The sequence below is a fragment of the Myodes glareolus genome, chromosome 21, assembly GCF_982192425.1.
Source record: "Myodes glareolus chromosome 21, mMyoGla1.1, whole genome shotgun sequence".
NCBI lineage: Eukaryota > Metazoa > Chordata > Mammalia > Rodentia > Cricetidae > Myodes > Myodes glareolus.
The window spans coordinates 60,898,987-61,043,165 of record NC_142046.1 but is presented as its reverse complement, the minus strand read 5'-3'; the positions used below and the strand labels follow the sequence as shown (position 1 = coordinate 61,043,165).

Below are 144,179 nucleotides of genomic sequence, written 5' to 3'. Positions count from 1 at the left end.
TCACATACATGGCTGTTGGTCTTTCATTGGCGGCTTCTCTCAGACACTAACAATTGGTGCGTTGTTCCCCAGGGAACCCCACCATGTTGAGCCCACCTGGCTGGTTGGTAAGTGAAGTGAGCCCTCTTTGTCTGGGTCTGTTCTGTTCCTTGTTCTGTGGTCTGTGCACCCCCCCCCCAAACCGTGGCTCAAAATAACTGAATCTGTAGGCTGGGATTTTGACTGATGGATGCATTAGAGGCCACGTGGACTGGGAGATGTCCTGGGCCCACCTGGATGGGACAGAGGGTTCCTTTGGTTGAACAGGGAACTTCCCAGGGAGACGTGCCATCAGCCTGTTTTGGTTCCGGGTTTCTTTTTTAAGTGCTGAGCTGATGTATTTCTGTCAGTGTTATTTTTGTGTTTTCCTGTTGTTTGTAATGTTACTTCATTTACTTCTCTTAGGAGTGGGGCAGTCAAACTCAATTTCTTCCCTTGAGTCTTATTTTGGACCACTCCAAGGACTTTCAAACCCAAGTCAGTGACTCGGGGCTCATTATCTGGAGTGGGGGAAGGCATTCTTGATAAGGACACGGCAGGACTTTGGGTGCCTAACAGAGAACCTGTGGTTGATCATTGTGGTGGCAGGGGAAGCTGATTATCATTGGTTAGGGTGAAAAGAAAACCCTACTGCTAGTCTTAGATGCTTCTCGTGGTACAAGTTTTTCTGTAATGATGCAAATTTAGAGTTATCTCTGCTTTGGTATATGTATGTTTCTGTTCTTGTTTAAATATTAAAGGCATACAGTATTCTAGACTACTAAAGGAAACCACAAGAAGGACTTTGATAAAAAGTTTTCATGTCTGGAAAGTAAGAGAAAAGGCAGGAGACTAAAATAATAGGGAGAAGAAAAATAAAAGAGAAGGCTGTCTGAGCAGAGACAGGAACCTGAGGGTGTATAGTGAGCTGTAAAAGGCCAGAGGAGGTATGGGATTTGACCATGTTATGTTAATTCTCATTCATTTTATTTAAAAACAACAAAAAACAAAGCTGATGATTCACTACAAAATGTTTGTGTTAGGAATGGGGTCATTCTCTTCAAAGGAGAGAGGGGGACAGACCACTGCCTACTGCACCCCTGTACCCTTTCTTTCTTTCTCCAGGCAACATGGAGAAAGGGTTCTTTTCTATCCCACCACTTTACCCCCAGGTACCCCAGGATGAGAGCTATGGGAAGGTATGTGATGGAGGAGCTCCCCACACACACACCCATTCTCAAAGGGAGGAGTCACTAGCTGGGGATAATTCCATGGCCCTTCCATCGCATGCTGTGGACCAACCTGATGCTGAGGGCAGGCAACATCTAGTCCATTGGCCCTTTGTCATCAGCAACCTTTATAACTGGAAATTATAAAATCCTAAGTTTTCTGAGACGCCAGCAAGGCTCACTGAACCTGTTGGATTCAGTTCTTTTCACTCACCAACCAACTTGGGATGATTGTTTTCAACTGCTCCAAGTCCTCTTTCCTACTGAGGAGAGGGACAGGATTAGAACAGAAGTTTAGAAATTGGTTCCAGGCCCAGATGGAAGACTGGCCACCAAATCAGATCTCATAAATGTTGGATTTTCTGTGATGTGACTCAGTTGGGATTCTACACAGAAAAATGTAGGGAGAGGCTGAAAGTCTACCTCCAGACTCTAATGGGGGGTTTCTGTCCAAAGTTAGTCAGGTATGCCAGGGGCCTGAAGAAACACCAGGAATATTCCTAGAGAGGCAGACAGAAGTTTATAAGACCTACACACCCTTGGATCTGGAAGCACCAGAGAATTGGTCTGTAGTCAGCCTGGCTTTTGTCAACCAGTCAGCACCAGATATCCACTATAAGCTGCAGAGACTAGAAGGTTTTACAGGTAAGAGGTTGGCTGAACTCATTGTGGCTGCTGAGAAATAATAGCAAAACTCCAGAGGAAAGGCAGACAAAGGGGCTTATGAAAGCTTTATAAAGACAGATTTGGAGTCTCATTCTGAGACTTTTCTATTTTTGGAGGTCAAGACTACATTGGAGACCCCTGCCAGAGCCAGCAGGCAAGGAAGGCCCCGCTGCCCATGACTAACCACCACCCGAGCCAGCCAGCAAGGAAGGCCCGCCCATGCCTGACCTCTGCTGGAGCCAGCAAGCAAAGACAGCCCAGCTGCCTGCCCATGCCCGACCAGTGCCCCTAACCTCTGCTCTGCCATTGAGTGACATCTGTTGTGACTGGAACCATGGCTCTGACTCCACCACAAGGAGAGACCATCTGAGCCTAGGGTTCACTGGCACATGAAGGACTGACCACCAGAGACACAACCCTAACTACACCAATTGGAGGAAAAGATGGGTAGACAACAAGGTAAGAACACACTGAACAACACAAAGGGGAACACAGCACCGTGAAAAAAAATCAGTGGCTCTACAGCAGCAAGACTTGAACACCTCAACACAGATGAAGCAGAAGATGACCGAAAAATAACTTTAGGAAAATGTTTCAGGCCCTTAAAGAGGAAATGAAAAATTCCCTCAAAGAAGTGGGGGAAAAGACAAACAAAAAATTGGAAGAAATCAAAAAATTCCTTAGAGAAAATCAAGAAAAAGCAATCAAACAGATGAAAAAAAAATGATTCAAGACTTGAAAACCAAAAATAGAAACAAAGAAAACACAAACCGAGGGAATTCTGGAAATGGAAATTATGGGTAAATGATCAGGAACCACAAATGCAAGCATAAACAGCAGAATACAAGAGATGGAAGAAAGAATCTAAGGTACTGAAGACACAACAGAGGAAAAGGATTCATAGGTCAATGAAAATCTAGGACACCAAACTTAAGAATAACAGGGATAAAAGGAGAAAAAGTCCAACTTAAAGGCCCCAAAAATATACTCAACAAAATCATAGAAGAAAACTCTCCCAACCTAAAGAAGGATATGCCTATGAAGGTGAAAGATGCTTACAGAACACCAAACAGACTGGACCAAAAAAAATGTCCCCTTGTTACACAATAGTCAAAACACTAAACATACATACTAAAGAATATTAAGAACTGAAAAGGAGGGGCTGGAGAGATGGCTCAGTGGTTAAGAGTACTGACTGCTCTTCCAGAGGACTCGGGTTCAATTCCCAGCACCCACATGGCAGCTCACAACTGTCTGAAGATCCAGTTGCAGGGGGTCTGACACCTTCACACCAATGCACATAAAATAAAGTTAAATAAACCATAAAAAATATTTTAAAAAATTTAAAAAAAGAACTGAAAAGGAAAAAGTTCTGCACGAACATAAGGTCATGCAGAACACTATTATAAAAAGACCCAGACATTAAATTATATCTAGAAAACTTACATTATTTCAAATGATCAGTACTGAGTAATTCTTCAAGATGTAAGTATGTTACACAAAAGTTCTCAGTGCCTTTTGATGTTTGCAATGTCTCTTTAGATTTTACCAACTAAACTTGTATCATGCATGAGGCTTTTAAACATTTTGACAGGATTTCAGATGTTTTGGTCAGGTATGCTCAACGTACCCATTGTGTATAATTAGAAGATGAGAACACATTTCCAGAACAGGTGGGATTAAAAAAAATCATATACCTAGAAATTTCAAAATCCTTAGAAGCAATACTTACTCTCTAAAACATGCAGTTTTCCTATCTCTGAAAAAAATTCCAATTTTAAGTAATAAAATAAGTAATTTACTGAATTTCACAAATTCAGGAACTAATAAATATTCAACTGAGACATTGCTCAACATACAAAAACTGGCATCTACCATGTAGTCCAAATATACTTCTTCATACCAATTCCTGGAAGGTAAGAATGAATATTCCAAGACTGAAGTTCTGTGAATAAATTCATGGAGTCCCTACAAAGACACCACAGCCTTTTTCCTATGCTATTTGTTACCATTCACAAGTTTCTTGTTTAAGTTTTGTAAAATTATAAGGATTCCCTAAGACTTTCTTTTCATTTGTTTTTGAATACAATGAAAATAAAATCAGATCCAGAAACTGCGAATCATTCCTCGAATTCCTTAACTCAGGAGGCAGTGGGGTAATCACATAGTAAGGCCCTGTCTCAAAGAAAGACAAAGAAAAAGCATATATTACATACACATGCATAATGAACTTCAAAGATATACTGAATTCTAGAATAAAAAAATGAACTCATGAGAATCAGGTGTGTCAGCCTGGTCTACAACTTCAAGAGCCACTCTAGCCAGTTCTATACTAAGAACCAAATTCTGAATAATGATATGTTTTATTCTTGTTGTAGAGGAGTATGAAAAAATGGAGCTTTGGTATCTGTTACACTCCAGGAGAAGACAGATACACGGTGGAAGTGGATTAAAAAGTGAGGTATAATTTAGCAAATGACGTTGCTTGCAAATGGAAGTAATCAACAAGGATACACATGAAATAGAAACAAAAGCCAACAAGTACTTATGAAGGAAAATAAAAATTAGAAAAATACAAAAATGTAAGCAACTAAACCACCACTAAACCCAAGCATCCAGTCAAAAATTCTAAGTTACAGCTCCTTTCTCAGGACAGGGAAACATACTCAAGATTTCCAGCCTAACCCTCGAACAGAGACAAGTTTTTGACTCAGGTACTTATATAATGATGAACCCAAAGATGACTCGCTAGGAAGGCTAGGAGGCTATTAATGACACTCCCAATGATCTTTCCCTTAACATGTCACAATCACAGACAAGGGATTATGAGATTATTGCCTATACCCATAAAGTTAGCAAGCTTAAAATGCTCTTTATTTGATGTGACTGGTAGGATATTTAGATTGACTATATTTGCTTCCCCACATAGATATTATCCCACTGGATAAAGGAGAGCTTTTGACTTTTTGTATACATCATATTGGCCCTTTTGGCAGATAAATTCCTTGTTTAACAAATTTCATTTTAAAAGGAACTATGACAACAAGTTCCAGAGACTACTATCACACCGGAAAGAATCAGTTACGCATGATTCTGGCAGACACACCTGTGAAAACTGTGACTAAAGAAACTGCCACTGACCACCCCAGCCGGGTATGGGACTTTCTGGGAGGAGGTTCCTCAAAGACTAGGTGGATGGGGATTCTGCAGTGACAAACAGAAACAGAGAGGCAGTTTGAATCTGAGTGTATTTTGCAGCTTTCAAGCAGGGGTCTTTATACAAGAAAAACAGGCATTATAATTCTAAAAGATGTGTCCAATGAAGCAATCATAAAGAATAATTATCATAATCATCTAGCACAAAAAAAACCCATAAAATCAATCAGGTATTACATTTCCTAAACAGTGAGTTCAAAGAATCAATTATGAATGGAACAGATAACATCATAATCACTAAACAGAACAAAATACAAAAAAAAAATCACTTACAGTTATTGGCAAACTTTCAGGAATGAATTCAAAAAGTCTTCAAGGGCACTTGGTTATGATCCCTAGGTCTTGATCAAGTTAATAAATTTTCATGAGTAATCCTTAACTAACATCTAGCTTCTGTCTTATTAAAAATCCTCAAAGTTCAATTTAAAACTATATTTAAACAATGCTTTCTATGCCCCAATGTCAGAGCCAACCTCATCGACACACACAGCCATACAAGTTCATATATTGTTGAGGATATTCTATCAAAGTATTATTTTGTAACTATGTAAATGATTATAAAGCAAAGCGTTGAATCTCTCAGAGAAGAGGTCATGGCCAGTGACGCCATTTCAAAGGGTGGCTTCTTATCCAATTTTCTCACTTAAAAAATCTCAGCCCAGGCTATCAGGAACATCTCATAAATATAGAAAAGGAATAGAAGAAGATAAAACAGACAATCGGCCATGAGAACTACAGCTCAGTATTTTTCTCCGGCTAGAGAGTTCCACAACCGGTTTTAGGAGACCTCCTCCCTTTGGAGTCTAAGGCCTCAGTCTGTGGAACTTGTCACACAGAATCTACTGGGGTTGGTGTGGCAAGAAACCTCTTCAGGAAATGTTTCATATCCATGATAATACCTCAGACCAGGAATATTATGTTCTGGATTCTTGGCTCTCACAGCACCATTGACATTTTTCTGGAAGAGATTCTAGATACATTGCTCATAGACCAGAGATGGATGCCTCTGGAGACTCATCAGACTTCCTGATGCTTTTTAATTATCATTTGCTTTTTCATAGTATTAACACACAAAAAACTGAGAAACAACATTGGAAGCTAATCGTGAAGGTTAATGGACTATTTGTTGCTCTTTCCACTAATAAAAGAAACAGTAAAACAGCAGCACTGATGAGCCTTACAGACCAGGCAGTGGTGACACACACCTTTAACCCCTGCAGACACACTAGTTTGCCATAGAAACTGGGCAGTAGTGAGGCACACCTTTAATCTCAGTCCTAGAGAGGAATATAAGATAGAAGGAAACAGCTCTCTCACACAGTCAGTCTCATTCCGAGGCTTCCTGGAGGCAGAATCGCCATTTCGGAACGGAGGTAGCGGTAAGAACCAGTGGCTGGCTGTCTTACTTTTCTGACCTTCAGGCTAAACCCCAATTTCTGTCTCTGGATTTTTATTAGTCATGGTACACATTATTTTACATTTCTTTTCATTTTTATAAAAGATTTTATTTATTTATTTATTTATTTATTTATTATGTATACAGTGTTCTGTCTGCATGTATGCCTGCGAGCCAGAAGAGGGCACCAGATCTCACCACAGATGGTTGTGAGCCACCACATGGCTGCAGGAAATTGAACTCAGGGCCTTTGGAAGAGCACAGTGCTCTTAGCCACTGAGCCATTTCCAGCCCTATTTTACACTTCTTAGTATAACTAATAGTAGAGACGACTATTTTATAGTCCGGAAAACACAAAAAGGCAAAAGTGCAGGAAGTGCCCACTTTCTACGGTGGTTCAGGAAAAGCAGCTTCCTGCAAAATTAGGCACAGGATAAAAATTAAGCACCCTGCATTAACAAGGAGGAAGCAAACAGCGCTATCTGTGTCAGCAGTTTCACCAAAAACTGGCTGCATAAAAAAGGAAACATTTCAGACCTAAGACTACATTTTCTGCCCTACTGTAGTTTCAGAACCTAGGGAGTGGACCTGGTAAGTTTTTGTTCAAGGCTGAGAGGCTGAGAATTGTCTCATAACGCTGGCGGTCGCAGAGCCTTTTTCATCGGTGGAGTTGAGTGTAAACTAAATCCCTTCCTGATTGGATCAGATAATTAGCTAGTTAACTGTCTGTTATTCACATAAAATCTAGGACTGAAAGTAAGCAGTTAGTTAGATCTTCCACCAAAAGCCGGAGTGTAAGTTGTAAACAAAGCGTTAATTACTATTTTGAGTCAGAACAGGGAAACGCTGGTTCCAATAAGGGTCAGCGGGGAAAGCTTAACCTCTTGAAGGACTATGATATAATAAGGCCAGACACCTGCAATTCTGCGCTGTGAAAGTTCCTCCTGCGATCTCTCCACAAGGATATTGCGTCTGGCCAATATGTCCTGTCAGTTGTGCTATTGATAGAGAACAGGCTTCAAACTTTTTCACTGTAAAATACAACAAAGACTGAACAATGAGAGCATGGTTTATATACCAGAACAATACATCTTCCTGACCATTCACAAATGTACGTGCCCATAAGATGGAATATATACATGAGATAAACACACAAGCAATGGGAAAACACCCATAGCTGTTATGAAGGAAGAAATGCAGTTCTTAGGGAAGAAATAAAGTGGCACATGAGAAAAATACAGACAAGGAGCAACTGGTTATTTAGTCAGTAACCTCACAGTCTTCCTAGGTGGGGTTCCCCATCAGAGAGTCATTCATCTGGTGGGCTTATAATCTAAACACTAGTTACCACCTGCTGTATACTTTCACAGCCTGCCTCATGAACACTGATTCAAAAATACTCAATAAAATACTGGCAAACTGAATCCAAGAACACATGAAAAATATCATCCATCATAACCAGGTAGGCTTCATCCCAGAAATGCAGGGATGGTTCAACATATTAAAATCTGTCAAGGTAATCCACCATATGAACAAATTGAAAGAAAAAACAAAACAAAACAAAACATGATCATCTCATTTGCAACCAAATGCAAGATAGCAGATTTTTAAAGAAACAATGTATGATTTGTATTAAAAACCTAAAGCAGGATTCGGGCCCGCGGCAGGGGCCCGGCGAGGGGGAGCTAGGACTTTCCCCGACCCCATAGACTCCCAGGTCAGCCTGCTCTGCTGGCTCCACCCTGCTAGCTTCCCCGCCAGCCATCCCAGCTTCCATCCAGAGGGCCTTCGGAGTGGTGAGTTGATTCGGGCCCGCAGCAGGGGCCCGGCGAGGGGGAGCTAGGACTTTCCCCGACCCCATAGACTCTCAGGTCAGCCTGCTCTGCTGGCTCCACCCTGCTAGCTTCCCCGCCAGCCATCCCAGCTTCCATCCAGAGGGCCTTCGGAGTGGTGAGTTGATTCGGGCCCGCGGCAGGGGCCCGGCGAGGAGGAGCTAGGACTTTCCCCGACCCCATAGACTCCCAGGTCAGCCTGCAGTGCTGTTTCCACCCTGCTAGGCTCTCCCGCCTGCCATCCCAGCTTCCATCCAGGTACAAATTTCTATATTTCTCCCCTCCCACTGAGGCCATAAAATTTCCCCAGTTCAGCTGCCTTGCACACTGGGCCTGCTCTGTAGGGGCATCCCAGAAAGAGGGAGTGCCTGTGCTTCAATACCCTGCCTGGGGAAAGGTAGGCATTCTATCAGTGAACTCCCTGCCCAACAAGGGAACCTGACCCGATACCAGAAGTTTCAATAGAGAGCATTTGATCGAAGAGATGGGCAGACGCCAAGGCAAGACCTCCTCCAACAATCTGAAAAACAACATGAAAATACCAGATCCCAACGACCCTACAACAGAAGGATTTGAACACTCTAACCCAGATGAAGTGGAAAAAAGTGCCATTATGAAAGCAATAGAGTCCCTTAAACAGGATATGAATAACTCCCTTAAGGAACTGGTCGAGAAGTATAACAAAAAGTTTGAAGAAATGAGTATAGAAATGGATGAGAAATATAACAAAAAGTTTGAAGAAATAAGTAAATCCGTGAGTGATACCCTGAGAAACCAAGAAAAAACAATCAAACAAGTAAAGGAAACAGTCCAAGAATTGAAAACTGAAATGGAGGCAATGAAGAAAACACAAACCGAGAACCGGCTGGATATGGAAAACCTAGGTAAACGAGCGGAGACTACAGAATCAAGCATAACCAATAGAATACAAGAGATAGAAGAACGAATCTCAGATTCTGAAGATACCATAGAGAAAATAAATGCTCTGGTCAGAGAAAACGGCAAATCCAACAAATTCTCTTCACAAAACATTCAGGAAATCTGGGACACAATAAAAAAACCAAATCTAAGAATAATAGGGATTGAAGAAGGAGAAGAACTGCAGATCAAAGGCCCAGAAAATATATTCAACAAAATTATAGAAGAAAACTTTCCCAACCTAAAGAACGATATTCCTATGAAGGTTCAAGAAGCATACAGAACACCGAATAGATTGGATCAGAAAAAAACATCCCCGCGCCATATAATAATCAAAACACAAAATATAAATATTAAAGAAAAAATTTTAAGAGCTGCAAAGGAAAAAGGTCAAGTAACTTATAAAGGTAAACCTATCAGGCTTACACCGGATTTCTCTATGGAAACCTTGAAAGCCAGAAGATCCTGGATAGAGGTACTGCAGAAACTAAGAGACCATGGATGCAAACCCAGACTAATATACCCAGCCAAGCTATTGTTCACTATCAACGGAGAAAACAAAATATTCCAGGATAAAAACAAATTTAAACAATACGTAGCTACTAATCCAGCCTTACAGAGAATATTAGAAGGAAAATCACTACCGAAGGAATCCAACATTCCCAACACGACCTACAATAACTCGAACATCTAGCAACCATTCACAAGCACAAATCAAAGAAGAAAAACACATATACTCTACTACCTAAAAAAAAAAAAAATGACCGGAGTCAACAACCACTGGTCATTAATATCATTTAATATCAATGAACTCAATTCACCTATAAAGAGGCACAGACTTAGAGATTGGATACGAAAACAGGATCCAACATTCTGCTGTTTACAAGAAACACACCTCAACCACAAAGACAGACACTTACTCAGAGTAAAGGGTTGGGAAAAGGTTTTCCAAGCAAATGGACCTAAGAAACAAGCGGGCGTGGCCATTCTAATATCTAACAAAATCGACTTCAAACTAAAATCAATCAGAAGAAATGGAGATGGACATTTCATACTCATAACTGGAACAATTCATCAGGAGGAAGTCTCAATCCTGAATATCTATGCTCCTAATATAAAGGCACCCACATATGTAAAAGAAACTCTTCTAGAACTCAAGGCGGTCATCAAACCACACACACTAATAGTAGGAGACTTCAACACTCCTCTCTCACCAATGGACAGGTCAATCAGACAGAAACCAAACAGAGAATTGAGAGACCTATTGGAGGTATTGAATCAAATGGACTTAACAGACATCTATGGAACACTCCACCCAAATAGGAAAGAATATACCTTTTTCTCTGCAGCTCATGGAACCTTCTCGAAAATTGACCACATACTCGGTAACAAAGCAAACTTCCACAGATACAAAAAAATATTAGTAACTACCTGTGTCTTGTCAGATCACCATGGACTAAAATTAGAATTCAACAACAATGCTCCCCCCAGGAAGCCAACAAACTCATGGAAACTGAACAGTCAACTACTAAATCACCCCTGGGTCAAGGAAGAAATAAAGAAAGAAATTAAACTCTTCCTTGAATTTAATGAAAACAAAGACACAACATACTCAAACCTATGGGACACTATGAAAGCAGTGCTAAGAGGAAAGTTCATAGCACTAAGTGCCCAATTAAAGAAAGCGGAGAAAGCACACATTGGAGACTTAACAGCACACTTGAAAGATCTAGAAAAAAAAGAAGCTGATTCACCCAGGAGGTCTAGAAGACTGGAAATAATCAAACTGAGGGCTGAAATCAACAAAATAGAAACAGAGAAAACAATCCAAAGAATCAATGAATCAAAAAGCTGGTTCTTAGAGAAAATCAACAAGATTGACAAACCCCTATCCAAATTAATCAAACGGCAGAGAGAGAACATGCAAATTAATAAGATCAGAAATGAAAAGGGGGACATAACCACAGACACAGAGGAAATTCAGAGAATCATTAGATCTTACTATGAAAGTTTATATGCCACAAAGTTGGAAAATGTAAAAGAAATGGACATTTTTTTAGATAAGTACCATATACCAAAGTTTAACCAAGAACAGGTGAACAATCTAAATAGACCTGTTAGTCGCGAAGAATTAGAAGCTGTTATCAAAAATCTCCCTACCAAAAAAAAGCCCAGGACCAGATGGTTTCAATGCAGAATTCTACCAGAACTTCCAGGAAGAGCTAATACCTATACTCCTTAACGTATTCCACAATATAGAAACAGAAGAGTCACTGCCTAACTCCTTTTATGAAGCTACAGTTACCCTAATACCAAAACCACACAAAGACACAACCAAGAAAGAGAATTACAGGCCAATCTCACTCATGAACATCAACGCAAAAATTCTCAATAAAATACTGGCAAACCGAATCCAAGAGCACATTAGAAAAATTATCCATTATGATCAAGTCGGCTTCATTCCAGAGATGCAGGGCTGGTTCAACATACGCAAATCTATCAATGTAATCCATCATATAAATAAACTGAAAGAAAAAAAACCATATGATCATCTCACTAGATGCTGAAAAAGCATTTGACAAAATTCAACACCCATTTATGATAAAGGTGTTGGAGAGACTGGGGATACAAGGATCATACCTAAATACAATAAAAGCAATATACAGCAAGCCGACAGCAAACATCAAACTGAATGGAGAGAAACTCAAAGCCTTTCCACTAAAATCAGGAACGCGACAAGGCTGTCCACTCTCTCCATACGTCTTCAATACAGTGCTTGAAGTTCTAGCAATAGCAATAAGACAACATAAGGAGATCAAGGGGATTCGTATTGGAAAGGATGAAGTTAAACTTTCGTTATTTGCTGACGATATGATAGTTTACATAAGTGACCCCAAAAACCTACCAAAGAACTCCTACAGCTGATAAACACCTTTAGTAACGTGGCAGGATACAAGATCAACTCCAAAAAATCAGTGGCCCTCCTATACACAAAGGATAAAGAAGCAGAAAGGGAAATCAGAGAAGCATCACCTTTCATGATAGCCACAAATAGCATAAAATATCTTGGGGTTACTCTAACCAAGGAAGTGAAAGACCTATTTGACAAAAACTTTAAGTCTTTGAAGAAAGAAATTGAGGAGGATACCAGAAAATGGAAAGACCTCCCCTGCTCCTGGATTGGGAGAATCAACATAGTAAAAATGGCAATTCTACCAAAAGCAATCTATAGATTCAATGCAATCCCCATCAAAATCCCATCAAACTTCTTCACAGACCTTGAGAGAACAATAATCAAGTTTATATGGAAAAACAAAAAACCCAGGATAGCCAAAACAATCTTATACAATAAAAGAACTTCTGGAGGCATTACCATCCCTGACTTCAAACTCTATTATAGAGCTACAGTATTGAAAACAGCTTGGTATTGGCATAAGAACAGAGAAGTCGACCTATGGAATCGAATAGAAGACCCAGATATTAACCCACAAACTTATGAACACTTAATTTTCGACAAGGGAGCTAAAGGTATACAATGGAAGAAGGAAAGCATCTTTAACAAATGGTGCTGGCATAACTGGATGTCAACCTGTAAAAAAATGAAAGTAGATCCATATCTATCACCATGCACAAAAATCAAGTCCAAATGGATTAAAGACATCAACATTAATCCATCCACTTTGAACCTGATAGAAGAGAAAGTGGGAAGTAGTCTACAAGATTTAGGCACAGGAGGCCTCTTCCTAAGTAGGACCCCAGTAGCACAGACAATAAGAGAAACAATGAATAAATGGGATCTACTGAAACTGGGAAGCTTGTGTAAAGCAAAGGACACTGTCAGTAGGACAAAAAGGCTGCCTTCTGACTGGGAGAAGATCTTCACCAACCCCTCATCAGACAAAGGTCTGATCTCCAAAATATACAAAGAACTCAAGAAACTAGGCACTAAAACTCTAATTAACCCAATTAAAAAATGGGGTACTGAACTTAACAGAGAATTCACAACAGATGAACTTCGAATGGCCAGAAGACACTTAAGGTCATGCTCAACCTCCTTAGCGATCAGGGAAATGCAAATCAAAACCACTTTGAGATACCATCTTACACCTGTCAGAATAGCTAAAGTCAGAAACACCAACGATAGCCTATGCTGGAGAGGATGTGGGGTGAGGGGAACACTCATCCATTGTTGGTGGGAATGCAAACTCGTGCAGCCACTGTGGAAATCAGTGTGGCGGTTTCTCAGGAAACTGGGAGTCAACCTCCCTCAGGACCCAGCAATTCCACTCTTGGGAATATACCCTAAAGATTCCCTAACATACTACAAAAGCATTTGTTCTATTATGTTCATAGCAGCACTATTTGTAATAGCCAGAACCTGGAAACAGCCTAGGTGCCCCTCAATAGAAGAATGGTTAAAAAAGGTGTGGAACATATACACATTAGAGTTTTACTCAGCGGTAAAAAACAATGACATCTTGAATTTTGCATGCAAATGGATGGAAATAGAAAACGCTTTACTGAGTGAGGTAAGCCAGACCCAAAAAGAGGAACACGGTATGTATTCACTCATAAGTGGATTCTAACCATAATTAAAGGTCTTTGAGCCTATTATTCGTGATCTTAGAGAAGCTAAATAAGAAGATGAACCTGATGAAGATTATTTAGCTATCCACCAGGAGGTAGGAAATAGACAAGAGTCCCAGATCCTTCATCTGGCGAAGGACGGCGATACAGTCGGAGACCCACATTGGAGCACCGGACTGAGCCCCCCGAGGTCCAAATGAGGAGCAGAAGGAGGAAGAACATGAAAAACGAAATCAGTACTGCGAGGGATGCTATCACCCACTGATACAAGGGAACGGATCTGATGAGAGTTTACCAAGGCCAGTTGGACTGGGACTGAATGAGGACGTGATCTAACCAGATTCTCGGAATTTGGCCGGATTCTCTGACTGTGGCTGGCCCGAAGTCTTTCTGAAAAGCCATTGACTATGACACTGGGACCTGTTTCCTCTACATATACTGGATTTTGGGGATCCAGTCTGTTTGGACACTCACCTTCCTGGACCTGGAGGGAGGGGGAAGGAACTGGAACTTTCCACAGGGCAGGAAACCCTGACTGCCCTGGGGGACGAAGAGGGAGGAGGAGGGGGAGTGGGGGGAGTGGGAGGGTGTTAGGAGGGGGGGCGGAAATGGAAACTTTTATAATTTAATAAAATTTACTTAAAAAAAAACAAAACCTAAAGCAATTTGTTTTACTCTAATTGCTTTATAAGTCATAAGAACTTTTGAAAGCAAATTTATCCCCATTTTTATGTAAATGTTTGTATGTTTGAGAGAATGTCTTCCATGTGTGTACAGGTGACACACAAGAAAAGAGGCTATCATATCCCATGAACCTGGAGTATCAGGTAGTTATGAGCCTCCTGATTTGGGTGCTTGGATCTGAATGCAGGTCATCCCCAGGAAGAATAAGGGATAAGACACCTGCCAAGCCCAATAATACTTTTTAGCCAATAATCTAAAAGTCTCTCACAGACTAACAATAACAAAGCCTAAAAAAAGTATATAAATGATCTTAGGGAACATGATGCATCAATATTAAAATGTTGCTTATGGTCAATTTGCACCATAAATCAAATATATTCCAAAGACAATGCCCAACAGTTTATCACAGGAAAACTAATTCCAAAGCTGCATGCGAAGTGGAAACACCCAGAAAGCTAGATGGGATTATGAAAACCAGTACGCACACCGGCACAATATGACTTAAATATTTACTACAAAAGATAAAACAATGAAGAATGTGTACAATATTTATGAAAGAAAAAAAAGGATGAACAGAAAAGGCCAACAACAAAAGCAGGAAAATATACCTAACTTTTAATCAAATGAACAAAGGAAATGAGCCAGGAAAACTGTTGACCAATTTACCAGCTACCTTTGATTCTATGTGTATAGAAATTAAATAAACACAGATTTCACAACTCCAACAAAATTAACTCAAAGTGATCCTTAAACTTTTAACTTTCTGATATTTCTTCCAGAGAGGCCCATTCATGCTCTAGAGCCCTCCCTGGAAATGGAGGTGATTTCCTCCAGAGCCTACTGTGCCTCTACAACCCCTCATGCCCCTTCATGGCTTCAGGCAAATCCAGGCCCAATGACGCCTGATGTAGGTGGGCCTTCTATGTGTTATTTTCATTGGTTAATAAAGAGACTGCCTTGGCCCTTTGATAGGACAGAAAATTAGGTAGGTGGAGTAAACAGAACAGAATGCTGGGAAGAGGGCAATGAGGCAGACGCCATGGAGCCAGCCACCAGGTCAGATATACTGAATCTTTCCCGGTAAGTGGTGCTACACAGATTATTAGAAATGGGTTAATCAAGATGTGAGAGTTAGCCAGTAACTAACTCTCTAGAGATAATGGGCCAAGCAGTGTTTTAAATGAATACAATTTGTGTGTTGTTATTTCCGGGGCTAAGCTAGCCGTGCGGGAGCCGGGTGGGACGAAAAGCAGGCCTGCCCGCAGCTCTTCACTACAGAGGGCGCCCACGTGGATAACTGAATCCACAGAAAGCCTGAGAAAGTTTGGGAAAGTATAGAGTAAAGCATGTTTTCTTGGTGGCAGCCATTTCTCAGGTCTGCTCTGCTTGCTAGAGGCAAGCAAGCACTCTCATCTAAGAGAGGCTTCATGACTCAGCTTTAGCTGCAAAACCCTGCAGCTCCTTAAGAGGTCCTGCCACAAAACATTTTAACGGTATTGATGAAAAGCTGAACGCACACTTTTCGGTTTTCAGTCATAGCAGGAAAAAAGCTGCACTGTTTTAAAATGCCCACTTTCTGGGCTGTCCTGCCAGGGCAAACTCTGACTCTTTCAGGCAGGCAGCCGGAAGCACTTGAGTATGGTCTGTGAGCAGAATGCGGCAGCTTGCTTGCTGGCAGGGACGTTGAAACGCCATAAAGTTCTGGCAATAAATGTGGCTACAGTTGGTACCTCTGCCACGAGGCTGGAAAACTAAGGAATGGGCTGTATCCAGCGGTCAAAGCCACGGCTCTCCATATTGCTTAGCAAATTAAAGACTCATGTAGTCAAAAAAAGAGAAATATACAGTAAAGAGAGATTCAAAGACAAAGGAAACCCCTAAATGTTTTACAATGTGTTAAAAATATATGCAGGATAAAAGTTAAAGTTCTTAAAGTTAAAAAGAAAGAGAGTAGTTGGGCATGGTAGTACACACCTTTAATCCCAATGCCTGGGAGGCAGAGGTAAATTGACCTCTGTGACTTTAAGGTGTGGTGGCAGACATCTTTAATCCCAGCACTGGGGAGGCAAGAGACAGATGGATCTCTGTGAGTTCAAGGACAGCCTGGTCTACAAAGTTATTCCAGGACAAAGAGATACAGAGAACCTGTCTCAAAAAGTAAAAGTAAAAATAAATGAAATAAAGGTTAAAACAAAGCTGCATAAAGATGGAAAATACACAGAGAATCTTGATACTGTATGCTATTATGCTCTCTTTGAATTGTTTGAATGCTGAGGAAGGAGCAACAGTTGTTAAAAGACTTTTGTTTATAAATGCTGCTAAACTAACCCAAGATAAGTATTTTGAAAATACCTTGGCTTCAAAACTGAAGTCAAAAGGTATGTTACTTTGGAAAAGAGATTTTGCTTTTGTTTCCACAGAAAATGAGAGGCTGTGGATTCATTCTGAGATAAGAAAAATCCAGTTTGATCGAGGAAGACCACCAAAGAAATCTCCGGTAGGAACAGATGGCCTGGATGTCTGAGTTCTACATCCAGAACAGATTCAAGACTGCTGCCTGAGATGATCAAGACTCCCAGGATACTCCAGTCAGGACTTGATGATAATTCTAAATTTTCTTTAGGTCCCCATAAGATTATCAGCGCCCCCAACCAGCAGGAAGTAGCCTGGAATACTACGCCCACATTCCCAACAAATGGATTATGGGTATTTTCCTTTGCTTAAAAAAAAAGAGGGAAATGGTGCGGGAGAATTGTCTGTATTCTGTCAATAATATTTTAAATAAATACTGATTGGCCAGGCAGGAAGTATAGGAGGGAAAACCAGACAGGAAGTAGAGGAGGAACAAGGAGAATGAGAGAATTCTGGGAAGCAGGAAGCTCCCTCCACCATTCCTGCCCAGACCACCGAAGAAGCAACATGTGAGCTGACAGCTGGAAAAGGTACTGAGCCACATGGCTAACACAGAGAAGAATTATGGGTTACCGTAAAAATGTAAGAATTAGTTAATAAGAAGCCTGAGCTAATGGGCCAATCAGTTTATAATCTTATGGAGTCCTGTGTGTGATTTTCTTTGGAGTTTGCTGGTTGTGGGGTACGGGGCAGGACAGATACCCCAACAAGCCGGCCCTTCATGTTACAATCACAAAACAATGGTAAAGAGAAATTTAATGTCTGTTCCCTACCACACGGACTATTATGTTACAAGACATGGCATCTGCCCTATCCACCTGTCTAACATCATACAAACCTGAGATACCTCTACAGCTCAGAAACCTCTCTTGTGCCCTGAAACTGAACTTCACTGAATTACACCGTGAAGGCTGACAGCAGCAGAAAGTTAAAACATCGTGTGTTGTAGAATATTATTTTAAGGTGTGTTACTGTTGTTTATGTTGCATTTGTTTAACTCTATGAAGCTCTATTACTTTGCCTGTCTGAAACACCTGATTGTCTAATAAAGAACTGAATGGCCAATAGCTAGGCAGGAGAAAGAAATGGGTGGGAATGGAAAGCAGAGAGAATAAATAGAAGAGAGGAGTGTGTTGTCAGTCACCCAGCTACACAGCAAGCCAAGGAGTAAGAAGTAATGAAAGGTATACAGAAATAGAGAAAGGTCGAATCCCAGAGGCAGAAGATAGACGGGATAATTTAAAGTTAAGAAAAGCTGACTAGAAACAAGCCAAGACCAGACATTTATAATTAAGAGTAAGTCTCCATGTGTGATGTATTAGGAAGTTGGGTGGCCACCCCCTAAAAAGAGCAAAAACAACCAAAAACAATCATAATCATGTATTGCTGAAGGATAATGACCATCATCTCCTTTCTACCAGTTTCTAAACTATCTTTAACATTTGTAACCTGAAAGTAGAATGTAACATTCAGAAATTCTAAAAAGCAGACCTTCAGTTTTCCAATCTGTCTTCCCACTGCACATCAAAAGCAATGCCTATGTGTGCACAATGGACAGTTATATTACAATTCCCCCCATGGAGAGGGTGGCAGGGCCTCTCCCTCCCCAGGGAATCCACACTCAACAAGGCTCAGAGGTCAAGGGCCACTGCCCAGGTCACCATAATAACCAACACACCCTCAATCTGGTTCATGATCCATCCAGGCAGCTCAGACTCTAGATAGCTCAGTCAACCTCTCTTCCTGTCTGGGGACAATAGCCCCCACACTCACTATGACATGGCTTGTTGTCTTCCTTACAGCTTCTTACAGCAGAACAAGAGGTGAATCCTGGAAAGAACCTGTAAACTACCTTCCACTGGTGCTCCTGATTGCTAAGTCTTCCCAAAGTTCATCATTACTTAGGACCACTCAGCTGAGCTTCAGGACATTAGCAGTTACCCTACTGGTTGAGCAGAAATCAAATGACTCAGACTGCCCAAGCCTTCCCAGCTCTGCCCTTCCACAGGAAGACAGGGCCCTAATCTGAGAAATTTGTAGTTTAGTAAAATTCTTCCATTCTCCTAGAGCATTTCCTGATCCTCTTCTAAGGCACTGAGTCCGATGCATGCACATTTCATTGCACACTCAATGTTCATAGCTAGGAGGTCCTGCAACCAAACGCAGGTCACGTTCAAAGAGTAACTGTTGGTAAACAAAATGCGGCCAATGAAGAATCTATGGGAGGGCTTACAGGCAGGAAAGAGAGCGTGGAAATGATGTAATTTTAATCCCCAAAAAATATGTTAAAAAGTTGAAACTGGTCATGTGCTCTAGAGACTATGGATTTGTACAAGAGCACACAAAGTATTACTTATGCCATTTTTCTTGGGGATATACATCTTAAACCTGGAAAACACAGTCATTTTACGCAGGGCCACATTTTATCTAGTTCTTTGATTTTGCTTGAACTTCTGTAACTACAGTAATTTGGTTCCATGAAAATTCAGTTCTTTATCCAGATTCTTGATTTCCTGGTTTATGAAACCATGAAGTGGTCAGTCTGGACATTTATGGAACATCTGAAATTGATTCCCTCACTACGCACTGCTAATGCCAACTACTGTCGCAGCAGGAGAGTTTTCACCCTCCTTGCCCATTCTTTTGTGTGCTGTGACTATACTTGCTTCACAGTTGGCCAGTGAACTCAATTCTCACACAGGTCCCACTTCATTTGTAAATTCACAATAAAATCTAGAGAAGTTGGAGGATACTCAATCACTGGTCTATTTTTTTTCTTTCCACAAACCAGTCAACATTTAGCCTGGAGGAATTGCAGAGCTGGCTTCCCAGCACTGGGCAGCAGAGGTAGGATTAGGTGTTCAAAGCAATTCTCAATTATATAGTGTGAGGCATGCCTGAGCTACAGGAGACATTGATTGAAACCAGTAGTTCTCAACCTTCCTAATGCTTTAATTCTCTAATACAGTTCCTCATGATATGGTGACCCTTCCCAGTCCCAGCTATAAAATTACTATCACTTTTGCTACAGTTATGAATTATAAAATAAGTATCTGTGTTTTCCAATGGCTATAAGGCCAGTCCTGTGATAGGGTCATTTGATCCCCCAAAGGGAGCTGTGACAGGTTGAGAACCACCCCTCTAAACTGATATAAATAAATAAATAAATATAGCACTTCAGAAAAAAATGGAATGAAATTCTTAAATCAGGACACATTGGAAAATAGAAACAAATAGAGATTAGAGCAATGATGCATTTAAAGAAAATGAAAGTTTAAAAAAATGATACCAATAATTGACTTTTTCAAATGACAAAAGTAATTGGAAGAACACTGCTGAGTGCCTTGCTCTTAAAGGGTCCGATGACCTGGGACAGATGTGTGAAGTCTTTGAAAGGAAGAATAGTCTGATCACCTGTTTCAAACAAGTGGCCCCAGATAGCCTGAGTCATTTTTATTTATACTGTTTCAATAGTTTGCATGAACAGTTTTACAGTCATATTTGTTTCCTTAAGTTTCTAATAATAATTACAATAATGCCAATTTGTCCTCTTATCTCCTTCCCTTTCCATCCCTCAACTTCCCCACCAGTAATCATTACCCACTTGACTTGTAGCCTTACTATCAGAGGCATAGGCAGCATAGCAAGCAACAAAGGAAGCTTTCTAGCTAGGCACAGCTACAGGTGGAACAGTGTGCCCAGTTGGCAACGTTTGCAGTCACATCCTGATGCAAAGTAAAAGAGAATTTCAGCTCTAATCAAATCTAAAATCGACTCAGTCAAGGCTGAGTAACTTCAGTCTATATTTTATGCTACTCTATCTCCTATTGGGGACATACCAGGCTTCTTCCTATCACCCTGTAAGCCACATAACTCAAAAGTTTGCTCTTAACAGTTGGCACTGCTGGTATCCCTCATTCTCATACCCCTTCCTCTCAGCTTCCTGCAACACTGGCTCCTGCAGTATTGACACAGTTAGAGAAATGAGGGCATTGTGGGTTTCTAGGATTCTACTTCATTCCCTGTTCTTAAATTCTTCCCATTAACTCTTGATATCATCTACTCGTTTGCATTACTCTTGAGACGCCTGTGGTTAGAATCATTCTCTCCAGGACAATCGAGCAGACATGGAATGTCTTGAACTACTGTGACTCTTTCAGACCACTCACAAGGTGCTTTGGAAAGGCAGCATCCTGTTCTCGAGAATCCTGAATTCAAGGTAACACTTGAAACAACAAAGGCTTTAAGAGCTGAATCAGATCCACTGTATATTTTTAACAACATTCCCCTCTGGCTCACCCAGAGGAGGATCATCAGGGGAAGGTTTTCCTAATAAAATACTCATTTCGTCTATCGCTCTAAGAAAGTGAAACTAAAGGCAATCAACAATAATTTTTGTAAGGAAAGCAAGGGGAGCAGGCAGCAATATGCTCCTGGAGTCGTGCCCAGAATTACACAGCAAACTATCTATTGGCCTTACCAAAAATGTTTTAAATTCTCCTAGGCCTTGCCAAAAGGAAAACTTATTCATGTTATTCTCAGGCCTTGCTGCCCAGTGAAGTCATATGGTTCTCGGCACTAATGAGTGCCATTAATAAGAGACTGTATGACTCTGTCCCATGTAAAATGTTAGTTGCTGAGTGCTGTAAGCTGACACAGATTTCCAGCCAATGGCCTGTGTCTCAAACCTCTGAGCGAACTTACTATGTCCACCAGGATTGCACACATCTGCAAAGGAGAGCTCCACAATTGGAAACTGAATACTCAATAGTTCAAGCTACCCTCCCTAAATTGTACACCCATCAATTCTGTCTGTCTTCATTCACATGGAAGGAATTAATGCATGCTGGGAAATTACACAGAATGTCATTCACCCCGCCCTATCAGGCCATTCTTTATGATGAAGACCCTGCAGCTTCAGTCTGTGATCTAGCTATTGTCTACTACGTTTCCCCCTGCAGTGTATACAGGACACTGATCTTCTTCCATTCTACAGGGAGAAGCCATGCTCCACAGGGAAATCCTTTTCCTGTCACTGCAATGGATAGCCCACTATGTGACTCAAACTGGTAACTTTAGAACTGTGGTGCTGCAGACCTGTAAACTAAGGATTGAGGGTAGTCAGTCGGGAGGAGAGCCAAGGGCAATGCCCTGTGGGGCTACAGACAGGGTTCATGTCCACCTCAATCAATATGGAAGACCTCGACTCGAAATGATTTTCAAAAAAGACTAGAGATGCAGCTGTTCTAGAATTAATATACCTTCATGGCACACCAGGACTTAATGTTGACTGTACCTGGAATGGCCCCTTGACAGCATTTAGAGGTCTGTCTTTTAATGAAGGGATGGGCCTTTCTGCTGGCTGTAAATCAGAGTTGTCTCCCTTGTTATGGGAATTCAGCTCTAAAGGTGGTTAATACTGTTTAACAAACTTTTCATCTTCCCATACCATTCTCTAGCAGGCATGGTTAGTGTACTACTTATCTTTGGGGTATTTTGGATGGAGCCCGCCCTTACCTAAATTCTACTTTGTGACTTAAGTTCTCCTAAGAACGGGTAAATCCTTATACCATCAGTTCTATTACAATTACTTCTACTCTTCCACATCACAGTTTGTCCGTGGAGTGCTACTCTATGTGATGTTAAGTTGGGAGCGTCACCCCCTCCCTTGGCAGCCATCCCAGCCCCCTGACCTAGGAGTTGCGTTGGTCTGGACTACAAATCCCAGCATTCCCGGGAGAGTTCAGGACCACTCCCACGATGTGTTTACATGGGCGCCCAGAGGAAGAACACGTGGTTCCGGGTTTTGCACGTGCTCCTCGGTTTTCTTTCTCTCCTGCCGTGCTCTGGGCCCCCCGAAAGTGTGCATTTAATAAAACATGGGCATTTTAATTTGGTTTGATTTGACCTGATTGGATTTCTTTGCGCCGGCGGAGCTGCTCGTCTTGGGACTTTTCCTAACACTGTACACAGGAGATAATCGTTTACAAGCCCCACAAAATTAACTCTAGGCGGATCCGAAACCTAAATGTTAAATGTTAAAACTGCAGAACTTTTGGAAGCTGCTAGAGATCAGGGTTCTCCGAGCTTGGCAAATTTGCCTTCCACACTGGCAATACCAGGACTAGAGGCGCCCGCCTTTCATAGTGACGTCAATAACAAGGATATTTCTAAGTACCGTCCTGCTCCCAATGCTGTGTGCAGACGTAGCCGGAGGAGTGAGGTTATTCAGGGGCTGCCTCCCTGGGCCAGGGAGTTGCAAGGATCACGCAAGACCACACAGAACCAGCAGGAACACGCCGAACTCTGTGTCTAGCCCCCAGACTCCCACCAAACCGGGGGAGGACTCACCAAACCACCTCTCGCACCTCAGTCAGCCGCGCCACACAGTCTAGAGACAGCAGCCTCCTTCTCACCAAGGCCAACCACTTCTCCCTATCCGTGGAGAACAGGCTCTTTTACTCACCATGGTGCAGTAGCCAAGCTAACCCGTTTTCTCCCCACGGTGGAGCCCAAAGCACAACACACAGGACAACTTCCGACTTCACAGGAAACAAGCTGAGCCAGAAGCCTGGCTCCCAGAAGTACCCTCCCATCTGACTGGTGGGTCCGCAAGAGGCTCTGATTGGAGAGTGAGGCCTGAATGACAGGACCGGTGAGCTGAAGGCACGATGCACAGTAGTTCCTAGCCCTGGCTTCCAATCTAAGGACATACCTATCCAGGTTGGCTGGAGATTTGTGCCAAATTCAACACCAATGGGTTCAGTTTTACAAATTCAGAAGGAGGCTACTCAGACAAGTTTGCACAAGAGGAACACTGGGTAACTCAAGGGCATTATAAACAAAGTCCACAGTGGCCTTGGGATGAATAACCACAGCCCTAACTGTAGAAAAACGTGGGTTCTCAGGATCTGATGCCACCCCTCTGCCAAAGACCCTGGCCCCAGACCATTACCAACTCTACCAAGCAATTTCCCTGTTTTAGAGAAGGCGTTCTCTTACTTTCTCAATACATCGGGACCTTAGATAAAAATTTCAAGGACTACATAGGTTGTCAAACGCAAAGGGGCCTAGTTTCAAGTGTCTTCTAGAAGTTCTCCACTTCAAATTTGGCGTTTAGATGTAAAATTCATTTGGAGTTAATTTGTGGAGGATGTAAATGCATCTCAAATACTGGGTAGCACTCCACTACTAAGCTGTGATGTAGAAGAGCAGAATTGGTGATATAAAGGATTTACCAAGATTAGGAAGGAAGGAGATAGTCACACAAAGTAGAATTTAGCTAAGTTAGGGCTGCCTCTAAAATAACACAAAGATAAGTAGTATGTTAACAAGTGCTGCTAGAGATTAGGACGCTAGGATGTAAATGTTCATTTACCTTTTATGCATACTGTCATTGGTCACATTTCTGTAATAAAAACAGGTAATGGGATGCCCATCCATGAAGAGGATAGAGAGACTGCCTGTGTAAAAATCTCTCTATAGTAAGCTAGAGCATCATAGTTTTAGAAGGGACTTTTAGTTGTGTTGTGCTCGAGGCTATACACAGCAATTCGATGATGCTTTAGTATGTATTTGCTGTTTCTTTGTATTGCCAACATATACCCATTAAAAACCAAAAGCATGGTTATAATAGTGATGCCATGTATTATATAAAGACTGTCTCGTGTTTTCTCCTAGGTTTAATTTAACAGATTGTACCTGGGAAATAGTAATTTATTTCATTACCTTATACACAGTTTCTATTCAGCTGCCCTTCATTTAATTCTTGTTGCTCAGTACTACCTTAAGACAAGCACTTGGCAGCTTCCTATGACTAGCTGTGCCTGTTTACAAAGCACGGCCACCACTGGGCTTGCTTCTATTCCATCATAGAAGGAGGTATTCCCGTCTGTACTACAGTCTCTTTCACTACCAACTGTATGCAATTCAGCCCTAATGACATATGATCTTGTGATTCGGGGGACTCTGGGGCCCATTTTTATTCAAACCACCACGATATCCAAACTCCTGTATCTCCTCAACAATGTTCAGTAAGTTCACTGAACTCACTGAATCCCCAAGGTGGACTTTGGTGAAATTGTGTTTGCGTTTGTGTTTGTGTCACCCAAAAAACGCAAAAAAAAAACAAAAACAAAAACAAAACAAACAAACAAACAAACAAAAACCCTGCACCTGTTCCACTCTGGGAGCAAGAGCTTGCTTGTTTCTGCTCATGGTCAGGGTTGGTCCTTATGTGGAGGTGGAGTGGCTGGGCCTCTCAGCCAGGGTTCCCTGCACCTAAGCAGAGTACCTGGGATTGGGGGGTGGGGGGAGAATAGTTCCTTCCCTCGGGTGAGCATTTCCCTCCACTCCACTCTGGGCCTGTTCTCAGCAGCCCCAGGAAAGGGGAGCTTTGTCCTCGATATGCCTGAAGGACAAGGGAAAGTTCCATTCTTTTCTCCTTCCTGACTTTTCTCTCCTGTAAGCCAATGGTCTGTAAAACCCACCATTCTCTGAAAAAAGAAAAGTAAAACAAACAAACAAAATCAAACAACCCTACCCCCTTTCCCCAAAATCCCTGCCCTGGGCAAGGAGATTGCTGCCAGACAACTCAGCCCGGAATGAATGGATTTTCTCTTCTGCCCAACACTGACCAACAAGATTGCAAACAACTTTGACTAGGCCTTTGTAAAGATCAGACACAGCTGCTAGAAAGATTACCTCTGTACTCAGTTGGCCCCAGATATTACAAAAAAGTTATAAAAGGTAGGAAAATTCAAAGGTATGAAGTAGGTCCCAGTTGCTAGAGGTAGCTTATCAACAGGGGACTGACTGGGACGGGACCTTCTGCGTAAGCTGAAAGCCACGAGCGTCTTCTCTCATGATGAGCACAGTTAAGACTTACAGACCTGCAGTGAGGTCCCCTCTGTCAAAAGAACATCTAGCTGAGGTCCTGCCTCCCATCGACAGATACAGAGATTCCAGGGGGTATGGGCAGAAGCCAGCTCTCCCAGACTGACCCCACACCAAGCTCCTGTAGTTGTTCAGCTCACCAGTTCAGCTAACTCTGTTCAGATTAAACAGTACTCAGTAACCCTGGAAACTAAAGGGTGAGCTGCTTTCATATGCTCCAGTAGTTACTTTAACCAAAACAATTTGGGCTCAAGACAGGAAGTGCCTCAGCCCAGAGAACAGCATTGATTGCTCTGACACAGGCTCTTAGACTAAGAAACAGAAAGCCACCATACACAGGGCCATCAGTCGGTGCTCTCACTACTGGACATATCCGCATGGTCTGTATAGAAATTCAACAGGCTTCTCACTGTTGGGGAAAAGGGCGTTAAAGACTGGTCCTCCTAGAGGTCATTTGGTTTCCTCTACAAACTGCTGCCCTGCACTGCCGGGCTCCTGACCAGGCTGCCTGACAAATGTCCCTAAGACCAGTGGGCCTATTGATGTTCTGATGACTACCATGACCCCGTGCTCTCCACGACTCCATGGTAGGAAAGAAATAGACACCTCACACCCACAGATTGGTGGAGGAAAAGATCATTCTCCCAAAGCAACGAACTGGCAGGACTCTGATTCACCAGGTTAGTCGTCTGGGGTCCGACTCTGGTGACTGACCTTCACCTGGCTAGTCGTCTGGGGTCCACGAAACTTCCTGAATTGCTCAGATTAAGGTCTATTACACCTAGACTGGACAGCCTAGCATACCATATCTCATCCAGATGCCAGGTTTGTGCCCAAGTGAATCCAAAATAGAGAGCTCTTACCCAGGAAGGGATCCAAGTGAGGGATCAACACCCCAGCAAACTCTGGGAAAACTAACTCCACCAAGATTTGACCTGTTGGGAGAGGATAAAAGTGCTCACTAGTTTGTATTGATACTTTTTCTGGGTGGGTAGAAGCATTCCCAACCCAGACTAAAACTGTTCAAAGAGAAGCTAAAACAGTTGCTCCCTCCCCTAGTGACAGGGTCTGAAAATGGCCTGGACTTCATCGCCAAAACCTCTCAATCAACAACCAAAGCTTTAGACAGAGATTGGAAACCTCATTATACATATAGACCTCAGAGTTCTGGTCAGGTTTAAAAAACATAATAAGCAGGATAGTAACAGAAACTTTTAACAAAACTCTCATTAGAGTCCAGCAAAGGAGGATTATGCCTCCTTCCTTTGCTTTACTCTGGCCCACTGCAACCTAGATAGGGAAGGATTTACCGCACTATGAGGTTATGTTTGGATGCCCTCCCCTTGCTTCCAAGGCTCAGAGATCAGCACTCGGTAGAACTCTGTAACCGTTCCTTCCTCAAGTCCCTACAGGTCCTCCAGTTCTCCACCCAGGCTGTTCACTGAACTGCCTGAGAGACCTAACCGGCCTGAGTTCACCTCTAGTGTCCCTGTGTTTGAGTTCAGTGATTTCATCTGGGCCAAGCAAATAGTCAAAGGGATGCTGAAACTAACCCAGAAAGGACTACCCAAGGTGGTTTTCTCCACTCCTACAGTGGCAAAGGTGGCTGGCATTACCCCAAGGATCTACCACACCCAGGTCAAGAAAGTGAAAGCCACAGATACTGCTACCAAATGAATTGTCTATGACCTATGGACCCATTGAAATCAAGGTTTCATTGGGCCCTGGGTGTTTCCACTCCCCGCCCCTCTACTTCCTCTTGAGTCTTGTGTTTTACAGTATGGATATGAATACAGGGCTATGGTCCAGTCTCCACTACCCTCAGGCTTGGACGGGAAACTGAGGAGCTCAGATACAGGGAAGGCATTAGCTAATGTGACTACAGACCAGCACCCCATATTCCATCTTGACCATTACTTGCTGTTGTCTACTTTAAGTGTCTGGTTGTATGAAGAAAAAGAAAGCTATGGGAATTTATCTTTTGAAATAGGATTACAGAGTTTATGATTCTATGCAAGTCGTGTGGTTGGCGCCCTAGTTGCCAGCAACAAGGGAAATTTCCATTGCAAAACAACTGGGGTTGTAAAACTGAGGCTTCCTGAAAATTTTCTTTTAAATAATTCTGACCTTGGGGAAACAGGAAAACCTGGAGAACCAGACTCTATGCCACAAGGAGGGATCCTGGGGATAGAGTTAACCACTCCCAGCCACAAATCAGCCAGGACTGTTGGTTACACTTAGACCTGCAGCCCCTGAACTTCATAGGAATCAGAACTAACCTGCCTGTCAGTCTGTTTACTGACAAATCTCACTGGGACTGTGGGCAGTCCAAATCAAACTTAGAGGACTAATAAGGGCCTAAAACTTGTCTGATATGCAAAACTCTTAACCTAGGCACTTCCCCTTATTCTAAGGCTCGCTCTTCTGCCTTATGGGTTTGTTCATCTGGGTAACAGCAATATTGCTGAGTCCCTGAGAGTTCGTGATAGCATGTACCAATGGTTTGACTAAAAACATGTCTTCTGATGCTTTCCAAACCAAAGACAGGTTGATCAGGACCTAGAAATAATAAAACAACACTTAGATTCCCTTACGGATATGATTCTACACACACATGTGGTGCGGGAGAATTGTCTGTATTCTGTCAATCATGTATTTTAATAAAATGCTGATTGGCCAGGCAGGAAGTATAGGCGGGTCAACCAGACAGGAAGTAGAGGCGGGGCGATGAGACCAGGAGAAGGCTAGGAAAGAGGAAGCGCATTCCTCCATTCCTGCCCAAATCACTAAAGAAGCAACATATGAGCTGACAGCTGAAAAAGGTACCAAGCCATATGACTAATATAGATGAGAATAATGGGTTAATATAAGCTATAAGAGTTAACAAGAAGCCTGAGCTAATGGGCCAATCAGTTTATAATCTTATGGAGTCCTGTGTGTGATTTTCTTTGGGACTTGCCGGTTGTGGGGTACTGGGCAGGACAGAAACCTCAACAAGCCGCCCCCTCATGGTACATATGGCACCCAGACGTGGATAACTGAATCCACAGAAAGCTTGAGAAAGCTTGGGAAAGAATAGAGTAAATCATGTTTTCTTGGTAGCAGCAATTTCTCAGGTCTGTTCTGCTTACTAGAGGTAAGCAAGGCTCTCATCTAAGAGAGGCTTTCTGACTCAGCTTTAGCTGCAAAACCCTGCAGCTCATTAAGAGGTCCTGCCATGAAATACTTAAATGGTGTTGATGAAAAGCTGAACACATGCTTTTCAGTTTTCAGCAGGAAAAAAGTCACGATGTTTTAAAATGCTGGCTTTCTGGGATGTCCTGCCAGGGCAAACTCTGACTCTTTTAGGCAGGCAGTCCGACTGAGTGTGGTCTGTGAGCAGAATGCTACAGCTTGCTTGCTGGCAGGGACCTTGAAGCGCCACAGAGTTGTGGCAAGAAAAATGGCTCCAGCAGTACTTTGCCATGAGGCTGGAAAGCTAAGGAATGGGCTGGATTCAGCTATCAAAGTCGTGGCTCTAATATTCTCTTTAACAACTCATGTAGTCAGAAAAAGAGAGATATACAGTAAAGAGAGATTCAAAGAGGAAGAAAACCTCTAAATGGTTTACAGTGTGTTAAAAATATATGCAGGATAAAAGTTAAAGTTCTTAAAGTAAAAAAAGAAAGAGAGTAGTTGGGTGTGGTGGTAAACACCTTTAATCCCAACACTTGGGAGGCAGAGACAGACAGATCTCTGTGAGTTCAAGGACAGTCTGGTCTACAGAGTTATTCCAGAACAAAGATATACAGAGAACCTGTCTCAAAAAGTAAAAGTAAAAATAAAAAAATAGAAGTTAAAATAAAGCCGAATAAAGATGGAAAATACACAGAGAATCTTAATACTGTATGCTATTATGCTCTCTTTCAATTGTTTGAATGCTGAGGATGGAGCAACAGCTACTAAAAGACTTTTGTTTATAAATGCTGCTGAACTAACCCAAGATAGGTATTTTGAAAATACCTTGGCTTCAAAACTGAAGTCAAAAGGTGTGCTAGTTTGGAAAAGAGATTCTGCTTTTGTTTCCATAGAAAATGAGAGACTGTGGATTCATTCTGAGATAAGAAAAATCAGGTTCTATAAAGGAAGACCACCTGAGAAATCTCCAGTAGGAACAGATGGCCTGGATACAGAGTTCTACATCCAAAACAGATTCAAGACTGCTGCCTGAGATGATCAGGACTCACAGTATACTCCAGTCAGGACTTGATGATAATTCTAAATTTTCTTTAGGTCCCCATAAGATCATCAGCACCCCCAACCAGCAGGAAGTAGCCTGGAATACTATGTCCACATTCCCAACAAATGGACTATGAGTATTTTCCTTTGTTTAAAAAAAAAAGAGGAAAATGGTGCGGGAGAATTGTCTGTATTCTGTCAATCATATATTTTAATAAAACGCTGATTGGCCAGGCAGGAAGTATAGGCGGGTCAACCAGACAGGAAGTAGAGGTGGAGTGATGAGACCAGGAGAAGACTAGGAAGGAGGACGCGCATTCCTCCATTCCTGCCCAGACCACCAAAGAAGCAACATATGAGCTGACAGCTGAAAAAGGTACTGAGCCATGTGGCTAACGTAGATAAGGATAATGGGGTAGCATAAATTATAAGAGCTAATAAGTAGCCTGACCTAATGGACCAATCAGTTTATAACCTAATGTAGACTCCATGTGATTTTCTTTGGAACTTGCTGGCTGTGGGGTACTGGGCGGGACAGAAACCCCAACAAGCCGGCCCCTCATACTACACACATGCACACACACACACACACACACACATACACACACACAAAGAAATGATCCTACAAAACTGGAGAGGCTTAGACTTACTTCTCATGAGATAGAGGGAACTATGTCTGGCTTTGAAAAGAAAACTGTTGTTTCTATGCTAACTGATCAGGAGTAATTTTTTAAAAAAAAAATTGCCATGACTGGGGAGAAAAGCTCAAAGAGAGAAAGAGAAAAAGACATAAATCAGACAGTTGATACCAGTCTCCGTTTCCTTGGTCCCCCTGGCTAACTACTCTGCTAGCAGCACCAACTCGGCCTTTAAGTCTCATTAATTGTGGATCCCTGTCTGCATCTTAGACTATATGGCCAATTATATATCTGTTCAGTAAAATTGATGATCCTTAGATCCAACTACACATCTTTAGAGCAAGATGAGTCCATGGTTGGACTCATTCATTAAGACCAGTGGGGAATGTAACAGGGCCCTGGACTTAGTAGGCTCTGAGACCTTAGCAAGACTGACTCCATGGTGGAAGTACCACTCAGCCTGTAAAACTCAGCATGTAGATAGCACCGCTGCCAACACTAAAACAAAGGCCTAATCTATCAAAGTCTGTAGCTCCACAAAAGACTAAATGTACTAGCCTTGCTTTTTGGCCTTTGTAGCTCTGCCTCTGGCTAACTGTATGTTAATCCCGAACATGGTTTTTGTGTTTAAAAGCTCACCCCAAGAAAAGTTTGGGGCTACACTGGGATCCTAAACACCCAGTGTTGTCGCCAGCTGGCTAACAAACACTGGCTTAAAGCCACGTCCAAGTAGTCTTCTCTGGTGAATGACCCACAACACAGAGAAACGGCTTAGTAGGTAAAGGCATGTGTAATCCAAACTCAAGCCCCAGGACATACAGGGTGGAAGGAGGGGACCAAGCCCTCTTGTCCTATGATATCCATCCAAGTACCATGGGACACATACATATTCCACACACAAATAAATAAACACGACCAAAATGAATAACGGGTAAGGGATGGTTGAGAGGATGAGAACTCACATTGCTTTCTTAGAGGACCCAAACCGGCTGGACCACAGCTGTATAACCCATCTGCAGGGGATCTGAAGCACACTTCTAGGTTGTATGGGCACCTGCACACACGTCACACAGACATTAATAAGTTAAAGCTGTCTGGGCATTGGGGTGAACACCTATAATCCCAGAACTCAGGTGACTGAGGCAGGAGTTTGCTGTGAATTTGAGGTCAGTTTAGGCCACACTTCAAACCTCTGTCTCAAAAAGAAAAAGAAAAGAAAAAGAAGGGGGGGGAGCTGTCACACCCCACAAAGTTACAGTCTCTGTCTCTTGAAAGCTTTAGGAAGCTCAGAACCTTCTCATTAGAGGCAAGATTGTTTCTTTAAGTGAGAAGGACACAAAGAAAAATAAACCACTCACATGAATTGAGCTAATTTGTTCTGCACAGACCAAAGGAAACAGTGTCCTCATTACTAGTAACTGAGAATCTTTTTTGTACTGTCTTAGCCAACAAATAACCCAGGCCACTGACCTAACTCTGATAATCCCTGTTACCTAATGCAAACTGCTCTTTAACTTTACATGAGAGTTGTAGATGACCTTTTACTTTCTGTTTTTCTCTACCTAACTAACGAAAACACGAGCAGTTTGAAACAGGATCAGTTGCATCCATGGGTGGGATTGTCACTTGTTCCAAAAGTCAAGGGGAGGCTTTTAGGGGGTGGCTCTCAGCTCTGAAGCATGTGGGTGTCTGGGTGCTGGAAAGCCTGGCCAGTCCTCGTTGCTGCTTCTCTGATGTTTGCGATCTTGGCGGTAGCTTCTGTCTCTTCTTCCTCATGTTGAGTCTTCTTGGGAAGAGGATATGAAGAGGGTGTACCAGCAACAGATTTCCCAGCGCACTGCTTCACACAGAGCAGCTTTGAAAGCTGAAAAACTGGCTGCGTGTACTTCAGCAGCAGGTTTCAGAATCTAAATTTGCAATGTTTCTGCAATCGTTCTAAGGCAGATTAAGTATGGCTTATGTCATGTGCGGAAACCATGGACTCGCTATAAAACACTGCATTTAATTTAGGACAGAACAGCCAACCCTGTGCTACTTACAGCAACAGAGAAAGGGAAATGCAGAAAATGACAGCCTGCAGACAGTTTAAATTCTCGTGGGAAGCAGCAGCTTCCATCTTCTCCTTTCCGTGAAAGCACTGGGCCAAGGTGTTCAACTGAAAAACAAAACACATTGGGTTTCACATTTCGTTCTCCTCCTACCTTCTGTGGGAGGTGCCAGGCCTGGCAGCCAGAGAGTTTGATCAAGAGGGAACTTGGGAGGCTGACACAGTGGAGTATTTGCCCTTGATAAAATGTTGATTATAGAGGCTACCCTGCAGCAGAGGCTAGTGTACAGAACCCATCAGGAAAAAAAAAACTCTACACTCTACAGCTGTAGATGACATAAATCTTCACTTCTGCTACTTATGTCCAGCTTAAACACGGACACTTCACACAGTTACTTCTTGTTCCAATTATGCCTCCTCCGCCTTTCTCTCTCACGACTTCACTATATAGTATAGGTAGACTGGAGGGAGCTCCATATATTCCTGCCCCTGCCTGATATGCTTCCTATGGGCTGAGAGCTGGGATTATAGGCATAGCTCACCATGCCTGACTCATTTTGCTCTTTTGATAGATGCTGTAATAGAGAGTTCTGTGTAGGGTCTCTGAAGTTTTCTATACACCTAGCAAAACAACGAGCTCTTTAAAATTGTGCTGGACTATGGATGTAGCTCACACGTGCAAAGTCTTGGGTTGGATGCTTAGCACCAAACAGAAATAACAACAATAAAACCCACAAAAACAATGCAGAGTGCCATGAGTCACACCTCATACCTGTTAGGACACAATGGTTCCTTGGATATATCATAGGGTCCTTGACCAAAAGCTAACGGGGAATCTTAGTACTCAGGATAAATATTGTATCAACATGTAAAGAAAAAGCGACTGCAGTCACTACAGTCATTGTGCACAGCTGGCCTGCCTTGGGATGACGGCAGAATTACTGTAGCTTTGCGTCTCTGTCTTCTTTGACTCCTGGGGGAGATGAGGGAAGATGAGTTGTTCATTCCATTCCTTTCTTCGGAGTCAATTCATAAGACTGAAATATCATCGCCCTCTTTCAAAACAAAGCAGTCCAGATGAACTCTGTTATTTCCAACGCGGGTTGTGTCAGCCAAGTTTCCTTCCTAGCATATGCAGTTTCTGTAGTTTACAAACAAGCACGTGTATGTTTATCTCATACAGTACATGACAGAATTGCTAGCATTTTAGAACAACTTCCCCATGTTTCCTGCTCGGGCCGATCAACTGCATGATTAAAATCCAAGACGAGAAAGCATTTATTAGTACACTGTAAATGCTAAATTTCACTTTGCTATTTTAATTATAGAATCCACTATATGACACCAGTAAAATGGGTCATAGGTGAGATTTTCTTCTCTTCACAAGGTAATGATAACTTGTTTATTCTTTCATTTCTCATACATACAAACTAAGACCGCAGAATGGGGAACATAAAAAGGACTGTAGATCTGAGTGAATTCTGATTCTATAAAGGGCTGTAAAACATCAATGAGTGGAAGCAATTAAAAATGATACAAGAAATGATACAACATTAGTATGGAAACAACCTAGGTGACTTAGAATATCTTTACATTTTTAGTTAAAAGTATGGTTGAGAATTCCTTTTCCTTTCTAACTCCTTTCATGTAACCTCCCACCGCTTCTCCAATTCAGTCTTTTCTATAGTTATGTTTTAAACACACGCACACACACACACACACACACACGCTCACACACACACATCTATCGAGTCCATTTACTATTAGTCTTATATCCATCTGTTCAGCGTTGACCACTTATTATCATATGACTCAGCCCCAGCGAAAACTCATTCTCTGATTTTCTCTCCCTCAGCAGCAATAGACTCCCCAGAGCTCTTTGTCTGGGGATGGGTCCTTGTGAAAATTTCCCCCATCCACGTTGGCATATTAACTGCTATAGTCTTAGGCAGGCAACCACACTGTAGACCTCATGGACCAAGAGTCGCTGTCATATTTAGAAGGTACTGTCTCGCAGCAGACATCCTGGTCCACTGGCCCTCACCAGTATTCTACTTCTTCCGTGATATCCTCTGCTTAACTGTAGGGCTGTATTGGAGATGTGTTAGCTGGGGTTGGGCACCACAGAACCACCTACTCTCTAAATTTTGGCCAATTGTGGATCTCTGCAATAGTCTCCATCTGCTGCAAACAGTGGCTTCTTTGATGAGTAGCAAGAGCTGCAATGTCTATGACTATAAGCAATAATATTTAGAATGCAGTTACAAGCTGTATTGGCTGAAAAGATCTGCAGCAGCAGCTTCTTCTCCAGGGTCTGTGTCATCTCCAGCCATGGCTAGTTAGCCAGGTCTCTAGCACCAGGCGTGACTCCTGTTTGAACCTTAAGTCCAATGAGACAGTCATTGTCTACCCAGGACATGAATGGCACTGCTGGACCCGTGGGTCTATCTAGCCATGCTGGTGGTTGCTACGGTTTACAGGCTGTACATCTGAGTAGGACTTTTTTCTCTCTTGACAGCTTGCACGGCACCTTCTCCTATTATGTGAACCAGTCCTCAGAGAAGATTCCAGGTCAGTTCCAGCTTAATTACTTCAAGAATTGTATTCAAAGGATGTGGTGTCTTCAGCTATAAAGTCCTGAGCCCCCCAAGGGCAATGGCAATAGCCTATATGGTTTGGGAGTCTCTTGAAATTCCCGGCCAACAATCTGAAGAGAGGCTTTCGAGAGGATTTCCATGCCTGGGCCTGGGGTTTTGTTAGACAGTCTATGGCACTGGGGGCAAGGATTATACCGTTATTTATTATTTATTGAATTTATTTAATTTTTAAATTATATTTATTTTTGTGTATATATGTGTCTGACAATGTGTGTGTGTCTCTCTGTGTGTGTCTGTGTGTGTGCACGTGCATGCAAAGGCATCATGGTACAGGTGTGGAGGTCAGAGAAGTTTTTCCGGGGTCATTTGTCCCTTTCCACTTTTACCTGGGTTCCTGGGATCAAACTCAAGTCAGCAATAGTGAGGGCCTTGCGCAGCAAGGACAGAGCCATCTCTCCAGTCTCTACAACACTGAATTTAAGAAGTAGTGAACACCTGAATTATTATAAACATTTAGACTGCAAGACGTCTTAATGAGGAAAAATCATCTTATGATGAGTTTGTATACTTTAACATAATGCATATTTTATAATAAAGAAAAAGTTAATGCCCCTAACATTTGCATATAATCACCTTAGAATTATAGTGATTATGTTGTATGTCTCACATGAAACAGTGAAAATACCATTTTCAGAAATTATTACTTTGAAATAGGAGTTTTAAGGAAAGCAATTTAATATCATTAGGCAGGTTTCTAATTTTTTTGGTTGAATGCTAAAACACAATGCGTGAGCTATTTAAAGAAGGCTACTGTGCCATAGCCATCGCCCTCCTCCTTTTCTGCTCCCCTTCCTCACTGTACTCAACTAAGAAAAGAAAGCCCACGAGCTTCTATTTTTATACAAGCCAATGCGCGTCCCAGTGTCCAGCACACACCGTACAAAGAGGGGCGATAACGATCACGATGACCGTGAGAATAACGACAGCCCATCTTACTGTTAATTTGTGTCTGCTGGAATGGTCTCAGGCAGCAACAATCTAGTGAGTTAGATCCAACCATCTCTCCTAAGGTGAAAAATCAGCACTTACAGCATACTCCAGCCACAAGCCCACAGCCACACGCCCTGCAGCCTTGCGCACGCAGCCACACCACAGGGGGTAACAGAGCCGGGTCCCACCTTTGCGCAGCTGACCTTTAGTTTAGGCTTTGCTCTTCTAAGTAACCATTTAAACATGCGATGCGAAGCTTAAAGGAACACGGGAGTTTTTGACTGTGCCTGAGGTGGAACTTAGGAACACTCACGTGCTAGGCATGCGCTCGCCCTTGCATTACGCCACCTGCCCTAAATAGTGAACATTTTCTCACGTACGCCCCATGTTTTGAGAAGTGGAAATACTTTCATTTCACCAAAAAATTAGAAGATATGACAAAACTTTTCTAATTTTCCCAAGAAAATTATTTTTTAAAATCCTGTAGATACTTTTGTGTATGGTGGGGTGTGTGCATTTGTGAATCCAGGAACCCACAGAGTCCAAAAGAGGGGGTCAGGTGCCCTGGAGCTGGAATTATAGATAGTTGCGGGCCCCTTGATGTGACTGCTAGGAGCCAAACTCCGGTCCTTTCCAAGAGTAATGTATGCTCCTAACTATGGAGTCCACCCACAAAAATTCTTATTTATGCTGCTGCTATGTTTGTGTGTGTGTGTGCACGCACACACATTCATGCATACACACGTATGGAGATCAGAGGACAACTTTGGGAGTTTTTTCCTACGTTTACATGGACGTATGCTAAAGATGGGGCTTAGGCTGCCAGGCTTGCATGGCAAGCACTTCATCCAATGAGCAATCTCACACGGCCTGACATGCAAATTCTGCTGCCTGACATGCAAATTCTGCTGCTCTACGTCACAGCCTGGGCTAACAGTGGGAGCTCTGCCCCTTTCTCACTATGAGTTTTGACAGGACTCCCTTCTCTGCTTCACAGGAGCATAGGATTTAGCTTCCTACAAGACTTTGCTATTAAGATGGAATTCAATAGCCCACATCAGACAGTTGGGAAGGGGTCCACATTCCAAGTGCTCAGATCTGATGAGTTAGCATCATTGTCTGGGGTTCCTCTCCCTCTCTTTCCTTCTCGCCCTTCTTGCTTTCTTGAATGTCACGAACTTGCAGTTTGCCAAGTTCAGTAAGCGTGTGTCTACTTAGTTCTCCCATCAGTCAGTGGGGTGGGACACAGCTCCACGATATAGAAGACACTGCCTGTGTGGGGCTGCACTGTAACAAAAACAAAGCAAGGTAGTGTCCAGTGGTCATTTGGGTTGACCACGACTCACTGAAATACTCTCTCTTGACCTCCCAGACTCCATTTGTTTATGATTGGCAGGTACCTCATGGGTCATTTGCCACCTCCATTTCCTTTACTCAGGGCCTATAGCTGGCATCTGTCAGGTATGGGGACAAGATGGACAAGATTCTATTTTGCTTATTCAACCTACTTTCCAAATATTATCTAATTTAATTGTACAAATACCAACTGTACTCCCCCCCCATTTTTTTAACCTTTCTTTTTTTCCTGTTTTTCAAGACAGGTTTTCTCTGTGTAATGGCACTGGCTGTCTTGAAAATTGTTTTGTAGACCAGGCTGGCCTTGAACTCACAGAGATCTGTCTGCCTCTGTTTTCTGAGGGATTAAAAGGCATGCACCACCATATCTGACCCAGCTCTACTCTTATGGCTCCAATTTGCATTTCCTTGAAAGCCCATTTATTATCATATTCTGTTTTCCTCCCAAGTTTTGAAAGAATGTTCATGTTCAGAAAAGACCAAATGTAAAACTGTGAGCAGATCACATTTGTTTCAGCTGGGCATGGGGATTATCACAAGTTTTTGTTGTTTTTTTTTATTTCTTGAGTTAGGGTTTTACTGTGTAGCCCTGGCAGACCTGGAACTCACTCTGTAGACCAGGCGGGCCTTGTACTCACAGAGATCTGCCTGCATCTGCCCCCCAAATGCTGGGATTAAAGGCGTGTGTCAACATGGCCCAGAGGGATCATCACAGATTTAATTTGTATTCTATCTCTAGTTCTGTTCTGTCATTAATATTGCAAAAATTGTATGTCACAGTCTTACACAATTGTGTGTGAGGTGCTGAAGATTGAGACCAGATCTTTATTTTTTATTTTTATTTAAGGCCAGGTCTTTACATATGCTAAAGAAGCAAGCACTTGCGAATCCCACTGCCAGATTTACAGTCTAAGATTTTAAAATAAACCAAACCAAAAGGATCAGCAAATATATGTGTACACTCATATGGAAAATAAAACCCTCATGAGACTTTGGTGTTGTGAAAATAACAAGGACAATTAAAAACAGTCATGCACTTAAGTTGTTCATTGGGTCAGACTTCTTCCCAAAGAAAATGCTGAAGTTCTTAGGAAGATTTTAAGAGGGGCTCTGAACTGGACTTTGACTGCATAGCACAGAAGCGTTAAGCACGTATGAGGTGCATCACTGAAGATCTAGAAAATTGTAAGATGATGCTCTCTGGATGGGAATGATTAAGCTTGGGGCTGTAATTAATTTTTCATTGCTTTCTTTTTTATCCTTTTGTGCGGGTTCTATTTCTGGCATCTCCTCTGCTGACTGCTGGGGATGGCTTACGTTTCCTGAGGCCGTCTGTCTACTCTTCTGTCACACTGTGGTGCACTCTCTGTAAGCTCGAGCTCCTTACTCCACTTTCCACAGATACCAGGATACCATTGCACCCTCTGTTCTTAATTCTCTGTCTTGATCATTTTCAGTGGCTCAGATCCCGTGTCTTATAGTCTCTGCCACGCTGGAGAACAGAAAGTGCAGTAATGATTTAGCATGCATCTTACTGTCTATCCTTCCTATGACCCATGTTAAAACTGTAATAAAATCTCCCATACTTCCCCATAGCTCTTTGCCTAGAGTCAGTTCCTCCATTCACATTACAGTGTGACTAAACACAGTTCTTAACACAATTTTTAAAATGTTAATTCATTAAAAAAACTTCATTTACTATTCTTTGCTTTACTGTTGCCATGGTTTGCCCTGTTTTTCCTCTCTGGATTCTATTTTGACAGAGTGCAGCAATTGCCCGGAGAAGGGATGAGGGGCATATGTAACTAATGTATGTCTATTACTCTAGTCTTAGGTGCTTTTAAAGAGAAATTTACCCATCTATTTTGAGCCAGCAATATCCAGTTTGAGGTCTGATAGAAGGAAAGCTGTTGTATTTGTCTTTAGAAACAGGGAACTGTCACCTTAGACCGCAGACATCTAAATCAGAGGGGCTTTAACCTAAGCACTCATGGAAATCCTGCCAGCAAGCTTTCTCTGTTCTTTTTTATGTAGAGAAACAATAGAGGGCTGGTTAATAAGCTTTCTCGTTGGGATTGCCAGCCCACAAATAATGACACAGAGATTTATTATTAATTATAAAAGTTTGGTCTTAGCTTAGGCTTTTTTCTTACTAGCTTATAACTTAATTAACCTAACTTTACTTAATTAATCATAATTTAATTGATCTGGTACTATTGATCCAAGTTCTATCACACGGCTTGGTCAGCTTTCCTCTGTCCTGACTTGTTTTGCATCCCATTGGCATCTCTTGCATCTAGAGCCATCTCTCTGACTTCCTCTCTCTCTGCTGGAAATCCTGTCTATCCTCTCCTGCCTAGTTATTGGCCATTCATCTCTTTACTACACCAATCACAGCAATGCATCTTCACACAGTGTACAGATATCCACAACATTTCCCCCTTTTTGTCTAAATAAGAAGGAAAGGTTTTAACTCTAACATAGTAAAACTATTGACAGTAAGAACAATTATCATTTAATAACTACATCACAATGTCCAGTTCAGTGGATCCAGATTGTTGTGGAGTAACCCTTCTATATACTGTGAATATTTATGTGTGTGTGTATGTATGTATACATCTATCTATCTATCTATCTATCTACCTATCTACCTATCTATCTGCCATTGGTTAATAAAAAGCTGACTGGCCCGTAGCCAGACTGAATAGCAGGACAGCTAAACTGAGGATGCTGGGAGGAAGAAGGGCAGAGTCAGGGAAGTTTCCAGGAGACACAGAGGGAGCAAGACATGCTGGAAGGCAGGTAAAGCCACAAGGCACATCGATATACATAGATCAATAGAAATGGGTTAATTTAAGTTGTAAGAACTAGTTAGTAGTAAGCCTGAGCTATTAGCCAAGAATTGTGTTGGTTATTTGGGAACTGTGGGTAGGACAGAAACTTCTGCCTACACAAATGTCCTGTATATTGCCAATCCTTAAGTGGCTAATTACTTTTTATTACTTTATTGTTTTTTTAAAGACTTTATTATTTTAAAAGTACTTTTCTATGACTGTTTATACCCTTTTTTATTGTACCTATTTAAAGGCTTTCTTAGTCTGGACTACTTTAATGCAGGCCTACAACCTTCTCTGACAATATGAGCCAACCCTTAAACCTGATGTGTGGCTCTGCACATGCTGTGGCTGGCTAAAGCCTGTGGGCAGGAGTTGGGAATCATGTCTCTGTATATCAAGGCCTGCCTGAGAGACTACAGGACAAGAAAGCCATGTTTGGTTCCATGTTTGTGTGTCTGGAACCTTTTAAAAAAGCTTTCTCAGGTCCTATATGGAAATATGTGCCTGCACATTGGACATCATATATTATGGAGTCTTTTTCTGTCTCACTAGACAGCTCCCAAATAATGACACCGAGACTAATTAATTATGTAAGCTCAATCTGTATCTTAGGCTGGTTCCTAAGTAGCTCTTATAACTTAACTGATTTATATTAATCTACATTCTATCACATGGCATCACCTCTCTTTCATCTTGTACCTCCTGTTTCCTCTCCCTGTCTCTTGGAATCTCCTGTGTGCCCCAATTCTTCCTCCTCTTCCTTTCTCTCCTTGGAAATCCCACCTATACCTTCTACCTAGCTATTGGCTGTTCAGCTTTTTGTTATACCAATCAGCAATATATCCTCACATAGAGTACAAATATTTCACAACATGCTGGGTCAGCTAACTGATTTAAAAATCAGAAAGTAAGATACTTCACAAAATATGAAAATCAATACAAACAAACAAAAAAATCAATAAGAAAATCAAAAAGAAAAATGAAACAAAAAGTTCAGAGGAGCAAAACATGGGCTGGAGTTCTTCTGTTGGCCAATTTCTCCTTGCCCTAGAGTGTAGCTGATACACTCAGCAACACTCCGTTGGAGAACACTGGTTTTTGGTTTGAGAGGGGGAAGAAGAGGGTGGGAGAGAGATTACACGAAGTTGAGCTATAAGGAGGTGGGCAGGAGCTAGGAAAAGTTGGGGGATGGAAAAGCAGGATCAAAATATATTGTATGAAACAAAGATCTCCCACAACAACATAAAGCCCCATGGGCTGTGGGGCTGCAGGATGCAATTTCCACATGAAAAGATAGAATAAAATGCATAATTAAAAAAACCTTCACAACTAGTAAAGAACATTACATAAGCAATTCTCTGTAGTTTCTGGAGAAAGCAAAGTGTATCTATCTGTTGTATATGTCAGGGAAAATAGGTCAGATAATAGCTGTGAACTGAAGAATGGTAACTGAAGGAAACATTCATGGAGATTGGATAGGGCTGAGGAACTGTAGAGGAAAACATTGTTCAGATGGATGAAACAAATGATATAATCTTATCAACCGATCTTTAGTACAAGAAACTTTGTTACAATAAACTTCGTGCATGAATTTTGGAGTTAGACAGATAAGAGATCCAATCCCAGATCTGTTACTGTCTATGGGGTGGCCCTTCCGCAGTTAAAGAACAGTTATGTGCATGTCAGTTTCCTTATTAGCTTAGCGCATTAGCATCCAACTAGGACCTGGGTTTATTCTCCAGCATTGTAGGGAAAGAAAAGCAAATTGACGGGATGGCAGGACAGAAGGAAGGGGTGTAAGGGGTGTGTGTGTGTGTGTGTGTGTGTGTGCGTGCGTGCGTGCGTGCGTGTGTGTGTAACATGAGAAGGCCTGCTTGTTTGTGTTTCTGTCCTGCCCGGCCCCCCCAGCTGTTTAGTCCCAGAGAAAAATCACACTGAGATCTCTATAAGTTATAAAGCTGATTGGCCCATTAAGTCAGGCTATTTATTAGCTAACTCTTACATCTTGATTAACCCATTTTTCTGATCTATTTTAGCCATGTGGCTCTGTACCTTTTCCAGTGGGGCAGCTCACATCCTGCTGCTTTGGTGATCTGGGCAGGAGTGGGAGAAATCAACTTCTTCCTCCCCAGAATTCTCCTGCTCTCTTTGCATCATTTCCACTTCCTGTCTGGTTTTCCCGCCTATACCTCTTGCCTGGCCAATCAGCGTTTATTTAAAACATGATTGACAGAATACACACAATTCTCCCGCATGTGTGTATGTGTGTGTGAAAGAGAGAGAGAGACAGAGAGACAGAGACAGAGAGAAAGAGAGAGAGAGACAGAGAGAGAGAGAGAGAGAGAGAGAGAGAGAGATGGGGTGGGGATGTAACATCTCAAAAGTTTCTTCTTGAGATAGCTAGTATAAACATTAATTTAATTTCTATTCCTTATTTTATTTTCTTAATACAGAGATTATAATGTAAGTTGAAGAAACTATTATCATTAAAATCAAGTTTTGCTGTAGTAAACCCATCCCTCAAGAGGCCTCAAATTCATGATTTCTTCTTCAATTATTGTTACACACACACACACACACACACACACACATACAGTCTATTGAGGAGTTGCCTACATTTATGTGTATTTGTTTGGGGCTGAACACTTGGAATTGGATTCCTGATCAGGGAGCTCATCCTTGGAGAGGACTCATCTTCTCTCTCCCAGAAGCCATGGCTATAATCCTTCATTTAGGGGTAGGTCCATTGAGATTTCCCCAACCCACAATGGCATGTCAATCAGTGCTATCGTTGTGCGGGCCTTGCTAGGTGACCAGCTTCCCTGTCACCTACAGAAGACACTATCTTGCAGCAGATGCTCTGGTCCCTCCGCTGCTGTCAATCTTCTTCCCCTCTCCTCCACACCGTGTCCTAAGCTCTCCATGTAGAGGTTGTGTTGCAGGTGTGTCGCCTGGGGTTGGGTAATCACAGTCATGTATTCTCCACATTTGACCAGTAGGGATTCCTTGTGTAGTTGCCATCTACTGCATAAAGAGGCTTCTTTGATGAGAAGGAAGAGCTACATTGATCTATGGGTGTAAGTAGTAATATTTAGAAGGCAGTTAGAAATTGTATCCATTTGGAAAATCTGCAGAAGTAGGTTCTTCTCTAGGGTCATGACCTCTCCCATCAGTTAGCTAGCTAGGGTTCTAGCACCAGGCATGACTTCCATTCTAGTGAGTAGACCTTAAGTCCAAATAGAGAGTTGTTGGTACCCCAATATGGATGAGCCACTATGGCTTCCTTGGGGCTCTCTTGTCAGAGTGGTCTTTACTGTGGCTGGTAGGCTTTTTACCTGGGCAGGGTCCTTTTTCTCCCTTGGCAGCTTCTACACCTTTCCATATTATGAGGGCCAGTCCTCAGGTAGGAGGCTTTCAGATCATTTCCAGCTCAGTTCTTTGAAGTCCTATATGTGAAATGTGTGGTATCTTCAGGTATAAAACCTTAACTTTAAGTTCTGTGAGGCAAAAAAGGGCAACGACTATAATCTTTATTATTTTGGATATCGCTCCAATTTCCTTGATTAAATGAAAATAAGTGTTTTTTTTATTACGTGTGTGTGTGTGCTTGTGTGTGTGTATGTAGGACAACTTGTAAAAATGTTCTCTCTTCCTACCACTTTGGTCCTGGAGATTGAATTCTGGTCATCAGATTTGGTGGTAAGTTTTCTTATCCACTGAACCATCTCAACAGCCCCATAAATGATAGGGAAGCTCTGTTAACCAATCACACCCAGTTAGGGCGTGGCTACCTGGAGTCCAGGAAAAAAAAAAAGGAAAGGGACCAAGTGTGCTCTCTCTCGCTGGGCAATCCCCGCTGGACAGAGGAAGTCAGGCTTCCCATTCTTGTGGCATGAGTTTTCCCATTATAACAATTAAAAATATAACTGTTACCCTTAAGCTGGCCTGGTTATTTCCCATATCGAGCTAATTCGCAACACATAAACATGTTTTGGGGGGATGAGGGAGGGAATCTAACATCTTTTACTTAAATGGATTTGACTTATTAAAGTGTCAGGTTAGTCTGTGTAAAAATCAAGTAAGATTAGTGTGCTGGCAAGTTTTATTTCAACTTGACACAAACTAGGGTCATTGAAGAGAAGGGAGCATCAGTTGACAAAATACTTTCATAGGATAGATTGTAGGCAAGTCTGTAGGGCATTTTCTTAATTAGTGATTAATTTGGGATGTACCAGCCCATTGTGGGTGGGACTACTCATGGGTTGGTGGTACGGGATTCTACAGAAAAACAGGTAGAACCCAGGCAGTGGTGGTGCATGCCTTTAATCCCAGCACTCAGGAAGCAGAGGCAGGTGGATCTCTGTCAGTTCGAGGCTAACTTGGTCTACAAAGCGAGTTCCAGGACATATAAGGCAACACAAAGAAACCCTGTCTTGGGGGAAAAAGTAGGGGGGAGGAGAAAGAAAAAAATAAAGAAAACAGGCTGAGCAAGCCATGAGGAAAAAGTCAGCAAGCAGCACTGTTGCATGGCCTCTGCATCAGCTCCTGCCTCCACGTTCCTGCCTTCTTTCAGTTCCTGTCCTGACTTCTTTGAAGATGAACTGTTGTTGTAAGGGGCCACCTAGAACCAAAATAACCACAGACACTGTATGAATTAAATCACTGCTTGGCCCATTAGCCCTAACTTCTTATTGGCTAGCTTTTACATCTTAATTTAACCCATTTCTAGTAATCAGTGTATCACCACGAGGCTGTGGCTTACTGGGTAAAGTTCCAGAGTCTGTGTCCAATGGAGCTAATATGGCTTCTCCCTGACCCCGCCTTCCTTTCTCCCAGTATTCAGTTTAGTTCTCCCCCGACCTAGTTAAGTTCTTATAGGTCCAGAGTAGTTTCTTTATTAATCAACGGTAATTACAGCATCCAGAGGGAAATCCCACATCAGACTGTGATGTAGAAGTGTAAACCAAATGAACCCTTTCCTCCTCCCCAAGTTGCTTTGGTCATGATGTTTCATTACAGCAATAGTAACTGTAGTGGTTTGAATAAGAATGGCCCCCAGGCTTGTATATTTGAATGCTTAGGTACCAGAGAGTAGCATTCTTTGAAAGGATTCAAAGAATTTGGAAGGTGATCTTACTGAAAGAAGTATGTCACTGGTGGTAGGCTTTGAGATTTCAGAAGTCCATGCCAAGCCTAGAGTCCCTCTCTCTGCCTTTAGATATGGATGTGGTTCTCCACTGCTTCTCCAGCACAGCCTGCCATGCCATGCCAAGCTCCCTGTTGCCATGCTCCCTTCCGTGATGATAATGGAGTACACCTCTGAAACTGTAAGCAAGGCCCTAATTAAGCTGTTTCTTTTGCCTTGGTCATGGTGTCCCTTCTCAGCAAGAGTATAGTGACTACAAGAGGAGCCCTGACTAAGACAATGCGTAACTGTAGATTTCTTCTGTGGGGTACTTTAAGGTGGAAGCAGCTGCAGGTATTCCTGTTCACATGGAAACCAGGCATGGTACACAGGCCTACAATCTCAGCACTCGGGAGGCGAGGCAAGAAGATGCCTGTCGTGGTTAGAATGAGACTGGCCACTACAGGCTCATGTCTGAATACTCGGGACCCGGTTGTGGAACTATTTGGGAAGGATTAGCAGCTGTTGCCTTCTCAGAAGAAGTGTTTCACTGGGAATGAGTGGGTTTTGAGGTTTCAAAAGCTCATGTCCTGCTCGGGGGTCGAGATGTAAGCTCCAAGCATCATGCCTGCCTGCCTGCCTGCTGCCATGTTCCCCATGATGGTCATGGACTCCAAGAGTCTGAACATAAACCCCAGTTAAACTACTTCTTTTATAAGTTGCCTTGGTTACAATATTTTAACACTTCATTAGAAAAGTGACTAAGACAACCAACAAGTTCAAGACCAGCCTGAGTTACATAGGGAGATGTTATTATAAACCAAAATAAAACAGCAAGCCTTTCTGCCACAAAGAAACATCTGGAAGAATGACAGCACTTCTTGAAGAATAAAAAATCTGCTCAAATTTATGTGCTATTTTCTTGCTCTGTCTAGATGGTCAGAATTCTGCCTTAGCCAAACCCAGATTGTCATTTAGGACATTTTTGGTGGCACTGCCATTTTGGGGTCCTGCTTGGGACCTAACTGCAGTACCAGGAGATGTGACATCTTATTCTGGTCCCCGTGTCTACCAGGCTTGCACTCAATGCACTAACATACAAGCAGGCTAAAACATAAAATAAAAATAAATGCATCTTTAAAAGAATACTGCTGCCCATCCAGACAGAACTGATTCCTGGTTCCTCTAAGGACACACACTGCTGTCTGCATCCAGGGCCTTCACATTTTCTTGTCTGGCTGTCCCCAGCTTCTCCCAGCAGCTGTCCCTTCCCGGTTTCCTTTGAATCGTCTCAGGTTCCAACCCCAGTCTCTGGTAAATTTTTTAAATGTTAGCTACCAGCTTGGCAAGTCACTGAATAAATTCAATTTCCCAATTAGTTAATAACAGAGTAAATAGCTCAACAGATGGTTTCTCTGAGATGGAGGGGAGAGAAATGAGCAGGAGAGAGAGAGAGAGAGAGAGAGAGAGAGAGAGAGAGAGAGAGAGAGAGAGAGAGAGAGAGAGAGAAGATGAATAAAGAATTCAAGGCAGGCAGCTCTAAGAGTAGTGCACACTGACAGAAACTTTTGACATTTTGGGTGGCACTAAGACTCTTAAACAGCCCTTAAGGAAAACCTATTCTGTGTACTCTCTCGATTTCTGCAAGGAGTAGACAGTAGCTTTTCAAAATGTCTTAGAAGCGACATTTCACCAGAAAGTAGCTTCGATGACTCCCGTGTCTTCTTAACTTCAGCATGCCTTTTACTGAAGGTCGTGGTTGATTTGATTTTGTGATTGATTTTAGTTAATGAACACATTGCAAAATTAGCTCATATTAGTTAAAGCCCCAAATTTATCCAAGTGACCCCAGAGCCACCGCGGTGGACGTTGTCGCTCTGGTCATTCACGTGGAGCCCCAATTTGTTCATGTTTGAAACCCTGTGTGATAGGAAGTGGACGTGGGGTGAGACATGACAAAGAATCCTTGGGAGGTGAGGGGCAAAAGAGTAGAATCGCTGCTTCCAGAGAGGACTGGGATTTCAGGTGGAGGTTGGGAGCGAACCCTCCTCCTTCGCCGAACAAACATTCGTTGTTTGTTTTCTTGCCTACCCTACGCCGGAGCCTATTCGTGTCTCCTCCGGATGGGTGCCGGTCCTCGATAAGTCTCCATTCTGATAATCTCAGGAACTCGAGCTGCTCTCACTTCCGACCTCCTTCCCCCGAAGCCGGCTGGAGGCGGGAGCGAGGCCCGGGAGGCCCGGGAGGCGCCGAGGCCGTCGACGCGGCTCGAGCGGAGCCCACATCAGCCGCGTTCTCCCGGGAGCGTCCGTCGGGGCGTGGGGGGGAACCGCACGCTCCGAGCCGCCGGGACGCGAGGCTCCCGGGGCATCCGGTGCCCGCCCGCACCGCGGGGGCTGCGGAGCCGAGGCCACTTTGGGGGAAGTCGAGGCACGCGGAGCCCGAGGCCGGGTGGGGCGCACAGGGCGCAGTTCCGCCGCCGACCTGGCGGGGGCGCCGGCGCGGCCGATCAGGTGACCGAGCGCCGGTCCCGGCTACGGGAAGCCGCCTGGTTCTCAGCCGCCGCCGCCGCCGCCGTCACCGCCACACCTAGCGGAGGAGCCGGGAAAGGCGGCCCGGCCGGGTGGGGAGGGGAGACCGGGTTGGAGAGCGCCGCGGGTGGAGGCGGAAGGGCGGCGGGCAGGCGGGCGGAAGCGAGCGCCGCGGCTGCTGTGTCACGGCGCGGGTGGGCGCGCGGCATGGGCGCGCCGCGCTGAGGCGGAGGTCGCGGGCGGGCGGGCGGGCGGGCCTGAGGGAGGCGGCGAGCCGGGGAGTTGCGCGCCCGGCGGCGGCGGCGGCGGTGGCGGCGGCGGCCGCACCATGTCGCGCTCCGTGCTGCAGCCCAGTCAGCAGAAGCTGGCGGAGAAGCTCACCATCCTCAACGACCGGGGCGTCGGCATGCTCACGCGCCTCTACAACATCAAGAAGGTGCGCACGGGCCGGCGAGGCCGGGCGGGGGTGCGGCGGCGGGGGCAAGGCCGCGGGGCGGGGGGCGAGCTCGGCCTGGTCGCCCGGGGCCTCCGGGAGGCGCCACGGCCTCGAGTGAGTCGCGGGGCCGGCCGGACTGGAGCCATTTCCCGGGCCGGCTCCCGGGCGGGCGACGGGAACCGGCCGGGCCGCGCATGGCCGCCGCCGGCGCCTGGGTCCGCGGGAAGGGCGAGCGCGCGGCCTTCCTGGGCTGCGGCACACGGGCCCGGGTTTCTCGGCGTGGGAGTGGGGGAATGTGGCGCCCGACCCTCCCTCCGCTCCCCACTTGGTTCCTTGATTTTTCGGTCACTGGATAAAGCACCCCCTCCCCCCGACAGCATGTTGACGTTCAGGAGAATTTCATTTTGGAGATAGACAGGAGGGGGAAGTGAGGGTGGAACCGGTTTTCGTCTGAAATAGTTGAGGGCTGTGAGTCACTAGAACAGGAATAACAACCTTTCCTCTCTGCTCCTCCTCGTCTTAGTTTTCCCAACCCTATCTGATGAGCACCAAGGCACCGTGCCTTACAGTACAATGGCTGTGTAAAATAAAGACGAAATCTGTTCCCGTTGCTGTTCCGATGATTTGAGTAACTAGTCAGTGCAACTATTGGCAGTCAGTGTCTTCGGTTTAGGGAGTGCAAGGCTCTATTGAAGTTAAGAAAAGTAGAGATAAAGATAGGGGGAAACATGCCATTAATTTACCTTTCAGGCAAACAATCCCAAGTTCATTTATTTTGAGACAGCTGCGATAAGCCTCTGAACTTAGTAGAGAGAAGTTTGCTTGTGGTACAGTTTATACCCCTTCATCCTTGTGGGTGTCTATGTATCTGTACCATATTTTTCGTAATCTCGTTTTAAAAACTGGAACAAATATAGTTTTGACCATAGCAATAGAGTACAGGTTGTGTATGAGTATTGATGAAGATTCTTTTAAAAATGAAAGTCAAAGCATTCCAGAATAAACTTGTTTTACTCCTCCAATTTGATTTAGACACTGCCCTTCTGAAGCACACTGTTTTCAGTTAGTGATACTAAGCGTCGGGAAAGGAAGGATGGCTGTGTTGTTCTGGCTACTCCCTTGGTTCCAGTGAATGGTTGTCTCTAAACACAGCCCAGTCTTGACCTGGGATGTCCCCATTCCATTTGTGACACGGCAGAGCCCTGTGCATTCACTCCTTGATTGTAACGTTTCGGGGTTAGGAAAATTTAATTTTGGGTAGTGTAAGTTGCATTGGAGGCAACTTTTGGATTTCACTGCTTAAGAAATTTGAAAATCAAGTTTTATATGGACTTTTTTTTTTTTAACCAAGTTGCCAGGTGGTGGGGGCGCACGCCTTTAATCCCAGCACTCGGGAGGCAGAAGCAGGTGGGTCTTTGTGAATTCGATGCCAGCCTGGGCTACAATGCTAGTCCTAGGATGGGCTCCAAAACAGAGAAACCCTGTCTCGAAAAACCAAAAAAAAAGCAAGCCAAATGTTGCTAAAAGTAAGTGGTGCTGCGGTATTGTGGTTAAAGGAAATGGTTATGATGGTTTCCAGAGGAGGAAGTGAGAGTGATATCAACAGTGATTTGGGTGCTTGAGTTAAATGCTTTTTTTAATACAGTCAAGTCACTACACACTTTTATAGAATTAAAACAAACAGTCTGTAGAACATCATTTTCGTGGAAAATAGTAAGTGAAATTTTAAGCGTTTAAACTTATAATTACAGTTAGATGCCCCTTTTCAAAGTGTTTTTCACTTCCTGTTTTGAGAAACCGCAGGCTCTTGTGTTGACTACTGAAATGGGAAATAAGTGGATGCCATCATTATATCTAATTGTCGAGCATCTCGAGTTCTTGAAATGCTATAGTTCATCACTTACATATATTTAGTTTCTTGAAATATTTTGCCTACTTGGCTCATGAATTTCTTCTGAGAAGAGTAATTCGTTTTGAAGACTAATACTTAGGGCATTATCTAGCACACAAGGCTTTGATTAGTGTTCACTGAAATCACTCTGTGTGTGTTAAATGCATCTGTTTATTTTGTGAGAGGGAGAGAGCGAGCGAGCAAGCAGTATGTGTGGAGGTTAGCGGATAACTTGTTTCTGGGATCAGACTCGGTGCCTTTATCCCTGGACCATTGCTGGCCCTTTGGATAGAATTAGAATTTTTTAGCCTATGGAATTGCCTGCCTGTATCAGCTGCCTGTCTAAACCCAGCTGGCTAAAGATCAAAACATTTGTTCGAATAACTTGCCAAAGAAGTAAGATCTGTTCATCTTGTGTTTATAAGGTTCATGTTGTCTGTAATTTTTATTTTTACAGTTTTTATATTTTTAGTTTTATGTGTGTGAGTGTTTTGCCTGCATGTATTTCTGTTCCACTTGTGTGCCGAGAGGCCAGAAGTAGGTCTTAGAGCCCTTAGAGCTGCAAGTCAAATAGTTGTCAGCTCCTGCTAACACTTCAGTACCTGGCACAGACGCTCCTCTCTGTCATCCTATCTTTCTAGTCTAAAATTGTTAGTGTCAAGTCTTCCACAGTCCTATTTACACACTGCATTTGGTTAACTAACTGCACCTCTCTCCAATCAAGATAGGAACGTCTTGACACTGGATTTAATGTGCCTGTTTCTCCAGTGCTAGAGAAAACATTCAGTAGATGGAGAGTTAATGCATAGGGGGAAAACCCTCTCAACATTGAGACTACCTAAAAAGTTAACTTACGAGGAATCATTTTTCAAGATCCTTTTACGATCTTTTGAGAGATTATTTGAAATTGTCATATATGTAAATCTATTTACACATTAACAATTTAAGGTTTTATGAAGTTTGATGTTATTAAAATACTGCGGTACTATGCTTAAACAAGGAATGCTTTCATCATTGTCTAGTTAAGTATTCATTTTATCAAAGCCCACAATACTGTTAAATCCTTAATATAATCTTAAGAACGTACTATATTCACAAACAAATGACAAATGCAATATGGAAAATAATGAACAAGAAATCTTAGGCGTGTGATTACCATTAATTAAATTCTTAATTAAACAAATTTAGCTTGAGTACTATTAATGAAATAAACTTAGGCTAATCATGATTTCTAACTGTGTTTCTTTTATTGTAGGTTACATAGTTCTCAGTGTATAAAGTTACTATTTGACCTTGTGCTTTCATACCCAAGATTGTGCTGGAAACCAAAACCCAGAGCCTGGGGTTGCTAGAAGTGTTCTGACACCATTCCACACTCCCGACTTCATTCATTCATTGTCTTAGAAAATAAAAGTCTAAAGTGAAAATTAGGGAAGAAAAATTTTATTTCACTGTTTCTCTTTATTCCGATTTTCTGTTTTATATATACTTCCTCCAATTTAGCAAAATGTCCTATTTCTTTTAGTTTTACTGATGTAGTTGGTTCTTTCATCTTGTACACACATGTTAAAATGTGTCAGGGACCAAATCTTAGCATAAAGGGAGCAGAGGAGCCAGTCCAGCTGGAAAGGGCTTGCTACACAGGCATAAGAGTCTGAGTTCAGTTCCCAGCACCGACCTAAAGTTCCAGATTTGTGATCCCATCTCTAGGGACACAGAGACAGGTGGGTTCTTAGAGCTTGCTGGCTAACCAGCCAGCCTAATCTAATCAGCCAGCCCCAGGTCCCAGTAAGAGACTCCCCTGCCAAAAAAAAAAAAAAAAAAAAAAAGTTGGGGTAACTCCTAAGGAATGACACCAAAGGTGACCTTTGGCCTCTACATATATATATATATATGTGTGTGTGTGTATATACATATATACAGACATGTATGTACATGTGCATGCAACTACTGTCAACCTATGTAAAGAAAATCACAAAGGAAAATAAATCTAGCATGCAAAGTTGATACAAAATATATTTTACCAAATACATTTGAGTTAAAATTTAAAATTGCTAGCTTAAAATTTTCTCTCCTTTTAATACATTAAAAAGCTAAACAGAAATCTCCATTGATACTCACTGATATACTGCTAACATGATGAAAACGACCCTTTCATGTAAATTTCATCACAAGTAATCTGTAGTAAAAAGAAAAATTATTCCTCTACTTGTCATTTCTATAAGGGTATTGGCATCTTACTATTACTTGTATATTCCTTTTAGATGTTTAAAAAATTGAATTGGGTCTGTCCACAACTAGATTTCTGAAGAACCTACTGTGGAGATTTCAGGAGCAGTGAGGTGACTCAGTGGGTGAAAGCCCTTCCGCCAGGCACAGTGACTGGAGAAAGACTTCAGAGCCACAGGGCGTGCGTGAGCGTGCCGCCCTCCACAGCTCTCTCTCTGCACCCCCCACCCATGCACACTAACTAACTAACTAAATAAATAGCGAGAGTTTCTGAGCTGGAGAGATGGCTCAGCACTTAAGAGCACTGGTTGCGCTTCCATAGGATCTGGGTTTGATTCCCAGCACCCTCATGGCAGCTCCCCACTGTCCTTATCCTCAGTTCCAGGGATTTGAACCCTTTTCTGGCCTTTGGCGGCACCAGGCCTACAGTGCACAGGCAGGAATTAACAAAGATTGAATTCCACAACTTCTGTTCAGCAGACTAGATAAAGATACAAAGTAGGTTATAAAATACTCGTGCTAGCTAATATTTTTAATTTGTGTGTGTGTGTGTGTGTGCGTGTGTGTGCGTGTGTGTGTGCGTGTGTGTGCCCCAGTGTTGAGGTCAGGGGACAACTTTGGGAGGTTGTTCTTTTCTTCTGTCATCTGCGTGTTGGGGATTAACTCCGGTCTTTAACAGCTGAGCCATCTAGCAAACTTACTTTAAAAAAAAGAAAAATAGACAAGCAGACTATACTTCCCTTAGATTTTCTTTTTCCAAGTTGAGACGTTGTGAGTTGAGAGTCACATTCTAGGTAAAGTTTTAATACTAATTTGTTTTAACCTTGAACAAATTATTTATCATTCTTGGTTATAATTTATTAAGTGAGATCAGTGGTTCTTAACCTACAGTTGAATTGTCCTTTTTTTTTTTTTCATCACACATTAGAATTGTCTTGGAAAAAGTTGAGAATGTCTGGGTGTTGGCATGGCTCTAAGGAGTCAGGATGTAGTGGTGGCCCCGAGAAACTGGGAGAAAACCGTGGTGCAGTCAGCTGCTGCCCCTGCTTTCTCCCCACAGCTGGCTCTTCAGGATTCAGCTGGTCAGCTGGTTTCTAACTACAGTTTTGGACGGTTAAATGCAAGTGTCTTCACGGTATGTGCCTGCCCTCGAGGCCTGCTGGTGCCTTGTGAAGCCTGGCTAGGCCTCTACTACTGCACTGAGTCTCCAGTTCTCCTCACTACTGATTTCCATTCTCAGGATCTTAGACAGTCCAGTTCTCCGTCATGGTGCAATACTGCTGTTAACCTCGTATTTTGAGAGTGAAGTGGGCTTATTTATGCCAAGTATTAGTACAGTGTCTAGTAAAAAGGGATAAATGGGCTTGGAGAGACGTCTCACTGATTAAGGGTTCTTACTATTCTTCCAGAGGGACCTGAGTTTGGTTCCTAGCTCCCATATCTGGCTCACAGACACCTGTGACTACAACTTCAGGGGATCCAACATTGTCCTTTGGCTTCTATAGACACCTGCAGTCATCTCCCCCCCCCCAAACTTTAAAAAAGGAATAAACAGAATACATGTTGGCTGCTGTCATTCTGTTTCTGGGTCTTGGAGCAGAGGAGACACTTGATAATTCACGCCCCTTCCCATTAAGCTCAGCTCTGTTGCTCTGTTAGAAACATTTCTTAAGTACTTTCTGACAGTATAGTTAGACGTCTCACTAGTGTTCATACTGAGTAACTGCAGACGTGTGTTCTGAAGTGTTTCTTTAAAGATCTACTTAATACTAAGCACAAGTGTCTCAGTGTACAAAACTTTAAAAAAATCATTGGTTCATAAACTGAGATAGTCTGTGTGTTGGAACTCAGACATGTAAGAAATGTGGTGACATAGTTATCTTGTGAATTGAATAGCTGTTAGAAACTTTAATGTGAGTCATTAGAATAATTTTATTTAGATTTGTTTGTTTTGATATGTACAAATGTTTGCCCACAAGTATATACATGTACCGTGTGCCTGAGGAAGTCAGAAGAGGGCTTTGAATCCCCTGTAACTGGAGTTGTGGATGATTATGAACCACTGCATGTGTGCTGGGACTGAGCCCAGGGTCCTCTGCAAGACCAGCAAGTGCTTGTGACTTCTGGGAATTAGAAAACATCTAGTAAATGATTCTGAAGGATGTAATGGTTTGAACCTCTTAGATCATGATTTTCCCAAGATTTATGCCTGGAGAACAGAAATTATTTCTTTATCTTTAGATCTGTAATTACTAACTTTAATTACGAGCTAGAATTATTAATAAAATTACATGAATTTGAAAGCATTTTTAATAATTTTGACACACTTTTCTCCCAGCCTCTTACTACTAGTGAAGTGTTTCTTTTCTCTCCTCAAACTCAGGGAAAGTACTAGTTTAAAGTAGATATGCTGACCAAAATATAGGGGGTGCAGGAGAAAAAAATTGGAATAGTAACCACTAATTCTGCAAATCAGGATTGTGCTATAGTAAAAAAGAAAAGACTTATCAAATCAGTTTTGAGCAGCTGCGTTATGATGAGAATGTAGTGTATTTTTATGTATCACGTGGACATCCGTCTAGAGATACACTTTCTGGTGCTGAGAATTTAAGCTAGAGGTTTGTAGTGACTAAACCCTTGATAGGTCACGTTGTTTCCCTGAATCTCTTCTGTTCAGGTCTGTCTAAGCACAGCACCTTTGAATACAAGAGCTGTCCAGAAATGGTGCTTCTGCTTTCTTACTGTTGGCTGTTTTGTTAATAATGTTTTATGAATAGATAGTGGGATTTTGTGAGGGCATTCTATTTGACTGTTTGCATCTTGGCAGGTTCTTGGAGAGATGTAGCTTTAAGCATGTAAGATTGAGCTGTGAGGTGTTAGCTGTAAACGCCTGAGGACAGCACTAAAAGGATTTCAGTGATAGGCTAGCAGAAGAAATTCTATCAGAGCTTGTCTTGGTGTTTCTAGTCAAAGGCATTTGTTTTGTGACTTAAATGTGTTCTGGAAATCTATTCCTGGTGATGACATTAGATTTTTGGTTTTGTGAGAAAATTAACTTATAGATGTTGAATAGCAATATGAATGTAAAATTCAAAGTTTTACTTTAAAAGTGAGATGTGATTTAGAACATATTGAAAATACTTATGTTCTATGCATTGAAATGAGCACTTTTCCTATCCTGTGTATATTTTAATCTTATGTCCACCTATAAGATAGGTAGTAATAATATCCTTAATTAAATCGTTGTGCTGTGGGCCACTTGGGCCAGAAGACAGGTTCTCCTCCTCCTTCTCTCCCTCCCTCCCTTCCTTCCTTCTTTTCTTTCTTTTTGTATTGAGCATCCATACTGGGGGAGGAGGTGGGGGTGTGCTCAGCGTCCTGGGCAAGCACTGAGTTACATAGCCAGCCCACCAAAGAGGCATTCAGGCTAATCTGGCTAGCCATCAAGCCTCAAGGATCTGCCTGTCTCCACCCTTCCCCAGTGCTGGGGTTCCAGGCATTCTGCCGCACAAGGCTTTTACTTGGTTGCTAGGATCTGAATTCATGTCTTCATGCTTTCACGGCAGAGATGTGACCTGATGAGCCATTTCTCAGCTCGTTTGGTTAACATGTTTAGATGCAGTCTTGGTTGTGAGCCTTTCTGGGTGTGTTAGTACAGATGGCTTTAGTAGCTAAGTGTAGTGATGGTAGGAATTTTATAAAAATTTCTACTTTCTAGGATGACTAATCAAAAGTGAAGAATTAATTATAATTTTGATAGAATGAGATACCTTCAAATATATTGACAATTTCTGTTCTAAAACAGTAGTGGGAAAATTAATCTTTAGAGACGGATTTCTGGTCAGTTAGGATTTTTCTACTGTAGTATTATGTGAGAGCCATGACTGAGTTACAGATAGCTCTTTACTAGCTAGCATGTGTATTACCTGGGTAATTTAATCAGATCATAGTTTAGGGTTTTTTGTACTTTGCTCTTTTTCCTGAGTATTTATTATATAAATATCTGTTCATTAAGTAAAAATGTTAAGTAAGTTGGTTCTAGAAAAAGTAGACTGGAACTTCCGTAAGGTCCTTCTATTTGTATTAGGTTTTCTTTTTCTTTTCTTAAAGCGTTCATTGTGTGTGAAATACACCTGTAAGTTCTTCCTACCCACAAACTTGCCAACTCTGTAGTGAGTGTGGAGCTTTTTAGGACAGGTTGTAATATTATCATCTCCCGTTTATAGAAGACACGAAAAGATGAAGGAGACAATCATTAATTCTTGACTTTACAGCTGTTAAGTGACCTGGCCAGGACTTGAACATGGGCATCCCCTATTTTAAAACTCACGTTCTTGGGATATCGTGGTAGAATATATTCTTAGCATGTTTGCATTCATGAGTTCAGTCCTCAGCACCAACATAACCGTATTCTTCCCGTAAGCAAAACAAATACAGTCTGTTTGACCCTAGGGTGAGTGAGGAATAGTGTGGCTGAGAGAGGGCCTCAAGTTACGGAGGTTAATGAGCTGGTCCTCGATATCATGACTGTACTGATGACCAGTCTCCGTAGTAGACCAGATTAGGTGACTGTCATGTTCCGTATTATAACATTCCTAATAACGATGTGCATTTCTGAGCACTTCTGTGCCTGTCACTTCAGTAAAGCTTTCCATGGGTTACCTACCATGAAACCCTCATGACACTATGAGGTAAGTACTTTCCCTTTGGCCGCTTACAGAAGACAGAACTGAGACTAGGAAGTGTTAAAATGTGAGGCCCCAGAGCTAGCAAGCGGTAGGGATCGCAGCCTAACTGCTTAGCCCGCCGAGCACACACAAAGAGGCCATCCACTTCTAAAAGAAGTTATGTATGATTTTAGTTGTCCACTGAACTGAAATTCCTTTTTTATTTTGTTTTCAATTTAAGAAGAGCTGCTTATATTCAGATATCTTTTACGATCTTGGGAAATGGGTATTGTTTTTATTGATAAATGCTAATACTGTTAAAGTAATATGCAGATTTTTAAATAACTAGAATATAAAAGATACATATCATGAAAAGTCAGCATATTAAATCACTTTAGGACTCTGTACTCTTGGGCATGCTTTATATAAGGAAATGCTAATCTGTAGCTATTTTTAAAGGGCAGTTTCTTAGTTGTATGAGTCTTGGTTATGTGAGTCGAATTCATGTTATATATGGTATCTTGAAGAAAGAGGACAAATTAGAAGACCAGTCTATCAAAAACTATTTCAAAAAAATTATAGTCTGAGGAAAAATCAGGTTATGCTAATATTATGTAGAAATTGATTTGCATAGTAGCCTTGTCATTCTCGTTAAAGGTTAAGTTCTAAATTAAAAAAATTGTTTGATCTAATTATGTTGAGAATTGGTACTGCATTCCTATTTCCATTTATAAAAATAGGAATGTTTTTATTGGCTTTCTTTATTTTATACTTTGACTTGAAAGCTAGATGATATTTTAAAAATAGTTTCAATTTGAGCTGAAGTACAAAGTTCATCTTATAACAATTCATTTTTATTCTTGGCTACCGTTTCTTTTTAAGGTATGTAAAATTTCACTAATGGTTTTTGCTCCTATTTTTATAGCTGCATGTAGTCTTTATTTTTCCTTCTTTCTAGTATTTTAAGTTGGTTTAGAAAGATCACCAAGATACTGACATGGTTGTACACTTACACAGTAGTATTTAATCTATATGAACAGTGTAAACTATATAAATCTATTGTGTGATAGAACTTGCTACCTAAGTACCTTATCGGTTGTAGCACCATACAGCTCTCATTTTGTATTGTTATTCGTAGTTCGCAGCGCATAAGTTTTCTACTGAAAAGTATGTCATAGTTTGACAATCATTGTTTACACGTAATTTTCTCTCTTTTTATTACAATGCTTCCCCAGCAAGGACAAGTTTGGAAGGTTTGCAAAGCTTTTCACCTTCCCTCTGCCCGCTTGCCCGCTTTCAGATCAGTCTCATGTTTCATAACTTCTCTTTCTGTAATCCACAACATAGCCATAGTAAACCAGAAGGTCAGGCTACAGTACTGTATCTCCTCACACACGGCAGACATCACTGGGAAAGCAAATGCTTTAAAATGGAATAAAAAGCAAAAATGATACAATTTTTAATATTTCCCTAAGAAAAGCGTCTCATCCAAGCAGTTAGCTGTCACGTCCTGTTCTGTTGGTTCTGCTGTTAGCCTTCCCGGTAGCACGTGTGTGGTGCAGAGGAGGCTGCTCTGTGGTATGACCAGATGGGGACAGAGGACAGACGCAGGGGCAGGGGCTGCTGGTGTGAGGGGACACAGTGTTGTGACGCAGACGTCAGAGGAGCAGGCCACTTTTGAACTAGGACTCTTGTGTATTCAAATGTTGACAGCGAATGAGGAAACCATTTGGAAAAGACATTTTCAAACATAAGCCTTCATTTTATAACACTCAGAAACATTTTACTTAATATTTAATTTTGTAATACCTTATTAGCGCCAGATGAAAACAATCCTACCTCAAACCAAAAAGGTTTTTCATTTCTTTTCCTTTTTTTAGGTTTGAGCTTTTTCCTTCACTGCTGTTCTGCGCTGACTGCTTTAAAACTTCCCATGCGTTTTTTCCAGTAGAAGAACATCTCTGTCCTGTCTCCCATCGCATACCTCAGCTGTGACAACCCCTGCACTTTGCCTGTTCATTTTATCACCTGCTCACCAAAACAATAAATCTTTCTAATTTCTGATTTCAGATGTGCTATTCTTCCTTGATTTTAGGAAGATACATTTCACTTTTTCATTGCTGTTGTCTTTTTAGGCATGTGGAGATCCCAAGGCCAAACCATCCTACCTTATTGACAAAAACCTGGAGTCTGCTGTGAAATTCATAGTCAGAAAATTTCCTGCAGTGGAAACGCGCAACAACAATGTAAGTTGTCCCAATTTTCTCCTTGGCGCCACCCATGTGTGAGAAGAGCAGTGTTCAATGGGGTTTTGTATCTCCCATTAACCTAACGCTGTGTGCAGCACTTGATGCACAGATTTTAGACGTTGCTTCAATGGTTTTAAAGACAGTATTAATATCTCTGAAATTAGAAAAACTTCTAGCTACATGTTATGCGGAAAAGTTAAATTGTAATTTCTTACGCTATTTTTTTTGAAGTTGTGATAAGAATAGTTAATGCATAGAAGATAAACAGAGCCCCAAATGTGTGTGTGGTTACTTGGGGCATCTTGTTATCCTATTCATTAACTTAATTTCCTTTTGAGGTTGGCAGTGGCGTCACAGAACTCGTATTGCTTTCACAGACAGCTGATTTTGCTTTAAGTTGTATTTGCTTCCCTGGCATTTTCTTGGCTTCCAAAATCATTTCTGGAAGTTAGTGAGGTTATGGTATAAGGTCTTTATTCCCATATTAGTTCCTATGTGGAACTTTTCTTGCATAAAGTTTGGTCATATTTAGTCTTTCTGCTGTTTATTTGAGGCAGTTTTTTAGAGTAATCATAGAAATAATCAATTTCAGAATTTTGTTTTGCTGTAACATACTTTTAAAAGTTTTATTGACTTGGAATCTTTTCACAAGTCATCATTTTGATTTTATTTTTCTTTGATGTTCCCATACTGCAACCCTTGCTTTCTTTTTTGCTTTATAAAAACTTAGTCTAGCAATTTCTCCTTATGAGTGCCCCAGTCTTGAAACTCTATTTAAAAGATAGATTGTCACGTTTTATCCTCAAATGACATGTGATCATAGATTTATATTTCTCTTGTTTCTAATACTTAAAACATTTCAATGTAGAGAGAAATGTTATTCAGAATTATTAAAAATAAGTCAGGTACTTAAAGAGTCTTGGTTTGGGTTGCTTTGTGCTTTTTAAATACTTTTTTAAAGTCTGTTTTTGTAGAAGTTTGGGTTGGTAAAAATCTTAGTTTTATAAAAGATTGTATGTATTAGGGTTTTGTGGGGGTTTTTTTGGTTCGTTTTTTATTTTTTTTATTTATTTTTATTTTTTTTATTTTTTGGTTTTTCGAGACAAGGTTTCTCTGTAGCTTTGGAGCCTGTCCTGGAACTAGCTCTTGTAGACCAGACTGGCCTCGAACTCACAGAGATCTGCCTGCCTCTGCCTCCCAAGTGCTGAGATTAAAGGTGTGCACCACTAACTGTGTAAAGGAATCACAGAAAGATCCTGATAAGAAAAATTATATTCAAAGCACGCACTTTTAAAAAGACAGTTATTTAATATGATTAATTAAAAAAGGAGCCAGCATGATGGTATGTCACCGAATAATTTCCATACAAACAAAAATTAAAACAAAGTAAATAGAAAACATGTATTTGTTTGCATTGCAAAGTAAAAGAGTTGCATAATCTGCCAGGTGTGGTAGTGCACTGTTTTGGGCAGAGGCAAGCAGCTCTTGGTGATGGGCCAGAATGGTCTACATAGGGAGTTCCAGTTTCCAGGACTACACTGAGACTGCCTCACAGACTCTATGGAAAGGCCAAGTGTTAGCTGCGAACAGTAATTTGCTCTCTTTTGAGAGATTATGAACTCATCCGAAATAACAGAGTTTTAGTGGAAATCTGTCACTTAATTCTGTATATGCCTACTTGTTTCTATAAAGTATCTTACGTGAAAATGTCTTAATTTAGCATGGTAATTTTCATATGACACATTCACTGAATATGAGATCTTATTAAGAGCTGATTAGGTACATATTAACTGTTTAATAATAATAAACATTTTCTTAATAGCCATTTAATAATTTTTATTGTTCTCAATATGCTTGGCAGACACTTATAATAATAATACTCTGCTGATCTTTGTCCTTCAATAGTATTTCTTCCTTTTTCGGTATTAAAAGCATGAAATTGAAATATTTGGTAAACACTTTGAGATATATTTCACATGCTGTACAATTCATCTCTGAATTGTGTGTGAGGGTTAAGGTTTTTAGTGTCTTCACAGAATAATTCTGAGTCACAGGTACCCTATTGTTGGCCCACATGAAATAAACTGTTCATGGGTTTTTAATGTATTCAACAACCCGGTCACTTTTAGAGCAGTTATTCACCCAGAAGAGACTCTGCTTCCTGAGCATTCGGGATCCCTATTCCCTGCCAGCCTCCCGGTTCTAGGCAGGCACTGATGTATTTATTCTGTGTCTGTGCCTATCCTAGAACTCTTCCGTAAAGATGATCATGACATGGAGTATTTTGTGACTGGCTTCTGCCATTTAATACAGTGTTTTCCAGGTTCATCCAAATGCTAGCAGGTTTCACACTTCATCTCTTATTATTGTGAAAATTATCCTGCTGTGAATGTAAAATATTCATTCATAAATTGATAGCTATTTGTATTGTTTTTGCTTTTCTTGACCATGAATAATATAGTATTATGAACATTTTTGTGTGTGTAAGCATATATATATATATAAATATATATACTTTGATGCACATATTTTATGAGTAAACTTGCTGTGATACGCCTTTTTTTCTGTGTTGAACCTATAAAATTGATAACAGGGTGTTAACTGCTAGGACTATATGTACAATTTACTCTTCAGAGCCTGTTTATCATATGCTTTTACAATTATTCTGTATATGATATTCTGTGCTTCTAGTCTTTTGTTTGTTCACAGTGTATTATGTATTGACTCCTTTTTTTGTTTGTTTGGTTTTGGTTTTTCAAAATAGGGCTTCTCTGTAGCTTCGGCACCTGTCCTGGAACCAGCTCTTGCAGACCAGGCTGGCCTTGAACTCACAGAGATCCACTGGCCTCTGCCTGGGGTTAAAGTGCTAGGATTAAAGGCCGGGCCCCTGTCTTGACTGTTTGAGAGGTCTTGTATCAACTTTAGTCTGGGTTTGCTAAATAGTGGTGATAGACTCCTGGCTAGTTTAGATTAGGAAATAAGAAGTGGTGCTTTGTAATTACTTTTCAGTTCTGTAAAGTTAGTTAATGAAGGTTACACATTTTATTACAGCACTCAAGAGGCAGAGGGAGGTGATCTCCTGAGTTTGAGGCCAGTCTGTTCTACTAAGTGATTTTCATGCCTGCTAGAGCTATATAGTGAACTGTCTCCAAACAAAAATTAGTTAATGAAAGTTTAAAGATTTGAATGGCAGTGTTTGGGATTCATGGGAAGTGGCAGATTTCCGTCTGCTCTTCCCTGTAATCTGTGTGCCACAGAGCATGCTCACATGTGCCCCACAGTTGGCACTGTTGGGATTCATGGGAAGTGGCAGATTTCCGTCTGCTCTTCCCTGTAATCTGTGTGCCACAGAGCATGCTCACATGTGCCCCACAGTTGGCACTGTGTCCGCTTTGATTCCTGCTTCACAGATAAGGAAAGGAGCTCAAGAACAGAGATTGTTTTAATGAAAATTAAACAAAAGTTTTTTTGAAGTTTCTAAAATAGATTCTTTAAGAAAAGGGTTGCTCTTACAACATTGTAGCTGAGAATGTTTCTGGTTTTGGTCCCTTTTTTAGTTACTGGCCTCCTCTTGTTTCTTAGTGGTTTAACTCTGGAGGAAACCATGAGCAGCTTTGAGGGTCTGTCAAGGAGAGCGCTGCTGTTGGCAGTAGGGTGTTAGGTAGTGCATCCTCATCATTTCCATCTTGTTCTTATTCAGGGCCCTTTGTGCACAGTTATTGTGTATTCAGTTCTGGATTTAGGGAGAAAAAACTGTACCAAAGAATGAGGGGTGCCTCCATTCCCCAGCTATAATACTGAATTAAATGCCTCATATGCTTCTAATTAAATTGATGAAATGAAGTTTTGTTATAACCTACTGGTCTTATAATTATAGTAGCCACTTATTTTGTCTTTGTATGTGCTAGGCTGTGTATTTTGGTAGATTTCATTTAATTTCAGACTGTCCAACTTATTGAACTATTAATTTCCATTATCCTGAAAGTTCACCTGTGAAGATGTCCATATTTCTTCTAGATGTCTGAAGATCTGTTCTGATCCAGTATGAGGAATGCAGTAGAAACCCATTTAAAACAATACTACTATTCATAGGAAAATTTTAAATCTCCACATTTAAATCTCCAAATTTTTAAATATCCACATGTGCATATTTAAATTCTTGCTATTTTTTTCAAATAATTTTAACTTAATTTTTTTCTTCTATTTTTTCCTTGTATTTATATCTAAAATTTAGTTGTTTTTTTTTTTTATAGAAAAATACTACCCTGTAATCCCAGTTCTTAGGAGGTAGATGCAGGACGATCAGGAGGTCAAGGTCATTCATAGTTATAAATTCTGAGCCCGCCTGGGCAACATGAAACCATATTTCTAAATGCAAACAAACAAAAATATGAAAAAAATTCTGTCATTTCAAAAAATTTTCTTTATGAATTTGTGTACAATATTTTTATTTTATTTCCCAGTATAATTGGAAAATATTAACCATTGCCAAATATGTATAGACTTTATCTTAGGGTCTAAGAACAAGGACATTGCTGGTGTGTAGAGGGTAACAAAGGTGACACAGGGATTCTGGACAATTTTCAAAATACTTTGAAAGCATATGCCTCATATACTTCAAAGTAAGCTGACGAAATGGAATTTCATCATAACAAACTGGTTTTATAATTATAGTAGTCACTTATTTTCTCTTTATTTGTGCTGGGCTGTATATTTTGGTATATTTCATTTAACTTCGGGCTGTCCAGATTTTCATATTTTCTTTTCTTTTTTGGTTTTTCGAGATAGGGTTTCTCTATATACCCCTGGCTATCCTGGAACTTGCTCTGTAGACCGGGATGGGCTCAAACTCAGACATCCTGCCTGCCTCTGTGTCCCAAGTGTTGGGATTAAAGGCATATGTCACCACTGCTGTCTTAAAATCATATTTTCAACCAAAGAAAAATAATTTAAGTTATGGATATTACTTCTTAGGGAAGGACAATATTACAAGAGGCTATGCAACAATTATTTTCTGTTTAAACTCACATTTTTAAACACTTTTTTAAAATCCCTGGTGCTTGATAATAGAGAATATTAAATATTTGATGAAGAAAAACAAACCTATTTAGTACAACATGCACTTGTATTAAATACTGCCTTAGAACTATGAGGACCCAAAATCTTTTTAAGCTAAAAAATCTCAGTGCTTTTTAAAAAGTCAATTAACTCTCATTAATGATGTTGTAGGTAGGGTTCCTGAAAATAACCTTGTAAAAGAATAAGATCCCCAGCTTTAAAAATATAAGTCTGTTGGTGTGGTAGTGGTTTTGGAGTAGATGCAGGACTACTTTTGTTATGCCAACTGTGTGAAGGAGGTTGGGCGGCCCTTAAAGGGCTCTTCTTGGTCTGCTGTGGTTTCCGCTGTGAGGGTGGTGCAGTGGTTAGGGTGAAGTTTGGAGTCGGGATCGAGGTTATGGACCAGCTAGGAGATTCAGGAAACATCTGGCATCTAGAGGCACCATTTTTCCTCTAAATGAAAGTAATTCTCATCTGAAGGAGTTGAATATGCCTTAAAGCATTCAATGCACTCTGACAGGTGATTTTAAGAATAGTAGCTATTGTTATATTACCTCCTTAACTCCCTGGTTTACCTCAAAGGCAGTAGGCTTTGATGGAACAGTGTGCTGCTTTCCGTGGGTTGACTGTCTACTGTCCTTTGAACAGCTCCATGTTGGGCAGCAGATTTTGTTTCTAGTATTGAACAGTATTCTTTTTTTCCTTTCTACTGTGTTCCCTGCCCTGAGCCATTATTATGGAACTTGCTTGTTTAAACTAGAATATTTATAGTCTCTGTTCACTTTTATAAAACTGCAGGCTGCTTATTTGGGGCTTGTCTTCAGCTCTACACAGTCTCATGAACTTACCTCATTCAGGTATGTTGTCTGTTGAGACAGGTACTGTCTGTCATAAGCCAAACATTGACTTCCATGTTTTCTAATCTCCCCACTTGCTATTCCTTTCATTCTTCAACAGGGGAAGTAAACCAGACCAGTATTTCTCTCTGACACCTTGCATATCTGTCTTTATGGACCAAACCATTCCCTCATTTTTGAGTCTCTGATGTCTGGGAGATATAACTGATGTTTAGGAGATATAGATCACAAGTAAACTTGGGTTTAAAGGAATTGTCATGATACACATTATTACAAACACTGTGGTGGTGTACTTCAGTGTGAGTGTAGGTATTTCCTGATGGGAACTTGACAGAATGTTGGTTTCCATTAAATTGAACTTTAATTCTAAAAACTAAAAGAATTTCAGTATTGTGAGAAATAACACTATTAAAATAAATAATATTTTAAATAACAACAAGAAAGAAGACCTGATGGTTTTAAACAAATACCGGTATTTACCGGGGAGAGGAAGCCAAAGAAAAATGGGCTCAGTGGAAGTTGTGTACAGCAGCTCAGTCGTAATGTGTTAGTCTTGAGAGGCCCACAAAGATCTGAGTAGAGGCACTACAACAAATTGTACGTTTTACAGGCGCCAAACTGAAGTGACTGTGAGGTTGAGCATGTGTGGGTCTGCTTTAGAAGACGTGGGAAAGGCGACTAGTGTAGCCATCTCTATACTGTCCTAAACAAACAACTCAGAACATTGATTTCAGCCACAAATGGCTGCTCTAAATCTGTTGTATGTTAGACATACTTTGAACTACCTTTTTACTTAAAATGGGGACGTTTCCTTAATAAAATGTGACAGTTAAAAAAATTGTATGTTTTAATCTGGAACTCAGGTGAGAGTTAGGAGTAAGCTAAGAATCAAAGAGAGCGTTGTTGGGGTTTTAAGAGATTTGAGAAAGTGTGTTAACCATTGAGGACAGAGGGAGGCTGACTTGACAAGAGAAACTGAAGTAGTGTCCTGGCTCAGCTACTGTTGATGATGGAATTAGGTTGTGATCCAGTCAGTGTGTGTATCTGCTTTCTCTTACTGTGGGCTTCATCAGGCAGTTGTAAGAGGAAGAGAAGGACCAGGGATAGTTGTAATGATGGCCATTTGAACTTCAGAAGGACAAGAAAGGGAATAGGATATGATGATGAGTTAAAAAAAAAAAGGTAAGATGAATAGTCAAGGGAGCCTCTGAGCTCAGAGATTTGTTGGAGGTATATATTCTCTCTCTCTAATGTCATCATCAGAGATTTGGTGGAGGTATATATTCTCTCTCTCTAATGTCATCCAGGCTTCCCAAGAATGATAGATGTCTTAAAAGAAGCCAAGATAACTTAAAAGATAAATTTTATAATTTTGTTTTTTGGCTTCCAATTAAGGAAACTATCATTCTGCCCTGTTAGTATGTACCCCAGATAATTGTTGTTAACTTCTTCCATCAGGCTCCCTGTCCCCACAGCACCGAGCTGTGGCCTTTCTTACTGTGTGCACAGCACAAGACCTTACCCCTTTCCTGTCATTACCAGTTGGGGAGTGGTATGAAGCGAATGTGGGAAGTATAGCTTCTCACCATCTTTAAATTTCTCCCTAGAAATAGTTGTAGAACTGGCTTCTCAACTGTGTGCTTACCTTCAGCACCAGACATGTGTATGTGCATCTCTCACTGTTCCTCATAGTTCATTTAGTCGTCTGTCCTCAGACTTTCTCAGCTTCTCCCAGTGTCTCACGCTTTCATTGCAGTATTTGTTCACAAATAAAGAATGATTTATTTAGCGATCGAATTTCATTCACTTGGCTATCTGAGTCTCAACTGAAAACTAGGAAAGAAAGCAGGTCTAACTGAAGAAAATCCATATTTTCTCTAATAAAATAAAAATGTCTTTATAAGATATGTGGTAGCAGCACTGGTTATTCATAATCCCACACTGGAAACACATCAGATGCCTATCAACTAACTGACTAATGAATAAACAAAACGTGATTAACACTCGCTGCTTCTAACCGGATTTCTGGAAGCTCAAAGAACATTACTGATATACATTTATGCTACAACTAAACATTAAGGACATTATACTAAGTGAGGGACTCAAATGAACCAAGCTGTGCACACTGTTTGAGTCTGTGCTCCAGGAAGTATTTAGAAAAGGGGAGGTTTATTGAGACAGGAAGCAATTATTATTTGCACTGGGATGAGAGTCAAACCTAGATTAATTGTCAGTAAGCACAGGGAGCATTTTTGGAATGATGGCAATCTACTAAGCTAAATCGGGTTGTTGGTTTAATAAGTATAAATATACAAAAGTACAATCTTGAGAAATAAGTGATACTCTCTAATCACTGAAGTTTATTCACAGGGCTCTCTGCTTCCATCCATAGCTCAGCTAGTTAAGTTTTCTTAATTCTACAGGAATACATGTAATTTTAAACGCACTATACATTAAAGGGTACTACTTTTCCTTGGAAACATGATTATTGAAGGGAGAGAAATAAAAACCTTAAAAATACAGTGCCTAAGGGGCAGGAACTGTGGAGATGGCTCAGTGGCTCAAGTTTGGATCTCAAGTAACCACATGTGTAAAAGCCATGGGAGTGCGTGTCTGTGACCCCGGTGCTGGGGGTGGGAGTGGGGGGGCCTCAGAGAGGGGGCGTCTCAGAGCTTTTAGTCGAGGACTTTCAGTAAGATCCTATGATCTTTAAAAAAAGACAAAGGAGCAAAACCTTTGTTTTAATTTGAATTTTCAGATAACTTTAAAAGATTTATTTATTAATATGCACATACCATTCTTTTAGTTACTTCTTTCTTTTATAGTTAATCTGTTCTGGAATGACATGATCAAATAGTTTGCCCAGTTTTGGGGATTTAATAAAGCAATTCAGTCACTGTATATCTGTATATGTTAAGATACACTCACCTGGGAAATGAACGTATTCCAGGTTTTGAGTTCATTTAGTAAGCACAAAAGTTTAGGTTAAGGCCTTCTTTATGTTTTTCCTTTGAGAAGCTTAAGAATCACCTATTTATAGCGTACTCTGCACTCAGGCTGTAGATGCTGGAGCTCTGAGACCCCCTCCCCGCGTTCTTGTAGAGCTTAGTTCAAATGGACAAAGTGTTAGATGACAAAGTGAGTATGCACTCTCTTCTTGATGAGTGGGTGAAGCACGATTAATAAAAACCCAGAGACAGACATTGAGCTTCAACCTGAAGGTCAGAAAAGCAGAACTGCCAGCCACCTTCTCTTACCTCCACCTCAGTCCACAATGGCCATCCTGCCTCCAGGGATCTCAGAATGAGACTGAGTCTGAGAGCTGTCTCCTCCTGCTTTATAATCCTCTTTCGTTCTGGGATTAAAGGTGTGTGTCATTGTTGCCTGGTCTGTAACACTGACCAGGGCGGCTGTTTTACTGTTCTGATCCTCAGGCAGGTTTTATTTATTAAAATACAAATGAAATGCCGCTACAGTGGGAGAAAGAAATAGGAAGCAAGGCAGGGTTTTGAGCAGTGGTTCCCACCCCTCCTAGCACTGTGCCCCTTTAGTACAGTTCCTCACGTTGTGATGACCCCCAACAATAAATTAATAAATTTTGTTGCTCCTTCACAACTGTGACTTTGCTACTGTTCTGAATTGTAATGTAAATATTTTATATGCAGGATATCTGACATGCGATCCCCGTGAAAGGTCCATTTGACATCCCCAAAGGGGTCACTCCACACAGGCTGAGAACCACTGAGTTAGCGACCAGTAGGAAGGGAGCTTACTTTAGACCAGTAGCCCTCAGCAGTGTGGCCTTCACTGAGGAGAAGTGAGCAAAGGGCGTCCAGACTAAGCAGAGGAAAGAGCTCTGAGGTTGGTAACATGCCCCAGGGCCAGTGTGCTGGCTACTGCACATAGGGGCTAAGATTTGAGAAAGAAAACATCAGGTGCCTGTGAGATTATACTTTGTTTTAAGCATGCCAGGAGATTACTGAGATTTAAAACTTTATTTTGAAATAGCATTAGACAGACATAAAGTTTTCAGGAACACAGAGCTCTCACACTGCCCTTCCCACTGTGTAGCATATTGCATGACCTCCATTAGAACTGCTTCTTCTCTAGGGGGTGGGGGTGTGCTGTGCCTTCAGCTGATCACACTCTGCTGATGCCTGGAGATGCCTGAGGAGCACAGGTCCGGAGACGAGTTAGGCAGTGGGAGCTAGGGCAGTTCGGAAAGGTATAGGAGCCCTTTCTTACTTAAATTATAATGTGGACTCTTACCAAGACACTGGACAGTCTTCCTGAAACTAGACTTCTTGCTTTTCTGGTTTTGTGTTTTGTTTTTGGCATAGTTTTGAGACTAGATGAGGCTGCGCTGGAGCTCTCAGTCCTGCCTTAGCTTCTGATTGCTGCAATTACAGGTGTGTGTCACTGTAAAAGCCAACACTTTTTTCCTTTGAGAGCAATGATCTAGATCAAGAATATATATACATATATACATATACACACACACACACACACACACACACACACACACAGCAACTTCAGTAACAAAGGCGACAACTACATTTAACACCTCTAGCCATGTTCCTGTGTTACAGATTAGTGAGTTAGCCCTGCAAAGTGTTGGTTCCTTCAGGAATTGACTAATACCTTTCTTAGAAAGTGACAAAAAGTAGCAAATGCTAAATTTGAGTTTACATTTAATTTTGTCTGTCTGAAAATGCTATCTTAATTGGACTGAGATTCATCAACAAGATATTCAGTGTAAAAATGCAATTTCCATGTCTGATGTATGCTCTATTTCAGATTTTACTTACCTATTTTAATATTAAGGACAATGGCACCGGGCCAGAAAACATAATGAAAGCATTATACAAATGTTTTGCAAAAATATTTTCATGTATCAGGTGAATACGCTTTTCTGTTGTTGAATACATGATTTTCAAGTAGAACCTCTGTAATGTTCTGCTATATGACACCACCAGTAATTATTGCACGTGTGTATGTCAAATCATCTCCAACTTTGAACCTGGCATTAATTGTTTTTAGGTTTATCATTCACTTTGAAAACGAAAATGTATTTCTTTCTGTTTTTTCCCTTGTAGTTGAAGTCTGAGAATTATATTGTTTGACATCTTTCATTCATGGTTTTATGAAGTTTATTTTCACTAAAATAGGAAACTTAATTGTGACCAGTAGGTAGAATCATATGATGCTTTACAAATACTAGGATGAGTGCTGGACGCCCAGTGCGTACTCAGCAAATCCTTGTGTAGTCTGCGTACTGTGAGTGGTGTTGGGATTAATTATACAGTAGTTAGTGTTTGCTTGTTTGGAATAATGGTCTGGAACCTTCTTTATTATTCTCCTAACATTTAATATATACTGTGTAGGTGTTAGCCACTATTCAGTATTGTCATGTGCCAGTTTATACAATTGCCTTGGTTAAGTCTATCAGTTAGTTTCCACGTGATAATGAAGTTGTTAGATTTTGAGCTGTTAAGTAAGCTACTTACCCTTTATAGCTTGTGTATTGGAGATGGACTGTCATTATGATCCTTCATTTACGACATTGGATTGGATACTTACTGATATGTAGAGTTGTTTTTGCAAACTAAAGCCGTGAGTCTTGAGCGCTGGCTGTCTCTGCTGGGATTACAGTGACAAGCTGGAAAGCAGTGCCTGCCCTCGGGAAGGCTTTGTGCTGAGGAAGGGTGCTCAGTGGAGGACGGTTTCTGGAAGATGAGTGGTTTAGGAGAGTGGGGTTTGTATATAAACGTGGGATTTCGATAGCTCTATAGGGAAACAGTTAGAAATCATGAACTGTGCATAGAAAATAACAAAATCTGTTTACTGTATAGTCTGTGGCTGGATGTAGGGGAGATTGAGTGTGGAAAGGTAAAGGGACAGGCTGTAGAGAGCATTAACAACTCCCTCACTCGAACTTCCCGGGTAGTTACCGTAGCTGATACAGAGCCTAGTCATACTTGCTTTGGGAAAATTAAAGGAGAAATTTAGAATAAGGGGCTTCTATTATCGATAAGGGAAATGGTAGGTGAAAATAGAACACATTTAAGAAGAATGAGATTTCTCAGCTTGGCTGTTTTTAAGTAGATGATTAACTCTGCTAAATTTGTTTTGGATCTTTTAGGTAGTACATGTAATGTTTAAAAAATTAGTCATATAATTTTATAAAAAATTAAAAACTTATATAAATATATATTACATACTTGATACATGAAATGAAGGTTTGTGTAAAAGATCATTAAGGTTTATAAGAGTATGATGTGTCATTAACTGCAGATTAGGGTATTGAGGTGGAAAAGAAGGCACTGTTAATATTTGCCTTAGTAGAATTAAAATAAATTGGGATTAAAAAGTCCCATAGCAGCCAATTATGCTCTTCATATCTTTTTGTTTGTTTTTTGTTCTTTTGAGACAGGGTTTCTTTCCATAGCCCTCACTGTCCTGGAACTCACTATATAGACCAGGCTGGCCTGATCTTCACAGAGAGATCCACCAGTCTCTGCCTGAGTGCTGGGATTAAAGGCATATACCATCACACCTGGCTTTTCATATCTTGTTTTTTGAGCCTGCTTTTCTCTATTGTACATTGGAACTAAATTTATAGAACTGAAGAATACAGAGAGACAGGGAATTGTTTTGAAACAGATATATTATACAAAATAGTCAACTCTTCTCATAGAGGACACTACATATCGAAGTCACACATCGCTGCAGGTGTATAACTTTTTCACATATGTGGGGAGAAATGAGGTTGTTGAGTTCCTTGTGTTTCGAGACATAATTCCTTCTTTAAATGTCCTTTCACAGAGGTATTTAGGGTGTTTTGCTAGACTGCTTGCTGTTTTCAATCAGCTTTTCTGGAAGATGCTTTTAATGATGTGTTAGGCTCAGTTTTGTAAACTTTCTGACTTACATAATGGCTCAATATAGTTATGTGTGGGGATCTCTCCTACTGCTCCCATGTAAGTATGCATGGCTTTATGAGGACCTCAAAATGGTGTGGACTTTTGGTACCATGTTGGACATTTTTAAATGCTTTCTTGAAGTTTTTTTATGTCCTCAGTACTTCTCAGACATTTCTCATGTATTTAGATCACTCGAGCTATGTTACTTAAAAGGCATATTCTTACTCATCAGGCCTGAGGTGGGCCAGAGATTCCGCCTTTCTAATGAGGCCCTAAATGATAATCATTAGACAACACATAGAATATCCAGGCCCTGGATGGCCACCTGGAGCCTGGGCACACTGTTAAATAAGGCATCCAAAAGGACTAGTCTTCCAGAGATGAGGGCAGTAGCTGATTTACTAGGGAGAGGTGGTACTTGTCAGCTCAGTAACTCAGCTGACTGTATACTTCACATCTCCTTCTCTCACGTCTCAACTCTTATAGTCTTGCTTCTTTTCATTTTTTTTTTGTTCTTGTGATTTTTGCTTTTGTTTAAAATATTATTGTGTTCTGTGGGTCTGATCAGGGAACCGTTACTGTATTTTATGTTTGTATCTACATTTTATTTTGCATGCGTAACGTGGCTTTGCCTGGATGTTCTTTTTGGTAAGTTCCAAATTTATCTAGCATATTATTTTTTGTAGTGTAAGCTGTAATGTTTTACATCTTTTCTCCCATTTCTAGTGGACATAATCATTTGTTTTAATTTTTTTAAAGTGTTCATCTGATGTATTTTCTCCTAACATCTCCAGTTTTCTGTTGTAGTGCAGTCTGGTACTAATCCGCTTTGGCCTATTTTACGGCCTCCCGCTGTCAGCTGCTGATTGCATTAGCGGTTGCCCTCTCAAGTGATTAGGTTTGAAAAAACCTTAATCATTTAGAAGTCGAAAAGCTTGTGCTTCCATATAGCAGCCATGAAAAAGATCGTGTGCAGTGAAACTTGATCCTTCCGTTCTTTCCTAAAATAAACTCTAATTTTGTTTTTACAGCAACAGCTTGCACAACTACAGAAAGAAAAATCAGAGATTCTGAAAAATCTGGCATTATATTACTTTACATTTGTAGATGTTATGGAATTTAAGGTATGTATTTTAATAAGTAACCGTAAAGATTACAAAAAATGATTGTTTGTTAATAGTATAAATTACTTTGTCACTTTTGTAATAAATACAGAATTCTTCCAGAACCAAAGTCTAAAGTATACTTTATACATTTGTGTTTTCTGAATTTTAAAGTTACTTATTTGGGGCTGAAGGTGTGACTCAGTGATAGAAGGAACACTTGCCAAGCATGCAGAAACTCTGGCTGTAGTCCTCAGCACTTCCCTCCAAACGCCGTACCGATAGAGTTTATGCTTTCCTTTTCAGGACCATGTCTGTGACTTGCTGAACACTATTGACGTTTGCCAAGTCTTCTTTGATATTGTGAGTATCATTTTTGGGACAATTTCTAATTCTCTCTGTTCCCAGAGAACTCAGGGAACCAATTGTTTTTCTTTGAAGAAACATTTTGTAGGAGTATAAAATTACAGCGTTATTTATTTGGCTTGCTGAATAACTTTAAAAAGGGAAACTTTTATTATATATTTTTCTATGTTACTGAATATAAGTCTTAATTCATTTGTAAAATAGTTGTTAAATTTAGTATTTTATCTTAATACACCCAACTATAAAAAATTGAACAGTATTTTTCTGTAGTCATTATTGATAGAATTTTTCTTTGGATGACATTTTGTAGGTACAGAAAGTCGAGGTAAAAAATGTGCCTATTAACTTAATAGTAAAAATATCAAAATTCAATACTTCTTTTTGCTTTAGTGAGACTGGTACCAGTTTTTCTCCCTCCCTCCCGTCCTTCTTTCCTTCCGGCTCTGTCCTTTTCATCATCCCAGCTTGAATACAGCAGCCAAAGTCCTTTCATCCCTCCATGAAATAGCGTCACAGACAGAACATTGTTGCCACAGCCCCCAGATCTTATAGAGAGAGACGTCAGAAATCCAGAAATGGGAACAAAGCTATAGAAACGGTATGCAGATTTTTGTGCGTTTCAGAGTTTTACAGGTAGGAATTAAACTTCTTGTTTTGTTTTGTTTTGTTTTGTTTTTTTCTAGACTGTGAACTTTGACTTAACAAAAAACTACTTAGATTTGACCGTAACCTATACAACATTAATGATATTGCTGTCCCGGATTGAAGAAAGGAAGGCCATCATTGGACTCTACAACTATGCACATGAAATGACCCACGGAGCAAGGTAGACAGACGTCACACAGATTCTTGTAAAGTTCTTGATCTGATGGCTTATCACTCACTTGCATTTGATGTGTGTTCTAAGTGACCGAGAATATCCACGCCTTGGTCAGATGATTGTGGACTATGAAAACCCTTTAAAGAAGATGATGGAAGAATTTGTCCCCCATAGCAAGGTAAGAACCATGTTTTAGATGTGTACATGTAAGGAATTGCTTAAGCTTGGGGAATTAAAGAAATAACTTACTTTGGTGGTTTAAATTATAATGGCTTATGAATAACTGTTTTTTATTAGCTACATTGGAATCTTACGTGAGAACTAATAAAGTTAGAGATTCCTGGTTTCTTCTTGCAGAGATCAAGCAAACCCATTTTAATGGAGACCTAGATCCACTTTCAACTGGCAACTTGTTAAAGAAAAGCCCTTTACAGAGTTCTTAGGCAGGGATAGTCACAACACAAAGTAGGAAGCAGCTTGTCATGGTGGCGCACACTAATCCCAGCACTTGGGAGGCAAAAACAAGGGGTCTCATGAGTTTGAGGCTGACCCGGTCTACATAGTGAGTTCTAGGTCAGCTAGGGCTACAGAGTGAGACCCTGTCTCAAAGAAAAGCAAAACAAAAATTAGCAATAAAGAAAGCACCAAATGGGCTGAAGAGCTGGCTCAGATATCTTAATACTCATAGGGCCAGGGATGCAGTTCAATTGATATTGCCTGCCTAGTATGTAAGGAACTATGAGTTCAGTTCCCAGCTTCCCACTTAATTGAGCATAATTGTATGTACGTACCTGTTCTCTTAGCCCTCGGTAAGGGGAGGCAAGAAGATTAGAAGTTCAAAGTCATCCTCAGCTACATAGTGAGTTTGAAGCTAGCTTGGTGTATGTGAGACCCTGTTTCAAAAAGCAATGAAAAGTCTTTGCTATGGGCTAGGGAGATACCTTAGTGGTTAAAAACATTTTCCATGCAAGAATGAAGATAGGAGTTTAAATCCCTAGAGCCTATGTAGAAGCCAGATTCAATAGCAAGGACATCTGCAGTCTAATGTTTCTACAGAAGATGGGAGACAGAGCTAGGAGAGTCCCAGAAGCTCAGGGTGCAGCTAACCTGATGTATAAAGCACCGAAATACCAAGAAACCCTGACTCAAATAAGGTGGAAGAGTAGGACTAACCTCCCAGAGTTGTCCCCTGACTTCTGCAAGCATGTCTCTGTATTTACACAGATGAATTCCTGCACATAAAAGCTGCCAGAAAAGGAAGGAAGGATGGACTTAGGCATGTGATCACAGACTCCTTTCCTTTTATTGAGAATCGTAATTTAAACTTAAGCGTGAGAGTTCAGTGCTACTGTTTGAAAAACATATAAATAAAGAAGATTCCCACGGTTACCACACAGTTTAACCTTTCAGTAAGTAACTTGTGGAGCTGGAGAGCTGGCTCTTCTAGAGGACCCAGTCAACCCCGAGCATCCACATGGCTGCTAAAACCCTGTAACTCCCGTCCCAGATGATCCTCTATCCTTCTTGGAGATCTTCTGAACTCTACGAGCATCGTTCACATGGTGCCCAGACATACATGCAGTCAAACCACCCATACAAGAAAATAAATAAATGCTGGAGTATTGTTTTGTTTTAAAGAAAGTAACATGGTTTCCTGATTAAAGATCTTTCCTGGGAATATAGACTATAACTTTTTCAGTATTTAAAACAAAGGGAAACAAATTTAGAGGAGACTTGAAACCCATTATAAAGCATGGTTGGAGTCAGTTAGTCACGCACAGCCCTTCAGCCTGAAGTCTAAATGGAAGAGAAGTACACTGTTCTTCACCTTATTTCTTGTTTTCTCAGTCTCTTTCAGACGCACTGATTTCTCTCCAGATGGTGTATCCTAGACGGAATCTCTCAGCAGAGCAGTGGAGAAACGCCCAGTTGTTGAGCCTCATCAGTGCACCCAGTACAATGCTCAACCCAGCCCAGTCCGACACTGTACGGTCCAGTTTTGTACAATCACTTATCATTTAAACATGTTATTGCCTTTTTTTCTAAGTAACATTGGTCTGTCAGGTTTATTATAAAATAAGCATAAAAATCACACAGGGTTTTTTAAAAAATTTCTTAGCTCTCAAAAATTGAAGTTAATATAAATGACCGTTTTATTTTGGGCTGATGAGATGGCTCAGTGGATAGAGGCACTTGCCACCAAGCCTAACAACCAGAGTTTGATTCCTAGGACCTAGGCCATGGTGGAATAAGAGCGCCAACCTAGTCATGCTTGCCCACACAAGTAAATGTAACTTAAAAAAATTGTTTTTGTCATTGTATAAAAATTTGAAGATGTAGACAAGTATAAAGAAAAAAGCAAACCTGTCAAATCTTACCAATTAGAGAAAATCATTATTGTCTGCTATATATAGTTTTTTAAATTACTCTCGGCATATGAACATGGCTGCTGCTGTTACAGAGAAAGCACACAGACCATGGATTCCCGTGGAAGGAGATGCAGAGGATCCAGGCACATCTTTTCACTTGACTAAAATAAATCTTTTAGACAAATGTGAACTCTTAAAGTGAGCTCAAGAAATTGGAAACTTAACCATTTGCCAGAAGACAGTTTAGTTCAGAGATGGTTGAGGGTGTGCAAAGGCTCCAGTTCTCATTGTCCTCTGCTGATTGCAGGTTTACATAATTATTGATTCTTACCCAGTGTCTCAGATTTCTTGTAGTATTTGAACCAAGAATTGAACAGTAAGAATTAGTAACACAGGCAGAGAGAGACTAAGTAGGAAGTTGTTTAAAGAATTTATATTAAGCACAGGTGTGTCTTTCTCTTTTTAAGATGCCTTGTGAATATCTCTCCTTGGATGCAATGGAGAAATGGATTATTTGTAAGTAAAATGGGTTAGTTATGGGTTTACCCCTAGGCTTAAGCTTTAATGAGAAATAGTTGGTGACTTGCCTTTACCCTGTAGTGAATACCTGTGTGCTTTCGTTCATTCATTCCCCATGCTGATTCCATCAGGATGTAGATAATCGTGTAAGTGAGGAATCTGAAGTTAGGTCACAGAGCTCCACAGTGAGATTAGGTAGAGCTAATCCCCTGCTCATTACCGTGAGAATAGTTTGTGCTTTTTTCCTGGTGTATAATTGTCAGCTGTTTATTAGTGTTTCTCCAACTATGATGGACCATTTTTCTTTAATACTTTAGTAAAATAATGACTGAAGTTTTTTTCAACAAAACAAGTATTAGACATAAATTTGACATAATCTAGCAATTATGTATTATTAAGTGTGCACTTACAATGACTAGAGATATTGAAATAATCAACCTGTATACAGAATATCATTCCAGACCGGTTCTTCCAGTAACGTTGAATATGAAAGAGGAATTTATTAACACACACCACCTGCACCTAGACATTTTAGTTTTGTTACTTTTCAGATTTGTAAGTGTAATATTTTTTTCTTAAAAGTTTACATTTCTGTGCCTTATCTGTGAGCCTAATTTTGAAGAAAGGTGAGGTGTGTGAAGTGTTGATTTTGCGGGATGATGTAATGATTCTAAGCTTTCCCTTTGTGTTTGGCTGTGGTTGAAGAATTGGGTCTGATAGTAGGGAACCATACAGCTGTCCTGGTTAGGGTCTCTGTTGCTGTGGTAAAGCACCATGACTAAACATACCGTGAGGAGGTTTATCTCCGCTTACTTGTCCTGACCACAGAGGGAGGTCCTGGCAGAAACTCAGGGCAGAAACCTGGAGGCAGGAGCTAACGCAGAGGCCATGGAGGGTGCTGCTTATTGGCTTGCTCCTGCGTTTGCTGAGCCTGCCGTATAGCTTCCAAGACCACCTGACCCAGGGGGGCCTCCGCTCAGTGGGCTCTACCCTCCCACATCAATCGCTGATGGAGAAAATAACCTACAGGCTGCTTACAGCTCACCTTTTCTCACTTGAGGTTCCCGTGTCTTAGATGCCACTTGCTTATTTAAATGACACAGAACTAGCCAGGACTTTGGGATTATTTTTAGGAGCAACTATAGAGAAGAAGAAAATTCAACAAAAGTTGAGACTTTGTGCATATGTAGCAGGTACTAAGTAAATGTTGAATGAATGAACCATGAGGCTTCATGCCTTGGTGTAGAAGGCTAGAGAGGGCATTTATAAACATATATGTAGCATTAAACATTTGTGTAGGGTTTCCAGATTATGTAACCAAAGGTAAAATATATTTAGAATTCATGTAAAGAGAGCCTGTTGTACTTCAAGAGTTAATACTTTGCCCCCCCCCCCCCTTTTCTTTTTCTTGAAACAGAGTCTCCTGGCCTATCCCGAGCTAGCTTGGGACTCATTATGCAGACCAGACTGGACTTGAACTCACTTCTTGCCTGCTTCTGAGTGTTAGGTTAAGGATGTGACCCACCACGTGGGGTACTGTCTGCAAAGATGAGTAAGGAAGAAACCGCTGAGACAGGCAGTGCTATTACTCTAGTATTCCTTCTGGGTACTACAGAAATTGATGACCTTTGTCTTTCAGTTACTTTAACAGCTGTAGTGATTACCATAGTATGTGTTAATTTCTAATCTTTTGCTTAAAATGGGTTTTTAATGTTTCTTTTAAAAAAAACTTTCATAACCTCCTCTTAAAGGATATTTTCCCCTTTTGTTAGTGCATCTTCAAAGAAATTACTCTGCAGAATATAGAAAATTATAATTTAAAATATTGTTCAGCAGGGTAGTGGTGGTGCACTCTGGAGGCAGAAGTAGGCAGATCTCTGTGAGTTCAGAGCCAGCCTGGTTTACAGAGTGAGTTCTAGGACAGGCTGCAAAGCTACACAGAGAAACCCTGTCTCAGAAAACCAAGTGTGTGTGTGTGTGTATACATATATATGTGTGTATCTACGTATGTATAATATATATTGTTCATATTCATATGTATATTCACACATGTATGCTCATGTATGTAATACATTATGAATCACTTAGGAATCTCTATTCAGTGATGGAGGGTGTTTCCCCATCTGCAGAAAGTTACATTGTAACCAGAGGAACCTGCCTGTGCAGTACTTTTAACTTGTACTTGTTTTTCTTTGTGTTTGAAGTTGGCTTTATTCTGTGCCATGGGATGCTAAATACGGAGGCTACCGCACTGAACCTTTGGAAGCTAGCTCTTCAGAGTAGCTCTTGCCTCTCTCTCTTTCGGGATGAAGTTTTCCACATTCACAAAGCTGCAGAAGATTTATTTGTAAACATTCGGGGGTATGGTATTTTTGCTTTATTCATGTTTGGTGGGAGAAGGTGATGAGTGCATTGTCTTTAGTAACAGATTTTGGGATTAGAGAGTTGGCCACATCCTGCAGGACAGTGTGGCCCAGACTGTCTTTGAGCCTAGCAAGTTGCTCTTAACAACATCCTGATAATGGTGGAAATAATACTCTTATAGGTAATTTTACTAATTAAAAATCTTTAGGGTTTCTTATCCTTTCACAATTTGTGTTATAGAGAAATGTGTTCTCTTTTTAATCCACACATGATTTTATATGTAATTATTACGAAAACAAAATATAGGGTATATTTCCCAGCGTGGTCTTTAGCATTTAATTCCTGCACTTGGGTAATAGAGGCAGGCAAATCTCTGACTTTGAGACTTGCTTGGTCTATAGAGTGAGTTCCAGGATGGCCAGGGCTACACTGAGATTATCTTGTCTCGCTCCTGGTAAAGATATATATTTGTGTATAAGTATTTGAAGCAATCAAAAAATGCCATTAAATTAGGACCGACGACACAGCACACAAGAATCATGGTTCTTGATGGCAGAGTCTGCCCAAATAACATATTAGTCATTCTCTACAAAGCAAATACATCTCTGAAATGATTGTCAGCATTCTTTTTGTTACTGTCTTTAATAACGTCATTTCTCTTGAGGACCTGTAGCTAGTATATGAAAAGCCATGTTGAATTCACACGTGAGAGCAGTCATATAATCTTTTGAAATAAAGAGTACATAAAATACCCCAGAATTCCTTGTACTTAGCTGAATATGTTGAATAAGGTAACCGGGAAAAAAGTGAAATTTGTATATATTTCATGTCCAATTCAGTATTTCATAAAGTTAAGAGAAAATGAAGCTTTATTAGTTGTTAAAAATTAAAAACGTATCTAGCACTGATAATTTGAACCAGTCTTGTGTCTTAGTGGGCCTGCACATTACCTTGAGGACAAACTGAACACAAATTCTCTGGCATCACTATTGTTTTAGGGAAAATATATAGTTCTGTGCACTCAGAATAATTTATTATTTTTGTTTCAGAACAGAAAAATAAAGTTTAGGGAGATGGCTCAGTGACCTTGTGTGTGACTAGTCTGGAACAGTCGTCACCTAGATACCGTGTAGGATGACTCTATCTTCACAGATGAGACTTTGTACCTTGTCAGTCAACCACTGGCATTCTGACTCTTCCCTCTGTTACTCCTGAGAACAATGTCCTGACTGCTGTCACTGATCAGAATAAGAAAACTAATGCCAGTTGCTTCTCTGCTTTTTATTGAGATTGTAAATGAAAAGAATTGTATCATGCTTTAATATGTTAGCCATAACTTTATAGAGTCCTTTAAACATAAGAGCATTTAAAGCCAGTTAATGTCATATATTTTTCAGTGAACTTATACATGGTGTAAGTAGTAATACCACAAAATTATCTTTATCCTGTTAGATGTTTTTAAGGATTTATTTATTATTTTATTTGAATGAGTTTTTGTTTTCGTGTATGTCTGTGTACTATGTATATGCTGGTGTCTAAGGAAGCCAGAAGAAGGTGTTGGATTCTCTGGAACTACAGTTATGGATACTTGCAGAGTTGTGAGCTGCCATGTGGGTATTGGGAACCAAACCTGGTTCTCTTCCAGAGTAGCAAATGCTCTGAACTGCTGAAGCATCTCTTCTGTCCCTGCCCTAGGTGTTGTGCCTCCCATTCCCACGAACCCTCTTTTTCATTTTTCTTCCTTCCTGTTTTGAGTTATCAGTCCCATTAAAAAGAATTGTCATAGTCAAGTCATAAAATGAAATTTGTTCATTACAAAGGCCCATATAGAGTGCTTATATATAGAAATTGGGTTTCATTGAAGTGTAAATGGCTCAGCTAAGTTGTCAGGAAGATTTTTTTTCCTTTTATGGATTTTGGGTTTTTATCAGTAGTATTCATGTAGTTATTAATACACTTTAGTGGTATTTCTGAACTGATTAATATTGAATTTCTGTTTCTTTTACTTTTTATCAGAGACTGGGAGTCACTGTAGAGCAGGCTGAGTTGCATTTACAGAAATCCACCTGCCACTGACTGAATGCTAGAATTAAAGGCATGCACAACAGAAGAAATCCATGTGTGTGTGTGTGTGATGTAAAAATAAGCCATAGTTCTCTCTTGAAAACAATGTAATCAGAATGCTTTCCTGCCTTAGCTTTCTGTCCACAAATCACCTGCATTCAAAGTTGCTGCTGCTGATCCTTATTTGTGTCCTTTCAGAGTCTATCTGTCCTTACGAGCGACTTGCTGGGGTCAGAAACAGTCACTTTTTGAGACTTGAGATACTTGGAAATCATTTAATTGTATCAAAGGGAAATTTTAGTATATCTAGAGCCTAGGGAAATAATACAATTTTCATTTTACCTTTGGATTTACTGTAACTATTATCTTTCTAAGAAGATTTGATCTGAGTATGTAAAGTACTTGGAAATACATTTTATTAGGTAGGTAGGCTTCACCCTTCATTTCCTTTGTAAATTGTTGTTGTTGTTGAAAATAAGTATTTCAAATTGACTTTGTATTTTGTTTACTCTTTTTGACTTTCAAATTAAGATTGACGCGGTTCATATTTTCCTTGTACGCAGCTACAATAAACGTATTAATGACATAAGAGAGTGCAAGGAGGCGGCTGTATCACATGCGTGAGTACTTCCATTGTGAGGAGTTTCTTCCTGAAATAACTTTGTTTGATGAGGACAGGCTAGTGATTTCCAGATAGAGAGGATGAGAGCTTTGTTCTGAAGGGAAGTGAGTTACAGCTCTGACTGGTGATTTTGTGACTAGTGTGGATCTCCCGGGTTTTGAAATACTGACAAAATAAGGAAGTTCCATGCAGAAGACATTTGTTTTAAAGTCATTTTACATGTGTTTAGTGAGTGAGAATAAGCATGGGTGTTTTAGTTGTTATTTGTTTTAGTTAAAGTTATTTTACATGTGTTTAGTGAGTGAGAATAAGCGTGGGTGTGTGACTGTGCTTGGGCCAGGGTACGTTTATTGTGGCCAGAGGATTCCGTGGGGGAGTTGGTTCTCTCCGCCCACCATGGAGATTCTGGGGATCACTCTCAGATGGTCTAGGTTGGTGGCAGGTGCTCTATAGGTCACTGCTGTGCTTTCCGAGCTATGCTGATTTGTGTGCACGCTCGTGAAACTGTTCTATTCTTACACTGACACGAGCAGTGAGAGAACATAGCACACATAGGCAGTATGTTAACGCCTCACCTTTCTCCAGTTTTATATTCTAAAATTAAGAAATATATAGAAATGACTGTACTTAAGACCTGTAAACAACTTTACAGTTTCCATATAAAGTAATTCAATACCTCAGCATAGTGGTTAAATATGTGACTCCATGTTCTCCCTGAACTTAAAGAAGATAGGATGGTGAGACTGTCTGATCCATCAGTCTCCTACGAGACATAGAGAAGACAAGCGCACTCCAGAGGTGAGGACAGCAGATCACAGGCTTTAAGTCCTCACTCCTTGTCTTGTTCCCTGTGCCTACATTTTCCTCCTGAGGGAAGCATGAGTGACCCGTGATGATCTCTTTCTCCACAGTGGCTCGATGCACAGAGAAAGGCGCAAGTTTTTAAGGTCTGCACTGAAAGAGCTGGCGACTGTCCTCTCTGATCAGCCTGGCCTGCTTGGTCCCAAGGTAACTGACTGATGACTGTGCCCTGGCAACAGCACAAAACCATGACTTCTTTAGGGAATTTGACCAGAGTTTGAGCCAAGAATGGACTTGCTGACTTGAGCCTCAACATCACCCTTCTGTCTTTCCTCATTTCTTAGGTGCACACTCATCTTTGTGGCACTGCTGTGTGCTCTGTCTGGGAATGACTGCCTCTTTTAAATTTAGTATCATTTCTTGCCAGTGGCTTTCATTAGAACAAGAATATGAACAATTTTATTTTTTAATCATTGAATAATCAGTGTTGTTTTTTTTTAATAGGCACTTTTTGTTTTCATGGCATTATCTTTTGCTCGTGATGAAATTATCTGGCTACTTCGTCATGCAGATAACATGCCAAAGAAGAGTGCAGATGACTTTATAGATAAGTAAGTTAGTCACATTAGAGAAACACCTACTTTCCGTTTATTTTCGTTTATGGGTCGTGAGTCTGTGGACTTATATTAAAGCAAAGATGTTTTGAATTTATATTTGTAATAGAAGAAATATTGGTAATGCATTAAATGATGTAATTAGAATGCAAAAGCTCTAAGACTTTAACAGTTCTCTTCGTTACAGTAGTGATAAGAAAGTTGTTCTTTGGCTCTGCCCAGTAATATATATCCTACACATTTGGTTTTTAAAATTAATACTGCACAAAATATTAAATAAATATCATAACATGGTCTTTGCCATCAGTGTGGCATCTGAAATATCTTTTAGTCCCTAGTGTCTCAGTCAGAGTAAGATAATTGAAAATAGAAATGAATGCATTTAGAAAATCTTATTTCTTGTTAATACTCTGACCAGTTTTTTTTAAATTATGTAGCTATGAGAAGGGGAAATTTTACTTGGATTTGAATATTCTGCTGCCAGTTTTCAGTCTTAGCATTTTTTTCTTTTCATGATTTTATTGCTATAAAAGAATTTTACAAGGAAGTAATTGACCTTTCTTAGGGGAAAAATTCTAGAAGTAATACCAAAACCATGTAGTGTGTTCTGTGACCACAGCGGACTTGCTCTCTGACTTTCCACAAAGGCACATTGCTGAGCTGGTGTTTTACATGGAGGAGCTGAGAGCGCAGGTCAGGAAGTACGGCCCCGTGATGCAGAGGTACTACGTGCAGTACCTCTCGGGCTTCGACGCCGTCGTCCTCAACGAGCTCGTGCAGGTAGGAAGTCTCCTAATGGTGGAAATAGAAACAAGCCCTGGTCACTTTCTGCCAAAGAGACCATTGTCTGCAGGTGAAGAAACAGGTACTTACATAGTTGGTTATTTCATGGAGTTTGTGCGTACGAGAATGAACACAATATAGAAATGGCTGCTTATTCCCATGATGGATACACCAGCCAAATTCGAGAGGGCCTTGTGGGAGAGCGTAGTCCTAAGTCAGCACTTGGAAAGATCATGCTGGCCCAGTGTGGCTGAAGCATTGGTAGAGGCCAAGGAGAAGGCAGACGAGAAAGAAGAGAATCCCTGCCGCAGACTAGGTGCACTGATGAGAGCCGGAGCTCGGACAGTGCCAGGGCGGAGATGGGTGGCTGCTCGTGGGAGGACAGACACCCTTCGATAATGAGTTATAAGATGGCCAGTGAATGTAAAATCTGTCTGGATCTTACTCAAGTGTCCTAATTTTATTTTTATTTTGGATTTTCCTCTGGTTTTAATCTTTGCTTTTTGTTAAAAAGATTTTTTTCTGTAATTTCTTTGATCTTTTTACTTTAACATAATTTTTTTTTACTTTTATTTTAATTGTTTTATTTTGTTTCACCTTATAAACTCAAAGGTACCTCAAAGTACCATAAATTAATGAACAGTACGAAAAAGGACCAGTAAAATTTTTTCTAAAGCTCTGGTTTTCCTCACTTTTATTTTTTTTAGCCACTAGGTGGCGCTCAGACTTCTTTTTTTAAATGGACCAGAATACCTGTTAAATTTCCCAGAGTATTGTTGCCTTGTAATTTTATTTACAGATGAGTGTTAGCCTATCATTGCTTTTTACTATTTATTCACAATAGCCTATAATTTTATAACAAACTCAAACTTCCTAGTTTCTTGTAATTTTTAAGACTATTGTAGCACTTTGGATACTTACTAAGATATTTTACAGGTTTTTGTTATATTTCTAAAATGTTTAATCCACTTAGTCTGTATTGGCGTGTTTTATCTAAAATAGAGGGCACCAATACTGAAATTTCTTAGCATTTCTCCTGGGGTTGTAGTAAGATTAGCAAGGATAATGATATTAAAGTTGCTGTGCCCACCACTAGTTCATCTTTGTAAGTTACTATAGCTGTGAGTTAGAGAAAACTTAGGTCTTCACAGGAAAGACAGCTTTGTATTTTATCTTTTTTTTAGGGTACATTCACAGTGCTTTTAACTTTCTGCTAAGGTGTAAATGTAAACGTTACAAACCTGTTAATGAAGTTTGTTGTTAATGATGGTAGTTTTTATATTGTATTGATGTATAAAGAACAAAATTTAGCATCTTGAGTTTTAAATGTATAGTTTAGTGACATTCACATTGCTGTGGCGTCTTAGTGTTTTCAGACTATGTTTATGTGCTGCTTATGAGGTAAGCACCTATTGTTTATTTTTTTAACTTCTTAAAAAGATTTATTCATTTATATTTTATGCGTAAGGGTCTTTCGCCCTCTTGTAGGTCAGTGTGCTGTGTGCATACTGGGTGTCCTTGGTGGCTAGGAGAGGGCATTGATTGCCCTGAACTTGACTGAGTGTCAGACAATTGAAAGTCACCGTGTGATGCTAGGAATCAAATCAGATCCTGGAAAAGCAGCCGGAGCTCCTGTCCAGTGAGCTGTCTCCAGCCCCGCATGTGCTTCTGTTGTGGGGTTTTGTCTGTAGTGTCCACTTTAGAGTCAGAGCTTTAGACCTAGTTCTTACTTCTGCTTTTGAAGAACTGAATTATGCTCAGGTCTGTTAGCTGCACGTGGCGAGCACTACCACTGAGACAGTCACAGCCCCAGGCGCTCGTTTTTGTTTGGGGATTTACTGCTTTACAGTGGCCCTGCCGTGTTGAACTGGCATGACTACACCTGAAAGGCTGGCCTGGGATTTTTGTTGTTATTTTGTTGGTCCTTATTTTTTGCTGCTTTTTTTTTAACATCTATTAAAAATAATGTTTTTATTTGTTTCAATTTTGATGGAGTGCATATTCCTGTGACTCCCAGCACATGTGACCTAGAGCAGTCCCAGCCTCTGGTGGATCCCTCAGGTCTCTGACCGTCCTGCCACTGCAGGTCCACCTTCTGGGGCTGCTCGCATGCATGTGGGGTCCACTTCATCTGTTGATTTTGTTTCTTTCCATTAGCATAGTGGGTTTGAGATTTATTTTATAGTTCAGATCGGCATTTCATTCCTTTTTCTTCCTGAAAAACAATTCTGCAGTGTGGATGTACCTGTTTATCCACTTGCTGATGGGGCTGTGAGTTGTCTAACTAGATGGCTTTCATATTGTATTTTTTTTTTAGAATCTCTCTGTTTGCCCTGAAGATGAGTCGATCATTATGTCGTCTTTCGTTAACACCATGACTTCCTTAAGTGTAAAGCAAGGTAAGTTAGGGCGTGTTGTCTTTCAGTTAGAGATTCAAGTTTTGATTGTTAAAGAGAGAATTTTAACAGTTAAATTTTATAAAATCTTCTCCTTTATGTTTGGATATATTTGATCTGTTACCTTTGTCTTAATTTAGTTCTGTCAGAGCGTAGATTTCCAAACTGGATTTCAGGTGGTGTTCATAAAAGTTTGAGAGTTATTTTGTGATGTTTGTGATTTAGGAGAAAAAGAAGCATCTCTGACAGTAGGTGAAATGGAGTACTGAGAATTGTGATGTGTCTATGTGGCTCTGGCTCGCCTGGGTCAGCAGTGCACTAGTGTCAGGGATAGCAACTTTATCTGAAGCCGGGTGCGTTGGGAACCTTCTGTCCCGGCACTGGCACCGGGGAGGCAGAGGCAGACCAGTGAGGCCCTGACCAAGAAGCCAAGTAATAGTTTAAAGTCTGTACCAGTGACTTTATGTGTGTTGTCCCATTTAATCCACAACATTAAAAAAGTTAGTTACTACTTTTATCTGTCATATTTGGAAACTTTGGGTTCCCTAAAAAGTGTTAAGAATTAACCTCTCAATTATTTATAAGTAAGACTAATAGTTAGAAGTTAGGGATGCCAATCTCAAAAATTAGTGTTGCACCTACACCTGCTGACCATTTTTTGAACATTCTGTGCCAATAGATTGATGTGTTTTAGTTTGTGTTCTTTATAAAAAGATGTTAAGAACCCTGCAAAGATGAGACCGATAGCTGGATTTTAGGTCCATCAAGCTTCCTGCTGTGTGTATAGCAAGGAGACTGCTACAGCGTTATGTAGTGGTGCTTGGCTTGTGTGCCTTTACCTCACGGCACTGACGCTGTCCTGCTCTCTTAGGCTTGTGTTGAGAGCTCTTCCTCAGAAGCCTGCATCTCTTGGCTTAGAGAGGGGTTGCAGTCTTAGTGCCTGAATTAAAATATGTTGGTTTCATTTGTTTACTTAGAAAATTCACTTAACATAAAATATTCTAATGTAAATATTCAGTGCATTGTTCAGTCCTTCATTGCCTAAGCATTAGTCTGGAGAGCTTTTCCGTGTTGGAAGTTGGAGCTCTGCTGCTTAAACTCCATGCTCCGCTCCTACCATCCATGGGAATGCCGCTCTACTTAGCATTTTTGTAGAACTGCTTTAAAACAGTACAAAGTGGAACCATGCAGTTGTATCTTTGTGGCTGGCTGCTTTTTTGTTGTTTTGTTTTGAGATGGGATTTAGTATATTACTTTAGGTGTCCTCCAACTCTTGAGCGTCTTCTGCCTCAGCCTCCCAAGTAGCTGGGATTTCAAGAGCAAGCCACTGAATCTGGTTCTAACTCATTGAACATGCAATCAGTGTTCAGCCATGTATATAATTTTCTTCCTATAAAGACTAATATTCTTTTGTGAATTCTATGATGTTTTATTAACTTACTCATTTTTAGCAAACACTAAAGTTGTTTTCAGTTTGGGGTATTTCGAATTACCCAGGTATGACTGTGGATGTACAAATACCACTTTGAGACTCTTTTTCTTTTGATAATACACCCAAAAATTGAATTGTCTTAGCTCTTTGTTTATTTGTTTTGGTTATATTGGTTTTGAGACAGGATCTCATTGGGTAGCTCTGACTGTCCTGGAACTGTGTAGATCAGGATGTCCTAGAACTCACAGACATCTACCTGCCTCTGCCTCCTAGGTGATAGGATTAAATCCTGCACCACTAGCCCATGCACCTTAGTTCTTAAAGTATAAACTATAATTAATGATTTGTAAAATGGTTAATTTCTTTTGTCTCCCTTTTTTCCTTTATTACAGTTGAAGATGGGGAAGTATTTGATTTCAGAGGGATGAGATTAGATTGGTTTAGGTTACAGGTAAGAATAACTTCATTTTTATTGTTCTGTTTTGTTTGAATATAGTATAGTTTTATAACTTTCAAATTAACTTATTGAAAAAAGTGTCTTTTCTGTGATAAACCACAAAAATTAAATATTTTGTACATTTTAAAACATGTATAAATATATTTCTAACAAGCCAATGTAGAGGTTTTTAATAAAATAGGTTATGATTGTATGATATGCATAAATTCATATCCTTAGTTCTTTTGACTATCCTGATTCATATTTTTAAATTTTAATATGAAAGAACAAAGTTTCTTTTGACAAAGCACATTTATAGTGTAGCTATAAACTTTTTTAAAAAGTTGATAAAAACTTGAATGAGAATACTTTACAGTACTTAGCACAAATAGCATTTCCATTATAATACCAGATTATCTGCAGACAATACACAAACAGTGTTAATGTATTTCAATAAATATTTATAAAGATAGGCAACTGGTCTACCATCACCTGATCCACTGCCCCAAACTTTTATTTCTGAACTACAGAACTACATAGTTTTGGATTTCAGTAGGGTCACTTCATATATAATTTTTGAGTATTTTTTATTTTAAAAATCAATCCTATTGTGTAATAGAAGGCCGCTTGTTTGTTCCCAGCTGCTCAGCCCTGAAATAATCACACAGAAACCATATTATTTGCAGTACTGTTTGGACAATAGCTTAATCTATTTATGGCTAACTCATATCTTAAATTAACCCATCTCCATAAATCTGTGTATTGCCATGAGAGGCTGTGACTTACTGGGTAAAGTTCTGTCTCTGGAGGGGCTACATGGCTTCTCTTTGACTCCATCTTCTTTCTCCCAGCATTCAGTTTAGTTTTCCTGGTCTACCTCTACTCTGCTAAGACACTGGCTTAGCAGATTCTTTATTCATTAATCAATAAAAGCAACACATAAACAGAAGGACTTCACACACCACTATTGTCTTTGTGTACCATAAATTAGCAGTAGTTTACTGTCTATTGTTAGTAGTTACACAAAGAAAAGAGAGTTACCCTGTTTAAGAGTTTTATAATCTAACTATGGAAACAAGGCATACAAAATATAAAAAAATAAAACATTTGAAAATATAAAAGACTGGGGCTGGAGAGGTGACTTAGCAGTTAGGAGCACTGGCTCTTCCAGAGGACCAGGGATTGATTTCCAGCTCCCACATGGCTCACCACTGGAACTTTGGTTCCAGGCAATTCAGTGCCCTCCTCTGGCCTCTGGGCACTAGGCCTTACAAATAGTGCATAGACATCCATGCAAATGAAACATCCATACACATTAAATAGATGAATAAATTAATTTTTTTAAAGAATTGAATGAAAAGATACTACAGATATAAGTGTTAGCTAATATCAGCATTGAGAGGGAAGAAGCTCAACTGGTAGTAATAATGTTTACACAGAGTTAAAAATTAAATATGAATTTAAATATGAAGTTAGCTTGTTCAGGAAAAGGACAAAACTGAGTTAAATAAAAATAAACTTTCCCGTGAGAAGGAACTATGGATGACGCACATCAGTCACCGCAGTTGACTGACACATATGTGTCAGCTGTGCTCACATTTACTTGTCTGAGTCCTCAGGGATAGGTCTGGGCCGTGCAGATGAGAGCCTCCTGTGCAGCGGCTCTGCCCTCAACAGTGTGCGTGCTCAATATTGCTCATTTCCCATGGAAATGTGGCCTCGTCTTTCAAGTTTGATTGCCACACATACAACTTCAATAAGTAGCCTTGGGAATAAGTAGTTTGGGTCTTGAGTCTTTTTCATATTTAACAAAAAGTAGGCGTACATGAGAATCATGAAGAAGTGCTCCCTAAAGGCCAGAAATGTTAGCATCTGGAATTCTGTTGCCCATCACGTTTAGTCATTTCCCACAGTGAATACTTGAGTGACTCTCACAGCTGTCAGACACGTTGTCAGCATGTCCTTCTAATAGACTTCTGCCCTTTTTTGCTGTCTATCTACACCCACTTTTCCTACTTCTTCCATGTGCAGCCAACTTTGTTAAATAAAAACGGCCATTACACAGAGCCAAGCGGTTCACCCAAGGGTTTGAACCCTTTACCATTATATATAATCTGGTTGAATCTCTTTCTTCACCACTTATTTTGTTTGCATCCAAACTCTGGCCACTGTGACCTGTATTTATCTGTAAGCACTCCTCCTGGTACTCTCCAGTACACAGGCAGGATTCTAATGCTGGATTTGCTATCCAAGTCATGGAATTTCTTTCTCCGCAACCCGCTTAAGAGTGTTGGTTAAATCTGAACTTCATTTGTCCAGTTCATTTTAATAGTTTACTTACTTGCATAAGTTTGTAGAAGCCATCAAATTAGTTTATTATATTGTCTAGGTTTTTTGTTTTTTTGTTTTTTTTGTTGGGGTGTGTGTGTGTGTGTGTGTGTGTGTGTAGATGATGCAGGGCAGGGCACACATGGAGTTGGAAGAAAAGCCTTGGGAGTCAGTTTTTTCTTCTACCATGTAGGCCTAAGGAATTGAACTAGATCATTTGGCTCAGCTACAAACAGGCCCACCTGCCAAGCCAATGCACAAGATCCCACTGTGAACAACAATTGTAGAAAATGATGTTACTGGTACAGTTTTAATGTTTTTCAATAATGGACTTTCCTCCCACTTTGTAATGGCAAGATTTGAGTCATTAGTTTCTTCCTAAACTACTGTTGTTTATTGTTGGACTGCTACAGGCATACACCAGTGTCTCCAAAGCGTCACTTAGCCTTGCAGATCACCGAGAACTTGGAAAGATGATGAATACAATAATATTTCATACAAAAATGGTAGATTCCTTGGTGGAAATGTTGGTAGAAACATCTGATCTCTCCATATTTTGGTATGTTGTCATTTTCTTTAAATCTGAACTGGAAATGTTTTTTATCTGAAGCTACTTGATTGGTTTTTGTTAGTACAGTTCTTAAGATAGTTCAGTAAGGGAACAATAGACTTTTAAACTTTCTAACAAGCTGGGGGCTGGAGACTCACACCTTTTATCCTAGCACTTGGGGGGCAGGAGTAGACAGATCTCTGAGTTCAAGGCCAGCCTGGTCTACAGAGTGAGTTCTAGGACAGCCAGGTCTACACAGAGAAGCCTTTCCTTTGTAACAAAAACAAGTTTGCCAAATTGAGATTTTTTAGTTACTCTTAAGAGAAACTCTTTATGGAGTGAAGTGTCTTTCTCGCATTTTGTTTGAAGATGTGAATCTTACGTTAAGGGCTCTTCTAAATATTTAATCTGAGTATAAAAAAGTCATGGATACATCAAGAAGAGCAGCTATTGAAAGTTAATGCCTGGTAACCTCCTGCCTCTAGTTTTAGACAGTTGAGTCACAGGATGTGCTGACTGCTCTACGCGTTGTGAAGCACAGCCTCTCCTGTTATTACACTTAGTCCTAATTTTGTAATTGTTTTGTAATTTTCAGTCATATTTGATTAATTTTATCCATATTTTAAAGTTGATGGCATATGATTATTTAGTACCAATATTTTTCACATTGATATTTAAAATAATAGTGGTCCTTATAATTTCTTATCTATGATAAAATTTGAAGATAAGAATTTCTAATAATTGTATTCATACTCTTAGATATTGCAAGTTACGTGTTTTAAGTTTTTGTTTAAAATGTTTTGATGTTATTGAAAGAGCATTACTTTGAATGAATTATTGATATGTAAAAAGTACTTTGGGGGGACATTTTTAAGGGAATAAATATGATCAGTTGGTCGCCTTTATTCACTTGAGTTTAAATTAACCAGCCATTAGCACTGGGTCATTTTTTGTTAGCATGTAAGCTGTGGTGTTGCTGTTTGATGCCTTCGCTGTCTCTCCTAACAGTTTTTACAGCCGTGCTTTTGAGAAGATGTTTCAGCAGTGCTTGGAGTTGCCCTCCCAGTCAAGATACTCCATAGCCTTCCCTCTCCTCTGCACTCACTTCATGAGCTGCACACACGAGCTGTGTCCTGAAGAGGTAACTTCATTGCAGCGCTGTGCTTTCTTCAGCAAAGCTGGATCAGATGGGTAGCCAGCCAGATGTTTAAAAAGACCCAGTTACTTAAGTTTTGTTCTCACCTAAACCTCTTTATGTAGATCGGGAAAATACTTGAATAAATCCATGATAAAACACCGATCAGTAAGATGCATGATAGAGGTATGGCAACTACGAATGCACGTGGGTGAATGGGCATGCATGTATTATCAGTCTTCTGCCTTTTAAAATAACTGATACTGCTGGTGTTACTGTTTATAGATTCAGTAAATTGACTATTGGATTTAATATTTAAATTTATGTACTTTTTATCTTAACACTGAAAGGACTTGAAAATTGAATTTATGGATTACTGACTCATTAGCATCATGGATTTGTTAGGTACAACCCAGGTTTGTACACTTTGAGGGAGATATAAACACACAGCTCCTGAGGAGAGCTAATCAGTAATTTTGGAAACCCTAAATATCTGTTAAAACTATACTGGGTATCAAAAGGAAAGGCTTAGCTTGGAAAAATAAGTTTCAGTCATCTGTTAGGCTGCCTGGTGATATAGTTAATAATATAAAGTGTGGTGTGGGGATAATCACAGCACTCAGGAGGCTGTGGCAGGAAGATTGCAGGTTCAAGGCTAACCTGAGCTACCTAGAGATACCGTCTCAGAAAATAGTATTAATAATGAATATTTTAACTGGCTAAAAAGATTAGAATTTTAATGTTCTTACTACAGAAATCAAGTTGGTGAAGTAATTGAATCTTTCTCCAGTGTACACAAAGATCTTGATGTCAGGATGCTGGGAGTCTATAGTGTGGTGGAGTGCCTGCTAGGTGTTTACCAGGCCCTGGGTTCATTCCCAGAATAAAAGAATGCCATAAATAAATAAAACATCACATTTTATCTCCATTAGATGAACTGACATTTGACGGCCAGTAAAGAAATAAAATGAAAAGATCTTTTCTCTGATCTTTAAAAGAATTATCATTTTGTAAGTGTGGCAAGACTATACGTTGACATGAAGAAATGTATCTCTGTGTAACTTAGTGGAGCTGCAGGACATGTTGAAAAGAAACTTGAGGTAGCATATCTACCTTGTGAGTGTTCCATGGGAAGAGCACTTTGAGACAAAGTTGAGGCCACAGGAAACTGTTTGGGAACTGAAAGAAAGACTTGTGCAGCGTGTTAAGAGACTCAGCAGGTCCTGATGGCCCAAGCCTGTAATCTCCACTGCTGAGGCCCGGGCAAGAGGATTACATGCTTAAGGTCAGGGTAGGCAACTTAGTGAGAGCCTGTCTCAAAATAAAAAAGACAAATGGAGGTTGGAGATGTACTTTCTTTGTAGAGTGCTTACCCAGTTAAACTGTGCCTAGTTCTGGGTTCAAGCCACAGTATCTCCCCTCCCCCCAAAATCCCCTGAGCTGTTCCACACACATACACATACAAATTGACCAGTATTTAATTATGTTTGGATACAATCTCTTTTGTTTGGATTCATATTAAAGTTTATAGGTTGTTTAAAATAAAATTTAAGGTTGATAGATTCAGAAATGATTATTTTATGCGTCAAATATTTGTGTGTTGAGTACCATTATTTTGACAACATACAGACTTTCTGTATGTTACATAAATATGGAAGACAGAAAAAAATTTTCTTAATTTCTCTTTGTAAAATATCTCATGTAGTGGAGAATGTATGCCTTCATATACTGAACATTCTAGTTCTTTTGTTTGGTTGGTTTGGTTGTTTGTTTTGTTATTTTGAGACAGAATTTCTTTGGTTATCCCTAGCTGGTTTGGAACTCATTCCTTAGAACGGGCTATTTTAAATATTTTTAGTCAGTAATTAGTTTTGTTTTGTTTAGTTTTTAGTTTCTCAAGACAAGGTTTCTTTGTGTAGCCCTGGCTGTCCTGGAACTCAAACTTTCTCTGTAAATTACCCTGGCTTTGAACTCACAAAGATCCACCTGCCTCTGCTGTGTTGGCATTAAAGGCATTTGCAACCACTACCCAGCTCTAATTATTTTTTAACAAAATCTACCAAACTAAACAAATGCAGACTCCTGTAGAGATAAGTAGGTTGTCTATTATATATACATACAGATGTGTTAATTCTATTTTGAGGTAAAATACACCGTTTCCCACTGCTGTGTTCAAAGAATGCATGTTCCCTTCTCCATCCTCAGAAAGTAGAAAAAGAAGAAATAATTTCAGAAATTTTAAATGTCTCACTTATTTTCCCGACTTGATTTCTAGTACTTTTATTTATCTACTTGAGCTCTTGCTTATTTATAACTTGTTTATTATTAGAACTATGTCAAAATTTTATGTATTAGATATAAATATTGAAGAATTAAGATTAGAAAACTAACTGCTCATGTACATCGTGTGCTTTAGTTTAGATACTGATACCTAGATTTAGAACTTGGTGAATTTGAATGTTGAGATACATAGTTTATTATCTCCTTCCTGAGACAGAGTCTCAGTCTTGTCATCCTTCTGCCTCAGTTTCTCCAGTACTGGGATTACAAGTGCGTGCTACCATGCCTGGTTAAATACGTATTTTTATACTTTATAAATTGTGATCTTTAATTATAATTTTGTTACATTGTTACAAAATACATATTTTATGTGAACCGTGCAATCACAGAATCATAGTTTTATTCTGTAGTAAAGAAAGCAATGCATATTTGCTTTTCTACCCCGTACAGTAGAATAAGACTTATTTCGAGTGTTTTGTTCAAGTGACCTTTTTGTGACATGTGTTACTTTTATCCTCTGCCTACCAGCGCCACCATATTGGAGATCGCAGCCTCTCCCTGTGTAATATGTTCTTGGATGAAATGGCCAAACAAGCTCGAAACCTCATCACTGATATTTGCACAGAACAGTGTACTCTTAGTGACCAGGTAATAATTTAAGTTTTTCCAACAGATAGGAAATTTGTGAATGCAAGAAAGTAAGTCATTAGATTTTCATTTATTTTTCTTTTTAAAATTCCGACTCTCAGAAAGCCCAGTTATTGCCTCTTCTTGTGAACTCCATTGGTAGACCTTATTACAGATGTCAAGGCTGTCCATGTCTGTCCTTTTCTCAAGAGGCATGTATTGTCTACTTGATTTGGTTTTTGTGATTTTAGTACTTGATTCCATTATTTTGTGACTGCAAAATGTTCTTTCAGTTCTCTTTTTTTCTTATTTATTTAAAAAGAAAACAAACTATCTTTCGTTTATTCTACACAACCAGTTCCAGTTCCCACTCCCTCCCCTCCTCTCCACCTAACCCCCCATCAACCCCAGATCCACTCCTCAGAGAGGGTAAGGCACATTGCTTTGGGGCAAGGTCAAAGACCCTCCCTACTATATCTACATTTAGTAGTTGTGGTACATCTTAATATATTTTTCTCAACTGCTTCTACTTGGTGGTATAACTGTAAAGAAAAGTAACAAAACACTTGACTGTTTCCCTTTATCTCCTAGATGACTAGTAAATTATTTTATACTAAGTGGGTTCCTGGAATTTACCATGTTCGATAACTTTTTTTAATTCGCTATATTTCTATACTGTAGCTCAGATTGGCTCATCTTTGGCCAGCGATAACCTATAGAGTACCTGAGAGCCTTCTTGCTGGGATAGTACGTGCATCCCCAGTTGCCTAGTAGGTAAAAGGGCCTAGGTTCAATCCCTGGTGCAAAACTAAACAGTTAATTTAAAAATACCAACTTCATCTTGTATATATTTTTACTTAGACAGTTTCTTTGAGTTTCTTTCAGTGGGACGTATCAGGCCCCAATCCTAAAATTAGGGTGCTTCCTCGTCTTATTTAGGCCTCATGAGACACAATCATTCCTCATCACACTCGGAGTCCATAAAACACCATTGTAAATTGTTACTGCAGCATTGCTGTCTTCCCTTGTTTTATATCCATAGTTCCATGGTAATAATATAAATATTTTTGCCACGGGTATATAATTACTGACAGAAATTTACAGTTCTTTTACATATGTCCTGGCACTGACCCTATGGTGATGATACAGTGACATCAAGCTTCTAAGTACCGCGTGCTCTGCTGATGCCGACTTCACCGTTCACTCCCGTGCTGCAGTTCCCCTGCATGTGCAGTTCCCCTGCATGTGCATGTCTTTGGTGCTTTTGTGTGTGTGCTTACTTACTGCTGGAGTTCACTTTCTGTTTGCAGCAATCTTTTGTTGATTCTTTTGCGAGAGTTGTTTTGTTTTGCTTTTGGAGATTAATATAATTACAACATCCCTTGGTTCTCTTTCCTCACTCAAAACTTTCCTATATGCCTCTCCTTGCTTGGTTTTAAATTCATGGCCTCTTCTTTCTTTAATTGTTTTTGCATGCAAACACATACATACACATGCACACATTCCTAACTATAACCTGCTCAGTCCATATGTTACCTGTCTGTGTGTTTTCAGGGCTGACCAACACCAGCACTGGGAAGACAGCTCTCCCTCCTCCCAGCTGTGCTCAGTTTCCTGTAGTTCTTTGAAGACTGGTGGACTTTTTCCTGTTCACTCTGTCATGTTTATTGGTGTCGTCCTTGTTCGGCTCACATTTGGGCAGTCATGTTTATAAGACTTTTTGGCCATGGCTTCTGATATTACCCGAGATAGAGTCTCAGAGCAAACTCCCTGATCCTCCGGCTCTTCAATCTTTCTGCCCCCTCTTTTGCAGTATACCCTGAGTCTTAGGTACAGGAGTGTTTTGTAGATATATCCACTGGGACTGGGCTCCACAACTCTGCATTTTGATTGGTTGTAGTTGTGTATAGTAGTCTTCATGTGTTGTAAAGAGAAATTTCCTTGATGAGGAATGAAGACTACACCTGTCTGTGGGACAGATGTTTATAGGTTGTTGTTAGGGATTACACTGGCTTAATAAATTAGTGTCAGAGGTTCTTCTCCAGTATCCGTGACTTCACTAGCTCCGAGTGGTTGGCTAGGTGTCCAGTACTAGATATGGTGTCCCTCGTGCTGTGTGGGTCTTAAGTCCGGTTACCGAGCTGTTAGCTATCACCAAGGCACGCACACTACTACTGCACCTTTAGGGCTGTCCTCCATGCTGCCTGGCCGTGGGGTTCATAGGTGCCATCGGTGGGCAGGACTGTTGGTTGCCTCCCTCCTTTAGAAGCTTGAATAATGCCTTCTGGTGTAGTCTTTAGGGAGGTGCCATTTAGGTTAGTTCTAGCTCAGGGGTCTCTGGGTGGTTTCCTGAAATGGTGGCTTCAGCAATATATTCCATCTCTGGGTAACCAAAGGGAAATAGCAGGATTGTATGTTTTGAGAGTCTCTTGGATAGCCCTGGTTGTTAGTTTTTTGAATTATCTCTTATTATTATTCCCTTTAAGATATTATATAATATATTTTTAAAATTTATATTTTGAGAATCTGATAGTCAACTATGAAATGTTTTTTTGTTTGGTTTTTGTTTGGTTTTGAATTTATTTTTCTTTAACTTTATATCCTGGGTTTGGTTTTTTCTTGTACTTTGATTATCTGTAGAAGTATCTTTTGGAAATTTTGTCAATCTTTTTTCAGCTCTGTGTAGAATTAAAACTTTGCATTATTTCTTGTTTACTTTTTCATGGAGTTAATTATCTTGGATTTGTGAAAGGAGTTAGGGACCAGATGGTCTTTCTTTCTTTCTTCCTTTCCTACACTTTGCTGTCCCCACTTGACATTAACAAACATGGCTGATTGCTGTTCAGTGTTCCCATTCACCTGTGTCTTCTCTTTTACCTCTGTAATTCTTACCATGTACAGTTCAACGCTGTTCCCAGAAGGTTCTGCTCAGCATGGGGCACTGTCAGTGATGGAGCTTGGCCTGGCGTTCAGAGCTGGTGGGACTTGAGGTCCCTCAGGTCATTTTGGGGGCCCTTTTCTTTGGGGTCTCAGATTCCCTATTACCTGTCTGTTTCTAAATGGACACTGGTCTTCCAATTCCTGCTCGGTTTATTGGGGTTGTAGTTTGTATGTTTAGAGATCTGGTTTTATGGTCAGTGTTGTTTCCATAGGTTTGGGGTTGTGCTCTGGCAGCTTGTTTCTTTGTCAGCTAGGTACCCCTGACGGCATACATTTCCCTTCACGCATTCCCATGGCTGTAACTGGTTACTGTGGATATCTATGACTAAATTGCTTTCAGGCCATTGCTATGCAACAGAGATATGTGAGCCACATATGTAATTTAAATGTTTATCGTAACCATGTTAAAACATATAAAAAAGAAATAGGAGAAGCTCATTTTAAAGATGTTTTATTTATTGTGATATATCTAAATTTTTCGTCATCTTACCATCTAATCAGAAAATGTTTTACACTTTTGTACTAAACTTTAAAATCTGATGTTTATTTGTAGGACAGTTAATTGGGTAGGCACACTTTGAGCATACACATGGCATAAGGCAGCCCTGCAGTACAGTACGGCCCTCACCCACCGTCTCGGTTCTTTTTGCCTGATGTTATCCATCACTAAATTATTTCCTAGTTGTTCCTTGAATTTTGTAGCAGTGGTATGAGCATTATACTAGGTAGAAACCTTTCCTCCCTCTCTGTTTCATACCTAAATAACTAACTTTCTCAAATCTGACTTTTTTTTAATGGTATTTTTCTTGTCTTATTTTATACCCTTTCCCTGTAACTTGTCTGGTTGTCGTTGTTTAGTTTTTCTTGTTTTAATTGTTTCTTCAGTGTTAGAATGAGCCTTAGGAGGTATTTTTTCACACTGTGACTCCATTTGTAAAAACTGCCCCTGTGTTCAAGATTGGTTGCAATGTGAAACCTTCACTCTCGGGGACCCGCTTTTGATGGGAAATCCTTGCCAACCAATTATCTTTAAGAGGTGGGACCAAGTTAGGGTATGGCTTGCTGGGACCCCGAGATGAACAGGTGCAAGGCCCAGGCGCTCTCTCTGTGTGGTTCCTGGCAGCACAGCTGAGCTTGCACTTCTCGTTCCTGTTTGGTGAGCATACAGCCTCGCTTTCCCTGCCTACCTAAGTTCTGCCTTGTTATAGGTCCAAAGCAGTTTTTTTATTCATTAATGATAATCACAGCACACAGAGGGGACTCCCACATCAGGGGATCATACCCCTTTGTAATGATGAGTGGTTTTTTAAAATTGTTTTTCCTTTTTTTAAAAATTGTTTTTATTGACCCTTCCTCTCCCCTCCCTTTCTACCCTCTCCCATGGTTTTCATGCTCCCAATTGACTCAGGAGATCTTGTCTTTTTCTACTTTCCATATATGTCTCTCTTAGGGTCCTCATTGTTGTCTAGGTTCTCTGGGGCTGTGAACTGTAGGCTGGTTTTCTTTGCTTTAAGTCTAGAAGCCACTTATGAATGAGTACATATGGTATTTGTCTTTCTGGGTCTGGATTACTTCACTCAGTATGTTTTCTAGATCCATCCATTTTCCCACAAATTTCAAGATGTCATTGTTTTTTTCTGCTGTGTAGTGCTCTATTGTGTAAATGTACCACATTTTCCTTATCCAGTCTCTGGTCAAAGAGCATTTAGGTTGCTCCCAGGCTATGACAAACAGTTGGGACCCTCTGACAGCTAAAACCACTACAAAAACTTTACACTTCATGCCCCACTACGTAGTACGCCCACTGGTCCTGAGCAGACTTTGTTTTTGTTTTTCTGCAGGGTTTCTCTGTAGCTTTGGAACCTATCCTGGAACTCACTCTTACAGACCAGGCAGGTCTCAAGCTCACAGAGATCTGCCTGCCTCTGCCTCTGCCTCCTGAGCACTGGGGTTAAAGGCGTGCGCTCAGCTAGATTGTTCTTTTTTTACAGGCCACTCACATAGTTGTATGTGCTGTATCCTTCTTTGTACTTGCCTTGTATGTTTTTACTTCCTTTTGAGTAATAGCGTGAATAAACCTTGATACTTGAATGGGTTTCTACTCTCTTCCATGCTCTGTAGGCTGTGTGAGTTGGATACTCCCCACATTTCTGTCCTATTGCTAAGGTGTCCTGCGTCCATTTATACACTCTGGGAAATCCGTGCAAAAGTATAATGTCATTCTTATCCCATTTCAGTTGCTGCCTAAGCATTGTGCCAAAACCATCAGTCAAGCAGTGAATAAGAAGTCAAAAAAACAGACTGGCAAGAAAGGGGAACCTGAAAGGGAAAAGCCAGGTGTTGAGAGCATGAGGAAAAACAGGCTGGTGGTGACCAAGTAAGCCTTCCTCTTTATTGTATCTGTTCTGGTAAGGTCTTTCCCTGCGATACTAGATCAGAGAGAGACTATGGTAGGAATTAAATAGATTGTCTTTTCTGGCCCATACCAAAACGATTGTAAATTTGATAAGCTGCTAGTACTTTATTCTAAAATATAGATTTCTTTTTTCCTTTCTTTTCTTTTGTTTTTGGTTGTTTTTTTTTTTTTTTTTTTTTTTTTTTTTTTTTTTTTGAGACAGGGTTTCTCTGTGTAATAGCTCTGGCTGTGCTGGAACTCATTTTGTAGACCAGAGTGGCCTCGAACTCACAGAGATCACCTGTCTCCTAAGTCCTGGGATCAGAGGCATGTGCCACCACCACCCGGCCTAAAGTGGAGATTTTTGAAGATGCATTACTCTCGCCATTGTTGGGACATGAAACCCAGAAGAAGCCATTTCAGAAGGAAAGGGTTATGTGGCTTATGCTTTGAGGGTACGGTCCATGCTGATAGAGGAGGAACAGAGGCAGGAGCTGAAGGCCCTACTCAACATTGTTTCTGCAGCTAGGAAGCAGGGAGAGAAATGCTTGGTACTCAGCTTGCTTTTGACTTTTTTCCCCAGGGGTCAAGGAACAACACTGTTCACAGTTGGCATAGGTCCTCCCACCCCTGTTGACCCAATCCAGGAACTACTCACAGACACCTCCATGGGTTTATTCTCTAGGTGACTCTCAGTCTGTCATGATGACGGTCATTATTAAACTGACATAGATAATAGATGGTATTTGTATTGATGTACTGAACACAAAGGTCAAGAATCTGTCTCAAGCTTTCTGAGGAGCAGTATAAACGATCTTAATTCTTAACTTAGGTCAGATAACTGAGACTTGTAGCATTTAGTGATACATTAGAATATATTTGATACCATTATTTGAAAACACTCTGGGAGATTTGTTAAGTTTTTGATTGGTGGGAAGGAAAGCATAGGTGGTCAATAGTTGGATGAATGTTTTTTGTTAAAATGCTCTACTTGTTCCTAAGATGAACAAGCCATTACCACTTTATAAGCACTGTTCCCTCTCCTGTAACAGATCAGCACCATCATGAGGAGGTTATTGATGTTGAGTGCAGAATAAACACCTTTTTCTGTGGTCACTCAGTGTATTCATTATTAGCTGAATGTAAAGAAACAGGATTAGTCATTTTGAACTGTTGGTTTAAGAATAGAGAAATCAAATTCTGCAGGTTCTTTATAAGTCTTGCTATTTTTATGAAACTTATTTGGAATTGTTTATGATGAAGTATCATTTTAATTATTATTTATTACTGTTTTTTAGCCTTGATAAGTTGCACACTGCACTTTCGGAGTTATGCTTCTCCATAAATTATGTTCCGAACATGATAGTGTGGGAGCACACCTTCACGCCGCGCGAGTACTTGACCTCTCACCTGGAGATACGCTTCACTAAGTAAGAGAGCGCATGGACTGCTGGCGCTGCCGTGTTTGTTATCTGGTACCATTTGACATGAACTTTACCAGACAAGCGAGTCCAACTGCAGTATAAATAGCAATGGACTAAGAGCCACATACAGCAGTGAACTGAGGTTTCCTGGGCGTCCCATACTTAATCACTGCTAACATCAGCCAGTGTCTGCTGATCTGTCTTCAGGCCTATGGATGGCAAGTGGCTCAGTAGGTACAGGTGCTTGCTGCTGAGCAAGCAGACACTGGGCAGACTACAGCATTGTGCGCTAACCGCCACATGTGCAGCATGGCACGAATGAGCATACGCACACACACCTAAATAAATAACTAATTTAAATTAAAAAAAATTAAGGGATTAGGAGGGACTAATGCAGAAAAAGATCAGTTAGAGAAGTGTCTTAGTTAGGGTTTCTGTTGCTGTGAAGACACCATGACCAGGGCAACCATATAAAGGAAGACATTTCACTGGGATTGCTAGCATTTTTAGAGGTTTGGTTGAACATCATGGTATGTGACATGGCAGCGTGCAGGCAGACGTGGTGCTGGAGGAGGAGCTGAGAGTTCTAGATCTTTACCCGCAGGCAACAGGAAGTGTCTGTCTCTTTAGACATGGCTTCAGCATACGTGAGACCTCAAAGCCCACTTCCACAGTGACATACTTCCCCCTACAAGGCCACACCTACTCCAACAAGACCTGGCCTTCTTATTAATAGTGTCGCTCCCTGTGAGCTTCTGGGACCAATCACATTCAAGCTACCAAAAGAAGTATTTTCCATTTGTGTTCCTTTTTAGCCTTATCTGTACAAGGGGAATAGAGTGAGCTGTGATGTGCTGTCTCGTTGTCATCCTGTTTGAACTGTCATGCAGTTTGCTGAAAGTCAACATTAAGTCAGGCAGACATTTATGGATAAGTGATCATTCGTGTCATCAGCCTTAGAGGCAGGATGTGTGCCTTCATAAGTGCTTAATTTAACAGTTCCTGTAGTTGCATACTTACATTTCTTTGTAGGTGTTTGGAAACCTTGTTCACTCTAGACAGATCACCTCCAAACAGTAACTCTTTTTTTTATTTTACTTCTGTTTTAAACTTTAGTTTATTTTGTTTATGAGATGTTAGTGATGGTAGCTACATAGTCATGTTATTAAATATTGGGATTGTAGTTCATTCCCATAAAATACAAAAAGCATCAAGCAGCAGTGTCCTGCAAATTAAACTATAGGTTACATAGCTTACCATTCTTGCTGTATTAATGCAGTTTTTAAAGTCCTTTTTATGCTTTACCATTGTCATTAATTTACATTCTAAGAATGTTTTTTAATCATTTGTATTCCTAGTCCATCATTTTTAGGTAATTAAGATAATGACAGTAGTAATTTCATGACTTTATTTTAAAAATCTTTCAAAATTAATTTTATTGCATATTTGATATTAGATCTTAGCAGATTGAGTAGATTGTTTTCATAAGTGGGAAACTCTTACCTCTTTTATTATCCCCAGATCAATTGTTGGAATGACTATGTATAATCAAGCTACACAGGAAATTGCAAAACCATCTGAGCTTCTAACAAGTGTAAGAGCGTATATGACTGTACTCCAGTCCATAGAGAACTATGTGCAGATCGATATCACCAGAGTATTTAATAATGTTCTTCTTCAGCAAACACAACACTTAGACAGCCATGGAGAACCAACCATTACCAGTCTATATACAAATTGGTAAGGAACACATTTAGAAATTTTGAATGATTGAGAGTTTTGTTTTATAATAAACTCCTTAGGGAAAATAATTTTATGGTTAAATGCTTACATATGAATGTATGTGTACTTCATGTGTTACTGGTGCCCTCAAAGGGTAAGGAAGAGCATCTGAGCTGCTGAAACTGGAGTCACAGCCGGTTATGATCTAGCACGTGGGTGCTGTGGAGCAAACCAGGCCCTCTGGAAGAACAGCCAGTGTTCTTACTGTCTGAGCCATCTCTCTAGGGTCATGTTCTCGTTTATTTTAACAGTTGACTTGAAACTTACATATGTATACTGTATGTATACAAATGTATACTGTATGTATACAAATGTATACTGTAATAAGTTTTTGAACAGATATTTTTTATTCAAATATTTGTTTTGGGAAAAACTGGGTGTTGAGAGCATGAGGAAAAACAGGCTGGTGGTGACCAAGTAAGCCTTCCTCTTTATTGTATCTGTTCTGGTAAAGTCTTTCCCTGTGATAGTAGAGTGGAGACAATGGTAGGAATTAAATAGATTTTCTTCTCTAGCCCTTACCCCCCCCCAAAAAAAAAAAGTAAATTTGATTAGTTGTTGGTACTTTATTCTAAAATGTAGGGTTTTTTTTCTGGTTATAAATTTACTTTTCTCTTTAGGTACTTGGAGACTTTACTAAGACAAGTCAGCAATGGTCATATAGCTTACTTTCCTGCAATGAAAGCATTTGTGAATTTACCCACAGAAAATGAATTAACATTCAATGCAGAGGAGTATTCTGACATATCAGGTGAATATTACATACTAATGAAGACAATCTGATTGACCTTGATCTGACTTGTTTGTTTTGGCTATTAGTATTCAGTTTGTAAGATGAGGTGTGCAGTATGTCATTGTTTCTTAATATATTTGCTCTGTCAAGAAACTGAAATTAATTCATTTCCTTTCAGAAATGAGATCATTATCGGAGCTCCTAGGCCCATATGGGATGAAGTTCCTAAGTGAGAGTCTGATGTGGCATATTTCATCACAAGTTGCTGAACTTAAGGTACACAGTCCTTAGGAGCCCACCTTGCTGTCCTTGTTTGCAGTGTTGGGCTTTGAACCTCCAACCTCATGTGAGTTGGCAAGTGCTCTACCGCTGAGGACATCTCCAGCCTTTTTCTCATTTTTCAGTTTGAAACAGGGTCTTAGTAAACTTCAGACATCCCGCACCAGCCTCCCAAATAGCTGGCAGTCTAAATGTAGGCTGCCAGGCCTGCCTTTCATTTGCCCCTTAGACAGTTACTCTTGTGAAGCATTATAAGAATGTGAGAAAACGTAGAATTTTAAATTAACTTGACGTGAAAGTACCAGCATGTAAATTAAAACACTTAACAGGCTCTAAGTGGTATCTTGGCGTAGTCATAGGTGAGAAAGCAAGAGGCCTAAAAGGTGAATTAAGTTGCAAAAGGGACTGAGTTCAGGTTTCTCAGTGTTCTTACTCAAGCCTTGGTTCTGGTGCAGAATGCTGCTTCTATTTGGTTATGTTCTAATGTATCATTTGAGTGTATTGCTTTCCACCTATCCACAGATTGTTGCATGAACATTATTAAATTATTGGTCATGTTAGAAATTGAATGCAGGGCCTCTCAAGTGCTAGACAAATGGTCTGCCAGTAGCCACATACCTGGTGTTAGGGCAGGAACCTGGAGGGAGGAGCTGATGCGGAGTCCATGGAGGGTACTGCTTTCTTAGTTGTTCTTCATGCCTTGCTCAGCCTGTTTTCTTATAGAACCCAGGGCCACCAGCCCAGGGGTGGCACAGCCTGCAGTTGGCTGGGTCCTCCTCCATCTAATGCTAAGTAAGATATTTCTGTACAGCCTGATGGTATGGAGACATTTTCTGAATTGAGGTTCTCTCAGATGATCCTAGCTTGTGTCAAGTAGACATTAAACTAGCCAGCACACCTAGCTCAGTGTGTTTTCTTTTCTCTTAAATCCTTTAAGCTGGGTAAAAAATGTCTTTAGGCTGTATAGTGTTTAAATAAAGATATTAAAGGCAGCCACATTTTAAATGACCATTTTTATTATTTAAAAATGTGTCAGTGCTAAGATGAACTATATTGAATAAGTACATAGATGTGTGTGTGTGTATAATGGCTGTCGATCTTGAGAGAATTTGAATTTGGATCACTAAAATTTTTGGAATTTACCAGACTATAAAAGACGTGTTTTAAAATACTGCTTTGCATCTAAGCCTACAATGGTCCTTATTCTTGCTACTCACCTCTGCTGAATTTTCTGACCACTTCTTGAATTGGAAAACATTAATCTTATGTAAACAATATTGAGATTCTTTTATTAAAACAAAATTGTATAGCACAGAGCATCTGGACTTCATGAGTTTTATTTTTTTATTTTCCAGTTGTGACTCACAAGCAAATTCTTATGTCATTAACACAAAGCTCTGTGCCTGACTTGGTGTTACTCTTTCTTCTCAGAAACTTGTGGTGGAGAATGTTGATGTGCTAACACAAATGAGGACCAGCTTTGACAAGCCAGACCAGATGGCTGCACTCTTTAAAAGATTATCATGTGAGTAATTTGTGGTACTTTTAATAAATATTTGAAAGATATAATATACAATATTTCTGGCTAAAATTTGTAGCATAATGCCAGCAGCAAATTAGCAAAGTGTTCATTAGCGTGTGAAGAGAATGCAGTCAGTGGAACTTTTCACTGTGCATCTATTTCAGCTTTTTGTTGATTTTTGGTTTTGTTTTTTTGGGGAGGGGGGAGAGACAGAGGGAAACAGAGTCTTAACCTTAACTGGCTTTAACTCACAAAGGTCTGCCTGTCTCTGCTTTCTGAGTTGTTTGGATTTAAGAAGGTATACTACTATACTGGCTTTGCTTCAGAAATGCTTAACTGTATTTTTAGTATGTGTTGATTATTAGCAAACATTGTTATTAATAAGTTCTTGAACCTATTAAGTTTAATACAGTAAGTCTACATTAATTAGACTAAAAGATAATTAACTTTGGAGTCTGTAACTTCCCTGAAATGCCCAGACGCTGACTGGTGTTTTGTCATCTCCGCGTCCCTGCCTGTCTATCCTCCTCCTAAGCTCGCGCAGCCATTCCTGTCACAGATTAGATTCCTGTCTGTGCTATCCACTGAGTTAATACTTTGTCCCCCTTTTTTTTTGCTAATTAGTATTCTTTCTATTGCACTAAACCCCAGAGCCTGTCATTTACAGCCTAATATTTTCTTAAAATTGGTGGGGCAGCTATGCCTTACTTAGAATGGTAAAAGTTATCTCAACACTAAAAACTTAAAGAATCCAGAATAAAATTTATTTGTATTTGACAAAGAGAGAGTGAGTTTATTACTCTCCAGGAATCCCACCAAAAATCCCAGGTTCCGGGTAGGGTGGGGCTCAGTGGTAGTGTGCATTCTTAACACGTCAGGCCGTGGCTCCTGTTCTGAACATTCGTGTGTCTGAAACAATTGGAGCATCATTTGATATACCTAACACCTGACATTTTCCTTTCAGATGCTTAGTAATCACTTTTTTGCCTATCTTCTGCTTTTAAAAACCTCAGTTAGTTAAAATTGGCATAGTGCTACAGAACACTAAAGATGGTCTTGTAGAACACAGCAGTGATTGCTAGAACTTAGATAGGAAGCATCAAGGATGTTGTAACAAATACATGATAATTTCATAGAACTGTGTACTGGGGGTGAGAAGTGAAGCTGAATTTATCCTGTGGTTGTTGAAAAAGAAAAAAGAACAGCTTGACAGACTTACAGGGGAAAAGTAGAAATAAGTGGGAAATTTTTAACCTTTAATCCTTATTATTATTTTGCTATCTCTGTGTTTTCTTTATTCTCTTTCTTTGTTTTTGTTTCTCTGAGTTTTTAGAGACCGCTGACCATGACCACCCTACCACCTTTACTGTACTTAACTTTCCTAGTAATAAGCCATTTTTTGATTAGACCTTGTCATTTGAAGCAACTAATACACTGAGCTGTTTAATACCCTGGTCCTTAACTCTGCCCGTGCAGTTGAAACAAAATGGAACTTGTTAAAGTTCCAAAGAGAATTTGCAGACTTTTAAAATAAAATTTACTGTCCCATATCAGTATTCTGCATAATTAAAATTTCTATATAATAAGATTTTGGAATTTATTAAAACTGAAATTTAAACTGAGTCTTTGTGACCCATATTTATAAAATTAGCCTTTAAATAAAATATATTAAGCCTATTTTGTGTTTTATTAGAAAAAGAAAAGATGTGCTTCAGAGTGGCTTCTTCAAGCAGATCACTATTCTTTGGGGTGAAATATTTCCAAAATACTCTTGTCCTTGACCCCCTCTTGAGCTTCCTTCACCCCATATCCAGAAAGCCAGAGTTTGGTTTGGAATCAGCAAGTCATTCTATTATAGAGACAGGTGCTATTCGGTGGCTCTGCATTAGGAGTCAGTGCAGAGCTTTCTTCACTTTTGGGTTCTGTCTCACTCAAGCCAATCTGACTTTCTGTTCCCTGACAGTTTCTCTGGTCCCAGAGGGTTCTCTTAGAGCTTCTGCTGTGGTTCTTTATGCATCTCCTTCATTCTCTGTTGTCCTGTCAGGGTGTCTGAGCTCTGTTTCTGCAGAGCAGTGCTTAGGGCGGTGATCTCACTGGAAGTTCTTCCACGGTAGTCTTGTGGTGTGGAGCTCTGTGTCCCAGTGTTCCGTTCCAGTCCGTGTCAGCCACTGAAATCCAACCTCTTTCTCCAGATCTCTTATTTACCCTTTTATAAATTCTGATTAGTGACACTTTCTCTCCTTTTATGTTTAGAGTGTATCTGTGTATGTGTCTGTGTGTGCCCGTGTAAGGCTGTGTGTGTCTGTGTGTGCCCGTGTAAGGCTGTGTGTGTCTGTGTGTGCCCGTGTAAGGCTGTGTGTGCCCGTGTAAGGCTGTGTGTGTCTGTGTGTGCCCGTGTAAGGCTGTGTGTGTCTGTGTGTGCCCGTGTAAGGCTGTGTGTGCCCGTGTAAGGCTGCGTGTGTCTGTGTGTGCCCGTGTAAGGCTGTGTGTGCCCGTGTAAGGCTGCGTGTGTCTGTGTGTGCCTGTGTAAGGCTGTGTGTGGAGGTCAGAGTTGCTTCTCTACTTCAACCGTGGAGGTCCTGGAGGCTGACCTCAGATTGTCAGACTTGGCAGCAGGCCCTTCAGTAGCTCTTAATTAGCATTTGACATGGATATCTTTTCTTCCTAGTCCTCCTCTATGCCAACTAGGATGAGAACTTCTCAGATGAATCTCTTGTTCTTCTTCCCCCACTCATGTTCTTCTCCTGGTAGGAACACTTCCCTAGTTTTCTGTCATCGCTTTCATTAGCGTCTGCTGACCTGCTCGCCAGCAGGCACTAGCCTACTGTAGACGATGAAGGATGAGTAGATTGATTCATTTTGTTAGCCTGTTCATATGCTCACTTATATTGCTTAATAGAACATTCATAGTGAGAGTTTAAATTCTTAGAATGTCAAACAAAACACCTCAGTTCCTGCTCTTCAACTCACATCTGTGATTTTCAATAAACCTCTTTCTAGAAATTTGCTTACTTGAATTTTTTCTAACATAAATGCAGTCATATTTTAGAGGCGTGTCAGGGGTGGTTGGGTGGGTGGTATTTAAGTGAATGTGTACATGGATACACATGGCCGGAGCCTCAAGGTCCTCCTCAATTCTTTCTCTACATTATGGCAAGGTTTTCCCAACCTGGAGCTCACCAATCATACAAGATACCTAGCTAGTACATCCTAGGGATCCTCCTGTGTCCATCCCATGTCACTAGAATGACATGCGTACACAACCATGCTCAGCTTTTACATGGGTGCTCAGGATCCAAACCCACACTTGACCACTCTGAGTCCTCTTTCCAGCCCCGTATCTACTTAGATTGCTTGTGTTGAGCCCAGATTGTTTTCTGTATTTATGTTGTTACATAGTCCGTTGCCTTGTATAGGTATTTAATAAAATATTCCCTTGGAATCTCACTTATTTTGTTTGCACAGTGTGAGTATTAAATATATAGCAATCATTTTAGAGTTTTTCTCCGAGCAACATGCACACGACCAAGTTCATCATTATGGGTTCCCTAACTTAACTCTGTGCCCACTGCCTACAATCTCCCTCCCATCCAGCTCTGACCAGGATGGTCCTGCTTAGCTTCCGAGATCAGAGATGTTCAGGGTGGTATATTCATAGACCTGCTTATCTCAATAAGCAATTTATCCGCTTTTGATCACAAGTTGGGAGCTTTCTCCAGGGGTTGAAGAGATGGCTCAGCAGTGAAAGGCACTTGCTGTTCTTGCAGAGGACTGGAGCTTGGTTCCCGGTTCTCCTCAGTGGCACACAACTGCCTGTTCCTGGGAACCTGACACCTTCTCTGCACTCCTTGGGCATCCACACTTACATCACACAGAGAGACTCACAGAAATGCACATTTAAAAGGAAAAAACGTGTTTAGAAATTTAGAATAGGAAGTCAGGCCGCAGTGGTTCACACCTTTAATCCCAACACTTGAGAGGCAGGTGGGTCTATAGAGTTCCAGGACAACCATGAACACAGAGAAACCCTCTCTTGAAAGCCCCTCCTCCCCAAAATAATTAAAATAGCAGGAGAGATAACTCTGAGGTTAAGAGCACTGGCTGCTATTCCAGGGACCCTGAGTTCTACTGCCAGCTCCCGCATGGGTAACATAGAGCTACCCTCTGGAGCTCTAGTCACAGGGATCTGGTGCCCACTTCTAAGCTCTGCAGGTGCCCAGCACATAAACGGTGCACATATGCATGTGGGTAACACATTCATGCACATAAAATGCAATAAAATAAAAATTTTAAAAACAAATAAAATGCTCAGTTCCTGTACCATCTGAGGGTCTAACTCCTAACCATCCTAATGATCTTTCTCCACAGCTCTTGCCTTACTCTTACCTCTACCAAGTTTGTGAGGGATTATGTATTATTTCAGGATCTTGATGAATGTCAGCCTTCTAATACATATAAAAGAACAGAGTTTTAATATGTGTGTGTGAATTGATAAATAATTTAAATATCGGCTATCAGTATGCTTAGCTCTTTAAACACGTGTTGAATCAAATTGCAGCTAGTTTTTGGCATTTATTCCAGAAATACCAAAATATTTTAATTTTTAGAATTTTCTCCAAAGTCAAAAAAGAAGTTTATGTATTTGTTTTTCTTCTCTTCCCCTTTAATTTAATTTAATTCCCTGTAATTTAGCTGTCGACAGTGTACTGAAAAGGATGACGATAATCGGAGTTATTTTATCCTTCCGCTCACTGGCACAAGAAGCACTGAGAGATGTAAGAAATCATTTCCATATTTCTCAAAAGTTAAAATTAGCAGCAATATTAAGAGTAAAATTGCGGTTTGCGTAGCGATGGTAAATAAAGTACATTTTGGTTTGGTGTTTGAATTAAGTTGCTACACTATTTCAGCTATTTCTACATTAAAGTGTCCCCTTTGAGCTGTACTCATCTTAGCACTGGATGCATATCATTTCCCATTATTTTGGCCTCTTAGAAAGGTCCAGTGAAGTTGGTAAATACTTTGTGCAAACTTGACTTTTCAAGTGGTAACATTTCATAAATGTGCGCACTGCCGAGTGCTGACCTTGTGTCTGTTTACTGTCTTCCTAGGTTTTGTCCTACCACATTCCTTTTCTCGTGAGCTCCATTGAGGACTTCAAGGATCACATTCCAAGGGAGACTGACATGAAGGTAGAGCCTGTCTAGTTCGTAGTTTTTAGTGCGAGGCTCAAGTTAACTGGGAGATCTGAGGCATGGGGACGGGGGAAAGGGTATGGAAAATTAATAACAAAATTAAAAATGTAGCAAACCTGAAAGTAGCATGCTTCATCTGTGCGATTGCTTCACTAAGCTCTCGGCACCAAAAACTTCTAAGCATTTTGAAAGTCAGTCTTTGATCAACTAAAAGGACATAAAATTTCTTTAAAAATTGATCTTTTTTCCCCCTTAATATGACAACTTTTTCTTGCATGGTTATAGAGCAGAAAGATGAGTTGTTTTAAATTCAGTCCTAGTCAATTTTAAAAGTAGGTAATTACTAAGAACCATTTCTAGATTCCCCAGTGCTAAAAGATTTTTTTTCTTAGTGTGGTTCAGTGGTTTTGAGTTGTGACGTCGCAGTTTCCAGTCAGGTTCAGAATACTTTTTTTATCATCCCCACAGAGCATCTGTTCCCACAGCAGGCACTTGCCCACCCCCAGTCCTAGATGACTTTGTCGCTGACTGCAGACTGCCTGTTTAGAGTACGCTGTAAATCATATAGCAGATATTCTTGACTCAGACTTAAGCCGTAACTTAGCATGTTTTCACGTTACAGCATGTGTTAGCTTTCCGTGTTTTAGTGTTCCATTGTATTAATATACCATAGTTTGTTTATTCAGCCGTCATTGGAGATAGGGGTTGTTTTTACTTCTTTGATGTTGTAAATAATGCTACTTTGTTTATCTGTTGATGGTTTTTGTTGTCTTATATAAGGAATGGAATTGTCGGGTTCTATAGAAATTGTGTTTAATTTTGAGGAACCACCAAACTGAGGCACCGTGTTTTGCATTACCATCAACACTGAATGAAGGTGCCAGGCTTTTCTATATCCAATCCTTGTCTCCTTAATAAGCGCCATTTAGTTGGTGTACAGTGGTGCCATACTTTTGGTTTGCATTTCCTTCATTTAAGAGACACATCTGTTGATGTGTCTGTATGGCTTCTTTAGAGAACGGTTTATTTGGATTCCGAGCCCGGTTTTAGACCATGTTGTCATCTGTGTGTGCTGAGTTGGCCCTCTCTTTCCACCTTGCCTGGCTCTAGTGGTTGGTCTCCAGTTGCCAGGCTTCTGCAAGTGCCTTTTCCTGCTGAGTCACCACTGGCCCGCATCATTGTCCTTTTGAAGTGTCAAGAGATAACATAGTCTCTGTAGATTCACCATCTGCACATTCCCCCTGAACTCTTTGCAATTTCTTGATGGTATCCAAGAATCACAACCACTTTCATTTCAGTGTAGCAAAGCTTATCTGTTTTTTGTTTTGTTTGTAGTTTTGCAGTCAAATTAGACAATGTCTTGACAAAGGCCATCAAGAGTTATGTGTGTATTTTCTCCCAAAATTTTAGCTTTTATGCTATGTCCTTGATGCATTTTGAATTTATATTTATGTGTGGTGAGGAGTGTGTGTGTATATCTGGAATTTAGTACATGGTTGTTTCCATCTGTCTAAGGTTTATTAACTGTAATATTAAAGGTAACGGATTATGTACTCAGTTTTTAACTAAACTATCAGCCTATCTTGAATAATTGGAATCCGTGCATGTATGATGTAGAAAATTAATTATCAGAGATTGCTTTATCACATTTTTAAAGTAGTGTTTTTTAAATTTTTCTGTAATTGATTAAGCATTAAATCCCTAAAGTTTTCCATTAAATGACTGTGGACTTAAGCATGGATTCAGTAATGTTAGTTTGCTGTTATTTGTTCATTCACCGCTTGGCTTTTACTGTAGCCCAGGATGATCGGGAACTCGTTTTGTACCCAGACTGGCCTTGCTTGAAGCACAGATGTGAGCCACTACAACTGGCTTCGTTTATTCATTTCTTTTGACTTACTATTTTACACTCATGTTTCCGAGACAAATAGTAACTTTAGAATGATTCTGTGGAACTTGCCGCGGAGGGGCTACAAATTTTGTTTGCACAGTGGGAAGCTATAAGGAAGTATTAGATCTTTGTCCTGTGGGGGTTACCTACCCTGCCATCCCTGCTTCAGCCAAGTTGTTAAAATCCTCTAATATATTTGTAGGCAGACAGATTTAAACCATAAATGCTTTCTTGCTAAAGTGAACTTTCTCAGATATTAAAATCATTTGTTAAAATGATATCTTTGTAACTCTTGTATTTTTTTCAGGTTGCAATGAATGTGTATGAGTTATCATCAGCTGCTGGGTTACCGTGTGAGATTGATCCTGCCTTAGTCGTAGCTCTTTCCTCACAAAAATCAGGTAAAATGCATTAGCAGATGCGTAGTGTTCCTGTTAAAATTGCAGGGAAGCCTAAGTGTGCATGTGGTACTTATTTTTGCATTTGTATCAAGCTTTAATTTTTTTTAAGTTGGAAGATATCAAGCTAGAAAAGACAAAATGCCTTGCTTTTTGGTGTTTTCTGTAGCATTTCATATATACTATCTGAGCCATACTACCAGATGAGGCTGTAAAGCCATTTCGTGTAGATGTCGTCAGTGCCAAAGAACAACACCAGCTCAACTTGAATGAGCTCAGGGAGGAGGAAGAACCGTGAACTTCAGACTGAGGTGGAAGGACCAGTGGAGTCAGAGAGAAATTATCAAAAGCTGGGGAGAAAGCTCAGACGGTGGAAAGGGAGTTATCTGCTGGGCGGCGCTGGTGAGCGGTGCAGACACTAAGCTTGAGACAGCTCTATCAGAAACGAGGACATAAAGTTACAATAGCTAGAGGCAGGAGGAGAAGAAAGTCTTCGTTTTTGCATCGGGAATCACAGGTAGGCCCTGCACATGCTACGCTTAAGCTGTGCCCCAGGTTATGAGAAGGACTTTCTGAGATGGAGAAGTTGAGAACATTTGTGCTGGTGGTAACTAGAAAATTGTGTCTCGTTTTAACTATAATATATATGCACCATAGAAAAAGGTAGATACATAATCCTGACCATTTAGAAATTTTAAGGCCAGTCCTTTGAAACATAGTACAAACAGTTCCACATAATTCTGTGTTTGTCTACAGTGGAGATAGGGTCTGTTTTGTTTGTATTGGAATGCCCTTTTCTATTCTTTATTTTATTTCTAAATTTTTTATTTATTTTATGTGTGCAAGTGTTTTGTCTACACTTGTGTTTTTGCACCATGTTCATGCCTGGCACTGGGCATCGGCCCTTCTCACTGGAGCGCAGATGGTTGTGACAGCCGTGTGGGTGCTGGGAACGAAGCCCAGGCTCTGCAGGAGCGGCCAGCGCTCTTCGGCACGGAGCCTTCGCCAGCCCCTTTGCAGTTCTTTTCAGCCAAAGTGTAGTCTTTGCGTTTATTCGTTTTCTTGTTAGTTACACTTTGTTTTCATCATTCAAATAATAGATTATTGCTTTTTATGATCAACCAAAATTTTAAAATATTATGTAGTTTTTTTCCCCCATGATCAATCCATAGTTATATAAAATTGCAAACTGAAAGGTAACTAGAAGCTCCCAGGTATCAGGTAAGAAATCAGGGACAATACAGAACAATTTAAATACCATAAATATTTTTGTAAAGGTTGTGGTATTTTAGAAAAGGTCTTACAGCTGTAGAGCATGCTAGATGTTCTCATTAGGGAAGGCCATCCCCTTCTCAATATTGCTATCCTTTAAACTGTTTAAAATGATATTCATAGCTGTCTTAGGGAAAGAAAGGGATTTTTTTTCTTTCAGTGAGTTTTCAGATTATGAGATACAAAAAAATTATAAATAGCAATATATATGGTGTTCTCATAATTTTTCATCAGTTTTCAATTAGGAAATTTTGATTAAAAATTTTATTACCTTTATTTTTTCTAGGTTAGATTATTAATATTAAATAATGTTGAAGAAAAGCTTGATTTTTTTTTTATTTCTCATTTTTTCTTTAGAGAACATTAGTCCAGAAGAAGAATATAAGATTGCTTGCCTCCTGATGGTCTTTGTAGCAGTCTCCTTGCCTACACTGGCCAGTAATGTGATGTCACAGTACAGCCCTGCTATAGAAGGTACCCCTTAAACCTGTGCTGACACTGACGTCCTTGCTTTTAATGCCAGATATGCTTTTTCTTTGGGTAATTTGTGTTCTTTTCTGATAAGATATACATTAAGTTCTTCCAAATATTAGCTTTGCAATGGGCATCTGTTTCTTTTTTGAAGCTGTAGTTCTCTGAATATGAAAGGTATAGGTCAGCTCGAAAGTACAGCAGACGATGGGTCTGTGCTCTAAGGAGACGTCATGAGAGACGTCGTGCTCTAAGCAGCGTAGCCTTTACCACAAGGTGTATATCTAAGTATCACATCTTTCGAGAGTGTTTGGTGTTTGCTCTGCTATTTAAACACTCAGCTCATGAAAGGAAAAGAGTGACTCATGTTGCACCCTAACTCTTAGTCATACTGCTGTTGGTGTGGCTGCGAGTCAATGTGTCACAAAATTTTGAGTCTCACAAACTGCACACTACTGTTTGTACTTTCTCAGGACACTGCAACAATATCCATTGTTTGGCCAAAGCCATCAACCAGATCGCTGCAGCTTTGTTTACAATTCACAAGGGAAGTATTGAAGACCGACTTAAAGAATTCCTGGCGGTATGTCTACTCAAATATCAGAACTCATAACATTTTACAAGCTTTAACATTTCATTTAATGTTTTCCATTGATATTTTTGTTCTCCCTTTATTAACTATATAAACCTCACTTATATTTTAATGTTTGGGGGCCATATGGCCTTTTTGCTTAAGCTAATGTTTGGACAAGAGATTTTCTTCACATTTGAAAGGTTTTTTTTTTCCTTTAAAGAAAAATGGAAGCAAAGAGAGATAATGTGTCCTTTAAAAGATAGAATTTACTCATTTCCGTTTAGTTAAAGATCACAAAAGGTGGCGAATTCCACAACAACACTGCTTGAGAGCTGTGATGGAGAGAGGGCCTGCACCTTGACTGACAGGCTGGGACTACAGGCCCAGGCCTACATTGTGCAGCTCACAGCCTTCTGTAACTCCAGTTACAGGGATCTGAAATTCTGACCAGCTTGGTCCTGGCACATACATGGCATATTTAGGCACTCACATGGAAAAGAAAAATAAATATTTAAAACAGTAGCAAAGGGTGTTTTTTATTACTTCCACTTATTTGAAGGAATGCCGTTAATGAGTTCAAACACAGAAAAAAACCATGATTACGGGGCTGGAGAGATGGGTCAGTGGTTAAGGATGCTTACTGCTCTTTCAGAGGAACCAGGTTCAGTTCCTAGTACCCACATCAGACTTCACAGCTGCCTCTTAACTCCAGGTCTTGGGATCTGATGCCTACTTACATACAAACTCACACAGACATATAAACACGTAAACAAAAATAAATAAAATCTTAAAAATGTGACTTGCTACCAAAAGAGAGAGTAATGTTAAATCTGTCAGTCAGACTTGGTTTAATGTCATTTTTTCCTCTATCAACATATCTTTTTCATACTTTGCTTAAAGAAAAGAGATCAAGCAAAGAACTCTAGAATATTTGAGTTTTTTCTTTGTTGGAAATCCTGTTAGCTTTTAAATTATATTTATATAATTTATAAATCTATCTATCTATCTATCTATCTATCTATCTATCTATCTGTATCTACAGCAGTAACTTAAGGAGAAAAGTAAAGTTTGAAAATAGTACTACAATTCAGTTGTTTTTATTTGATATATTTTGTTCGGGGTTTAATGTCCTTCCTTGCATTTACTGTTGGAAATTAGAAAATTCTGGAATTTTCTGTTTTGTTTTCTAACTGTGATTGGCCATCAAAAGCAAAATCATTTGTGAAAGGAGGGGCTGCCGCATAGTGTTATAGATACTGGGAAGGGAGAAAGCAGTTTGGATCATCTTAGGAGACACACTTGAGGAAAATGTCAGTTTTAATGAATAGTTGATTATATGTATACCTTAATTGTTGGTGGATATAAGGTCTCTAGCTCATCATACATTTTATGTTGAGTAACTGAAGTCTGTTGGAGTTCAACTGTAGTGAGAACGAACCAGTAAGGGAGCTGTGTTTTATTGCCAACCTCTTTGATTCCATGCTTGTACTTTTAAGCTTGCGTCCTCCAGTCTACTGAAAATCGGCCAAGAGACAGACAAAACTACAACAAGAAATAGAGAATCCGTTTATTTGCTTCTGGATATGGTACGTCTTGTTTCAACTTTACTAACCTTTACTAATAATAAAGATCCAGTCCTTAACAAAGCTGTTCTTGGCAACTGAGAGTTGTGTTGTTTTTTTCTTTTGCAATTTTTGATTTTTCTCCATTCCCTGTGTTCACTCCACTCAAACCATGCACTTTAAAGACTCCTGCAAAGACTGGCACCACTCCCATCTAGCCATAGGACAATAATAGAAAGTAAGACTCCTGTAAGGATGTGCGCAGATCTTGTGCTTTCCTGATTTATCAAGTTCAGTTCTCTGAGCTTCCCTGTGGCTGTGTCTGTGGATATGCCCCAAGGCTCTTCTCAGTGTAGCCTCCTTAGCCTTGGAGAATCAGCAGAACTCAGAGCTCCCTTGTTTTCCCCGGGTGATCTTTCCAGTCACTCAGGCCTACATAGTAGTCGTTTTTTGTTTTTTTCTTTTTAAGTTCTAGAATTTACTGCATTCATTTAATTATAGTTGACTTTTTTTTTTCTAGCTTGGTTTTTATTTAGCTCTTTAATGTGCCATTCTTTATGTTTAGGGTATTGCTGAAGATTTATGTTCCATGTGTTCCTATTGATCAATTGATAAACTTGAAAATCACATTAAAAAGTATTTCGGTAGAATTCACTGTGGCACATTTGTATTTTAGATCTTGAAGTAAAATAGTTGGTGTCTGTTTCTAATGAGAAGGGTATAGGGTTGTTATAGGGTTGTGGCTGACGACTCATGTTGACTTCTATCGTGTTTGTTTGCTGTCCCAGATTGTACAGGAATCCCCATTCCTAACAATGGATCTCTTGGAATCTTGTTTTCCTTATGTGTTGCTGAGAAACGCGTACCATGCTGTCTACAAACAAAGTGTTACATCTTCTGCATAGAATACTCACTCAAGACAAGCACGCGGTTTTGTTGCCTTGTTTATCTGTAAACTGTGGAGCTGTTTTAACCTTAAAGCCTGAAAACACTCTTGTGGATCAATTTTCTTCATGCCGTTGTGTTTTCTGATCATTGGCTTCCTAATATGGTTGTAATACGGTATACTTGGTTGATTTAGTTGCACATTCTCAAAACTCAGTGAAATTCTATGATTTTAGAGTATCATTTGTTTGAAATACCATAACATTATGTTTTTGATAACTGATAATGGAAAAAAAATTGCTTGTTTATTTCTGAAAATGAATTGTATTTAGTGATTATTTTAGCTAGTGATACGATAGCACTCATCTGTGTGTAAATTATCTCCTAGAGGGGGAGTTCTGGTCTGTCCTACGGTTCCCAGAGACCGGGAGTGGATGTGCGTTTCTGCGATGCTTACGAAGACATTTCCACTTTATTTTGAACATTTGCCAAACTAAATACTCTAACATTGTTTAACCTTAGAAATGTTAGAACCTCGAGCATTGGAGGCAGATTGTGAGTCTCTCAAACAGCAGCTATGCTGTTGCCTGTAGAAAGCCTACTGATGATCTGATCCCATCTGCCCGACCGGCATCAGCACTACCACGTACCCTGCTGTATAATAAACAAGACACTTGTCAGCTGTTGATACAGGTGTTAGTCCCAAACCACTTTTTATATGTTTTAAATTTTGAAATTCAAGTGTATCTGCCATAACATAAATAAACACTAGACTGTATCATATTTTGAATTATTTCCTTAAGATCATTGGAAGTTTATTCAAGAATATGAAATTTTTAGTTTAAACTTGGTTTAAAGTAAACATAGGTTTAAGATATCTTATGATAGCAGATCCATTATTACAAAATTTGTTTAAATGTTTTAGAAAATATTCCACTGGGAAAAAATACTGAAATTAGGAAGTAAAACTACATGACCTTGTTTTAAATATAAGAACTAAAAGAAAGCACGTCTGTGCATGCATGCGTGTGTCATTGGCTTGCTAATTTTATCGATTATCAAATGGAGTTGTTGAAGACTAAGGAAAAGTGGAGAGACCATAGAGCTGATGCGTGCTGCGGAGGACCGGGTCAGCGCTGGGCGGAGGCTCGCGGAGCGCCTCTGCTTTGTGGTTGGCGGGCAGAAGGGCGGCACCTTCAGTTTTGCATTCTGATTGGTGAGAGCCTCTTCAGCTCTGCCTGAAGACAGAGAGCTGTTGTTCACAGCTCTTATATACTCTGGTGACATTACTTCCAAACTCACTTAAGTCACTCATAGAAGATACTTTGTAATTGCTTTCAATTCATGCTAAAGTTACCACTAAATTGTTAAGATTTCTTTTTATAAGCTGGACAATGGTGGCACATCCCTTTGATCCCTGCATTCGGGAGGTAGAGACAGGCCTCAAACTCTGTGAGTCTGAGACCAGGCTGGTCTACAAAGTGAGTTCTAGGACAGTTCAATTCTTTTTATCCCTTAGTGACTAACGAGTAAACTCATTTCCCCTTCAATATGGTTTGAGTATTTGTCGCTGGTAATAGAACTTTGGTGAGGCACTCTCATAAACTTTATAAGCTACTCGATGTTTTCAGATATCACAATATTACTCCTTTTCTAAATTCCTTGTATTTTGAAAAAATAGTAGGAAATTGATGTTTTCTTATGCATTTACTGCATCATACAATAACTTGAAAATACAATAACTTGAAAAATAATATCCATAAACTTTGGAATAGGCTGTGTTCCCCCAAGCTTCACATGTTGAAATGTAATCTCCGGTGTAATGATGGGGTGGCCTGTGGGGGGTGATTATGCATTGAGGGAGGAGTTCCTTATGCCTGCCACCATGTGAGGACAGAGTAAGAAGCACAGCCGGAACCAGCAGGTAGGCCTGAAGACTCCAGGTCTGCCAACACATTAATCTGGAGATTCCTTGATAGCCACCCAGTCGGAGGCATCTAGTTAAAGCAGCCCACACAGACTGATGTCCTGGTTCTGGGGTGTTACCTGTGGAGCAGTGTAACTGGCTTTCAAAATGAAAATACTGCTTCTGAATTTGCAGTTATATGTCATTGTTTAATGGTGTGCACAGCACTTACAGAAAAGCTACGACAAGTATCACGTAAGTGCTAGTATTCTAAAGACATCAAGGGGAGTTCGAGTTACAGCTGAGGTGAGTATATTTACTTAAAAGGACATTGAATTGTTAATAATACTATACTAGAGCGGGAGAGGCAACAGGGTTGAGTCCAGGCTAGGTGAGAACCGTTTCATTGCAGCTTTATTCATAACAGCCAGAACCTGGAAACAACCTAGGTGCCCCTTAACCAAAGAATGGATCGAGAATTATGTGGCACATTGACACAGTGGAGTACTACTCAGCTGTTAAAAAACAATGACATCATGAAATTTGAAGACAAATGAATAGAACTAGAAGAAATCCTGTGTGAGGTGACCCAGACCCAGAAAGACAGGCATAGTATGTACTCAACTCACAAGCGGGTACTAGCTGTAAAGTGGAGGATAACTGTGCTACAGCTCACAGATGAGAGAGACGAGGTAACAAGGTGGGTTCGTGGGGGGATGCCTGGATCTCCCTGGGAAGGGGAAATGGATCTTGTGAGTAGACTGAGAGCAAGTGGGATGGGGGAACATGAGAGATGAAGTTAGGGGTGGTGGGAGGGGAGAATACTGAAAGATGACTGGAAGGCGGGGAGCCGGGGGGGGGGGGAACCTTCAAGGTCAGAGAGAACCGGATCCAATGGAAACTCCCAGGAATCTATGAGGACGACCCCAGCTAAGACTCCTCGCAATAGTGGATATGTAGCCTGACCTGGCCATCTCCTGTGACCAGGCAGGACTTTGACAGCAGAGGAATTAGGACACCAACCCAACCACACTAACTTTGACCTACAGTCTATCCTGCCTATGGGATGTGCTGGGTTAAAAGTGGCACAGAGATTGTGGGATTTGCCAACCAATGACTGGTCCTGCCTGCTACTCATGCCATGAGAGAGCCTGCCCCTGATACTGCCTGGAATGCCAGAACCCAGATGCTGGATGACCCAGAAACCTAGGATAGAACCAAACGTTATTGGAGAAAAAAGTCAACATAATGATTTCTAATGATACTCTGCTATACTCATAAATTGGTGACTATCCCAATAGTCATCAGAGAACCCTCATCCAGTAACTGATGGAAACAGATGCAGAGACCACAGCCAAGCATTTGCTGAGCTCAGGGAACCCTGAAGAGAGGGAGGAAAGATTGTGTAAGAGCCAGGATGTCATACTGGATTTCCTTGCCCAGCTTTAATACAAGGAGAGGTGCTTAATCCTACCACAACTTGGATATGCCATGTTTTGTTGATACCCGTAGGAGTCCTGCCCCTTTCTGAACAGAAATAGGAGGAGTGGGTTTGAGGGATATGGGAAGAAGAAGGGGGGAGGGGAATTGTGGTTGGACTGTAAAATAAATAAAAATGAAGGAAAGCTAGTTTACAGATTAGGTATGGTCATCACCACACATACGGGTGTCATAAAGCATGGTGAAGTAGACAATTACTTATTTGACCTTGCAAAAGCTAACACTAAGTAAAGAATCTACTACTTCCCAAGTCGGAGCTGTCATTTCATTCCTAATTTTTACCTACAGTCCCAGGTACAAGGATCTTTTGTGCAACCTGATGCAGAGTCCAGCCAGAAGAACTTGGGATGGCAAGGCAAGGAAAAATTTAGCCTTGGCTGATGCTCCTGATGGTCCATGCCAACACTACTGACTGAGGCAATAATGAGAGTAATTTATTGAGAGCTCGCTATGCACCACATTGTGCTGTGTTTATGTCATGTAACCTTAAGTATCATTCATTTAGCTCTCTCTCAGTCCTGTGTGATGGTAAGCCTGTTTACTGGAGCTCAGAAAAGAAACATTTGTGTAAATACTGCAGGGAACACAAGTGAAAACGCAAACCTAGTCCAGAAGCTGCATTTTTTTGCCTCCTGGATTACTCACATACGGATGCGGAATTTTCTACTCAACAACATGTAAAGCTTTTGTCCTCACTAAAGTACAAGTCATAGAAAGCAACACTTAAGTTCTTACACCACTCAGGCACTTCCTTGTACATGCTTTTTCATCGCAAACTTCCCCACTTGTCATAAATGAGAGGAACTGTCTCAAAAGCAGGTCTCCTGCACAGAAGCAATAGAAGTATTGAAAACCCGCGTTAAAGGGCATGAGTGTTGCCATTCTAGCCCACATTTTTTATATTGTACCATGCCCTTTCCCAAGTACTAAAACAGTTTCCTTGATTGGCTGAGCATGGGTACTCTGCCCATTCCTTGGTCCTTACTGATCCTAATTTTGTTATTTGCATCTGTTATCCCTGTTGGTCTCAACTTCGTGTGTTGAATCAAACTCCTTTGCTCCTCTGTTTCCATGTTATAGTTTGAATCTGAATGCCTCCCATACCATACAGTCAAGGTAGTATCAGGCCAGCAAACAGGCTTTGAGAAGTTCATGGATTCTGATGACTCTGCCTTGGTTCTCTTCTGCACTGCTGTGTGAAGTCCCCTGATAAATGTAATCAAAGGAAATAAAGGTGGGTTTCCACTCACAGTTTGGGGGTACAGTCCATCATGAAGAGAAGTCATGGCAGCTGGTGTGTGAGGCAGCTGATCACTTTGTATCCTCAGAAAGCAGACTGGCAGCCGATGTTTGGGAACCCAACCCATGGAATTGGTCCCACCATCACTTAGGATGGAGCTTCCCACCTCAGTTCCCCCAGCTACTCCCGACTACACCTGGAACTAAGCCCGAGCAGCCGGGCACACCTCTGAGGAGATTTTCTTGATTGGATTATTTGTGGTCTGAACCACACCTTCTGGCGAAAGCTCTCATAAAAGAACAGGCAGGCAGGAAGTTTTTGCCTGCTTGCCCTCACTCTAACCAGCTAGTTCAAATATCCTGCTGCTGAGGCATCCCTTCTTTTGTATTAGAGCCTATTTCTTGGGATTGTGATATAGACTGAAGACCAGCTGAGACTAGTGGGTTCTTGGACTTTACTCTCCAGAGATACCTGTTGTTGGACTATCTGGACCACAGCCTGTGAGCTGCTTTAATAAATCTAAATAAGTAAATGTAATTATGTGTATATATATATTTATATATATGTCCATCTATATAAATACATATGAATATAATTTTATATTCATTCCATTTTTCTAGAGAACCCTAATACACCAGCCAATCTAGAAACTCCCAAACATGCTTAAAGGCATGAGCCACAAACTTAGAGTCATGGTGATTCTAAATTCAGTCAATTTGGCAGTAAAGATAAAACCATCACAGGCTCTGGCCTAGTCGGCAGATTAATCCACATGGGTTTGAAATATGACATAATTCCTAGGAAGTAGTAGAAATCGGAGGTGGGGACTACTTGGAAGGAGAAGGTCACTGGAGACAGTCCCTACTGCCTTTGCTGCTTCCTGCCTTCTATGGGTTAAGAGGCTCTGTTCCCCCTGCCTCTTCACCATGATGCTCCATCTCGTCACAAATCAGGAACAGACAACTGAGATCACACCAACGTGTATTTCCTCCTTTAAATCATCTCCCGTGTCTGTCATAACAACATAGGTACTATGTCACATATTATCAATATTAATATACCTCTTAATTTTTAAAATATTTATTTACCTTTTGTGTGTAGTGATGTTATATCTGTATGTCCGGTGCTCCAAGAAGCTAGAAGACGGTGTCAGATACCCTAGAACTGGAAGGACAGATGGTTGTGAGCAGCCACATGGATGCTGGGAATTGAACCCAGGTCTTCTGGAAGAGCAGCCAGTTCTCCAGTCCCAGACGATTTGCTTTTGCTTCTTCAGAAATTGTCTTCAGAGAGGTTCTCTTTCTTTTTAGCAGTATTATAACATGAGCATGTGACATATTCAGGAGTGCCTAGAATCTGAAAACCTCACATCTTAAATTTTAACATATAAACAAGGCTAAAATTAATCTTAAGATTATGCTGTGGCATATATACATAATAATGTGTGTATTCTACATGTAATGTGTGTAAGATGTAGAGCTTATTATACGTTCAGATGTTATTGTGACACTGAAAACAGCAGTGGCAATTGTTCCTTGGCAGCCCCTCTCCTTTTCTGCATGCTGCTCCCTAACATTCTGACCTAAACCTAGGTACTGAGTTCAAGGATCAGTAACCCCGCTCCTTAACGCACCATCATCTGCTTCTTCTCAACCTTGTGGGTGCCTTTATAATAGAACGCACTGAATCGTAATATGGCTGTCTCATTCTGGGAGTGTCTTGAGGTTAGGGTCTGTTGTTTATTTCATCTTTCTGTGTGGTCAGATCTCCAGCCCCGTATAGCTCAGAAACTGCGCGGTAAGGTGGAGAAGGGTGGTGACCAGGCAGATGCCGCTCATCTCCTTGGCTAGAGCTGCCCTTTGTTTTGCTTCATGTGGGGAATGGTGATTTATTCTCTTGGTTCTAGTGTTGTTGCTGAGCCTGGTGAAGTAGGGGGAATAAGAGGATTTCTAGTACCCGGAATATGGAATATGTCACACCTTCGTGGTGACAGAAGGGTCTTCTGCTATTTCATACAGTAAGATAATTCACTTGCCTGGGAAAAGGCAGAATAGCATCGGTGGGATATCAAAAATACTTTCCTTGTTGCAGAAAAAAAAATTAATTTGGAAATATAAACAAAATATTGAAGAACAAAGAGGAATCACAAAGCAACCCTGGCCGTTACTGCCCATGAATAAATGATATTTCCATCCTAGTGACTCATCTCTAGCTGGAGTCAGTACTTCATAAAAAATGCTGGGGCTTTGTGGCACTTAGCTGTAATCCTACCCCTTTGCAGAAATTCCTCCTGCACCCAGGCTGGCTTGGTGATCTGATGTCGCCAAGCGCTAGGGATTAATAAGCCCTGACATTTTATACGCCAGCTTTGCTCAGGACTGCACCGGCCATTTCTTTGGCAGCTGATCACACAAGAAGAACCGGAGAGGCTCATAGGCTCTCAGGACACAGAACAACCTTGGAGAACGAATGTCCTGGCTGCTGCAGGTCACAGCGCCGGGAGCTACTAGAGGCGGCAGCTGATGGCCTCTGGAGCCCAGAGTGAGCGCTGCTATTTCTGCCATGGATCCAGATGCTGCTAACGAGGGAACTAGGCCACGCCCCCATCCTGGAGGAGAACACAGCTGTGAACCATCTTCGAAACAAGTGGTTGAGACCCTTATAGAGTCCTACAACTGGGAAGGACAAAGTAGTGTTCTGAGGAAAGCTTCTAAAGCCCAAACCACATTGTGGAACAATTGCTCTCAAATTTCCAATATGCTTCAAGTGTTGACTTTATCATAAATCTAGTCCCTGGGGCCAAGATGATAGAAGGAGAGGGCCAACTCCCACAATGAGTTCTCTGACTGTCCATTCATGCCAGGGTGTGTACACACACACAACACACACACCATACATACACATACCCACAACACATATACCACACACACAACACATCACCACACTCACACTACACACACCACACACATACACAACGCACACATACATAATCTAAAATAAATTTTAAAATTGAACTTGTAAAGGGTGATAAAACCAAGACCACATGTGATAATCTGAAGTCGGAATCTGGTCTCACTGGTTTTCAGAGCTTTATGACTGCAACATTATTTTTCTTCCTCCTGAGCTAATTTGACTAGACCTGTCTTGCAACCAAAGGGCTCTGTGCAGATAATATCTGCAGTAACATTTGTTGAATGAATGAATCCACGCATGTTATTACATTATTTCACAAACAGTGTCTGCAAGAACCAGATATGCTCCCTGATGTCACAGAATTTACAGATTAGTGAAGGGGATAGATTATACATTTCCCTGTGCCCTAACAGAAATCTTAACAGTAAAACAAAGAACGGTTGTTCAGCACGACTGTGTCAAAGCCCAGCAGGGACTCTAATCACAAACAATGCATTGGTGAAAGCCTTTGGAATTTAGCATACTGTCCCTCACTGGCAAGCAGAATGGGTTACACTTACCTAAAATCTACCTCACCGCCCCCTGCCAGCGCTCCTCCCCTCTTTGAAATGCAGCTGCTGCATCCTGCTCACGCGTACACTTTCCTCCTGTTCAGGGAGATCTGATAGAGCGAGTGGACGGCTGTGAGGGTTGAAGCACACGTTTATCCCAGTGAGTAAATAGCAATCGGCCATTGTGTCAGCTGTGACCTAGCATTCAAGTCGGATCCTTGCTATGACTAAGAGCAAAGTGCTTGCAATTGTGGATTCTTCTGAGCAGGAAAGGAGCAGATTTCCTATTATTTCCCTATCACAGAGCATGGCTGAGCTTGTAGACAATTGTGGATTCTTCTGAGCAGGAAAGGAGCAGATTTCCTATTATTTCCCTATCACAGAGCATGGCTGACCTTGTAGAATATTGTGTTTTCTTTTTTTTTTTTTTTTCCTGAGAAAAGGGCCTTTCTTGAACATGTAACTTAGTACCTCAAAATTATAAGGTGCTGAAAGATGCCCGGCCTTTCAAGGACACGAGTCCACGCACGGTGGAAACTCTTTGATCCCTGATGACTTCTTAACTGAAAGGTTTGAAGAAATCTTTTGGCACAGACAGAAACGGAACTGTGATGGGTGTTTATAGTAGGTGGATTTTATCATTGGATCGGAAAGTATTTGTCGAAGCCAATTCATTAGTGCCTGATGGGCAGAGTGTTGCCCTACGGGCATAGTTTCTCACATCGAAATTCCTCTCCTTTTTAAAAGCTAACATCCAAAGATACTTAAAGCAAGTCTGCATTTTCTTCGGCAGCCCATCGCCTGCTGAGACGTAGGGCGGAAGCCTTCTGAACGGCTGCTTTTTGTTGTATCTTTTTTCCCCATGACGTCATTGATATCATATCGACTCAGTTGGCCACAAGCTTTTAAGGGCTAAGTCTATTTGCTGGATTGTTTGCTTTTCCTGCTCAGCTGAGAGACATGAAGTGTCTGTTATGAAAACACATGAATAACACAGAAGCTGCTCTCAAGAGGTCTGTCAGAGTGGGCAGCAGTGCAGTGAGGCCTGTCAGAGTGGGCATCAGTGCAGTGAGGCCTGTCAGAGTGGGCAGCAGTGCAGTGAGGCCTGTCAGAGTGGGCATCAGTGCAGTGAGGCCTGTCAGAGTGGGCATCAGTGCAGTGAGGCCTGTCAGAGTGGGCATCTGTGCAGTGAGGCCTGTCAGAGTGGGCATCAGTGCAGCAGTGAGGCCTGTCAGAGTGGGCAGCAGTGCAGTGAGGCCTGTCAGAGTGGGCAGCAGTGCAGTGAGGCCTGTCAGAGTGGGCAGCAGTGCAGTGAGGCCTGTCAGAGTGGGCAGCAGTGCAGTGAGGCCTGTCAGAGTGGGCAGCAGTGCAGTGAGGCCTGTCAGAGTGGGCATCAGTGCAGCAGTGAGGCCTGTCAGAGTGGGCATCTGTGCAGTGAGGCCTGTCAGAGTGGGCAGCAGTGCAGTGAGGCCTGTCAGAGTGGGCAGCAGTGCAGTGAGGCCTGTCAGAGTGGGCAGCTGTGCAGTGTCTGCTCTCTACTGAGCTCACGGAAAAACAGAGCCGTATTCAATGCACTGGGGCGCTTTCTCCTGACATTTTTTTCTGTTTTTTTTCCTTTTAAGTAATTTCCATTAATAAGCTCCCCCACCAATAAAAACAGGTGCTTTTCAGTCTAATCTTTCAATTAACTGAAACCAGGAGAAGTGGCATAGGTAGGTTCTGCAAACTAATTTGTAACTCTGCCAGCTCCAAATCATGATGATGGCTCAAAGGGACAGAGGATTGGTTTGGATGTTCACAGTGTGTGAGTTTGTACTTCTGTGTTTTTCTATGGTCAAGTTATAACAGTACATAAAGTGTGCATTAGCTCTGCGGGTTGATAAAATCATAACTTGAGGGCTGTCTCGTGGGTTGAATCCTTTCCTGTGTACTTGATTCTGTACAGCGTAGGGCATGGTGAAAGTCTGATCACCTAAGGATCCATTTTCCAAGCTTTGTTGGAGTCTTTGCAAGGTACATACAGTCAGATGCCACGAAGTACTACATATTTAAGTCAGATGCAAGAAGGTAAGTGTCCCAGGAACCATCACTGTGGCTAGGGAGCTGGCAGGCTTATCCATGGCTCAAGACTACAGAGAACTTCAGTGGTAGTATGGGTGGAGCCCATTGGCTGGTAGGAACTGGCAAGCTATGTGGTTCGGTGTCCTCTGGGGTAACAGTGGCATCCTCCCTGGACTTTCTAAGCTTCTGGTGGTCCAGTGTCCCGATCTAGGTTTGTAGCATGTGGCATGCTGGTTAATATTTAATAAAGTTCCTCTTTATTTAACAAAACTGTACTGTTTGATCTTGGTTTTTAACAGGTAAACACACATATCAGTAAAGTAGGCTCCCTCTCACACCCTGATGCGTGGGAGTCTGGAGCTCGTTGTCTTGCGCTAGCCCCGGTGATTGTCTCAGGTGCTCTGGTAAGAGGAGCAGCCCCCAGAGTCAGAATGGTGAGTTTCTGTGCAGGCGAACCCAAGTATTTTGGAAGAAAAATGCTTCAGTGGCCCTTTTGTTGTGAGTTACACCGCTGCCGTGTAGCGAATATGTGTGAATGTCGTCCCGCGGAAGAGGTTAGTTACTAGGCTACCGAATGGGAAGGAACCCACGGGGACTCCGCACGTCCAAACGGCCGTAACCATTTCCCCACATGTCGCGCAGACCTCCAAGCCTCTGACAGACACTTCTTCCAGAAAACTTTGGATCCCCCTGGATGCAGAAGCTCACTCACTGCTCGGCCTCTGGGGGCTGCTGCTCCTACCAGAACACCTGTGTGATCACCATGGCTAATGCAGGACAGCTTTACAAGCTCTATGGCAGGGAAGGGCTTCTGTGGTGCTCAGCTGAAGATGGGGTGGGTGGCCAAGGTCGGCCCTGATTGGATTTGCTTGGATCCTGACACAGCCTAGAGCTCATTAAGGTAGTCCCTTTAACGCGTACTCATTGCCGCTTTGGCTTCCACAGCATTTCCACGAGGCCAGGTAGTTGTACAAACTGGTTAAGGAAGCAGTCTCCGCAGGAAACTATTTCTCCTTGATGCCAGAGCCCAGCAGTTGAATCTCTGACAAAGTTTCTCTTCTGGACCTCCTGTGGTTTAACTATGTCTTGGCCCCACACAGGTTGAGGCTTGGCCCTGGTTTAATGGTGTTGAGGCCTTTAGGAGGGATCTGGGTTTCTCTTAAAGTCTTGAATTCTTGCTCACACATGACAGACTGTTCATCACAAGAAAGGTTTACTGTGAAGAGCACTTGGCACCTCCCGGTTCTTGTACAAGCAGTTTTTCATGTTCGTTCTGTACTCTCAAAGGTGTCCATGCTGTATAAATCAGCCAACTTCATTATTTAGTTAGAGCTACGCTCAGTCAACTCAGAAATGACTCTGCCATTTCCCTTTGTATATTGGTCTTCACTGAATCCCCATTCCATGTCTAACAGACAGGGTTCCATGTGTGTGAATACTAAATGAATCAGGATTTGTGATGTTTGCCCAGGAGGATATTAGACCTTAGTATAAACCTGTGGATGTCAGAGAATGGCAGTGAAGGTCTTTCTTAGGCATATGCAACGCTCACACTGAAACTCAGCTCTTGCTAAAAATCTAGCTCTGTTCTGAATCATAAACCAAATTCAAAACGAAGAACAAGCTGGGCATGTTGGTGCATGCCTATAACCCCAGCATTTAGAAGGATGAAGCAAGGGGATTGCCATGAGTTTAAGGCCAATGTGGATTTATACTAAATTTCTGGCAGTCTGGGCTCCAGAGTAAGACCCTGCCTCAAAACATGAGCAAGAAACCAAAGCACGGAAAACTCTCTGTTCAAATTGTTTCTATTTTGGCCACTTTACATTCTAAACTTCTTCTCCGGGGAAATTTGGCTTTAAAAATGATTGCTCACAGGCCAGGTGTTGGTAATGCATGCATTTAGTCCCAGCACTCAGGGAACAGAGGCAGGTGGAGTTCTGTGAGTTTGAGGCCAACCTGGTCTACAGAGCAGGTTCCAGGATAGCCAGAGCTGTTACACATAGAAGTCCTGTCTTAAAAAAACCAACCAACAAACAAGCAAACAAATAAATAAGAAAAGAAAGAAATATAAAGGTAAAATGATTGATCACTTAATTTCAAAAGCATACAGGAAAAGTCAGTAAACCTTCGTCCATCAACACACGGTAAATGAAGAAACAAGTGTGGTTCACAAAGAAATTTTATTCAGCTGTAAAAAGGGGGAAATTAACACACACAGCAACATGAGCAAAGAGTCAAGATGTGCTAAGTGAAACAAGCCAGCCGCAAGGGACAGATGCTGGGACTCCTCTCTGTGGTGGTACTGAGGGGAGTCAGTTCAGAGACGGAGGATAAGTGGCAGCTGTCAGAGGGGGTGGAGAGCAGGCCAAGCAGCCTGCGGAGTAACTCTCCTTGAGGAAGATGCACAGATTCTGAACATGGATGGTGGTGGTGAGCCCGCAGAACACATGCTCAAAAAGGGCTGAAGAGGGAAGATTTATATTGTGTGAATTTTGCTGCAATATAAAAGGCAATAAGAAGTACTATTCAGGTGCCGGAAAGGTGGCTTAGTGGTTAAGAGCACTTGCTGCTTTTGCAGACGAATTTGACGAAATGATGTTTATGCCCTGGCAAGGCTGAAGCATGCATGGGCAGCCCGTATATGGAGGCTCTGTTGAACTTGTCCATATTGGGCTTCATGGTCTAAGCTGATGAGGATGACTGACCAGGTCTCTTCCTCAAGAGGACGCCAGATCTCATTACAGATGGTGGTGAACCACCATGAGGTTGCTGGGAATTGAACTCAGGACCTTTGGAAGAGCAGGCAGTTTTCTTAACTGCTGAGTCATCTCTCCAGCCTTTGCAGATGACCTGGGTTTAGTTTAATTTCCAGCACATGGCAGGCATTTCTTATCAGCCAATAACTCCAGATCCAGGGGATTGAATTCCCTCTTTGTGCTTCTCTGGGCGGCTTCACGTACATAGTATACATACTATACACATGCATACACATGAACTAAAAAAATAAGCAACTAAATGAATCCTTAAAGAATATTCTTCATTGTCATCAGCATTTGTAGCACGATTAATAAAAGCCCAGAGACAGAAATTGGGAGGTTCAACCTGAAGGTCAGAAAAGCAAAGCAGCCAGCCACTGGCTCTTACCTCCACTTCAGTCCAAAAATGATGATCTTGAACCTCAGAATGAGACTGTGTGTTGAGAGCTGTCTCCTCCCATTTTATAAACCTTTCTATTTCTGGGATTAAGGGTATGCACCACTACTGTCTGGTTTCTATGGCAAACTAGTGTGGCTATTGGGGTAAATGTTTGTTTCATTGCTGCCTGATTTGTTAGACTGACCAGTGTGGCTGGTTTACATTTCTGATCCTCAGGAAAACTTTATTTATTAAAATACAAATGAGGCCGGGCAGTGGTGGTGCACGCCTTTAATCCTAGCACTCGGGAGGCAGAGGCAGGCAGATCACTGTGAGTTCTAGACCAGCCTGGTCTACAAGAGCTAGTTCCAGGACAGGCTCCAAAACTACAGAGAAACCCTGTCTTCAAACCCCCCCCCCAAAAAAAAACCCAAATGAGATGCCACTACAAGCCTTATTCTTCTTGTGTGTTTCTCCAGGAATTTCTTTGTGTGAATGCTTGTAAATATGTATGTGTGTGTGTGTGTGTGTATAAGTATATAATTACAAATATACATATACACACAAACGTATATATTTATGAGCAAAAAATATATACATATATATGTTAATAAAAATGTCCACTCTGGCCCGTGATCTTCTTGGGGTTCTTCCGACGTTGCTGCCTGTCTTGCTGTAGGAGCACTTGGGTTCTAGACCCTCCCAGCTTACTGTGGGTTCTCAGGATTTTAACTCATGTTCTCACTCTTATGCAGCATTGGCTTTTACCCCATTGAGTGATATCTGTAGACAGCTCCACGTTGATCCCCTTTAGAACTTCTGATCACCCTACCTCCATCTCCCAGGTTCTGGGACTAAAGGTGTGTACCTCCGGCAAGACTACACCTCCTAAACAGTGCCACCAACCAAAGACCAAGAGTTCAAAGACAGAGCGTATGGGGAACAGTTCCCATTCAAACCACTATAGCAAGAATTTTAAATATATATTACCAAAATGTGTGGCAATTTTTTAAAAATCTATTTTGTTCTGTTTCTGTCAGGGGGTGACTCTGTAGCCCAAGCTAGCCTTGTACACCTGATTCTTGTGTTTTCTCTTCCCAGGTGTTTATATTTCGTGAGCCTTGCCTGGCCCATATGATTTTTTTAGCTGTACAGAACTTTTAAATAAGCGTTCTGTTTTGAAGAGAAGCTGGTTAAGGCTCAGGAAGTTCTAAAGGAAATAAAAATTCCATCCTGTAAAGAAACTTTTTAAGCCGGGAAGTAGACGACTCAAAGGCTTCAGGAAGTCCCTAAAACTAGCCAGATTTACTAGGCTCCTCTCTGCCCAAGCACACATACGCAGTAAAGACAGCTGAGAGACACTCTCAAACCAGCAAGACTGCAAATAAGATTCTTAGGTCAGCTGCGCTGCCTGGAAGAGGTGAAAAGACACTCTCCAGCCTGGTGAGTTCCTGGGGACTGCAGTACGGTCTCGGTGCCCAGCTGTTGTGAGCTGTCATTCCTGCTAAGATGGACTTCAGTGATTTTAAGTCATTTCTGTTCCTGTAAGTGATCCCTCACTCATAGTCCCATACAAACCCCAATAAAACTCACTGGCTCCCAAGTTGTGCTTTGGTGAGGTCCTTCCTTTGATCTATCATTGCTTCTGGGGGAGTAGATATTGTTTATGTTTCCCCATGAAGAAAGCCGTGCAAGAGTGTCATTTCTATAGCGTCTATAGTTTATCTTTTCTTTTAGGGACTCACTCTGTCTGCTTGAGGGTGTGTGTACATGAGTATAGCTGTCCCCAGAGGCCAGGCTGTCAAATTCCCTGGAGCTGGAGTTATCGATCATTGTGAGTTACCTGTTACGGGTACCGGACGTGGAGAGCCTCTGGAAGAGCAGCAAATGCCATTACATCCCTGCCGCCCACGGTTTCACACTTTGCTAATTGCCTTCCATTTGTTATAATTACATCCCCGTGGGAAACAAGTGAGAGAGCTAGTTCAGTAAACCTCCATTTCTGGCTTCTAACCCAGCTGGTAATTGATAAGTTCCCCATCTTGGCTACAGAGGCACAGCCACAGTTCTGAATGGCTAATGTGTTCCCAGAATTTATGAGCGGCAGAGCAGGCTGTGCTGTCGGCTCCTGCATTCCCCGGGAGAACTGGCTCTGGAGGAGAACATAAATTAGAGCCCATTGGAATTGCTGGTGCCCAGCCAGCCTCAGGGTTGCCTTCCCTCAGCCCGGCATTTTCACATCTTTCAGGGGTAACACAAATAACGTCTAGGGCACTGCCACTAGTGTAGCTTGGTACCCACGCTGACACAGACCCCCATGCCTCCTGGGGGGACTTAGGACCATGCTCCTTTCTCACTCCAAGGCCAGAGTGTGGTAAGTTTCTCAGACCACTGACATTCAACACCTGTGCTCAGGTCACAGGGTTGTGGGGCCCCATTTAAGGGTCCTGACACAGGTTCAGTATTAGTCACACAAGATTTATTTGGATGCACAGTTTGAGGGTACAACATCACCATTGGGAAGGCACGGTGACAAGACTGTGAGGTAGCTGGTCACAGGTGCACCAGGCACAGAAGCAAAGTGTATGAGTCAGGGTTCTCTAGAGAAACGGAACTGGGAGAATGGGGTGGGGGGTGAGGGTACATACACAGGATTACAGTTATGACCCTGCTAGTCCCACAGTGGCTATCTCTCCATGGGTAAGTCCAAGAATCCAGTGTTGCTCAGCCCACAAGGCTGACGGCTCAGTATGTGGGCTGACGTATGTGGGCTCAGTATGGGGGCTGAGTATGCTGACGGCTCAGCACACTGATCTTCAGTGTATGCCAGAAGTCCAAAGAAGTGGGCTCTACTGTCAGTGAAGGAGCAAGCAGGCAAAGAGAGAGTGCTTCCTTCTTCCTTGTCCTTTATATAGGCTGCCACAAGAAGATGTGGCCGAAATCAAAGGTGGGTTTTCTGACCTCAAACAATCTGAGTTTAGGTGGGGTATTCTGGCCTCCAACGAACCAGTTAACTAGAAATCCCTCACAGGTGTGCCTAGCAGCCTGGGTCTTTAGTTAATTCCTGGTGTAGTTAAGAAGACAACCAAGAGCAGACATGGCGGGAGATAGACTCTGTCCTCAACCACTTTGTCTTTATCTTTGCATGCAGTCTCAAATGTCAGGCTCGGGGGTGGGGCTGACCCCATTCATGGTGCTTTTGTCTCCTCCGTTCAACATCTCCGGAAATACCAGGTGGATAGATAGCTAGGGTATGTCTGTTAGGTGTTTCTCGATCAGTCAAATTGATCAGATAGATAGCTAGGGTATGTCTGTTGATCAGATAGATAGCTAGGGTATGTCTGTTGGTGTTTCCAGATCTGGTCAAGTTGATCAGATAGATAGCTAGGGTATGTCTGTTGGTGTTTCTCGATCAGTCAAGTTGATCAGATAGATAGCTAGGGTATGTCTGTTGGTGTTTCTCGATCAGTCAAGTTGATCAGATAGATAGCTAGGGTATGTCTGTTGGTGTTTCTCGATCAGTCAAATTGATCAGATAGATAGCTAGGGTATGTCTGTTGGTGTTTCTCGATCAGTCAAGTTGATCAGATAGATAGCTAGGGTATGTCTGTTGGTGTTTCCAGATCTGGTCAAGTTGATCAGATAGATAGCTAGGGTATGTCTGTTGGTGTTTCCAGATCTGGTCAAGTTGATCAGATAGATAGCTAGGGTATGTCTGTTGGTGTTTCTCGATCAGTCAAGTTGATCAGATAGATAGCTAGGGTATGTCTGTTGGTGTTTCTCGATCAGTCAAGTTGATCAGATAGATAGCTAGGGTGTGTCTGTTGGTGTTTCCAGGTCTGGTCAAGTTGATCATCAAGTTGTCATGCTTACACACGTGTGTGCTTCTCCTGGGTAGACGACCACCTTTTTTAAAATTAGATTTTAATAGTTCACATTGCTCATTATATTGTTTTCAAAGGAGACGGAAAAAAGGCCAGGAGTTATTGACCAGCACAACCTGTATAGAACGTCTGTTCAGTGACGGTTTGCAGCATGGTGCACTCCTGGAAGAGGTCCGCCAGTGCGAAGCTCCTCACGTTGCCTTTCCCTCAGGACTCCCTGCTTCCCCTGCTCTGTAATCTTTCCTAAACGCTGAGGAGGGCTATGTAGGAAACTGTGAGAAGATTAAATCCTACATGTGCAATCCTGGCTGCAGCGAAGCTGAAGGACCAGGAAGAGTAGAGGCAAAAGTCTAGGTTAGCCGGTTCAGTGTCTCTGTTCCAGGGATTCGCTGACCATAAGTTAGATTATAATCTTGAGAAACGGGGAGTTACCCCCTTGTGATTATCACTGGTATTTTCAGAATTTTCCAATGATGCCCTCCCTATAACCCTTTGGGTTGTGGTTTCTCCCCCTAAATACCCCCTCTCCCAGCTACTCAGGGTCGAACTCCTCTACCCCTGCGTGGGATATGAGTCTCAGCCCCAGCACGCTGGCTCCTGTCAATAAACCTCCTGTGACTGCAGCAAGGACGGTCTCTCATGAGTTCCTGGCGGGGGGGGGGGGTCGTGTTATCCTGAGACTTGAGTGAGAGTCTCCCCACTCCGGGAATCTTTCAAACCAAAGCAAAGGTCCGCTGTGTCTTCAGCTGACTGAGGACCATGCTGCCTGGGTGTCACGTGGAGCTGGTTCTGCTCCTGGAACAGTTACTCCATGTCTTTGGCCACAAGCAAGGTCCTGACGGGAAGGTGAGATGAGGTGGCAGAGGCGGGAAACTTGCAGGTGTGATGAAGAAACTTGGTCACAGTCTAGAATGCACCTCTCTCCTCCCCACTCCACCCTCCTCCATACCCCAGCTGTGTGAATAAACTCACTGGGGTTCTTGGAGGTGGGAAATTAGGGCAGCTATCTTCAACTGTGGGTCATGACTTCTTTGAAGGGACTCTTTGGGAGGTCACACCCCGAAAGTCCTTCATATCAGATATTTACATTATGATTCATTTCAATAGTAGTAAAATTACAGTTATAAAGTAGCAACAAAGTCATTTCAACTCTTATTTTAAAAAGAAATGCTACAGCAGCGGTTCTCAGTCTTCCTAACGCTGCCGCCCTTTAATACAGTTCCTCATGTTGTGGTGACCCCCCAGCCGAAAAACTTATTTCATCGCTACTTCCTGATTGTAGTTTTCCTGCTGCTGTGAATCATAACGTACGCATCTGATATGAAGGATGTGTGATACATGACCCCTGAAGAGTTGCGGCCCATAGGCTGAGAATCTCTAATTTAGAAACACAGACTAGAGATTTCCAAGCACCCAGAATGCGGAATGTTACGCTAAACCTAAACAAAGCCAAACCAAGCTCATGCTGGGAAAAGAAAAACCTATTTCCACCCCTTCTGTATTAGCTGAACTGAGCCCAAGCAATTAGTAAAGGAAGTTGAAATTCTGTCGTGTTCTTCTGCCTCTACACAGTGGTTCGCAGCCTTCCTAAAGCTGCAGCCCTTTAATACAGCTCCTCGTGTTGTAGAGGCCCCAGACGATAAAATTATTTCATTACTACATCATAACTGTAATTTTGCTATTGTTGTGAATCATAATGTAAATATCTTAGGAGATAGAAGTTTGCCACAGGGGTCATGACCCACACGTTGAGAACCACTGACCTCTAGGTAGCCACTACAAGACTTTAGTCTTGTAGGGAACAGAAAATGCAATGAATCAATCTTTTATTATTGTCAGTGGAGACGTTTTATGGTGCTTTCACAAGTGATCTGACTGGGAAACAAATGTATTAAATTCTAGCTTGAGTCTTAGTAACTAGCCTCTGCTGAGTTATAGCTTGTTTGGCTATTTAGCAGGGCTTGGTAACAGGAACTGGGTTTGCTCTGTTAAGCAGCAAGGTAATTCGTTATCTGGGATTCTGAGATGAAAAGAAACAGGCATTTGACACTGAGCATGGGAGCCATTATCAGCAGTTGCCTTTCCTGCTGAGAACACAAGAAGAGGTTGGTACATTGTAGCTCCTTAGTTTGAATGGAAGCAAGTTGGGGGTTGGGAAGAGGGCTCAGCGGATAAAACATTTGCTGCACTGGCATTGGGACCTGAGTTTGAATCCCCAGAGCCCATGCCAACTGTGGTTGCAGCATCTCTCTCCCAGGGCTTCTAGAGCAGGATGGGGGCGGAGACAGGGAAATCCCACGCCTCCTTCTCCCCTCCCCCCCAGGCTCACAACTTACTTGTTTGACATATGTACTATTCAACAGCAAAGAGACCGTGTCAAAGTCAAACAAGGCAAGGAGTAACACAGGAGGTGTCCAACAGATTCTCTCTCTCTCTCTCTTTCTCTCTCTCTCTCTCTCTCTCTCTCTTTCACACACACACACACACACACACACACACACACACACACACACACGATGAAATCTTTCAGAGGGATATTCTTACCCTAGCCTTTTTTAGCCCATTCAAGAGAAAGTAAATACCATGTAATTATTGTCATCAGGAAATCCACTTTCTTAAAAAGTAAGAAGGGGGGGGGGGGTGTTTCGAGATCACAAATGAAAGCCAAGAAACTTAGGGAACAAGAGAGACTCTCTCATGGCCCTGTTGTTGAAAGCTTTCACCGTGTGCGTTTCTACCCCAGTGCTGCGTGCTCAACAGCAGCTCCCAGGAGACTACAAATGTGGCCGCATTGCAACTCCCAGGAGACCACAAACGTGGCCGCATTGCCTCTTGGGTAGTTAGTTTTCATTCTCTGCTCCAGGGCAGGCCTTCTGCTGTGTATCAGATAAAGTCCCAGACTTCTAAGATGGGAAAGGAAATACTTTTTATGAAAGTTGGCACACAGACTGGTTATTATATTAGAAAGGATCCACTCGAAGGTGGTGTTCTCTGGTGGAGGTAGCCACATTCCCTTCCTTGTTACTGGGCTGAGAAGACAGCCCCTGATGGAACAACACGAGGGAATTGGATGCCAAAACAAATTTCCTGTTGCCGGAACTCCAAGCCAGTCATACTTGGGTTGGTAAGTTAACACAGAAAAATCATTTAAATGACTTACACTCGGAAAAATAGAATATGCAAATTGATTAGAAATGCTTCATACACAGTTCATATGCCATAAGAATATCTTACTCAGAACCGGATACTTCTTCACTTTGACAATCTGAGCTGTTTCACAAAGAAACACTTGAAATGACTTTTAAATCATGTTTCAACTAATGGGTGGTTTAGCATCCTAAAATTAGAAAAAGTCAACTACACCTCAAGAGCACCTAAGAGATCCATGGTTCAGTTGTTGCCAAGGGATTTTGAGGAATTTTGAAGCTCAGATGGCCTGGGAAATACAGCTCTGCCTGCAACAAAACCCAGAGGTCAAAGCACTCCAGTTAAAAGCTGCGACCTGGTCGACCCGGCAAGGGGGCGCAGTGGTCAAGGGTGCCTGCTCCACCAGAGACGAGTTCACGTCCCGGAGCCCACAGCAGCCTCACAGCACAGGGCCCGTGAGCATCTGCAACTCAAGCTCCAGGGGGTCCAGTGGGCTCTTCCGGCCTCTGTTGGTTCCACGTGCATGTGCACTCACAGACACACACACATGGGCTGCTCCGGCCTCTGTAGGCTCCACACACGTGTGCACACACTCACAGACAGACACACATGGGCTGCTCCGGCCTCTGTAGGCTCCACACACGTGTGCACACACTCACAGACAGACACACATGGGCTGCTCCGGCCTCTGTAGGCTCCACACACGTGTGCACACACTCACAGACAGACACACATGGGCTGCTCCGGCCTCTGTAGGCACCACACACATGTGCACTCACTCACAGACAGACACACATGGGTTCTTCCAGCCTCTATAGGCTCCACACGCATGTGTACACACTCACAGACAGACACACATATGTTAAAAATTAAACTCTTTTGACAAAGAACTATTGGGACTTGAGAAATAGTAACATAGAAAATACAATATTTTTCTTTCAGAATGACATGATACCAGATATGATAAAGTATGGTAATTGGTTGATCTATTTTAATTTCTCATAATGTACATAATTTGAAGGATTTTTTGGCATTTAGAGTAATAATTCTTCCTTGAGAAACATTTATATATTTGCTGAAGAAAATCAATGTTAATTCAGGAACTTTGCAGATAATCAAAGAATACAAACCTTAAAATCACCCTGAATTTCATTCCTCAGAAAGTTTTTGTTAGATATTTTAATATCTATAGCTATATATAAAAGCATACTCTATGGAATACTCTGTATTAAACTATTAAAACCCATATCTGTCCACAAGCATATATAACATTCTAGAACTATGTGTTTCTATAAATATATCTATATCTGCATCCACAATTATGTATCTATCCTGACATTGCCTATCATTTATCTCATAGTTCTGATGGTATACTTTAATAACATCATGTAATAATCCCTGCTAGATAATAATTGTGTTGTATGGGTGTGTAGGTATATGTTTGTGTTTGTGTGTGTGTGTCTTATGGGGATTATAAGAATGAGATTCATGGCCTTGTACATGGAAGGTAAATGCTCTTTCATTAATTTACACTCCTGCCTTGCTTGATAACTTCAAAATTTTTCAATAAATCATGAACATTTCCCTATGCCATTTTTTCCTTTTGTTTAGTCCAAATCATTTCAATAGTTAATGCTTATGTATCATGTACCAATATCCGATTCTTCACTGGGGAACATTTGCAGGTACAGAATTCTGGGTTAAGGTTGGAAGAGTTCTGCCCTTCAGTTCTGCAGATAGTCCTTTGTTCTGCAGACTGTCAACTTCTGTTTCTCCCATAGAATTTGACAGGCCTGCTTCCCTGCCTCATACCAAACATTACTTTAAGATTTTATAGGCTCTACTTAATATGAACAACTCAAAGTACCACACACACACACACACACACACACACACGCACATATACAAAGATACACAAATACACACAGAGACACGCAAAGAGGCACACAGAGACACACACAGACAGAGACACACACAGAGACTCACACACAGAGACACACAGACACACACAGACAAAGACACACACTGTAAATAGCCATTGTTCTTGCTGAATTCTGCGACTTAAGTCATGAGAATCTTCAGGCCACCTCTGTGACTTTTCCAGCTCTTCCATTTCCCCAGTTACAGGGCCTCCTCACCACTCCTCCAACCTGCCACCACCCACCCACCTCAGGCCCTATGTAGCTCTGTGTCCGGAACTCTCCTCTCTGACTCTTACCCTTCACTTTCTCCATGTTTCCACTCAAGCATCGTAGCAAAGCCCCTCCAGCAGAAGTGGGGGGAAGGAAGAGCCTGCACTTCATTTGGAAAGAGATTATTGGCTCTTCTTAATAGGATGTTGAAATAGAAAGTTATTTGAGGCACAACTTAAAATGTTGAGTGTGCTAGGTATTACTAGGATTGCCTTGCTTGCTGGAGTCAAGCATTAGGTCTGGAGATGAACGCAGTTCTGTGGTAGAACACTTGCTTACAACTTGCCTACCAGGCATGAGGCTGCAGTTTCCACCCCTCACCCCACCAACAAAGGCAAACATTCTATCGCCATTTTTTTTTCAGATTTGTATAAGTTCCCATGTTGCTAAAGTCTCATCCCCTGAGTGTCCGTCTCATCACTGCCAAACTACTTAAGGGATGTTTTCAGCATCCCAAGAACTTATGGGCATCGGGCGGCGTCAACCTTCTCATTTTTATTTTCATTTGTTTGCAAATGAAAACACAACAGATGCTTCGGGAAAATGGGATTACTATCACAGATCAGTCAACATCAAAATGAAGTATTAGATATTTGTGATGCTGAAAGTGCTTTGGCTGTTTCTGCAGTGTGCTCTGGTTTCTGTCAATGACACCCAACGGCCATGGGTGGTTGTGAGGGTGAAGAGAGAGGAAGGATGAACAACACTTTGAACGATGCCCAGCACAGAGTAACTTAGCCTCACGCTTCTCTTATCCTCATCTTAATTGTTCACTGCTGTTGCCCTGCAGTTAGATTCACCTCTTTTCCTTGCCCCAATCCCATCCTCCCTCTTCCCCTAACCCCCACACTCGACATCAAATTCTCTTTTACTTTTGGTGGGCTACAGATCTTCAGTCCCACCCATCTGAGATGTTTAGGCAAGCCTTTCCTAAACAGATCCGGTTTCCTTTCTAAGAATCCTGGTGCCAGCCATTAAGATAAAACGTCTTGCCTCCCCCACCCCTAAGTACTTGGAGCTTGGGTAGAAGATTTATTTAAGTTACAGATACAGCCCAGATTCAGATCACGTTTCACCCCCACGTCCCAGATAATCTACCTACACAGTTTGCTTATTGACCACACAAATTGCTTCTTTGCTTTGTTAGAGGAACACACGCTCCTGGCACGCCTGTACATCCACATTGGGTTCTCACTCCGGGGTAGGCGTACCCAGTGAGCAGCTGCCGCTTTACCTCCTCCACCAATGTCTTTAAAGCTGCAGAATCCTTTCTTTACTCAGATGCTTCTTGTGAGACCGTCATGACCATTTGATTTTAAGTCAAGAAACAACGTCAGAATTATTCGTCACTCTAGAGAGTTCAAATTAAAACTAGTAATAAAGTCCAGTACAAGGCCACCATAAGGAGACAGTGGAGAACAGAACTGTCTAGAAGGAACTGGCACTTGTGGTGCTGTGTATTTATACTGCACCAAGATCACCTGAGTTCTGTCTGATTGATCTAAGAAATGTACATTCTTTCTAAAGGAAAATAATGGAACCTGGAAGCAGAAGGTGAATCAGTTACTTAGCTGCTTTGTCATGAAGGTAAGTGCTGTACTATTGTTTTATTGTTAAAAATCTCAGAGCCTAAAAGCACTGACTGCTATTCCAGAGGTCCTGAGTTCAATTCTCAGCAACCACATGGTGGCTCCCAACCACCTATAATGAAATCTGGTGTTCTCTTCTGGCCTACAGGCAGGGTACTGTATAAGTAAATAAATAAATCTTTAAAAAAAAATCTCAGAGCCTAGACTATTCCCTAGAGCAGGGTAGATCATTTATAGGTATTTGCTGAATGAATAAACTCATGGTTTTCATAAGGACAGGCTGCTTTGTCTTCGTTTCCTATATCTTAAAAGCAAATGTTAAATTTCCTTCACCCAGCAAGGTAATACGTAATTGGAAAGGCTCGGCTAACTTGGGATTTTTGGAATTGAATCAGTTTGACTTCCATGGAGATGTTGCATACATTACAACTGCTTTGTCTCCTCTTTTCAACTAGAAAAGCAAGTCCTAGAACCCAGAGAATTTGTCACTTCTCTGTGCAGAACCTTCCACATGCCCCTTGCAGAAAGCTTGCGGATAGTCAGTCTCCTTAGCAAGGAAAGGCCCCGCCCCAGAAGTTGTCACAGCCAAAGCCAGAAAATGCTTCCCTGACAGCCACCAGGACT

The 144,179-nt window shown here is 41.1% G+C and overlaps 1 protein-coding gene and 2 long non-coding RNA genes across 6 annotated transcripts; 2 read left to right on the top strand and 1 right to left on the bottom strand.

Moving 5' to 3' along the window:
* Positions 1-15,438: 15,438 nt before the first annotated feature.
* Positions 15,439-17,600, top strand: LOC148118741 (uncharacterized). Its single transcript, XR_015735814.1, has 2 exons — positions 15,439-15,626; positions 16,967-17,600. It is a non-coding gene; the product is annotated as an uncharacterized LOC148118741 (long non-coding RNA).
* Positions 17,601-44,620: 27,020 nt separating this feature from the next.
* On the bottom strand, positions 44,621-48,511 carry LOC125394911 (uncharacterized). The gene is made up of 2 exons (XR_014998775.2): positions 47,753-48,511; positions 44,621-45,157 (listed from the first exon to the last, which is right to left on the bottom strand). It is a non-coding gene; the product is annotated as an uncharacterized LOC125394911 (long non-coding RNA).
* Nckap1 (NCK associated protein 1) lies at positions 48,469-120,212 on the top strand. 4 transcript variants are annotated; one of them, XM_085680905.2, is made up of 32 exons: positions 48,469-48,628; positions 58,651-58,668; positions 59,551-59,661; positions 73,540-73,626; positions 73,912-73,968; positions 74,655-74,797; positions 74,879-74,969; positions 76,640-76,777; positions 77,628-77,676; positions 79,884-80,040; positions 82,671-82,727; positions 83,641-83,737; positions 84,035-84,141; positions 84,792-84,924; positions 87,245-87,326; positions 89,148-89,206; positions 91,933-92,078; positions 93,078-93,210; positions 96,013-96,132; positions 101,289-101,428; positions 102,745-102,876; positions 104,392-104,610; positions 105,273-105,403; positions 105,564-105,661; positions 107,096-107,189; positions 111,879-111,961; positions 112,298-112,378; positions 114,580-114,673; positions 116,300-116,416; positions 116,887-116,996; positions 118,484-118,573; positions 119,338-120,212. In XM_085680905.2, exons 1-32 carry the CDS (start codon positions 48,521-48,523, stop codon positions 119,452-119,454), a joined length of 3,399 nt encoding a protein of 1,132 aa, XP_085537031.1. In that variant the 5' UTR covers positions 48,469-48,520; the 3' UTR covers positions 119,455-120,212. The 4 variants fall into 4 exon arrangements, with proteins under 4 accessions (XP_085537031.1, XP_085537030.1, XP_085537033.1 ...); XM_085680904.2 differs by having other exon boundaries at positions 73,534-73,626; XM_085680907.2 differs by lacking the exon at positions 58,651-58,668 and having other exon boundaries at positions 48,470-48,628.
* Positions 120,213-144,179: the final 23,967 nt, after the last annotated feature.

Excerpts from the sequence above, each read along its gene's own strand:
- Nckap1 (XM_085680904.2), top strand. The coding sequence starts at position 48,521 with ATGTCGCGCTCCGTGCTGCAGCCCAGTCAGCAGAAGCTGGCGGAGAAG. Across the intron at positions 74,970-76,639 it reads AATTTGTCCCCCATAGCAAG|TCTCTTTCAGACGCACTGAT; the intron begins GTAAGAACCATG and ends TTGTTTTCTCAG. Across the intron at positions 89,207-91,932 it reads TAGATTGGTTTAGGTTACAG|GCATACACCAGTGTCTCCAA; the intron begins GTAAGAATAACT and ends GGACTGCTACAG.